Source organism: Zalophus californianus, chromosome 9 (genome assembly GCF_009762305.2).
Source record: "Zalophus californianus isolate mZalCal1 chromosome 9, mZalCal1.pri.v2, whole genome shotgun sequence".
Classification (NCBI taxonomy): Eukaryota; Metazoa; Chordata; class Mammalia; order Carnivora; family Otariidae; genus Zalophus; species Zalophus californianus.
In genome coordinates this window covers 90244469-90388647 of record NC_045603.1, presented here as the reverse complement: position 1 = coordinate 90388647, position 144179 = coordinate 90244469, and the positions used below count along the sequence as shown (strand labels likewise).

The following is a 144179-nucleotide window of genomic DNA, read 5'->3' as shown; positions in this document are numbered from 1 at the left end:
TCAATTACTAAACTCAATTACTCTTCATTTTCTAAGTTTTTTAAGGTAAAATTTAAATATTCTTGATTTTTTTCCTTACGTCTGCTTTGTTGATTCTACCAGCAGAATGTTCTCTGTTTTTTATGCCTCTGCCACTAGTACCTTTCCTGTCTTTTCATCTTCCATAGTCTTCCTAAAAACAAATTTCATCATGTCACTTCTCTAATGATCTTCCTGCCTTCCCTGTGCAGTTTCAGTGGTTCATGACCTTGAGTGAACCCAAAAATAACCGGGGAAGCTTTAAAATATTCACATGCATGTGTCTGACAAATTCTGATTTTATTGGTCTGGGGATGGAGTCCCCAACATCTGTTTTTTTCTTTCCTAAAGTTCTAGTTGATTCTGATGTTAAGCCTTAGAATCACTGGCCTAAAGGTTAAATTTCAGTTGTTGGCCAGTTTAAAATTTGGCCTTATCCTAGTTTATCAGTATTATCTGACACTGCACATCATATGCCCTACAGTCTAGTTATACTAAACTTCTTCTTGCCAGAATACACTTTACCTATTTTGGTTTTTGGCTTTTGCATATGTTAGAGTGACTTGCAATGACCTACTTTCTCCTTCAGGGCACTTTCATATTTTACATAATCTTGGTATTCTAGTTCCTAATTGTGTTTATGACATAGCAGACCCTTAAATGTTTAAACTGAGGAAGGCGACGTCAAGAGCTATTGCGTATGATAGTAAACCTTGTTAGACTCAAGTCTTGTTTTTCTTTCTCCTTTTTCTTTCACAGAGTTCCAAACTAGGAGCAGTTGTAAATATGCTGCTCCTTTGTTTTAAGCAAATCAAATGTACAAAGTTTATTATAAAAAATGAAGGCAGATTGATTGTGATGATGGATACATGACTATGCATTGTTGAAACATGTAAATTTCTATACCACAGAATGAATTTTATGTATGTAAAATTAAAAAACAAGTTAAAAGTTTTTAAATAAGGAGAGGGTGATGTGGTGCTTACCTGGTATTAAATTTGAGATGAGAGATCCGTAAAAAAGTTATATATGTCAGCAGCCTGAACTTTTTTCTGTGCCTTCAATGACTAGATTTCAAGTATGTCTTTATGCATAGCCATTGTAAAGTTTTGTGCTGTGCCCTGTTTTGATTGTATGTAATACTGATAAAATAAGGAGCTGCTTGAATTTATATAAATCCTTTAATGTCAGCAGCTTCAGGCCAGATGTTGCTTTAGATGTCAGCATGCTACTTGTAATGTGTCATTCTCCTTTGTTAATTTGGTAAAAGTGATTCTCAGATGGAAGGCTTACAGTGAAAGTGTTCATTCCGTGTCCTGTGTTAAAACTTCTGGCACTTTGTAGTACTTAATTGATTTATGTGTTCTTGCTTCTTGAGGTCAGGTTATATTTTTTATATTCTCTGGCTTATTTAATACCTTATGTTTGTTGAGTAAATAACTAGAGGAAGTTTTCTAAAGTAGAGGGTAAAGAATGGATGAATTATAGATCTTGGTTTTGCTTCTGGAACACTTGTGTCTGATTGCCATGAGTTTAGCTTTTTTTTCCCCCTTCACTTCTCCAAAATTTGTTTTTTGCTCAGTCTAGTAGGAACATTGTCATTGGGAATGAATGCCATTGATTTTGTAACAGAGGTAGAAATTGGGATTTTCAACTCAAGATTTCAGAGGTTTGGTAGGTGGATTTTAAAAATGTCATTATTGAAACTAGGTCCCAGTCTGCTGTGGTAAGTTAATAAAGTGGTATTTTAAATTAAACATAATAAGTTTTAAATGTAACAAGATGTTAGACTCTATAAACAGCATTAAAAAAAGACAAATTTTTGAATTACAATTCTGAAAGGATAAGCTTTTGTTAACCTCAATTCTGGGCCCTGTCCATCATTGTTATTTACGTGAGTAAAATGCCCTGTCACCTTCTGCCTGATGGTCTTGCCCTGATCTTTAAGAGACTTTGTACGAAAGCTTGTTGGGAAGGATGCCTGTCTCTGTAAAATCTGTGAAGACTCTCGGTTTGTACATTTGATCAAATGATGTTACCAGTCCTCTGGAAGATAAAGAAGTAGACGGAAATTACTGCATGTGATAACGGCCTCTGAAATGGAGCAAGAAAAAAGGCGTGAAAAAATACGGCACTTTAAATACTTAATATATTGAGTCTTGGAAAGAGTAGTCAGGATTGTATCTTGCTGCCGGAGGAACAGTTATCTTTATTTAGGTCACTTACAAACCATTCATAGCCCAAGTCCCACATTCCAGGACATGTCTCTGGATAGGTATTCAGTGTTGTTTTTATCCTTAACATTTCAAGTCTCAGTGTCTGTGTTTACAAGTAGCATTAGAAGCGTGAGCCCTGGAGCCTGATTCTGCACCCGAATCCTGTGACCTTGGGAATTTATTTAACCTCTTTTTCTCATGTCATCATCTATAAAGATGAGAATAGAAATAGCGCTTATCTCATATGTCAGTTGTGAATAAATGAGTTAAAATGTTTCTAATATTGAGAACATTGCTTAAAATCTAATGAGTATGTAAGTGTTATGTGTGTGGGGTCACGATGATAGCTCCCATTCCCGCTAGACCAAATTCGTATTTGTCATTTTGGAACTTCTGTGGCTAAGGCCATGAAACTTCCTGGTTTTGTGCAAAGAAGGTTCTTAAATATTAAGAAGACATGCTTTTGCTCCCTGCCCCAGTCTCCCACTATATCATGGCAAGAAAGATGTAAGCATTCACTTTGGTTAGGCCTGAGTCCATGTGCTAGTTATGCTTTGTGTTTCCAGTTTGATCATGGGTGGCTTCTTAAAACTTCGGCTTTGGTATCTTAAGATGGGTGTAAAACCACATGGTTATTGGGAGGATTTGAGAGATCTTTTTCCACTTATATCCTTGGAGACTAGCATAGCGTCTTTTGCATAGTAGCTGCTCAATAAATAGTAGCTGAGTCTTACTCCTCATTTGTTCAGTGTCTGTCTTTGAAGAGTGGGAGTGTTATGTATATTCTCTTTTAATGATTTGTATGGAGCTTGCTGTTATGGAGCTTGAACCAGCTAAAGAATAGCTTCCCCAACTTGATTAATCATAGCTGGTATAAATCATTTTTAGGAAGTTCTCCCCACCTCCCCCATTCTTACGTTTCTCAGAAAATTCATTAATGTCATGTTTATGTAGAAGAAAATTTGGTTCTTTTGGAGCAAATATATTCAGCAGAGTTGGTCTGTGGGTCAGTTGGGAATGTTATCTTGAGGTAATTCAGGCAGTTGAGTCAGGTGATGAGGACACTATTCCCTGAAACACCCTCCTCTTACTATATTTTAATTCATGAAGCTAATATAAGCTTTACTTCCCATGATCCTCTTCTTAGCATCTCCACTTTCCTCTCGTTAAAATCATCTGGAGAGAGTGCCAAAAGTGGAGAACATAATTGTGCTCTGTTCCAGAGGATGATTAAATAGATCTGGAGTTGGGCCCTGAAGTCTATAGATAACCAAAGTGTATGATCACTTTTCTCTCTTGTAAAAGACAATGGGAAGGTCAATTTTTCTCTGAATAAGGTTGTTGATAAATTGAAGGTGGTATTACCTCCTTTTTGATGACTTAGTCAACATGTTAAGATAGCTAGGCAATGTTTTTCACCCAGAAAAGCTTAATTTTTTATTAGGGCTTTTAAAAAGTTAAGTAAATAAATAAATAAATAAATAATTTTAAAAAGCGGGGGGCGCATGGGTGGCTCAGTTGTTAGGCGTCTTTCGGCTCGGGTCATGGTCTGAGGGTCCTGGGATCGAGAGCCCTGCATTGGGCTCTCTGCTCCACAGGAAGCCTGCTTCTCCCTCTCCCACTCCCCCTGCTTGTGTTCCCTCTCTCGCTGTGTCTCTGTCAAATAAATAAATAAAATCTTAAAAAAAAAAATAAGTTAAGCATCTCTTTTGAGACTTGTGGTAAGTCTGTTCTCAGGGTATGAAAAGTATTGAACAGACAGCATTAATATATGCACGAAACGGGATATAAGGTGGATCAGTAGTTTAGGGAGGTGACAAGTACTTGAGTTGTGCAGGAAATAAATGCTGCAGGGTTCGCTGAGGAAAGGATACTGTTAATGGTGCTTCATTGCCCTGATTTGAGCCTTGCAGCCAGCTAGGTGATATCAGTTTCATGCCTGGAGATTGAAGAATACATTAGAAAACATTTAGGTTATTCCAGAATACTTTTAGGGCTGTAAGCCCTTTTTAGGACTCTTAACTGTGAATAACGAAATAGGCCAAAGTTAGTACAAGTGATTAGAGCATGCTCTGTCAGAGAGTGTCATCTTCAATTTTAGTGGTGTTTCTAAATAGGAGGGAAAAGACTATAGATCTCTTGGCCCCTCCTGGATGATACTACTTTGATCATGCTCTCCCCCCAACCCCCATTTATTGTTCCCTTTATTTTTAAAAATAAATGTCAGTTATATTAAAATGAAAATATGGAGCATAGCTTGTTTACTCTTAACAGTTCTTTTCCCAGTAAGCAAAGTTTTCTTGTTTATTTTTCAATGACCTCTTCTGTTATAAAATGAACTTTTTCCCCCCCTTCTTTAATCTTTTTTATTGGGAGAACCCCTTACAGTATTTTTCTAATGTATTATTTAACCATGATTCCCTAATGTAATGCATACATATATATGTGTATAGACACAAAACCACACGTATATTTTGGGTTGGAGGGGGTCAGAGAAACAGTTGAGAGGTTAAAAATCCTGTGTTAACATTATATAATCAAAGGCTGGGATATTTTGGGGGGAAGTTAATTGGATTAGAATTTGAGAATTTTGGGCGTCTGGGTGGCTCAGTTGCTTAAGCGACTGCCTTCGGCTCAGATCATGATCCTGGAGTCCCGGGATTGAGTCTCACATCGGGCTGCCTGCTCAGTGGGGAGTCTGCTTCTCCCTCTGACCCTCCGCCCTCTCATGCTCTCTCTATCTCATTCTCTCTCTCAAATAAATAAAATCTTAAAAAAAAAAGAATTTGAGAATTTTAAGAGTCAACTCTGAGGAAGACATGGGGAGAAAGTTTCTTCTTTACTGTCTTGATTTAAAATTTTATGTAACCTGTATCAGGGCCTTTCATTCTCCTGTAAATTCTTTTTAGGATTTCTTTTTTTTCATTTTTTTTGTTTGTTTTTTTTGTTTTGCATGTACATGAGAATAGAGAGACAAATTGGAAAGATGAAACTTAAAATTGGTTAAAATGTCTTACAGCCTTGCTAAAAGGATATTATTGCTGTAGGCTAAAAGTAAGGATGGGCTGGTTCATTGATCTCATTTACTTAAATTTGTAGATCTTTTCCATTGTCAAAATTAGATTGGTTATATGGCTTCTACGGGGATAAATTTCTTTTCTTTTAGACTCATTAGAATATTTAATCAAATGAATCTTAACAGTGAGGGATATTAGAATGGGAGACTTATAATTCACTTATATAACATTTCGCATACCTAACTTACTTGGTTATCATCAAAATTACCATTGTATTTATCTTTTAATTTTACTTTTTACTTTTAGCAAAGTGTGGGATGCTGTCTCAGGAGATGAATTGATGACCCTGGCTCATAAACACATTGTCAAGACTGTGGATTTTACACAGGTATCAGAAAATGGAATTTATTTTAGGGAGTAAAATTGCTGTTATTATAGGATGTAATAATGGTCATGTATTTGGTTTGTATATTCTATATTTTTTGGGGGGCGATGTTAGGTGTATATTGGCTTATATATGATTTAATTGCAGATTAAGCTGTACAAATTTAGTTCCTTGGTTAATCCTAAGATACCATGGAACTCTTGGGTCAGTTCTCCATCAGTAGCAACAAACATCTAAAATGTGCAGATAATGTTTCCTCACTACTTTCAGAAGAGAGGATAAATTTGAGATCATCAAAGAGGTGTTACTTAGGAGGGAGGGGATCAGGGCAGGATCAGGGCAGCTGGAGAATATTCTTGTGGTAGGTGGCATAATGCATTTGAACGGTAGAGCTTAAAGGGTTTTGGCAATTAGAAGAATAAATGTTCTCTAGTATCATCTCAGAAGTAATTGGCATGTATTGCATTTCTTTGTGATGTCTGCAAACTTCATTTGGATTTTGGTTGGTGTTGAAGAAGTTTCAAAGAGATAGTAGCTATTAAAATGGCTCCTCTGTAAACAGTGTGCTTGTGTGTGTTTTCAGGATAGTAATTACCTGTTAACCGGGGGACAGGATAAACTGTTACGCATATATGATTTGAACAAGCCTGAAGCAGGTAAGTATAATTTATATGTGTTTGTATTGTATTTTCTTTTAATTTAAATAAGTTTTCTTGATTAAAGGAATCATGTTCCGTACTCAGATTTGAAATTAAAGATAGTCACAAAGAGAAAAATGAAAACAATTCATCATCCAGTATAATCACTACTAATATTTTTTAATTTTTGGTTCATAGTCTTTCAGTCTTTTCTTTTTTTTTTTTTTTAAGATTTTATTTGACAGAGCGAGCACAAGCAGAGGGAGAGAGAGGGAGAAGCAGGCTCCCTGCTGAGCAAGGAGCCCGATGTGGGACTTGATCCCAGTACCCTGGGATCATGACCCGGGCCAAAGGCAGCCGCTTAACCGACTGAGCCACCCAGGCGTCCCTTCCAGTCTTTTATCTATGCAGATATCTTTTTTTAATGTTGCTACATTGTGCTTACATAGTTTTCTTACAAATTAAAAATTCATCTTGCCAAATTTTTATCATTTAAGTTTAAAAAGGTACATAGCAGTGTTACTACTTTTTGGTAAGAAAGAATGGTTGTCTGTAGAAGGGTGAGAATTTTAGTGTGTGCATATTTTGTTCAGATTTTTGAACCATATGAATATATTAGCTAATCAGAAGAATTTTTAAAATTTAAAAAATTACAATTTTTTCATGTCCTTAAATATTCTACTGTTTTTAATGACTATATTGTTTTTCATGTTATGAATAAGTCGATTAACCAGTCTCTTACTGTGGCCCATTTGGGCTATTTACAAATTTTAAATATAAGTGGTGTTATGCTTAACATCCTTATAGCTGCAAAATATTTCCACAATTACTTCTATAGAATAACTACATAGAAATAGAATTGTTGGGACAAAAAGGGAGATACACTTGGAAGCCTTTGGTAGGTATTACTGAAGTGTGCTCCACCAAAGTATAAAAGTACATATCTATAGCTAACCTCTTCTGGCAAATGCTGATAACTAACTTTGTCTTTTCCAATTTAATAGAAGGAAAGTGATTCTGTGATATTGTGAACTTGAAAAAAAATTATTCATGAGATTAAAATACTGTTGAATAACATTTTAATGTGTTCTTTGTTAATAATAGTCTGTTTATGCCCTTTGCCAATTTATCTGTTGTGATGTTCATCTTCTTACTGGTTTTAAAGTTCTTTATTATATTTTGATTTGTCATTTGCTTTTAAATTTTGTTAATAAGGTTTATGGTATACACACTGTAAAGTTTTTGGTGGTGAAATTTATTTCCTTTATGAATTCTCTTACTGTGCGGAAGTCATAAAAGATGCCTTTTCTTCCCTGGTCCACATATTCATCTTTTTTGTAGTATCTTAATGCTTTTCTAGTCACATAATATATAATATATATTTCAAAAGCTACCAGATTATGATGAACAGGATTTTGTTTTATTTATTTTATAGTCTTACGTTTTGTATCGTGGGTATTATTTATTAATTTATGAACTTGAGAAGTTTGTAGGAAAGTCAAAGCTACATTGGATATTAAGCAGTTATTCTCAAGATCGTCTCTTTCCTAAAAGCATTTCTAAGATGAACAAACAGACTACATTTTTAGATTATTCTTCATTGGCACCTGGAGGTATTTCTCTTCATTCTCTTTTATAACTTTATGCCAAAACATAGCAAAGTACTCGGACCTCAATCAGTGTGCCTTTCTGACTTAGCAAGGTAGTTCAGGCCTTAGGCCCCTCTCAAAGCTGCTTTTTGAAAGTGGTTCTTCCGCTGTACTGGCAATAGAAATAATAGCAATTAACTGCTTTTACTGTATGTCAGACTCCAGGTTAGAAACCTTAGATGTATATTCTCATTTGATCCTCATACTCAAACTGTGAGGTGTAGTAACTATTGTTATCCCATTTTACAGATGAAGAAATGAAAGGGCTAAGTAACCTTTACTTCAGCAGGTTAAGTAACTTGCCCAAAATCAAAGTAGGGTTGGATGGCTTTGCCTCCAGCATCTGCATTTGCCCAAAGATAACAGTGAGCAGTTGTTCTTTTTTTTTTTTAATCTTTTGAAGGGAAAGTCTCCAACAGAGGTTCCTGGTGGTGTTTTGTTTTGTTTTGTTTTTTGAAGCTTTGATCTCATTGTAGAAATATTCTTGGGAATTACTGCATTGTTTTTTACTCTCTTTTTCTCCTGTCAGCCTACTTCCCTCTTTTTTCCTGTTTCTACCAACAGTGGCTTGGACGAGGGTCCCAGTGTTAGTGGTGATGTTGGATTAGCTTTTTTTTTATTTCATTGTGCTACAGTAATGCTTTTGAAAGCAGAAACATAGCCTGGAGGGAGTGGTGTATTCACTCCCAGATACTTATAGCAGCATTGTTCTTGGGTTCTTTGTCATGCAGATAAATTTTTGTTCCAGTGTAGAATACCAAATGTATTTTGTGGAAACTGTAAGTTTGCATTGTGTTGGGCTTTGAAAAGTTGCAGTTTAATTTGAAGTGTACTTCTTTTCTTTTTACATATTTAATTGTTCCAGTATTGCTCAGTTTAAAAAAGCAAGTATTAACAAATGTAATTTAAATTGTTTCATTTTAAGAACCTAAGGAAATCAGCGGTCACACCTCTGGTATTAAAAAAGCTCTATGGTGCAGTGAGGATAAACAGATTCTTTCAGCTGATGATAAAACTGTCCGGTAAGTAATTTTTCTTTAGTGATTTAAAGTTGAAAAATATTTGACCTTAGTGATTATATTTTAAATACTTCTCATAACTCTATGTATGAAGGATTATCTCTAAACATTGAAACTTAAGCTGCACATAGGTCACATTTTTCTGGAGCTATCCATTTACTGTTACAAACCTAGAGCAGAATCCACAAGACAATTAAAATTACTGACATCTTTCTAAGCCTCTGCTCTTAACCTGATTAAGTGGACAAGCTGGCTATGGAGGGGGGTCCATGAAACTCCTGATACTGTATACATAATTTTGTGTGCTGATACCCGATTTTTTTCCTGTGGAAATATATATAGCTATCATCAGATTCACAGAGTGTAAGAACTGTTCTTTAGAGTGACGCTAAAATTGGTAAGATTGGGACTTAATGTCTTATAGCATAGTTTGCTAAGGGAGGTATATTTAAGTATTAAAGTTGACTTCACCAACAGGATACCAAGTAATTTAACATTGTATAGGAATCCCAAATTTCTCTGTATCATCTATAACTTATGAGTTGGAATATAGGAGATTTTACTACAACTGTGATTATTCTTCATTGGTTAATCTGTAGATATAATTGGGACTTAAGTTTTTTTTTAAATGAGTAAATACCACCATATTTTCCTCTTCCTTTTTTGCAGCCTTTGGGATCATGCTACCATGACAGAAGTGAAATCTCTAACTTTTAATATGTCTGTTAGCAGTATGGAATATATTCCTGAGGGAGAGATCTTGGTAATAACCTATGGACGATCTATTGCTTTTCATAGTGCAGTAAGGTATGTCCAAGAAATACTTTTTTTTTGGTATCTTAAAAATTGGAAGGCACATGTGAAAGGTATTTAACTCTTTAAAAAGGCAAATCTTGGCCTATACTATATAATATGGGGAAAAGTTTCCATACTATTATTAATATGTATTTTAAGAATTTGATATACTGAGGAATTAATCCAGTTAATTTCCAATATTTAGGGAACATTATTGGTAAAATTTAGTAACTTCTAAATTTTCTTTTTTTTTTTAAATTATATTTTTCTTAAAAGGATTGCTAGACTGGTGTTATAATTAATGTTCATTACTGTATAAAGCCACTGTCATCTTGATTCTCTTATTAATTTTCCCTTTATAATTTTAGAGAAATAGTGATTTTTTTCTTCTATTCTGAAGTTTGTGTAGATCTAATGATGTTTTTTAAAAACAGATTTAATTTTTTTGTGACTATAAATGTAGTTAAGTGCCCTTGTTGAAAATTTGGAAAAGATAATTTTAAAAAATTTGCCCACTATTCTTCAACCATAGATGCCAGACTGTTAATGGTAGTTGTATTTTCCATTAGTCTTTTTTTCTTTGCTACACATGTATAACATTATATGTGTGTGTTTGTGTGGGTATTTTTTTAGTTACTAGGGCTCTATGAGTATAATTTTGATTTTTTATTTTAAACTATTCTTAGCTATTAAAAACTGTTTGAAAATATTTTTGCTAGGTGTATTGCATTATAGGTTTTACTAAATTATGTTTCAGTTTGTCTGAAAAGAGCTGATGTCCAAACTCATTGATGTTCTTATGAAGCTGTTCGTGTGCATTGATTCTTATTATAGCTGTAGTTCCAAATTTGGTTATTCTTTCAAAAGTTCGATAGTAAAAATAGAACCATCTCTAGCAGTTTTTATATTTTTGTGGTATTGAAGGTTTTGTTACAGAAGCTTATAAATTTTCAGCAATTGAGAATAATGTATAAATAATCCGTTATGTTAATTACTTATTATAAAACATTTTCTGTTCTCAAAGATAATGCGTGGTTGTCATGGAAAAATCAAACAATACAGAATTAAATTTCTTTCAATGCAAAAATCCAAATATATTAGCCATACTATTGTTAATTAGCCAGCACAGTCATTTCCAGGAAAGCACTCACTGCACAAAGTGTTTTTGTATTCCTGGAATGAACTACACTTGGCATAGTATCCTTCTGGACTTTTGCTAATATTATTTAGAGGGCTTTTTTTTTTTAACATCACTGTGTTTGACTAAATGAAGATATAATCATTTCTTGGGTTTCAGAAATTAGGAACACTTTAAAAGTAATTGTTTCCTGGTATTGTTTATGTAGTATTAAAAATTTATAAATATTATTTAAATTATTTTCCAGTTTGGACCCAATTAAGTCCTTTGAAGCTCCTGCAACCATCAATTCTGCATCTCTTCATCCTGAGAAAGAATTTCTTGTTGCAGGTGGTGAAGACTTTAAACTTTATAAGTATGATTATAATAGTGGAGAAGAATTAGGTGAGTTGCTCTCTTTTTCCTCCCTTAAAATGATACGGTTACATTTATCAAATGGTAGGTTTCAGTAATTAACACCTCAGCAAATTTTTCAGCTAACTAAAGCTTGTTATTTCCAAGTGAAAAAAGTAAAGGTTTTTTTCCATTTTTGGTAGAAGTATTTACAGAGGTGTAAACAAAGCATGCCAGATTCTCAATTTTACCTTTTCCTTTTAACTTAAGTTCATCATATTCTGGTAGTCTATACAATAGGGCAGTATATTTATTGGGGGTAGGAGGAGGCAGTCTTACATCAAAATCATGTTAAACAGATGTAAGGGTATTTGTTTTTTCTGAAGTATAGTGCTGGTATGTAGTCCCATCTACCTGGCTCCCCCTTTTGCCAATGTAAGAATCTCTAAGCTCTATTGAGAATAGTGTGGGCAAAAAACAGCTATGGTGTATTATAGGGATACCTTAGGCATCTGAATTGGAGGGGATTTTTGTTTGTTTGGATTTTTTTTGGAGTCTGACTTTTGCTTCCATTTTCATAATAGTCCTTCATGAAGGGGAAGGGCATGTTAAGATTAATTTGAAGTTAATGTATATCTAATTTTACATTTATCTGATTGACTAGGTTTGTCATAATCATGGTTCTCAGTATCTACTTTTAGCCTTCACAAAATTTTCTTTTTGAACTAGCATATTTAGTTTTTATAATTTCTTTTTCTGTAAGCTGCTACTTTGTCTAGCTGTCCTGCTTTACCACCCAGTGAAATTAAGCTTGTTAGAATTATACACAAAGAACAAAAGACAGCCTTATGTTTTGTTTTTTTTTTGGGAAAACTAATGGATTTGGGTTGGACTAGTGGAAGTTTGGTGAATGGACCATATAGAATCTATTATAATTGCTTATGGTTCACCCTTTATTGTTTGACTATGTGACTTTTAAATCAGAGATCCTTTTTTATTATTTAACGTCAGTTTTCAGAGTTTCAGAATGTTGTGGTCACACTTTTTATTCTTTTTGAAAAAGAGGTAAATTACCTGCCTGAGATCTGTGGTCACAGTAGTGAACACCAGACCTTGGACCCCAGCTTATTCTCATTCCAAACCTCTCATATTCTTTCTACTCTCATGAGAATTTGTACTGTCGTGATAATACTCTCTTGATACTCTCTGGTTGGACAGAGATGGGAAAAGATGAGGGTCCTTGAGTTGAATGGACCTGAAAACAGAATAGAAGCAAGCATTGGTCTAGTAAAATAGTAAAGACTTGGAAAACACAAAGGTGACGAGGCATTAGAAAAATAGAAGAGGAAAGTTCATAAATAAGGATATGACTTAAACAGAACAAAACTACTACTGACCTGTACATTTTCTCATTAAATTCCCCAGACTAAAATATTTAAGGATCGGCATTGATCTTGAATCTTCATGTTCTGTGTGACAGAATGACTAGTAGACTCTAGTCTGGTAGGAAATTAAGAGGCAGACTGTGTAAAAGAGCTCCATCTGGTGGCTCTCTGTGGTCATAATAAGAATTGGTTCCCTGGTAAATAGGCAGTGAGTTTAGAATGTGGAAATTGGAATTGAACTGACAGACTTTAGATCTGCTTTCTGTAAAATTTACTCCCTTCACCCTTTTTGGGACATGAAGCCATATATATATGTTTTAAGAGGGACAGTATGACACCATAATGTGTGTTAGAATTGGAAGGGGGTAATTTTACAGAGAAATGGTAGACATTATGTACCACTTTGTGATAAGAATCACTTTATTTTTAATGAAGTTTAGTTCTTTGAATTTGCACTTAAGATTTTCACATCTTCCCAATAATACAGACAGTATTTTCCTTAGTGTATCAATACTTAACCAACATTTAAGTATTAAATTATCTAATAGCCCTTCTCCTCTTTTTCAGAATCCTACAAAGGACACTTTGGTCCTATTCACTGTGTGAGATTTAGTCCTGATGGAGAACTCTATGCCAGTGGTTCTGAAGATGGAACATTGAGACTATGGCAAACTGTGGTAGGAAAAACATATGGCCTTTGGAAATGTGTACTTCCTGGTAAGCAATTTGTATTCAAAGTTATCAAGTTAAGGGGGGGTGCTGTAGATTTTAACTTATTTGATATGGTTTAATCAGAGAAGCCCATAATTATAAATTGGCTACTGTGTTATTTTGTTTGGTTAAATTTTTTTGTTGTGTTTTCTGTTCTTTGTGTGTGTGTGTGTGTGTGTGTTTGTTTGTGTTTTCTATTCCTGAATTTCTTTACACTAGATCCTTTAGTGAATGACATGGACCTATTTCACAATTTGCCATAGGGCAATATAAAGAATTTCTAAGTAAATGTATTTAATCTCTGGTATTACTCACTGATTCTTATTAATAAGGTAGACATGTGTTTTTTTTATTTGTTTTTTTTAAGATTTTATTTATTTATTTGAGAGAGAGAGAATGAGAGATAGAGAGCACGAGAGGGAAGAGGGCCAGAGGGAGAAGCAGACTCCCCGCCGAGCAGGGAGCCCGATGCGGGACTCGATCCCGGGACTCCAGGATCATGACCTGAGCCGAAGGCAGTCGCTTAACCAACTGAGCCACCCAGGCTCCCGGTAGACATGTTTTTAATAAAAATACTTAGTTATTGATCCCAAAGTAGTTGTGGTATGAACTTAAAAGTGAACTTTGAGGAAAGACATACTATTTTAGAATCAGTTATTAAAAAAGGAGAGGTTCCTATTAGGTTTTGTAGCTCATTGCTTAGAATAGTGTTGGTGTACTCTTCTTATTAAATACTGGAAATTGTTGGTAATACTGTAATTCACATAATCATGATTGCTTTTCTTTTCATAGAAGAAGATAGTGGTGAGCTGGCAAAGCCAAAGATCAGTTTTCCAGAGACAACAGAAGAGGAGCTAGGTAAATACTAATGAATTAACTTTTGTAGAATCCTGGGGGATTTAAAATTGAAGTGTTAGGTGAGTTTTACTTGTTGACAAAGGAAATTTATTAAATATGAACATACTTAAATAATGGAAAGTTTATGTATATGTATTTTTATATACATATGTATTTTTATATACATGTTTATAAAATAAATATTTTAAGTATCTACTGCATAGTTCAGTCATGGAGATATAGTGTGGATCTGAGGTGATTACTCTTATAGTCCTTGGAGTCTAACTTGAGGCAGTTGCTAAAATAAAAAAACAAATTGTCACAGTTATATTTGTTATTTAACATTTATTGAGCGCTTACTATGTACCAAGTGCTGTTTCCCAAATCTAGAATTACAGATTGTAAGATGCACCGATCATATAATATTGTTTGAAACTTGAATAAATAAAGGAGGGGGCCAGATCTTTCAAGATAAGGCTTTAATTCAGTGCTTACTAGATAGTTGGAATCACTGAAAGCTTAGCCTAGAAGAGGGGACCCTGGGAAGTTCAGTTATGGTATAAAAGAGTTTGATGGGTGAAATATAGGAACTATTTTTTCATTGCATTTTCAGTGCCATGAGTCTAGTCATGAATGGTATGTGCCCTTGTTCTCTTTTGCCTCCCCTCACCAGCACACTGAAAAAATCTTTTTATGCCTTCGTTACACAGAAATTTTCTTAAGTTGACTAATGCGGGGTTTTTTTAATTGTCATTTTTTCATTACAGAAGAAATTGCTTCAGAGAATTCAGATTCCATCTATAGTTCAACTCCTGAAGTGAAGGCCTGAGCATTAGGCATATGCCACAGATAATGTACAAGTTATGGACTAAAACAAGCAAGCAGAGAAAAGCATCAGCCTCCCAGAGTTACTCTCTGCTTAAGGCAAACATGAGCAGTAAATAATGGGGAATGTGAATTAGCTCCAGTGCTGGAACTAACTTGGTGTTACCTGTACGTGAAAAGGCAAGAGTATCAGATGAAGGCAGGTGGAATTAGGCTCTTGTGGTATGATGGCCTGTTGTCTTTTTAATGAATATGTGCAAGCCAACATCCAGTTTCTCTTATTACAGTTAGATTTCTTGTAGCTGTTTATGTTATTATGGAGAAGAAAAATATATTGGCCTATTTTTCTGACTTTTCCCTTAAAGCAGAAAGCCTTTTTTTTTTTTTTTTTTTGCTTTAGTTGTAAAGAAGAGGGAATACATGATAAAGTAATTGGTTTGATTTCTCTTTCATTGTACATTGCTTCTGAACATCTAATTGTTTTAGTTGTCTAAATAAAATGCCTCTAAACAAAACAATGTTTGTTTCCTGGGAAAAATCGAGATTTGAGTTTATAAATGGAAATTGCCAGAAAGTTTTTCTACATTATAACTATATCAAAAGACAATATGGTTAAACAATCTTTAGTAAACATACTGTTTCCTAATTTTGAAATTCAGTTACTTGTACTGGATTTTTAAAATTTCCATGTTTTTCGATGGGTTTGCATTTACCTTCCTCTTGCATTGGATAGAAGTGCTTGACCTGCTTTTTAAAAAAATTTCAGAGTAATGACTTACTTAAATGACACATGGTAGTTATAAGAAAAAAAAAAGGTGAGTCAGAATTGGCAGAAAGCAGGAAAATCGCTTAAAATCGCACCATCCCCCAAATCTGTTAAAATTCAGTGAGCATTGGGGCGCCTGGGTGGCTCAGATGGTTAAGTGTCTGCCTTCGGCTCAGGTCATGATCCCAGGGTCCTGGGATCGAGTCCCGCATTAGGCTCCCTGCTCCTTGGGAGCCTGCTTCTCCCTCTGCTTCTCTCTCTCTCTCTCTCTCTCTCCCCCCCCCTCCCTCTCTCATGAATGAATAAATAAAATCTTTAAAAAAAAAAATTCAGTGACCATTAATGGCACTTTTGTGTATCTGTATGTGTGTATGCAGATAGAAAAAAGTGGGATGTTTATAGATCTGCAATGTTTATTTTACTTTATCCTTTAAGTGCAGATGGCATTCAAAAAACCTTTTTACCAACCTTCTAATAAAATGGGTCAACTGGGTTTATACTTGTACTTATTTTTTAAAATAGGAGTATATTAAACTAGTAATGGAAATACTTTCGACCAATGAATAACATCTCTTGTCAAATTGCTTTTTGTCTCCTTTTTCATCTTGTGAATGACCCTTGATGACTTTTCTTACAAGAAATAACCAAGCAAAGAGTAAGTTTCCAGGGATTTGTGGTAGTCCTAAGAAAGCACTGTTGGCTATGACAGCCTCCAGAAGGCCAAGAGAGGTATGTCATGGGGATAGATAGCCACTGACCAGCCACACACGGTCTCATAGGATGGTAGTTTTGTGTCATCTTGCCACATGCCTGGTCCTCTGCTTTGCTGTAGCAATATTGTCTGTACCATGCCTGCTTAGAGTCTAGTCAGAATCTGACTTACCTTAAAGTTGAGATTTATATGCGCCAGAGTGGAATCATGAAATTGCTGGATATTTATGAAATTTATGATTCAAGGGGATTTCGTCTACTTAGGTTTTATAAAAATCTAAAGACGATACACCGATACATGCTTACACATCACAGGGTGGCAGATAGCTTAGAATCTATGAAAGTTGTTTTGAGTTGTTTGTAAGTTGGAGAATTTCAGGCCATGAAGTTCTGTCATACCACACCTTATATTTCTTTTGTGACTAGAATGTTCATGATGGTCACATCTCTGGGTTGATACAAACTGTCAAGTTCTTAAGCTTTTAGCCCATTTTTAGATACTGGTTACTCAGGTAAGTCATTTCAGTTTTCAGCTTTTGCCAGATTAATAGAGTTGTTTTTGAACATTAGCTACTTCTGTTCTTGTTTTTTTTTCCTTAAGATTTTTTTTTTTTATTCGTAAGTAATCTCTCTATCCAATGTGGGGCTCAAACCTACAACCCTGAAATCAAGAGTCACATGCTCCATGTACTGAGCCAGCCAAGCACCCTGCTGCTTTTGTTCTTAATAACAGGACATGTTTTCAGAGATTAAGCAGACTCAACTAAGTGCAGAGCCCGATGCACGGGGCTCGATCCCATAACCCTGAGATTGTGACCTGAGCCGAAACCATGAGTTGGACGCTTAACTGAATATGCCACTTCAGGGACCCCTACTATTTGGCTTAAGGCTAACCTTTTTTGTAGTCATATATACTGGGTACAGACCACCTAGCAGACTATGGAAACAACCAGTTTGGTAACCTTTGTGTATTTTCTGTTGCTGCTGTAACAGATTATCACAAATTTGTCTTACAATTAAGGAGGTCCAAAATGAGTCTCACTAATCTAAAAATCAAGATGTTAACAGGGTTGCATTTCTTCTGAAGGACTCCAGGAGAGCCTCTGGTTCCTTGCATTTTCTTGCTTCTAAAAGCTGACATTCCTTGGCTCATGGTCCCTTCCTCTGTCTTCAAAGCCAGCAGCTTAGTATCTTCAAATCTTAGACTCACCTGCCACCCTCCTTCACTTAAAAAAAAAAAAAAAAAAAAAGGCCATGTGTGACTACATTGGACCTACCTGGAGTAATTTCCCCAGTTCAAGATTCTTAATGACATCTACAAACTCTTTGCCATATAAGGTCATATTTGTAGGTTCTAGGAATTAGGACATGGACATCTGTGTGTGTGGGCGGGGGGACATGGACATCTTTTGGAGGCTGTTAGTCTGCCTATCACACTATGTAATGGTAGAATCTTCTAGTATAATTAACTTGAGCAAAAAGGTCAAGTACATATCTACTTAAGTTGCATTTGTCAAAGTCTCCAGTGTTATTCATGTTTCTAACCTATCACTTTTCTGCTCTTGTTTTACTAAAACTTCGGCAGCAATCAGTACTTGTCTGCTGACTTTTTTTTTTTTTTAAAGATTTTATCTATTTGAGAGAGAGAGATTGAGTGAGAGAGAGAGCACAGGCCAGGGGGAGAGGCAGAGGGAGAAGCAGACTCCCTGCTGAGCAGGGAGCCCGATGCGGGGCTGGATTTCAGGACCCCGGGATCATGACCTGAACCAAAGGCAAACGCTTAACCAACTGAGCCACCCCACCCAGGCGCGCCTGACTTGTTTTTGAAATAAATTTTTTTCATTGCTATGAAACCACACTCTTGGTTTTCCTTATACTTTTCTGACTGCTCCTATATTTGCCAATTCTTCCTTTTCCACTGGGCTGTACTTCCTAGTTCCATTTCTCCAAAGGGGGAATAAAAACCACATCTATTATTAAGACATTCAGTATTTTCTGATACCTTCTAAATTTGTATATCCAGTCTGTCTCCCTGAGTACCACAGTTTAATGGCATAGTTGAGTGTTGCACCTTAACCTTTGTAAGTATCTCAGACTTACTTAAGACAAATCTTAATTTTTCAACGAAACTGATTTCTCTCTCAACTTATTATTTATTCCAGTAACCAGCACTACCTATTACTTGTTCAAACTAAAAGAGAAGTCCCTGGGGCACCTGGGTGGCTCAGTCAGTTAAGTGGCCGACTCTTGGTTTTGGCTCAGGTCACGATCACAGTGTCTTGGGATTGAGCCCCGAGTCAGGTTCTGTGCTCAGCACGGAGTCTGCTTGAGATTCTCTCTCTCTGCTTCTCTCTTGCTCATGCTGTCTCTCGCTCTCTTGCTCTCTCCCTCTCTCTAGAATAAAATCTTTAAAAAAAAAAATAGAAGTCCTTTGAGTTCCTTCTCATCCCCGTTTCTGTTTTATACACAAGTCCTGTGGGCTTTTCTCAATCTACCTTGCCTCTTCTCCATTGTTATCCCTCTAGGCCAGGCTCTTTATTTCTCACTTGATACTATTGCCATGCCTTGTTGACTACCCTTCTTGTCCCTGCTCCCCTACCCTGCCCTCATGCCATCCACCCTCTACATGGCAGGAAAGGTGATTGCTTTAGGATTTGAAGAGGCCAGGGGACTGCCTTATATAAATCCGTAGTGGCTTCCCATTATACCACTATTTTTTATTATGATCAGACTTTGGCCTTCTATGACCTTTTCATTTTTCCTTTGCTTGCTTGCACTGCTGTAGCCATGGTGGCTTCATTTCCATCTCAAGGCCTTTTCACTTGGCTTGCTATGTCCACTACTTGGTCCACTCTTCCCTAAATATTTGCATGGCTAACCCTTTCTTGTAATTTGGGTCTCAAGTCCTCCTGTATCCCTTCTCTTGTCACTTATTCTTTTGCCTTTGTTTTATTCATAGTTCTTATCACTATCTGAAATTATCTTACCTATTTTTCATCTTCAACAGTACTACCCTTTGCCTAGAAAAGAGGCTGGTATGCTAGTAAGTGCTCAAAAGTTGTTGAAACAAGGGCCTAAATTAGCAACAAATCTTAACAGACCAGGAAGATAATTTTCCAGTTATCCCGCATGCAGCAGACATCCTGTTCACTGAAGAAGCAGACATGGTAGGAATCCATTCAAAGCCCTTGCCCATGTACAGTCAAAGGCAATCTGAGGCCCATTTACCTAGGAGAGTCCAGCTTGTATGATGGTCTCATCTCCACCCATTGTTTCCCATTCCGTTTTTCTTATAGAGCCTCCTCTTTATGTCCTACTGTGCAGTAGGTTATGGAAACTGAATTCCCACCTAGTTTTTAGTCATTTCACTTTGTGTATCATTACTTCTCAGTTTTAATATCATCGAGAGGTTTTGCCCAAGAAACCAGGATTGAGTGTGGTCAGTAAATTGTCTTGAGAATTTTTCCTATCAGTAAAGTTCAACACATTCTTTTTAATGGCTATAAAATAGTATGGTAAATATGTGCCATAATTTATAATTTAAGATGTTACATTTTTAGTAGTTCAAATTCAGTGGAATTATTAATTGAGCTGCCTTTTCTTTTTTGAGACTTAGGGTAGAGGGATAGGGCACATAGATGTAATTTTCCAGAAGGAGCAACAACAAAATGGGAATTGAAAATGCAGACTAGGGGAAAACATTTCTTTAGTAGCTACCTATGTTTTACACCGGGAGGATTAACATTTTGAAACAAAAAGTGATTCCTATTGGGTTACCATATAAGTTACTATACATATTGGCTCTTAAACTAGGGGAATTCACTTTTCTTTGTTTATAGGAATGCACAATTGCCAGTGGGTAGAGTGCCACCTAGACCAGGATAGAATCAACAGAGTTCCTGAAGACACAAAGGAGGCATCTAACAAATTTACCTGTGGAAACAAGGCCAAAGCCTCTACATGATAGCTAATGGACAGTAATAATACTTCACAGGTTGAGTCACTCTATATAATTAATGAGAGAGTAGAACTTTGTCAGAATATCTTCAATAACCCAATGAAGGTAAGATAGTACCCATTTTATATATGGAGAACCTGACTTTCAGAGGTTAAATGGGTGGTCTAATGAGTTTGGCTTCAGCAAGATAGTGGAAACAGCACTTGTGTGGTCTGTAGGGTTATATTGCCTGGGTTTTAAACCATCCTCTAGAACTTAGACTAATTTCTTGCGCCTTAGTTTCTTTCTGTGAAAGGAGATGGCAGTTCTCACACAGATTTTTTTGGAAATATCTGATTTTCTTTTTTGAAATAATGATAATTGATGTAAGAACTTAACTCATAGGGAGCACTTAGTATTATATATTTATTCTATCAATGATTCTCTAACTTTGGGATTTTGTGGACCAATCGATCAAAGAAGAAAAGGAGTAGATCAGGGCAAGATAGAATGGTTTGCTTCTAATCTTGACAAGTGAGGTTACTTTTTTTTTTCTAACACCACAGTCTTCGTAAAAGACATTTTTAAAAATCCAAGTTGGTAGTGAAAGAACTGGTCTCAGAGTAAAGAACTGTTATTTAAATTGAATAAATTTAGCTTCTATAAAAAACTCAATATAATTCTTACTTTCTTATTTCACCGTGAAGTAGGAATTAGATGTTCTCTAAGTGTCCTTCCAGTTCTGAAATATGTCAGTTATGACATTCATACTTTTGCCTAGTTCTCCTTGCTTCTACACCTTCCTTCTTTTGACTTAGAAAAACTTGTTACAATCCATAGTCCAAGTCAGTATTTACCTAAGGAATCTGTGCATGCTCTTAGAAATCACAGGATGGGAGACTACAGGCAAATGGAATTGGACTGGATAAAACTGTTACCACTATAAGAAAAACAGCGCAGCCTGCGTGGCTCAGTTGGTTAAGCATCTGCCTTCAGCTCAGGTCATGATCTCAGGGTCTTGGGCTCCCTGCTCAGTGGATATTTTACTACTCCCTTTCCTTCCTCTCCCCCCCCTGCTCCCGCTCCTGCTGTCTCTCAAATAAATAAATAAAATTTAAAAAGAATTTACAAGCATGCTACTTATTTTTCTGAATAAACTATATAATATGACATAATTTTGTGACCTTAGCAAAATGTTTATTATAGTAGCTCTTCATTATGCTACATTACCATTAGTGAAATGTTATAGTAGCACCGAATTACAATTTAAATCATTTGTTATTGGAAAGACAGTGGTTTCAGTGCTTGTTTTACTGGACATGGATCTATACTGATTGGGGCCTTTTTGATGTCATTCTTTGAGCATCATGCTAAAGAGGACTGTGATTCTGAGGATATATAAAGTCATTGGTTGGAAAATAGGAGGCTGCTTTTTCTTGACCATATTTAATAATTTTTCATCTTCGTTGGGTAGTAACTTGAACAGTTGTGTTTAAAAGTATTGATAGAATGAAATCCCATAACATGAGAATTAAAATGAATCCTAGAAAATTTTGGAATAATTTAAAAAGTTGTTTACCTTTTGTATACCTAAAAATGTGGATTAATTTGATGCCATATTTCTTTGGTGGGTGCACATTTCTGTTTTTAAAAGGATATCCAAGGAGCAAACTTTCAAGACCTCAAGTAGCCGATTGCTTGCGGCTGTTATGACAGCTCTGTGCCACACTTCTGTTAAGCTGACTTCTATCTTCCCTATTGCGTACGATGGAGAAGTACTACTAAGGTCAATTGTTAAACAAGTTAACACAGAGAATGACTCAACACTCGCTCACCGGTTTCCCCTTTTGGTAGCACATATGGTAGCACATATGGAAAAACTCAGCCAGGTAGGTCTTCATCTAACAAAGACATGTAATTACTATGTGACAATGACTCCACTAGACCCTAGGCATATGAAGAACCAAACACAAAGGGTCCATGCCCTTTGGAAGTTAACAGTTGAATTACTTCTAACTCCCAGGCCTTCTAGGTTCTTGATAGATTCCGAGAGCTTTAATTTTAACTGAAGAAGGAATGGGAATGGGAAGAGAGGTAATTTATCTAGCAATTTAAAAGTTATATTAAAAAAAGAATAACAAAATTTGCATGGATTAAAAAAAATAACAATACTTGAAAGTTTTACTCATGTAAGAACCAGTTTGGGCCATAACTCCAGATTGGCATGCATGGTTTACTATTCTCTGCCCCTAGGTTGATGATTTCTTTCATTTAGGTTGCATTAACATCATGTGAAGGAACTTGTTAAAAATAAGGATTCCAGGATCCTAGAGATTCCAATTCAGTAGGGCTGTGGTGAAGCCTAGAATCTGCTTTAGAAAAAATCTCTTGGGAGATTCCAGTGTAGTAGTGGTGGTCTACAGATCTTTGAGAAGCCTTGCATTAGGGATACTTCAAAAGTTTCAGAAGGCAATAAGTTTAAAAAGAAATTCACGAAATGAAACTTGTTAACACTTCTCCATCAATTTTTTTTTCATGGGGTGCCCGGCTGGCTCAGTTGGTAGAGCATGCGATTCTTTATCTCAGGGTTGTGAGTTCAAGCCCCATGTTGGACAGAGTTTACTTAAAACAGTAAATAAAAAGTAAAAAAAAACAAAACAAAACCCTGGGGCGCCTGGGTGGCTCAGTCGTTAAGTGTCTGCCTTCGGCTCAGGTCATGATCCCAGGGTCTTGGGTTCGAGCCCCACATCGGGCTCCCTGCTCCGCGGGAAGCCTGCTTCTCCCTCTCCCACTCCCCCTGCTTGTGTTCCCTCTCTTGCTGTGTCTCTCTCTGTTAAATAAATAAAAATCTTTAAAAACCAAAACAAAAAAAACCCTTACATTTTGCGTTCTATCCCTACTATCCTTCTGAATCCTGACAATTTAACTTATTTTCAAACTGTAGAGATTAATTCCAGATTAGTATTAGCAACACGTTAATTTTAGAAAAAGTCCTTGAGAAATTTTTGTCAGAAACACATTGCTAGGGGCGCCTGGGTGGCTCAGTCGTTAAGCGTCTGCCTTCAGTTCAGGTCATGGTCCCAGAGTCGTAGGATCGAACCCTGCATCGGGTTCCTGCTCCGCGGGAAGCCTGCTTCTCCCTCTCCCACTCCCCCTGCTTCTCCCTCTCCCACTCCCCCTGCTTGTGTTGCCTCTCTTGCTGTGTCTCTGTCAAATAAATAAAATCTTAAAAAAAAAATACATTGCTAAAATGTCTGCTGTCGGAGGCTGCCCTGATTCTGGTGTTTTAACTAAGGACACTGCTTTTTTTTTGTTTTAAATAAGTTTACATTATATGTGGATGTATAACAAATGGCTTAGAATCTGGCTTAGAATTGTATCTGCCCCTAAAAACAAAATTCCGTTTATTGTCTTTGTATCTCTTAGGGATGTCAGGGCTTTCTAGCTGACCACAGGAACACACCTGTAGTTGGATAAGTCTGGGTTTATTGATTTATTGGAATAAGGAAGAACACTCACCACTGTGAGCTGTCTCAGAGAGTGTTAGAAATGACATAGGATTTGAGCTCATGCTACATGATTTGGAGAAGGTTCAAGGAAGCAGAACATTACTCTGGATTGGATGCTGGCAGGAAGTGGTGATAATTCATGACAGGGCATCTTAATTCTTATTTAAAATACAAGAATTGCCAGGTTAGGTTAAAGCTGATGGGTAAAGAAGGGACAGTTAATTACATTAGCCAGGATAGGAACTGTTTTTGTCATTTTTGTGGTTTGGACATGTTCATGTTTTTTTCTGTATTCTTTTTTTTAAAGATTTATTATTTATTTTGAGAGAGTGAGAATGAGAGAGAGAGAGAGAGAGAGAGAGAGAGTGTACATGAGAGGGGGAGGGGCAGAGGGAGAAGCAGACTCCCCGCCGAGCAGGGAGCCCGATGCAGGACTCGATCCCGGGACTCCAGGATCATGACCTGAGCCGAAGGCAGTCGCTTAACCAACTGAGCCACCCAGGCGCCCTCTTTTTTTTTTTTTTTTTAAGATTTTATTTATTTATTTGAGAGAGAGAATGAGAGCACGAGAGGGAAGAGGGTCAGAGGGAGAAGCAGACTCCCTGCTGAGCAGGGAGCTCCATGTAGGACTCTATCCTGGGACTCCAGGATCATGACCTGAGCCAAAGGCAGTCGCTTAACCAACTGAGCCACCCAGGAGCCCTTTTTCTGTATTCAAACAGGATTACGTGTGGTCTTATTTTTGTTAATTCATCACGGTTACAGTGACCTTGGCTGATGTTGATGTTCTGTGAAGTTGTTGATGTTTTATTTGGGAGCACCATGGTCTAGCTGCAAGGGCTCCGGACTGCCAGGGCCTGTTTTTTGCTTTTTCAGGGTTAAAATAAAAATAAAGGAAAAATGCTATCATATGAATGAGTAGAATCTGGACACATTCAAAATACTGAGCAATAGCTATGTCTTGACAAAGCAGAGAGACAGCTCAGTGTAGGGTAATAAGACTGGGATCACTTTTCCTTTTTAGCCCCATAATTGTTTTGTGAACCTGACAACATTAACAGCTTTCATTTGTTGAGCATCTGCTACATGCAATAACCTTTCTTTGGTGCTTTACACACATTCAACAGCTTTGCAAGGCGTATGTATTTTGATCTCTGCATTTTCCAGACAAGTAGAAAGTAACATTCCTGGAACTACCTAGTTATTAAGTGGAATTGCTAGTATATTAAGGGGTTTGAACCTTTCCGAACCTACTCAGTTGCCACTATACCAGGATGCCTCTTTATTCAGAACTTTGGTGTCTGCAGGTATAGCAATGGAGATATAATACATACTTGGCAGGATTGTTCTGAGACTGAAATGCTATTATACATCTAAAAGCACCTAGAGGGGGGCACCTGGGTGGCCCAGTCGTTAAGCGTCTGCCTTCAGCTCAGGTCATGATCTCTGGGATCGAGCCCCACATCGGGCTCCCTGCTCGGCGAGAAGCCTGCTTCTCCCTCTCCCACTCCCCCTGCATGTGTTCCCTCTCTCCCTATCTCTCTCTGTCAAATAAATAAATAAAATCTTAAAAAAAAAAACACCTAGTGGGGCGGCTGGGTGGCTTAGTTGGTTAAGCGTCTGTCTTTGGCTCAGGTCATGATCTCAGGGTCCTGGGATCAGGCCCCACATGGGGCTCCCTGCTCAGCAGGGAGTCTTCTTTCTCCCTCTGCCTCTCCTCCCTGCTCCTGCTCACACTCTGTCATGCGCGCGCTCTCTCAAACAAATAAACCTTTAACAAAAAAATAAAAGCACCTCGCACAGTGACTGGCTTATGGTGGACAAGCCACAACTGAGTTTTCTTTCTCCCTACAGAGTGGAGGTACCTCTGTGAGGAGAAATGAATTGACTAGTAGTCTATGTTGAGTGACTCTGGACAATTTTAACCTCCTGGTTACAGAAGAGTTAGGCTGAAAAAATGTTAGTATCACAGATTCAAAGTTTAGAGCTCCAAGAAATTGTCAAGGTCATTTCTTAGAGATGAGGAAAGTGAAGCTTAGAAAGGCAATTGATGTGCCCAGTGTCCCACTTAATTATTGTCAGTGCTATGCTGAGAAACCGGACTTCTCACTCCTAGAGCCCCCCTCCCCGCCCCGCGGCAACGGAGCTGCTTCACTTCATGAGGTCCACGTTAGAGTCACAGAGTGCTCTGAGCCCTATTTGCTCGCTGGCCGCTCTTACACGGCGAGGGGATCACCGCTGCCCTTCAGGTATGGGGCTGCAGAGCTCTGCACTTGGTCAGTAACTGGGAGGGATTCTCTCCCCTCTCGTTACTTAATCTTAAAAGTGAAAAGTTTTCAAACGTTTTTATTCAGTGCATTTGGCAATTCAAGCATTTTAAAACGGGTTTTGATAGCATTATTTCGGGAGCCAGGACTCGAGACTCGCACCTCGAGGAAGAGGGCAGGAGAGCGGCGGCAGGATTTCTACGCAGGGCAGCGGGGCGGAGTCAGACCACCGGGCCGCGATTCGCGGCCCCGCCCCCAGAGGGAGAGGGGCGGGGCGAGCGCGGCTACGCCGCGGGGCGGGCGGGAAGCAGGAAGGGCGGGGCGGAGGGGAGCTTGCCGCTGAGGAGCCGGCGACTGCTGCAGCTGCTCGCACCATGTCCGCGCGCAACCGGGGCACGGAGCTGGGTAAGGGCCCCGCGGGTTGTCCCCGTACCGTCTGCATCGCCTCGCACCCCCCCGCCCTCCGCCTCTCGCTGGGCTCGCCTCGCCTGGTGCCCTGGCGTCGGCCGCCGGGGGTGCTTGCCCGGACGGGAGGCGGCGGCCGGTCCGTACGCACCCACCCTGAGCAAAGGCCGGTCCACCCAGACTCAGGAACTCTTGTGCACACTGGCACCCAGGCCTTATGTGGTCAACGGAAGACATAGGAAAGGATTCTACTTTTTCATTTTCCAGCTTAATTCGTTCACCTTCTAGCTCCCTGGTTGCAAAAAACAAACCAAACCAAAAAACCAAACCAAAACCCAAGCCCAAAAAACAAAACAAAAAAACCCCTCAAGCCCCCAAAACAAACAAACAACCCAAATAAAACAAGATAAAAACCTTCCTTACCCACTCAGTGGAACCCCTGCGCGATTTAATGCGGGATTTCCGTAGATAATTTTACCACTGCTGTATCCCTAAAATGGCCATGCTGGTGGAAAAGTTGTCAGATCTCTGTACTGTATAATTTATTGTAAATTGTGTATGATGTTAGAAGTACAGAGGTTTGTGAAAGTGCGTGAATTTCATAATTTTTCATCTTACAGATATTATCAAATATTACTGGCAAGAAAAATTTAGTTTTGATTTCCTAAAATGTAAAAAATTTGTAAGTCAAACATAAGCAGAACCATAATTGGAGCCAAAGGTTAAGGATCTCAGTTTAAGTATTATGGCTTGGATATCTGTATCCTGGATCTTCAATTTAGCTGTATGACTTTGGGCAAATTACTTGATCACTCTGTGCTTAAATTTCTTAATCTGTAAAATGGTCATACTTCATAGGGCGGTTTGGAGATCAAATGAGAGGATTTAAAGTGTTTGGTACTTTGTGGGTACCTCGTAAGTTAGTAGTAGTATGATAACTGAATTCTGATTTTAAGGCCTAATTTTCAGAAAATTAGCTATGATTCTATATAACACATACAGGCAATTTTTTTCCTTTAAAATGATTATTCTAATGAAATAGGCTAGACTTTAAGAGGTAGTTCAGAACTTTTGTTAAATGGTAAGCATGTGTCTCTATAAAGTCACTTGATTTCTTCACCAAATTGATTCTCCTTTAGTCATTGCCCTTTAGCATATTATGTTTTAAACTCTAGTTGTATCCCTGAAATGTGGACTTTAGTAATAAAGAAGTATTTCCCTAGACTAGGAGATCCAGAAAGATGGTGGATGGGGTACAGGGATGGTGTAGGTCTTACCTTGGTATCCTCAGGAATATGGCTCTCTAACTTTGTACACATCGAGGATACAACGATTATTTTTCCAAAACTTAGATGTTTATTTATTTATTTTTCAAGAAATGCAATTAAAGCCATTTTTACTTTCTTTTTTTAATTGGAGTAATTGACACATGACATTTTGCTTTATTTGCAAGAATTAGCATCACATCCATACATTTGTTGAAAAGTAACAGTCAAGACAAAAGACAGTTGCTATGTAGAATAATAGTAAATTTGATTTTTATGCAGCTATTTAAAGGATCATAGTTTTGTTTTATTCTCTTTGTTTAAATAAAATCAAATACATTTCAAGGATTTTTTTTTTCCTTCACTGGTATTAATCATTAATCCAGAGAGAGGTTTAGCGTAAAATGTAAAATAAGTTATTTGAATTATGTACTAGGAAAAAAAAATCATTCAGTATTAATTTATGTGGTATATTAACTGATGCCTTTTATAGTTTTCTAATTAAAAGTCTTTTTGAATAAACAGTCACTTTTTTAAAATAAATTAACTTGTATTCCTTTATTACAAAAGGAATTTATGTTCATTGTAAAAATTTTAGAAAATACAATTAGCACAAAAAACTAAATAATCCAATCACTTATTTATATTTTAGTGTATATACTTCTAGTTAATAGACTTTTTTAATAAATAGGCTCATTTGAGACTGAACCTCACCCTCGTGATAAAACCCTTTAGGGAAAGCATTCTTTTATCATGGCATTTAGATATGTGAAAGAAAGAACAAATCCTCTAATGTTAATTTTTATGTCCGTGTTTAGTGATCAGTGCTGTCTGCTTAAGGTATTTTATACTTAAAACGTTTATTTCTGATTTTCTCCAACTCAAACATAAAGCTAAAAAACCTTTTTCATTGGGCAGTGTTTGCCTTAAGTGGATAAAAGCTTGTCAGTTTGGAGTCAGAAGGGAAAAAAAAAAAACCCTAAATCTGGGCCTGGTATTGAGTAGCCTGTGGTTCTGGCCAAGTCAGTGGTTGTCAAAGTTTGCTTCCTGGACTAGCACCATTGACATTGTATGAGAGCATATTAGAAATGCAAATTCTCAGGCCCTGTTGAGATCTTAATGAATCGGAAGCTCTGGGGTGGGTTTGGGCCTTCTGAGTTTTGATTAGTCCTCTGGGTGGTTCTCAGAACACCCAAGTTTGAGAACCATGAGCTTAACGATCTCCATGGTGCTATGGAACGCTTCTGGCCCTACATATTCTATTAAAATGTTTTCTTTATTCTCCTAGATGCCTCCAAAGTTTTGCCTAAAATGTAGGTATGGCACAGGCAGTGATCTTTCTTTTTGTTCAGTGATGTATCTCAGGCACCTAGAATAGTGTCCACCACACCAGAGGCCCTCAAACATGTCTGTTGAATGAATTAATTAATTTAGAACTACTCCTTGCTTGGGAGAACTGGGGCATCCACGTAGGCCTTTCTTTGTAGGCAGGTGCTGGTGGATGTACACCTCCCCCTTTTCTGAATATTATTAAAGTTTAGATTTGTTACCTTTGTCTCGAGGCTTATGAAGGATGTTGACTATGGGGCTTCCTTTCAAATGTGATTTTCTTTGGAGGCATCTGGAAAATGGGGCTGTTGTCTTTTTTTTTTTTAAGATTTTATTTATTTATTTGAGAGAGAGAGAATGAGAGATAGCACGAGAGGGAAGAGGGTCAGAGGGAGAAGCAGACTCCCTGCTACGCAGGGAGCCAGATGTGGGACTCGATCCCGGGACTCCAGGATCATGACCTGAGCCGAAGGCAGTCGCTTAACCAACTGAGCCACCCAGGCGCCTGTGGGGCTGTTGTCTTAGGTGACTTTTAAGGACCTCCCTACTCTGTATATCTGTAAGCTCTTGTGTGCAGAAAGAAAAATTTCAAAGATATCTGAAAAACAATAGGAAAAATAATTGAAAGCTGATTTTTAATTCGGAGGGATAGGAACAATTATATGGCTTTCCTGTATTGCATTAACAAGAGATGGTTTTAGACATATATTCTTAACTGGAATAATCAGGGGCCATGATTACTGAGGAATGTGAAGATTATTTTACTCTGTGGAGGCACTTTCTATAGTGCGGGTCAGAACAAACAGAAAGGGTAGCTTATTTGTTTAAAACACAGATAAAGGAGATTAGCTTTGGCTAGTTGCCAAACCAAGAACCATGATGGGATTTTGTATTTTACAAAGCACATTTATTCATTCAAAAAGAAGTTATTGAGTACCAGTTGTGCACTGGGTAGTATTACCTTGTATACAAGATGGACAAGGATAGTTCCTGCTTTTACAGACCTAGGTCTGATGCAGGAGCTGGGCATCATGCCAGAGCTACAATTAAAATAATTGCAAATGTGATAAGCAGTTATTTTTCATTTATTTTTGTCTTTTTAAGGAATTAGATAGATGTGCCTAAACTGTACCTTAAGTGGATTGTGATAACCAAGGGTTCTGCCTTCTTACATTATAACTTTTATTTTTCCTTGAAGAACTCAGATAAGAACAAAGAATGTAGGGAGTTCCTTTTTGCCCCTCCTGCTAAGGCATAACTTTGATGTAGAATGTAGATTTTGGTAATAGTGATTTTTCCACTGCAAATTTATATTTAAACAATTAAAAAAATATTTGGAATGAAATTTTAAATCTTAAAGTTAGGCCAAGCACAGGATGCTTGAGAATAATTCTAGGTACAAAGATAGTGGTTAACATAGAGCTGTAGCTGTGTGCCAGGCTCTTTGTTAAATACTTTTTGCGTTATCTCGATTACTCTTCACCACAGCCCTGGAAAATTCTATTATGTTGCCCTTTTTACAGATGTGCAAACTGAGGTACAGAGAGTTTTAAGTAACTTGCCAAAAACCAGTTAGGCAGAGCTTAGGCAGAGCTAATGTGGCAGAGCCAGAATTCAAACGTAGGTGGTTTGGTGCTGATGCTGCTTGCTTAACCACCACATATTGTCTCTGGGTGCTAATTGAAGGCATTCAATCTGTAATACAAGAGAAGGCAAGTCAGTAGCTGGTGACTCTCTTAGGTTTTGCCTGTGTCTTTGTGAGAGCTTTTGTTTTCTTACCATAATCCACATCTTTTTTTTTTTTTTTACCTTTTTCTTTCTTCTTCGTTTTTTTCCTTTTTTTTAAAGTAAACTCTCTGCCCATTGTGGGGCTTGAACTCATGACCCTGAGATGAAGACTCGAGTGCTATACAACTGAGCCAACCAGGTGCTGCCCAACCCCCCATAATCTACATCTTTTTTTTTTTTCCATAATCCACATCTTAACCATTGCAATTTGTTTTAGAGAAGATGAAGTTTATCTTGAGAGAGAATGGAAATATCCAATCTTTGGCATATTAGGAGAGTAGGTTTACATGTCACTGAGTAAGAAATTTTCTGGATTGACATGTAAAAACCAGCCTTCCTCTGGGAACTTTTTTTTTTTTTTAAGATTTATTTATCTTGAGAGAGAGAGAACAAGAGAGAGAGCAGGGGAAGGGGCAGAGGGAGAGAATCTCAAGCAGATTCCCAACTGAGCATGGAGCCCAAGGTGGGGCTCGATCCCACGACCCATGGGATCATGACCTGAGCCGAAACCAAGAATTGGATGCTTAACCAACTGAGCCACCTGCTCCTGGGAATTCTTAATGTAGATGTGCTGATGTGCCTCAGAGCATCATGGGTGAGGACCTGGGAGTGATTGCCAAGGGATCAGAGTAAAGGGGTTTTAGGTTTTTTTATTTCTTTTTCTTGTCTCTTTGTATGTTTATAAAACCCCAGCTCTATGTTCCAGTCTTTGGGCTGACCTTGGCTTGCTGGGTTTAAGAACCAATCCTGTCTCTTGATGTCATCTTAAGATTAAAAAAAAAGAAGAAAGAAAATAAATACTGAACATTTGGGGCACCTGGATGGCTTGGTCAGTTAAGTGTCTGCCTTCGGCTCAGGGCATGATCCCAAGTTCCTGGGATTGAGCCCCACATCTGGCTCCCTGCTCAGTGGGGAGTCTGCTTCTCCCTCTCCCTTTGCCACTCCCCCTGCTTGTGCTCACTTGCTCTCTCTCTTTCAAATCAATAAAATCTTTAAAAAAATAAGTACTGAAAATTTGTAATAATTTTGTTGATTTGAAATGACTTTTTTGTCCATTTTGTTTTTTTGGATTTCTAAGTCTGAGACCTCTTTAGTTTCCTGAGAACTGAAATCTCTTTAGTTGTGAACAAGGCAAACAGTTTAAGGAGTCTGTAGATTTCAGGGGAGAAATGACATAAATCACTCTTCAAGAATTCCATTTATTTATTTATTTAGTTAGTTAGTGAGACAGAAGGTTGTTAAAGTTTGTCTTTGAGTTACAAAAGTCAATCCCTGCTTAAAAACAAAACAAATTGTAGGGTAGCAAATTCTTTATTAGGTGGCATATGAAAATTTGTCTGTAGTTCAAGTTAGGTAAGAATAGAATTTAAAAATTTATAGATTTCTGTAAGGAATGGCCCAAGTGGAGTTGAGATTTTTTTTTAACATTAAAATTGATTTGTGCAATATTTTAAGTTAGTGTAAATTTTGTATCTGAATCCAGTATTTTTTCTCCTTAATACTTAACATATTTATATATTTTTTAGGTTTAAAAGGGTAATTTTGCAGACATTTTCTCTCTTAATTCTCCTAGTAATCCTTTGTGGAAAGATACTAATTATCTTATAGATGAGAACACTAAAGCATTGAGAGCATAAGTAACTTGTTTAATGTTTCATAGTTAGTAAGAGTTGAGATCATGATTCAAATCCAGAACTTCTGGTTGAAAGTTCTTTGTACCATAGTTTGTGTGTGTGTGTGTGTGTGTACATGCGTGTGCACGCACACGCATATATACTTAACGCACGTGTGCACAATATTCTAGGTGGGCTAGGGAAGAAAGATAATATGAAAGTAATTATTTTTATGTAATTACGAGGTTGGTAATGATGCATTTATTATCCTCCCATTAAATATAGATTATAAATCAGAATAACAAAATTTTTATTTTTTTGCTACACTTTTTTCTTTTAACCTTTAACTTTTAGCCTCAAACTTTTAGGAAAGTCATAAGTATAGTTGAAAGATCTTTTTTCTCTGAACCATTTGAGGAAAATGGCTGATTGACATGATGTGTCACTGCCTCTGGATATTTGAGTATTTCCTCGAGGATATTTTTCTCAATAGCTACAACAGCATTGCAGCCATTAAAATGAGAACATTAACATTGATGGATTATTACCATCCAGTCCATGAATTTCATTCAAGTGTAGTCAGTTTTTCAAATAATGTACTTTATTAAAAAAAAATCCCTCTCAGAATCACATGTTGCCTTTGTCATGTCTCTTTAGTCTTCTTCAGTATGGAGTAATTACTCAGTCTTTCACTGACTTGCAAGATCTTCATGCTTTTGCAGTCTACAGGCCAGTTACTTGGTAGAATTTTCCTCAGTTTTTGTCCGCATTGTTTTTTCGTGGTTAGATGTAGGTTATGCGTCTTTGGTAGCAATATCAGAAAAGATGCTCTGTTCTTCTTGTTGCATCCTTGTAAGTACCCAATCTTGATTTGTCTCATTATGGATGATGTTCATTTTGATCACTTGGTTAAGGTGGTATCTGCTAGCCTTCCCACAGTAAAGCTCGTTTTTAACGTTTGTAATTAATATGTATTTTGTGGGGGTGGTACCTTTTTTTGGGGGGGGGGCCTGGAGCCCAACGCAAGGCTTGAACTCATGACCCTGAGATCAAGAACTGAGCTATCAAGAGTTGGATGCTTAACCTGCAGAGCCACCCAGGCACCCTGTGGGGTGGTACTTTGAAACTTTTTAAATACCCTGTTCCTCTGCAAACTTCCAATTTATCTATATTGCTTATTTATATTGGTATGTATTTGAGGTTTCTTATCTTCCCAATGGGTCGTAATTGTTACTATTATCATTTAATATTCAGATTGTTCCAGATTTTGTTAATGGGAGCCCCTTCAGCCTGGCTTCTCTCTCTTTTTGACCTGACCATTACTTTTAAGTACTTCCTCATTTTCCAGCTTCACAGGTTATTCCAGGCTTATTTTATACTTTCCCTGCCCCAGCACCAGAGCCAGCCATTTCTCCAAGGAGTGTTTCTTTTGGTGGATAATGGTATTTAGAAGCCAAGATACGGGCAGTTGGTATGCTTGTGGTAAATGGAGTGTCTCTGTTCCCAAGCCTCCCACTTGGCACAGCTAGAGAATGTATGACTACCCATACACACACACACTTACTTCTATATTCATCTAATTACCATCTATCTATATCTCCCTCTATAATGAAAACCTTGCTTATGCTCTCCCCTCCTCTGCCCTCCCCAAACAATGGTCAGAAAGGGAAAGGGAAGGGGTGGGGGGACCAGAATAAACTTTTAAAATTTATTTTTATATATTATAAATTTCTACAGTTTTTTAAAAACAAACTATGTGGAGTGCCTGCTGTTCCTGGCACTTGTTTCTGGATGTTTATAGTAATGGCTGGGGTATCAAAGTAAGCATTACCTGTTCTCTGCTCTCCCTGGAGCTCCCCGTCAACTAAGGGAGATAGTCCTATAAATCATTACAGGGAAGTAGTCATATTGCAGAGATACGGAAGAATTCATAGACAGTTCAGGGGAGGTTTTTTGGTAAAGGATATTTTTGACACGGAGTAGTTTCTGCAAAGGGACTGAGTAAAACCAGTGTGGCGTGTTTCGTTAACCATAGGAGCCCAATTTTTAGATTTCTAGTGTAATCTTCTCATTCTCTTATAATGGGTAAGTAATATTTTAGTGAAGAAAGAAAACAATCCTTCGTATTCTGTGTATGAAATACACAGTCAATATAACGATTATGTACATTTTCAGATTTTAAATTGGGCATCCTTTTATGAACGCTTTGATTTTTACCTTATAAGTCTTCTACTTATGAGCGTGAGTGATGAGGCTGTCTTTTATTATTCTGATACTGTTCTGATAAATAGAAAAAAACTATAATAATTGGGGTTGGTCGTATAATTTAAATAATTGAAAGTCCTCCATGATGCCTCCTCAGTTAAAAAAAATTTTTTAAGCATCTAAGCCCTGTAGATTTTAATTGTTAGGAAGGAAGACGAACTTCAAGCACTCACTTAAAGTGGGATGCCTCTGCCAAGAAAGAAAGACTAGTAAATAGGACAGCAGATAGAGCCCTAGAGGATGCGATTTAAACATGTCACTAGAAATTGTTTAAGTGGAGAGCTCTGGCCCTTTTAAAACACTGTGTGTCACTTGAGGATTGGGTCACCTTGAAATGTGTTCGTCTTTGAGTTAAAAGCATAAAAAGGCACTTTGAAATTTTTCAGTTAACTTTGGTGTGTGTTGTGTGTGTCTAACGGATATACCTCTCATCAGCCTGCCTCAGCTGTAAGTCAGTCCCCTGGAAACCAAAGTAGTTGCAAGAGAAGGATAAATGTTTCATCTCAGCTCCAGCAAACTATACAGAATTTTTAAAATGTTGAGACACTGGCTGCAACTTCTGACTCTCTTTGTATAGTCAGGTCTTCCTCCTCTAAAGCAAAGTCTGAGATAAGAGTAGCTTCTGGTAATTACTTCCTAAAAGAGTGCCTTGGTTCTTTTGGAATGTGGTGAATGATGTCAAGATTGTGGTCTTTAGAGTCTGGTAAGAATATCCGAATTAACTACTCTTGTAATCCAGATTTGGATAAGCTTTTCAGTTGAACACCTAGTGGACACACTCCTGCCCCCATGGCCACAAGGTAAGAGAGTGTGTGTGTGTGTGTGTGTGTGTGTGTGTGTGTGTGTGAAATTTCATTCAGATTTTTAAAAAATATTTTATTTATTTATTTGAGAGAGAGAATGAGATAGAGCATGAGAGGGGGGAGGGTCAGAGGGAGAAGCAGACTCCCCGCTCAGCAGGGAGCCCGATGCGGGACTTGATCCCGGGACTCCATGATCATGACCTGAGCCGAAGGCAGTCGCCCAACCAACTGAGCCACCCGGGCACCCAAATTTCATTCAGATTTAACATTTGACACTAAACTAGGTGTCTGGCATACTTAAGGTATGCAGACCCCCTCATCTCAGATGTTGAGTTCCTTGAATGAATGTTTTTAAGTCCCTCAATAGCTTTATTCATAGCAGGGGGAGGAGCCCAGGAATCTGCATTTTCACCAGCTCCCCAGAGGGTTCCTTTGAACACTTCAGATTCAGAACCCTTTAGGAAATTGTAGAGTCATCCAGATTAATTAGAGATTCAGAGAATCTTCGATTACTACACATCATTTTTGACAAATCCTCTGTCACCTTTACATTTAATTATTTTATCATATATTTTGTATTTGGTTAGCAACATTTCTGTAGGCAAATTTAAGAAGAAATTAGCCTTTTATTTTTTGATTGCAGGAAGTGAAGAAATGAGCATGAAGGCATCTTGGAAAAATCGGGGGGATGGTTAGGCAGTTAAGTAGTTGCATCTAACTGAAAAGTGCATTGTGTCTGAAAAGGAAGCATATTTTATTCAAATAATGCCAGTGACTAATGGGAAATAGAAGTGCTCTTCATGGTGATTTTGGAAATTGACATGAGTGTATCTTCTCCATGGTCTCAGGCACTGGAGTGGACAGACCCTAAAGATTTCTCATTACCTGAAGATGCAAGATGATCTACCAGAAAGAGTGATATAGTTAATTTCCTGGTGGAAAAAAAAAGAACATATTGATGTTTCCTTGGAGATTATTAATTAAGTTTGTATTGTGAATTCAGTGGGAAGGTGGGTTGTAACAATTCTCATTATATTTGTATTTGGCAAAGTAGCTCAAGCTCTCTCTGTTTTGATGTGTTGAGGGAGATATTTTTTCTCTTTAGTATATAGGGAGAAGCTTCATTGCTTCTGATAGTTTTCCAAAGAAGAAACAAGAAACATATCTTAGTCTTCTTCTTTATAAGCAGAGTTTGTTTTCCCTTTTTCTTTTAAAGTAAGCTCCATGCCCAGTATGGAGCCCCTTGCTGGGCTTGAGCTCATGACGCTGAGATCAAGACCTGAGCTGAGATCAAGAGTTGGATGCTTAACAGACTACCCAGATGCCCCTATTTTCCTTTTTATTTTTTCAACTTTTGACTCTTTAGGATACAATCATTATTATAATTCAAATTCTTTTATTCAGCAGGTATATATAGAGAGGGTACCCACTGTTTGTACTTTCCATGTCTTTGTGAAAGACACAAGAGCAATAGAAGTTAGGAGGCCCTGCCCTTGAGAAACTTCCCTTAATCAAACTAAAATATCACTGGGGAAGCGCACTGCTGTACACAGAGCAGACTTTGCTGGTCATCAGCATATGCAGCTGCCCTGTTTCAAATGATGAGCCAGTCAACATTGGATTATTAACCTTTAGATAATCAGTTTAAAATACTGTGGGAAATCTCTTCATATAGGCAAAGATCTGATACGGATTTCTATGAGTGAAAACACCTCCATAGATCTGGCTCCAGGAAGAAAAAAAAATCAGTTTCAATCTGTAGATGGATACTGTGTTTGATTGGTTGTGGTATTCCTTTAGTAATTACATAATATAGAGAAACTGTGGAACATAGTGATTCGCATGTAGAGTCTAGACAATAGGCATCGATGCTAACAATGCTGACGATATCCCAGAGAAAAGCAGAGTTCTCTCTACTTCCAAAAGAAAATTGTTTTGGTACATGACAGTGGTTACTTGTACAGACCAAGTTGAAATTTGTTATCCTATGGGATGAATGATGGGAATATGTACTTGGCCATGTAAGCTTCACTGAATGCATTGTGGTTTATTTGGGAAGAATATAGGATTGGGACTTAAGCATTTTGGTCCTACCTCTGCATCTGGCCCTGTGACCTTGGGCAGGGGACTTCAGTGTACTGGTTTGTATGATGGAGGTTCATCAGTTGTGACAAATGTACTTCTCTAGTGGGGGATGTTGATAACGGGAGGAGGCTGTGCATGTATGGGGGCAAAGAGAGATGGGAAATCTCTGTAGCTTCTGCTCAATTTTGCTGTGAACCTAAAACTTCCCTAAAAAATGAAGTCTATTTAAAAAATTAAACAAAAAAGCAGACACATGATCTCTGAGAATCCTTTCAGTTCTGAACTTCTTCGAGTCTTCTGATCATTACTTAGAATTACTCTTCTGTGGAACTGTAGGTCTGTGATGTTCCCTGTGCTTGGAATTCATACGTTTTTATTCCTCCCCTGGCCATCACAGTCCTCTGGCTTTTGAGGCTCTAAGTTCCAGTGATTGGTTTACATTCCCCCCACCCCCTTTCTCTGATGATTGAACATGACTGAATACATGACTGTATATTTTCTTTCTCTCTAGATGTTTCATGAGTGTGCGTCTTGACTTCATAAATCTTTATGTAGGCAGAGTCTTTTATTTTGTATTTATTCCTCTGCATGGCAGAGTATTGATTATAGTCTTATTGTATCGTCCATAAAAGATATCTTGTGGATTCACCCTTTTCTCTTTTCTTTTATTCCTATGCTTGGCTTGTTCTGTGACACACCTAAATCACAATGGTGGCCTCGTAGCTGATTTCTCCACCTCTGGTCTGTCTTATCTGCCTGCCCCAGGAAAATCTATATTCGGCTAAACTTTTTCTTGTTGTTTGTTCACACAGAACAAATTATATTTATCTTCTCAGATTTGCTCTTTTGGTTATTCAGTTTCTTTAAGACGTACTTCCATTTCATGAGAAGTATCTACCCCTACTTAATCAAATTAACATAACCACTGTCTTTAGTCAAAGGAAATACTTGAGTTAGTGGGGACAGCCAAATAGTGCTGGCAGGAAGTAGTGAAGGGGTTTAGCCAGGGAGGAATTCTCACAAGACTGGAAATAGAAATGTCTGTTAAATTCTGTTAAGATTGTATGTCAAGTAGTTGAATTAGTAAATGTGTTTCTCAACTCTACTGACTGTATGTATAGCATTATAGAAGTAAATTGGGTTTGGAATCCTAGAGACGTGTGTTTGAATCTTAGCCCTGACGTGTCCTGTGTGATCTTGGACAAGTAAGTGATTTCATCTCTGAGTGTCAGTTTTCTCATCTGTAAAATGGACCGAATGCCTATGTGGCAGAGTTAGTGTCAGTATTCAGTGAGAAATACAGTTGGATCACCCTTAACTTGATGAGTGACTAATAGATGGTAGCCATTATTCCAGTAATCTTCCTAAAATACTGCTTACATTATTTTATCTCCTCTGTGAAGAGTCTGTCTCCTCTGCTGGACTGTTCATCACTCATCTGCTGAGGTCCTCTGCCTTCTCTTCTGATACCCCTGATTTCCATCTTGTGTTTATAAGTTATAATGATACTTTATTAATAAGCCACTTGAGGGTAGGACCTGTGTTTGTTAGGTCTCTGTATCCCTCCTTGCACTTAGAACAGTACTTTTCATGATATAAGTAATTTATCAGTGTTTATTAAATGGAATGAATGAAGAAACATTGTCGCCTTTTCTAGGAACTTACAGAGTGGCTTTTTATTGCCTGGTGTGCAGATTCCAACACTTCTGCTTTTTCTTTCTTTGAGGATCCTGGGTCATTTGGCTGTTCCTGCTACCTCTACCCACGTCTGCCCTTAGAGGTCAAGTCTGATCCCCCCCTCCCCCTTTCATGAAAACTTACTCCTCTTGTCTGATAGAAGTCTGTTAACACTTAATTATTTTGATTTTTTTCTCTACAAGTTTTCTTCTCACCATTTTGATCACATTTTCCTTAACACCAAGGACAATAACTACTATATAAGATACATACCTATCCGTGAACTTTGGAGAATGGATCACTGTGAAGTGATTTAAAATGTTTAAAACTTATGTCACCTGGGATGAAATTTTCATAAAATTAAGTATATTTAAAAGATGTTTTGGTCTACTTACAGAGGTAATACACAATCATTATAGAAGTTTTGGAAAATTCATAAATATAGAGAAGGAAATAAAAATTCCTTGGTATCATCTCATGGAGCAATAGAACTCTGAAAGTTTAGTTCCTGTCTCAGGAAGAGTACACTGAGTAGAATTTAAGAGTTTTGGGGGACTTGGAGAATCATCATTACAATCCTGTAACTCCTTGTGAGTTCTCAATGTTGTAAATACTCAGTAAATATTAACTTCTAGTATAAAAGGCATAAATGGACTCCTGAGGCTTTTAGAGCTACTTCCCTCTAATTAGGTGGCCAGGCTGCTCTGCTTTTTTGGTTCACTGAGTGCATTTTTAATAAACTTAAATTTCTCTCCTGTGATCACTCCTCTGCTCTAGAGATTCCTACCTTCTGATTTGTTTGTTGTTTCTAATATGCTTGAGACAAGAGCATCAAGGTTACTAGAAATAGAGCAAGAGGGTTCTGTGTGGAGGTTCTAGCAGCCTTTGGCATTTGGGGTTCTGCATGAGAAGTAAGCCTTACTGCCCTAAGGCATCCATTATATATCACAAATGAACTTCTCTCTGATGCATCCAGAAGGATACTAGTTCTCTGTTGGGAGGAATGAGAAAATAGGCATTCAAATCATTGTTTTATTCTCTGGTTCAGATGAGGAACCCTGTCTGAGAAATGCTACTGGGCTCTCCTGATGAGTCGTGTGCATAAGCACCATCTGCGGATGCTGTGAAATCCCTATTCACAGATCAAAGCCCTTTCCTTTCCTTGGTCTTTGATTCTTGGCAACATGCCAGAAAGGTAAAGTTGATGCCTGCCTGGTTTTTCTTTTTAAGCAATGGTTAACTGTTATCTCATGTCACCAGTTCTATATTGGGCTCTTGGAGGATTCTTATTATATACTGATGGACCAATTGATTCTTTTTAACCTTTTAATTATGAAGGTTTTCAAACATTCACAGAAGTGGAGCGATTAGTGTAATGAACTCATATGCCTGTCCCCTGGTTTCAACAGAAATCAATTTTGCCACCCTTGCTTTACTAGCCCTCCTTTTTTGCTGTAGTAACTTAAACTCAAAATGACATCATGCCATTTTGCCCCTACTACTTTGATATGAATCTCTAGAAGAACATTCTGTTACAAAACTACTTGATTGTTATCATGCTAACAGAATTAAAATTGATTTACTTAAAAGATTTTGAAAGGGAGATGATCTTCATGCAGATAGTATAAATATGATAAAAGTTAATATTTATCAAATACTTAAAATATGCAAGGCATTGTGCTAAGTACATGGAGTAGCCTGTACTTTACTATTCCCAACAATTTTATGCAGTCAAGTTTCATCCTGATTTTACAAATCCGGGGGCTGAATTTTGAGAGGTAAAGCATCTTGCGGTCACACATCTAGCAAGAGAGTGGTGACTTGGAACTCAGCCCTGGTCTCTGTGACTGAAGAGACTGCTCCTACCCTGAGAACTACAGTGCTTCTATATTATTTAAAAAAAAATTTTTTTTACTTATATTTTTTGTTGTTGATATCACCTCACATTCCACATATGACCACTTGCTCATGACCTGTCTTAACTCAAAACCTGAAATGAAGGGAGATAGGATATTCTATAGATAATCTCCAAATGTTATTTTATTTTATTTTTTTATTTTTTATTTTTTTTAAAGATTTTATTTATTTGACAGAGAGAGAGAGAGCGCACAAGCAGGGGGAGTGGCAGGCAGAGGGAGAGGGAGAAGCAGGCTCCCCGCTGAGCAGGGAGCCTGATGTGGGACTTGATCCCAGTACCCCGGGATCATGACCTGAGCCGAAGGCAGACCCTTAACCTACTGAGCCACCCAGGCGCTCCTCCAAATGTTATTTTAATTTTTTTAAATATTTTATTTATTTATTTGACAGAGAGAGACATAGCTAGAGCAGGAGCACAAGCAGGGGGAATGGGAGAGGGAGAAGCAGGCCTCCTGCTGAGCAGGGATCCCAACGTGTGGCTCGATCCCAGGACCCTGGGATCATGACCTGAGCCGAAGGCAGACGCCTAATGACTGAGCCACCCAGGCGCCCCTCCAAATGTTATTTTAATTAATAATTTTTAAATTTCCTGTTCATTCTTCCTCTTAGGGGGATTTTAAAACAAAAATGGTTAAAATTCAGCTCTGTATATATACATGCTGGACATGCCATGGGCAAGCAATGAGAACGGGAAAAGGCCAGGGGCCTAGATCAACCTGTTTAGATCATTAATCCCTGAGTAGCTGAGAGTCAGCTGGTGTCAGGGATACTCCTTGTGAGGCAGGGGAAATTTTGCCTCTGGGTGCACCAACCTCTTGTTGCACACTTTCCGCACCTCTGAGGTGTCTATTTTCAGGGTACCCTTCCCCTCGTTTAAACACTGTCTGGGAGAACAGAAAATTCACTTCCCACTCACGTTTGAGAATTTGATGACATCAAGAGCCGCCTTTTCCTGGGAAAGCTAGCTTTAATAAGTACCAAGGAATAATACCTTAATTGTGTAATTTGGAATATTTACTCGTAGGGAATATTGGGTGTTGGGGACCCTTCTTGCTAGACCTGAAATCCCACCATTTTCTCTTCTGGCCGCTCTGTGTTTTGTCTAGTCAACCTAAAGTCAAGTCTCTCAGCCTTCTCGATCTGTGGCTGTTAAATACAGCCTGCAGACAGGGGTAGCCTTCTTTGTGAAAATTGGACAAGACCCAGCTTCCGTAGAGAGCTGACTCAGTCACATAACTTCCACAGCTGGTTCAGGTGCCCCAGCACCAAAGAGCGGGCTGCAGGAAGCCCAGTGTTCCTGTGGTGCCCCACCAGGGGGAATGCTTCCAGATGAACGTGGCCGCCGCATTGTTATCGTAGAGCTCACTCAGACTAACTTCTGAGTTGGCACATCTAATGATTTTGTAAAAGGAGGGGTGGTGGGGCTTTAAAGTTTCTGGTGACTTGTCACAGAGCATCTGAAAGCCCCGGGAAAATCAGCCACCTTATCAAAACCTGTGCCATGAAAGAACTTCCTGAGGAGATATTGCAGAAGGAGATGAGGTGCTTGGGGGAAGCAATGTTTTGAACCAGCACCCAGCAGGTGGTGAATACCACTCAGATTCAGTTTGGAACAGATATTCCCAGGCAGTGTTGGCAGTCGTTGTGCTCCATAATGTAGCGGGGGTTTGTTTGTTTTGGAAGACAATATCAACTCGAGCCCTGTCTGCTTACAGGCAGGGTATTTTAGCACATGTTAGATGCCTGCTGCTTAAGGGGTACACCTACATGCCAGGCTCCTTTTGTGTGTGTTTAAATATATTTTTGAACACAGATAAAGGCATTACCAGAGAGCGTGAGACGGTGGTAAGTAGGGATCTGGAAAGCATTTGATATTTTCTGCAAATCAAAGGACGGAGGAGGTGATTTAAGGCTTGTGTAATACATATGGTAGCTCTACCAGAAATGTTTCTCGTTTTTAAATTTTTCTTTTTCTCTCAAAACTTATTTCACTTTGGCTGTTCACTTAGTTCACCTAGTTCAAAGGATGATCTCTTATTTAAGTTTGAGAATTTGCTTCTGTAGTTCTAGATGATCCGGATTAAAATTTTCTGCAAACCAATCTATGCTTGAGATGGTTACCCATTTAATTAAATAGAGCTTTTTGGGGGAAAAGGAAATTAGACTTTGAAGTCAGACTGCCTGGGATTCAGATCCTAATTCATCAATCTATGATTTTTGAGATTGTGCACCTAAAATAAGGTGGTGGATAAAATCTAGGTCATAGAATAATTGTGAAGATTAAATGAGGTATTACAAGTAGAGCACCTGGCATGGTGCCTGGAACGTAGTAAGCCACAATAAGAGTAATTTACCCTTCCCTTTACACAGATGGTGTAGGGATGTTGGAAAGGTCTGACCTTAAAGCTAAAGAATAACTGATTGTGAACAGGGGTATTTGTTGACTAGACTATAACATGGGATTGTGAGGAAGAGATTCAAAGGGTCTAGAGCAGTTGGAGTCCCAGTGTATGCTGGAATGTAATGGGGGTTGAAATGAGATATATACTCAGTACCTTTATAGTGATTTTCTTTCCTTCATATTGAAATGTGATAAAAAGTAGATATCACTGGTTTTTTGTTTTTTTTTGTTTTTGCCCAGATGGGAGTTTATTCATCCCATATTCTTTTATTTTTCTAATTTTTTCTTCTGCTATCAGCATCTGTGGAAATTGATCAGTACCCAGACTATGGAATAGGTGTTCATTCAGTAAGTCTCCTTGGTGCCACTCTATGACCATTTTAGGTAAATAATCATAGACAAGTACTTATATGCCATTCAACTGAGAATAGCAATATTTTTTGGTAAAAGTAGACATGGGTTTCAAAATCCAAATATACAAATTTTAGTAGCAGAATTTCAGTGATTCTCAGTAGGTCATTTAAAAATATTTGCCCAAAAGGTTAAGTATCAGGAATAATATAAATTCACAAACTTTTGGAAATAATTCAACATCCTTTATAAAACTTGTCATTCATTGTTTACTATATCTTACCATAGAGGTAAAACTTAAAAGTATAGGTTCCTGGGAGAGGTCATATATTACCTTAAAATCATAAGTAAAGTGCAAATGACCAATAATAGATTTTTCCTGAAATGAGGTTTAGGTAGGATAGTGTATGGTGAGAGCAGAAGGACATTGAGTACTACTGGGCAGTGGAAATGGGGCAATAGGTTTCAGGAAAAATAGGAATAGTTTTATATAAATTCTAGGTTTCATTAACAGTTTTATTCTTTCTTTTCTTTTTTTTTATTCTTTATTTTCTTGAGCTTAATGTACTCATTTAAATTTAGCTGAAATAGAGTTTATTATTATTGTTTGTTCTGTTCTGTAGCATTTAAATTATGTTTCTGATATTTCGATGGGGTGAGTTGTGTGCAGGTTTGTTTTAGCGCCTAAGTGTCCTTCCAGACTCTTAATTTCACAGCATCCAGACCAGGCAGCAGCTTTATGAATAATCTTTTCTGTTGCCTTATGGTAGGAACTCATTAAGTAACAGGGCATTTTTGGACATTTTCAGATTTTAATTTAAGAAAGTCTGTCATCAACTTCTTATTGAGAGGAAAGAGTTAAATAGATTTTCTTGGCAGCTCTTAGCTCCTGGAATAATTGATCAAATCTTCTCAAAGGACTGAGAGTTGTATCTTTACCCAACAGGGGGCCACAGTTGTCTAGCTTCTTGGTGAATTTCTCTGAGGTCTAATGATTCTTTCTGAACACTAGGCACATTTAGGGGCTTGGGGAAATTCTCATCAGAAGTTTTCCCGGAGTACATTAAATTGAAAGACTGTGTATTTGGAAATCCAGACATGGTGTATCTTCATGAGAGTGTAAAGGAATAAAACCAATATCTTGGCAATGAAATGTCTTGTGATACGGGAAATTTTGTCTATTAGCAATTTTATTTAAGATGTTAATTTGACTGAAAAGCATGGAAGAAGTGATTTTTAGGTGACAGTTTTGAAGGGTATTGTCAGTTTAAGGATTAATTCACAGCAATGTTTGGTTTGTAAATGTGTGTGTGAGTGTGTGTGTGTGTGTGTGTGTGTGTGTGTGTGTGTTTCGAATTTGACAAGCATGTATGAAACCCATGTTGATCCCTAACTTGCTTTGCCTGACAAAGTCACAGGCACAGATAGAGGTGAATAACTAATACTTGATTTAGGTGGACAGAGTAAGTTCATTTCATAAAGGTGAAGGATAGGCCAGTTAGACAGTAAAAGAAAGTGTAAAGGGGCACTTGTGTGGCTGTCCGTTAAGTGTCTGCCTTTGGCTCAGGTCGTGGTGATCCTGGGGTCCTGGGATCGAGCCCCAAGTTTGGCTCCCTGCTCAGTGGGGAGTCTGCTTCTCCTTCTCCCCCTGCCCCTCCTGCCCCCACTCATGCTCTCTCTCTCAAATAAATAAACAAAATCTTAAAAAAAAAACAAACCTGTAAAGAACTTTTTGTCTTCTTGCTTCTGGGATACTTTCTCTTATCCTTATAAAGCACAGCATCTGGAATACAGTGATATTTCAGTCATGGTATAAGTCCATATGTTAAGTCTCGAAGGTAAATCCTGATGGTCTGTAAGAAAGGAAGAGCTGCCTCATTTAGGAATATAATGGTTTCTAAGGACATTGCTGAAATAGAGGGAAAATGAAGTAGCAGAATGGAAGTGGGGAATTATTGGGAGACAATCAGTGACCCTTAATGTTGGATATGTTCCTGGCAGCAAATCTCTTGGGGGAATTATTAGAGTGATAAAGGAATTTGTAAATATCCAGTAGTTTATAAACACTAAGGAGAGGTTGGCTCTTTGGTTTTAATCTTGGGCTCAACTAACACCTGAGCTTTTTGGTCAGCTAGTCCTTTGAGAGAACAAGAGAAATGTAATCATATTCTCTACACCCTTTTGTTGTAAGCCTGCTGGTATTGTCTTAATTAATTATAAAATGCTTCCCCTCTCCTCCCTTTTAAAATATTATTTTTATTGACCATATGTGTGAATGTGTGTGTATGTATATGTGTGTGTATATATATATATATATATATATTTATTTATTTATTGACCATAGGTTATACTAACTCTGTTCATGTTGTTGAAAATGGCAAGATTTCATTCTTTTTTATGGTTGAATAATATTCCATTGTATGTATATATACCACATCATCTTTATTCATTCATTCATCTATTGATGGACATTTGGGGTGCTTCCATAATTTGACTATTGTAAATGCTGCAGTAAACATAGGGGTGCATATATCTTTTCAAATTAGAGTTTCTACGTTCTTTGGCTAAGTACCCATGAGAGAAATTACTGGATCACTATAGTAATTCTGTTTTTACTTTTTTGAGGAACCTCCCTACTGTTATCCAAGTGGCTGTACCAGTTTGCATTCCCACCACAGTGCACAAGGTTCCTCTCTCTCCACATCCTCGCCAACACATGTTATTTTTCCTGTTTTTTATTTTAGTCATTCTGACAGGTGTGAGGTGGTGTCTCATTCTGGTTTTGATTTGCATTTTCCCCTATGATGAGTGATGTTGAACATCTTTTCATGTGTCTGTTGGCCATCTGTGTGTTCTTTGGAGAAATGTCTGTTCATGTTTCCTGTCTTTTTTTATTTTTTAATATTTGTTTTCTTTTTTAAAAGATTTTATTTATTTATTTGACAGAGAGATAGCACAAACAAGGGGAGCGGCAGGCAGGCAGGCAGAGGGAGAGGGAGAAGCAGGCTCTCCGCTGAGCAGGGAGCCTGATGTGGGGCTCAATCCCAGGACCCTGGGATCATGACCTGAGCCGAAGGCTGCTGCTTAACCGACTGAGCCACCCAGGCGCCCCCTGTCTATTTTTAATTGGATTATTTTTTGGTGTTGAGTTGTATAAGTTCTTTGTGTATTTTGGATATTAACCCTTATTGAATATATCATTTTCAAATATCTTCTCCCATTCAGTAGGTTGTCTTAATTTTGTTGATTGTTTCCTTTGCTGTACAGAAGCTTTTTATTTTGGTGTGGTCTCAGTAGTTTATTTTTGCTTTTGTTTTCCTCGCCTCAGGAGACATATCTAGGAAGATGTTGCTGTAGCCGATGTCAGAGAAATTACTGCCTGTCCTTTCTTCCAGGATTTTTATTATTTCAGGTCTCATGTTTAACCCATTTTGAGTTTATTTTTGTATACAGTGTAAGAAAGTGGTCCAGCTTCATTCTTTTGCATGTACTGTCCAGTTTTCCCAGCACCATTTGTTGAAGAGACTGTCTTTTTCCCATTGCATATTCTTGTCTTCTTTATTGAAGATTAATTGACCATATAATTGTAGGTTTATTTCTGGGATCTCTCTTCTGGTCCATTAATCTATGTGTCTAATTTTGTGCCAGTACCATACTGTTTTGATTACTACAGCTTTGGTAATATGTTTTGAAATTTGAGATTGTGATGCCTCCAGTTTTGTTCTTCTTTTCCAAGATTGCTTGGGCTATTTGGGGTCTTTTGTGGTTCCATACAAATCTTAGGATTGTTTGTTCTAGTTTTGTGAAAAATGCTATTGGTGTTTTGATAGGGATTGCATTAAATCTGTAGATTGCTTTGGGTAGTATGGACATTTTAACAGTATTTGTTCTTCCACTTCATGAGCACAGAATATCTTTCCATTTGTTTGTGTCATCTTCACTTTCTTTCACTGGTGTTTTATAGTTTGCAGAGTATAGATCTTTCACTTTCTTGCTTAAGTTTATTCCTAGGTATTTTATTATTTTTGGTGCAGTTGTAAATGGAATTGTTTTCTTGATTTCTCTTTCTTCTGCTTCATTATAGTGTATAGAAATACAACAGAATTTCTGTGCATTGATTTTGTATCCTGTGACCTTACTGAATTCATTTATCAATTCTAGTAGTTTTTTGGTGAAATCTTTAGATTTTTCTTTTTTTTTTCAAAAAAGATTTTATTTTTTTATTTGAGAGAGAAGAGAGATAGCATGTATGTGCATTTGGGCAAGTGGAGAGGAGAGGCAGAGGGGGAGGGAGAGGGAGAGGGAGAGAATCTCAAGCAGACTCTGCTGCGTGTGCAGCCCAACACCGGGCTGAATCCCATGACCCTGAGACCATGACCTGAGCCAAAACCAAGAGCAGGATGCTTAACCCACTGAGCTACCCAGGTGCCTTAAAGTTTTTCTACATATAGTATCATGTCATCTGCAAATAGTACAAGTTCTGCTTATGTCTTTGGATTTTTATTTTTCTTGTCTGAATTGCTGTGGCTAGGACTTACAGTAGTATGTTGAATAAAAGTGACATCTTGTCTTGTTCCTGATTTTAGGGGAAATCTCAATTTTTCACAGTTGAGTGTGATGTTAGCTGTGGATTTTTTCATGTATGGCTTTACTATACTTTGTTGAGGACTTTTTTATCATAAATGGTTGTAATTGTCAAATGCTTTTTCTGCATCTGTTGACATGAACATACAGTTTTTATCCTTTCTCTTGTGATGTATCACATTGATTTGCAAATATTGAACCACCCTTACATTCTAGGAATAAAACCTACTTGATCGTGGTGAATGATTTTTTTTTTAATATATTGTTGAATTCTGTTTGCTAATATTTTTTTGAAAATTTTTCCATCTGTGTTCATCAGAGATACTGGCCTGTAGTTCTTTTTTTTTTGTAGTTTAGTAGACTTCACCTGTGAAACTGGTCCTGGACTTAGGTTTGTTGGGAGTTTTTTGATTACTGATTCAATTTCATTGCTGGTAATTGGTCAGTTCAAATTTTCTTTTTCTTCTTGCTTCAGTTTTGGGAGGTTATATGTTTCTAGGAATTTATCCATTTCTGGGTTGTCCAATTTGTTGACATATAATTTTTCATAATATTCTCTCATAAACCTTTGTATTTCTGTGGTGTCAGTTGTTATTCTCTTTAATTTCTGATTTTGAGTACCCCTCCCCTTTTCTCGCTCTCTTTTTGATGAATCTGGCTAAGGGTTTATCAGTTTTGTTCATCCTTTCAAATAACCAGTTCCTGATTTCAGTGAACTGTTCTATTGTTGGGGTGCCTGGTGTCGCAGTTGGTTAAGTGTCCAACTTTTGGTTTCATCTCAGGTCATGATCTCAGGTTTGTGAGACTGAGCCCTATGTCGTGTTCTGTGCTGAGTGTAGAGCCTGCTTAAGATTCTCTCCCTCTCCCTCTGCCCTCCACCCCGCACACTCACTCACTCTCTCAAATAAATAAACAAATCCTTTTTTCTTTTTAAAGAAATGTTCTATTTTCTTAGTTTCTATTTTATTTCTGCTCTAATATTTATTATTTCCTTCCTTCTACTGGTTTGTATTTTGTTTGCTCTTCTTTTTCTAGCTCCTTTAGGTGTAAGGTTAGGTTGTTTATTTGAGATTTTTTCTTGCTTCTTGAGGTAGGCCTGTATTGCTATAAACTTCCCTCTTGGAATAACTTTTGTGGCATCCTAAAGATTTTGGTCTGTTGTGTTTTCATTTGTCTCCATGTATTTTTTCATTTCCTCTTTAATTTCTTGGTTGACCTATTCATTGTTTAGTAGCATGTTATTTAACCTCTATGTATTTGGGTTCTTTTCAGACTTTTCCTTGTGGTTGACTTCTAGTTTCATGGCTTTGTGGTAGGAAAAGATGCATGGTATGACTTCAGTCTTTTTGAATTTGTCGAGACTTGTTTTGTGGCCTAATATATGATCTATTCTGGAAAATGTTCTGTTTGTACTTGAAAGAATGTGTATTTTGCTGTTTTAGGATGGAATATTCTGAATATATCTGTTAGATACATTTGGTCCACTGATCATTCAAAGACACTGTTTTCTTGTGGATTTTCTGTTTGAATGATGTGTCCTTAGATTAAGTGGGGGTGTTAAAGTCTTAGAGTATTTTTGTATTCTGTCGATTACTTCCTTTATGTTTGTTATTGGCTGCTTCATGTATTGGGTGCTCCCGTGTTGGGTGCAGAATTATTTACAATTGTTAACTCTTTTTGTTGGATTGTTCCCTGTATGATTATATTGTCCTTTGTCTATTGTTACAGTCTTTGTTTTAAAGTCTGTTTTGTCTGACATAAGTATTGCTACCTCAGTTTTCTTTTCCCTTCCATTTTCATGATAAATGGTTTTCCATCCCCTCACTTTCAATCTTCATGCCTCTTTAGGTCTGAAAGGAGTCTCTTATAGGCTGCATGTAGATGAGTCTTGCTTTTTTATCCATTCTGGCACCCTATGTCTTTTTTTTTTTTTAATATTATTTTATTTTATTATGTTATGTTCGTCACCATACAAACATCATTAGTTTTTGATGTAGTGATCCACGATTCATTGTTTTCGTATAACACCGAGTGCAGTACATGCCCTCCTTAATACCCACCACCAGGCTAACCCATCCCTCCACCCCCCTCCCCTCTAGAACCCTCAGTTTGTTTCTCAGAGTCCATAGTCTCTCATGGTTCGTCTCCCCCTCCGATTCCCTCCCTTCATTTTTCCCTTCCTTCTCCTAATGTCCTCCATGATATTCCTTATGTTCCACAAATAAGTGAAACCATATGGTAATTGACTTTCTCTGCTTGACTTATTTCACTTAGCATAATCTCCTCCAGTCCCATCCATGTGGATGTAAACGTTGGGTATTCATCCTTTCTGATGGCTGAGTAATATCCCACTGTGTATATGGACCACATCTTCTTTATCCATTCATCTGTTGAAGGGCATCTCGGCTCTTTCCACAGTTTGGCTATTGTGGACACTGCTGCTATGAACATTGCGGTGCATATGGCCCTTCTTTTCACTACATCTGTATGCTACCCAGAACAGTATATACCTTCAATGCCATCCCGATCAAAATTCTAATGACATTTTTCAAAGTACTGGAACAAACAATCCTAAAATTTGTATGGAATCAGGAAAGACCCTGAATCGCCAAGGAAATGTTGAAAAAGAAAAACAAAGCTGGGGGCATCACGTTGCCTGATTTTAAGCTATATTACAAAGCAGTGATCACCAAGACAGCATGGTACTGGCACAAAAACAGACATATAGACCAATGGAACAGAATAGAGAGCCCAGATATGGACCCTCAACTCTATGGTCAAATAATCTGACAAAGCAGGAAAAAATATGCAATGGAAAAAAAACAGTCTCTTCAATAAATGGTGTTGGGAAAATTGGACAGCTATATACAGAAGAATGAAACTCGACCATTCTCTAATACCATACACAAAGATAAACTCAAAAGGGATGAAAGACCTCAATGTGAGACAGGAATCCATCAAAATCCTAGAGGAGAATGAACATAGGCAATAACGTCTTTGACATCGGCCACAGCAACTTCTTTCAAGATACATCTCCAAAGGCTATGTGTCTATTCCTATGTGTTAGGAAAGTCAGCTATGTCTCCTGCTCTTAAAAGTAGTGGCCTTGTGAAGAAGAGATCCTTTAGTGCCCTAAAGTACCATGTCCCCTGTTTACCAGAACCTGGCACTCTAGGGGTATCTCCCATGTGTGTTGTGTGCACCCTGCTGTTTTGGCTGAGCCACTTTTGCCTTCAGTCCAGTTGTCTGCAATGGCTGTCTTTGCCTATTGTGGCCAGGGTTTTGTCCCTGTGTTGTTAGTGGGCCAGTTCTGGGACCACCTTGGGCTTGAGTTGAGTCAGACCAGGCATTTGCCAGAGATGCAGTAGCACTGAACTGTAGGGCACTTTCCTTGTGTTGTCCCCTGAGAAGTGTTCTTTGGTTAGTGGGGCCTGTAGTCACACCAGATGTCTTCCTCCAGCCCACTTCTGGGGCCATAGTCAGACTGGTGTGTGTGGTTATGTTCTCCTCTCCTCAAGGCAGGAGTCACTTTGGGGTGGTGCTGGCCCCTGTCAAGGCTGCTTGCATACTGCAGGCTTGTGGCACCACTTTGGATGGGCTGTGACCAGGGTTGTATTGGAGGGAGCAAGTCTGCTGGAGAATGCTGGTCTATGGTACACAGTGTTAGCAGGGTTTGTATAGGTCTGCTGTGGGAGGGGACCTGGAACCATTTTAGGAAACCCATGCCTCAGGACTGGAAAGTTGTGGCGAGTCCTCAGCAGAATGTGGGGGTGGGATGCACAGTGTTAGCAAGGTTTGCAAGGGTCTGGAAAGGAGACCTGGCTGGAGGTGGCCAGTGCACAGGAGAATGTGGGGGCGGGGTGCTATTAACAAGTGAGGTGGAGAGCATAGGCCGGTGCTGGTTCGTACTGATGTCCATGTGTCTAGGTTGGGGGGCAGAGGAGGGAAATGGCGACCACTAGCTCTTTGGTTCTTGGAGAAGTCTTCCAAGGATCCCTGCCTCTCCAGCACACTTTCTGAGATTAGTAAAAAAATCTCCCTTCCGCATACCCCAGGCATTTTCAAACTGCTGCTTCTGTGCTTTATCTCCCTAGGAGCTGCTTGTTGTGCTCTCTTTCCAAGGCCAGGACTCAGTTTCCTCTCCCCTCTCACTCTCCCAGAGCTGAGCCTGCTGATTTCTAAAGTGCCAGGTGTTAAGCCCTGCTGATTCTAAGGACTCATGAAATTAGGCCCCTCTGGTTTTCAAAGCCAAATGTTATGGGGATTCATTTTCCTGGTCTGGGTTCCCTGTAGCTCGGGTGCTTGGTGAGAAGGTCTGTTTTTCTCCCCTCTTTGCACCTGCATGTCTCTCCCTCCTGAGGACAGTCTGGTGGTCTGTCCTTCCTACACTCTTCTTTGTGGCCTCTTTTCTGCATTTAGCTGTGGAGAGTCTGTCCTGCCAGTCTTTGGGTTGTTTTCTGGGTTATTTACACTGATGTGGGTATTATCTAGTTGTATTGTGGGAGGAGGTAAGCTTAGGACCTTCCAATTCTGCCATCTTCCCCAAAGTCTACCGTATTCTAGATTCTGTCGGTGTTCCTGTTGACAAATTTGTTGCTATTCTTTTTTTTTTTTTAAGATTTTATTTATTTATTTGACAGCAGGAGAGCACAGGCAGGGGGAGCGGGAGAGGGAGAAGCAGGCTCCCCACTGAGCAGGGACCCTGATGCGGGGCTCGATCCCATGACCCTGGGATCATGACCTGAGCTGAAGGCAGTCATTTAACCAACTGAGCCACCCAGGCACCCAAATTTGTTCCTATTCTTATCCCTATCATATGTGATCTCCTTTATTTTTCTTTCTGGAAGGTGGAAATATTTTCTCATTGGCTTCAGGGTTCTGAAATTTCATGGTGATGTACTTTGGTGGTGTGGACTTCTCATTTCTGCCATCACATTTTTAATTTTTAAGAGCTCCTTAGCTTTATAAATGTTTCTTTTTTTTCTTTCTTTTCTCTCTCTCTCTCTCTCTTTTTTTTTTTTTAAGTAACCTCCATGCCCAGCATGGAGCCTAATGTAGGGCTTAAACCCACAACCCTGAGATCAAAACCTGAGCTGGGATTGAGTCAGATGCTTAACTGACTGAGCCACCCAGGTGCCCCTAAATGTTTCTTTTTTTTTTTTTTTAAAGATTTTATTTATTTATTAGAGAGAAGGAGAGAGCACAAGCAGGAGAGAGGAGCAGAGGGAGAGGGAGAAGCAGAGTTCCCACTGAACAGGGAACCTGATGTGGGGCTTGATCCCAGGACTCCGGGATCATGACCTGAGCTACAGGCAGATGCTTAACTGATTTGAGCCACTCAGGTGCCCCAAATGTTTCTTTTTCTTAATAGCTTTCTTTTCTCGCTTTGTGGATGAGGATGTTACTTATAGTCATTTTCAAGTTTTCTTCCGCTTCCTAGGAAACTTCAAGTTTTCTTCTGCTTCCTATAATGTTTCATTTCCTCTAAGTGCCCTCCACTCTCTCCTCTCTACTCCCTTCCAGTTGTTTTTATTCTGCATCTTTCTCATTAGAAGCTTTCCTCATATGTCAGGCAATCCTTTTTGTCCATTTTTATTTAAGAATGAGGCACTTATGTGGTAAAGAATTTAGTCTTGTCCTAAGAGGTGTCTCTTTTGCCTTTGGCCCATGGGAGGTAATCTTAAGCTCCTGAAATGTCTTGCCTTGTAGAGTGTCTTTGTTTATTTGGGGGCTTTGGGCCATGCCAGATAGTCTAACAATGTGGTTCATGTTGAATGCTTTGGATCAAGTCTCAGTTCTTAACCCAAAGGGCTGGAGACTGACCACATTTCTGTGACCAACCCCCAATAAAAACTCAGGACAACAAGGCTCAGGTGAGCTTCCTTGGTTGGCAGAACTCTGCCTATTCTCACACACTGCTACCAGGAGGCGTTAATGCTGTCCATTGCTCCACTGAGAGAGGACAGCTGGAAGCTTTGCATTTGGAACTCTCCTGGACTCTGCCTCATATGTCTCTTCCCTTGGCTGAATCTAATCCATACCTTTTGTTGAGATAAACTATTACCATGAGTATAACAGTTTTCTAGCTTTTGGTGAGTTCTGTAAGCCTTCTGGTAAATTACCAAATCTGAGGTGGTCTTGGGGATCCATCCCCCACAAGCTTGCAATTGGTATCAGAAGTGAGGGTTGTCTTGTACATTTCCTCCAAGCTTTGTAGCAGTAAGAATCTCATTAGAAGCTTTCTGGACATGGATGGGCTTATAAACCATAGAGTGATCTTGCTGGGTCGTTCCATTGAAAGACTCCAAGTTCAGTGTCTGTGGGTCTTTTTTCTTGGCCTGGGCAGTTTTTGCAGAAATGAATCCTCCAGTCTTTTGCTTAGGCGAGCATAAACCTAACTGCTAGTATGTTCAGAGTTGAGTAGGGGGAGGGTAATAGCACTGAATATTGACTTTCATTTATTCCTTTTATCTTTCTCTATAATAGTCTTGACAGCAGAAGCAGCACAGGGTGTTGAGGGAGTACATTAACAGGGATACTCAATGTATATGCGGCATCAAGGAAAGATTCATAGAGAATGTTTAAATGGATACTGATGGGTGGGTAGAGGAAGCTAGCTAGGTGAGAATGGAGGGAATGGTATTCTAGGCAGAGGGCTCATAAATTTATTTGAATAGATGTGTCAGTTTTACTTGGGAAGGGGGAGCAAGTAAGGTGTCAATTTGTTATAATGGTCCATATAATCAGAAAAATAGTACCAGGGATATAATACCATAGGCAATTTGTAGATTATAGGCAATACCTCTATTGGTGGTTAATTATGTTAACTAGTCAATACCATATCTTTTTCATATATGTATATAAAGGCATTGAGGACCTAAAATAAATTTTTATTTAGGAGTCAGGATTTCAACTTACCACACTGGGTAAGTTGAATATTTACATGAGTCATGTATTTTCTTGTTAATCTGTATTGAGTTCTTTGTTGACTTTGGCTTCCAGATATCATGAGTTTTTTGTTTTTCAATGGTAATCTGGCCAACTAGAGTAATTTTAAGTAGATACTGAAACTTAGATTAGCTATTGCTTATATCTAAATATTTAGATGGCTTGAAGAACTTTTGAATTTACCTTTAGAATACTAGGGCACTAGTATATTATACTTCCCAGGTTTAAAACTTTCTATGTCGGGGTGCCGTGGTTGCTCAGTCGTTAAGCGTCTGCCTTCGGCTCAGGTCATGATTCCAGGGTCCTGGGATCGAGCCCCACCATTGGGCTCCCTGCTTGGCGGGAAGCTGGCTTCTCCCTCTCACACTCCCCCTGCTTGTGTTCCCTCTCTCGCTGTGTTTCTCTCTGTCAAATAAATAAATAAAATCTTTAAAAAAAAAATAAAACTTTCAATATCTTCCATTTGTCTATTGCATTAGATTCAATATAGTGTTAATCTTCCAATCTTCACCTTTCATGATATATTCCCAACCTGTCTTTCAGCCTTTGTTTCTGTCTCTATGTTAAAAAAAAAAAGTTTGATTATTCCTGAACTAAATTTGAGTTCTTTCCCCTCAGTGTCTTGCTTAGAATGTTCTTCTTGCCTTCTCAGCCACCACCCCCCACCTTAGACAATGCATGTAGGTGTTCTAAGTTATACTTGTTCAGAATATCCCTTCAGGATATCTTCATTTTATTTACATCTTCATTTGACATTATAATTTGATATCAAAGGCAAAAGAGCCCACCCATTTGGCCCAGCCCCCCCTTTTTACCTTTTTCTTTTACCCATTTTATTTATTTATTTATTTTAAAGTTTTATTTAAGTAATCTCTACACCCACCGTGGGACTTGAACTCACAACCGTGAGATCATGCTCTTCTGGCTGAGCCAGCCAGCCGCCTGTCTTTTAACCATTTTAAACTAAGCTTTAGTTTTTCCCCTCCCAGGTTTTTAAACAAGTAAATGTTCATTATACAGAACTGGGAGAAATTTGACTGTAGTTTTTCCCTTTTTCCATTCTACCGTCTACACCAACTGATCAAATAAATTAGTAGTGACCCAGTATTTCAAGTCTGCAGTGTCTTGTGTCTGAATTTCAGGATTCTCTGTGACCTGGTACCACCTTACCTGTGCAACCATGTATTTACTCTCAAACACACCTTTTTGCCATTGTTAGTATTCTGGAAACGGGCTCTACCCATTCCTATATTGGTCTTCATTCAGATCCCAGTAGTTGAAATGTCTTCCTTCTCCTTGACCTGTAATTAATTTCTACTAATCTCTCCGGGCAGGTTAGCTTGTTGGAACCTTCTCTGGCCAGCCTGGAGTTCTCATTATGACAGAGTTGGAGCTAGTACCTGGTGTCTTGCCTTGTTTTTCGTTGTCCTGCCCTCTGCACTGTCATGCCAGATTGATTGAATGATGCCTGTAGTTAAGGTAATCAGGGAAGACCTACATTGTCAAATTAGCTATACAGGGATAAAACATTATAGGACCCCTGTTGAGTGTCTGGCACAGGGTCGGTGCATCATCAGCAGTTGTCCATGGTTTTCCAATTCCAAATCCAATGATGTGGAATCCCTTTCTTTCAGGGTAGTGTTGTGTACCCAGAGCTGACACCCCCATGAGCCTATGAATCTGCTTCATTGCCAGTCCAGTGTTAAGCCCCAGGAGATAGCCGATGGGTTCAGGTTGTTACCACTCTACTATTGAAGCTTTACTGTAAACTCACTCGGAACTGTAGTAAATTAAAAGTGAAATAGGTGGGAAACTATTGGATATTTTAACTGCCTCTTTCTTTCACTTCTTGATTCAAGCCAAGAGAACATTTCTCAAACAGCTTTGATATGTGGATTGCTGAGGAAAACTATAGCGTTACAACCTGGCAGGTTAAGAGTTCTTTGAAATAGTTAATGAAATGGGTTCATACGGGGAACCTAGTAGAAATAGTTAGTTTCTGAAAAACCTTTTGATAATGCTTCCCTTAAGACTTTAAGAAAAATGCCAAAAGAGTAAAAAGTATTGCTTTTTTCATAGATTTGAACATATTTAAACAATGGTAAAAAAAAAAAAAATGCCAGTGAAAAGCTGCTGTTCATTCCCCAGAGGTCAGTCATTGGTCAACACCAGTTTTATTGTAGTGCATGGTATTTTCAGTGCTAACAGAACTCTTTGGAAGACAGTTTAGAAAAACAATTGGTGGAGATCAAGTTTTGAAAAGCTAAAAAATACGCAAGCTTTGTAAATAAATTTGGCTGAATTTAAAAACATGGGTGTCCATCACAATGATATTGAGCTTCTAGAGTTTCACTAATTTCTGAAAATAAATTTAATTGAAGTATGTCTTAGTCTGTCCAGACTGCTGTAACAGAAATACTGTAGACTGGGTGGCTTATAAACAACAGAAATTTATTTCTCACAGTTCTGGAGGCTGGGGAGTCCAAGATCAAGGTGCCAGCAGATGTGGGTTCAGATGAGGACTGGCTTCCTCGTCAATGGCTGTCTTTCACTGTAACCTCATATCTCTCTGGGGCCTCTTTTATAGGGGCACTGATCTCATTCTCATGACTAATCAATTCCTAAGGGCCCTACCTCCAAATGCTGTCACACTGGGATTAGGTTTAAACATATGAATGTGTGTGTGTGTGTGTGTGTGTGTGTGTGTGTGTGTGTGTGTGTGTGTGTGTGTGTGTGTGTGTGTGTGTGTGTGTGTGTGTGTGTGTCAGGGGAAATGACATAAACATGCATTCAGACCGTTAGGACATAATATATATGTGGTGAGATGTACTAATCGTAAATGTATAGATACCTGTACAAACGAGTTTCAGTGTAATTTGATTTGTTCATTTCCATTAGTGGAATGTTGAATATTTACATTTTATTTTATTTTTTTTTTAAGATTTTTATTTATCTATTTGACAGAGAGAGAGACAGTGAGAGAGGAACACAAGCAGGGGGAGTGGGAGAGGGAGAAGCAGGCTTCCCGTGGAGCAGGGAGCCCGATGCGGGGCTCGATCCCAGGACCCTGGGACCATGACCTGAGCTGAAGGCAGAAGCTTAACGACTGAGCCACCCAGGTGCCCCAAATATTTATATTTTAAAGTTTGGGGAGAAAAATAACTCTTAGTCTGTCATTTTATACTTGAGACACTGTTTGCTCTTGGTGCCTTTTCATATTTTTTCTATGTTATGTATTACTATGAAATAAATGGCTCCAAAACTTAGCAACCTAAAACAATAACCATTTATTATCTCACAGTTTGGGGGGATCAAACTTGGGAGTGGTTCAGCTGTGTGGTTCCGGTTTGGGGTCTCTCACGAGGGTGTAGTGAAGTTATCAGCCAAGGCAGCAGTCCCCTCCGCTTTCAGAGTGGCTCCCTCTGATGGTTGGCAAGTTTAGTGTTGGAAACTGGTCAGAGCCCTCAGCTCTTCTTTATGTGGACCTCACCCTAGGGCTACCTGAGTGTCCCTGTGACGGGGCACCTGGCTTCTCCCAAAAAAGAGTGATACAAAGTAGTAAGATCAGAGCCACAATGCCTTTACCAAACGTTGGAAGTCATACACTATTTCCGCAGTATCTTAGTGGTTACATAGGTCAGTCCTATTCATTGTGGAAGGAGCATGAATACCAGGAGATGAGAATCACTGGGGCCAATTTTGGAGACTATCACAGTTTCCCTTATTCATTATGTTATTTATTTTAGCTTGCCTTTGTTTACCGTTTCCTTTACTAAAAATTTCAAACATTCTGAAAAGTAGAAGGACTAATGTAAAATCACCCATAGATACCAATCACCTAGAGGTAATACCTGTTAATGGTTTACAGTTTGCTTTGGCATTTTTTTTCTGAAATATTTTATTTTATTTTATTTATTTATTTTTTTTAAGATTTTATTTATTTATTTGACAGAGAGAGACACAGCGAGAGAGGGAACACAAGCAGGGAGAGTGGGAGAGGGAGAAGCAGGCTTCCCGTGGAGCAGAGACCCCGATGCGGGGCTCGATCCCAGGACCCTGGGATCATGACCTGAGCTGAAGGCAGACGCTTAACGACTGAGCCACCCAGGTGCCCCTTCTGAAATATTTTAAATTAAAATTATAGACATCATGGCATTTCATTTATAAGTACTCGTTTGTGTCTTTAAGAAATATATTTTCTTACAATATCATATCATTATCACAATAACCAAATCTGAAATAATTCCCTGATATTATCTAATACCAAGTCTTTATTTAGATTTCTTCACTTGTCCCCAAAATATATTTTGTAGCTGGTTTGTTCAAGCCAGAATCTAAGTAAGGACCATGCATTATATTCAATTGCTGTATTTGTCTCCCTTCATCTGGAATAACAGTTGTTTCTTTGACTGCCGTGAGTTTGATGATTAGGGGTTATCTAACTTGTAGATTGCCCCAACTTTAGGATTTATCTGATTATTTCCTCATGATGTCATTTAACTTATTTTTCTCTCTTCTGTATTTCCTTTAATTTGGAAGTCATATATTAGTTTTGGTTCTCTAGAAAAACAATCAGTCGTAGATATATGAATAGAGATACAAATATAGATGAAGAGAGTTAATATAAGGAATTAGCTCATGTGATTATGGAGTCTGAGAAGCCCAAGATCTGCAGTTAGTGAGCTAGAAACCTAGGAGAGCAAATGCTGCAGTTCTAGTACAAGTATGAAGGACTGAGAGCCAAGAGAGCTGATGATATCAGTTCTAGTCCTAGTCCAAAGGTCTAGGTACAAGTTCCAGTCTGAGTCTGAGAGCCTGGGAAGCGGAAGAGCCAATGGTGTAGGTTCTAGTCCAAGTCCAAGTCCAAAGGCAAGAGAAGACCGATGTCCCACCTCAAAGACAGGCAGAAAGAATTCTTTCTTACTCAGCCTTTTATTTTATTCAGGCCTTCAGTGGATTGGATGATGCCCAGCCACATTGGGGAAGGCAACCTCCTCTACCCAGTCTACTGATTCAAGTGTCAATCCCATCCAGAAACACCCTTGTAAGACACACCCGGAAATTATGTTTAAACAAATGCCTGGGCATCCCGTGGTGCAAAGTTGATGTATAAAATTAGCTATCACATATTTAAAACCTGATTAGATTCAGATTAAAGAGTTCTGGTAAGAGTACTTCATAAGTGATACTGTATATTTTATATCATGAGGCTCATAATGAGTATCTGGTTATCCCACTATCAGTAATATTAAGTGTGATAATTTGTTTAAGGAGATTGCAGCTGCATCTACCAATTGTATAATTCCAGTTTACCCCCCCTTTTTTTTAAAGATTTTATTTATTTGTTTGAAAGAGAGAGAGCAAGCAAGAGAGCACAAGCAGGGGGAGTGACAGGGAAAGGGAGAAGAAGGCTTCCCCGCTGAGCAGGAAGCTGGATGCAGGGCTCGATCCCAGGACCCTGAAATCATGACCTGAGCCAAAGGCAGACAAATGACTGAGCCACGCAGGCACCCCTCCAGTTTACCCCTTTTGAGCTGCAAGTAATGTATGAGATGATACTTCCATACCATGTGAATATCTGGCTGCCCACAAACTTTTCACTCAGTGTCTTTTGCATCCAGGTCTCGGGATTAATCTCTCCTACAGCATTGATTCAGGCTGCCCTTGACTCACTTTAACCAATAGAATGCAGCAGAAATGAGGCTTTAATAGCTGTTTTTATGATTTTGGGAGCCCTGAGCTGCCTTATAAGAGGTTCAGCTACCCTGTTGGAGAAGGCACTCGGAAAGCGGGAGGTTCTTGTCCTAAATAGAGACCTACTGTCCCAGCAGATCTTGCCTGTATCAATTATTTTATTAAGTGTGGCAGAATAATGTTTGTTTTAATTTGAGTCTTGTGTCAAGTCCCACGTTTTTCTTCTCCCTTCCTCTCGGATGTCAATACTTCTTCCACAGTCTTTGCTGTTTTTGAATCCTTCTTCCTTGTCCTTTCCTTCCGAGGTTTTCTCCACAGATAGTAGCTATGTGAGGAATCTTGGTTAAGTGAATGGCTGTAATTCTTTTGTTCTAGTGTATCAAGGCTTCCTTAGACTGTCATTACCCTTTCTCTATAATCTATGTGCGTTTTAAAAAAAGATTTATTAGAGAGAGAGAGAGAATGCGAGGGGAGGGGCAGAGGAAGAGGGAGAGAGAATCTTACACAGACTCTGCGCTGAGTGCAGAGCCCAACGTGGGGCTCAATCTCAACCCTGAGACCACAACCTGAGCTGAAACCAAGAGCTGGCCACTCATCTGACTGTGCCACCCAGGTGCCCTTATAATCTATGTGTTTTTATCATTGATTCCTCAAGTGTTTATAGATTTGCTGTGTGTCACTTAAGTGCAGTGATGGGGAGCTGGGCTGGGGGGATAGAAATTTGTATACTAATGAAATGGTCTGAGTCTCTTAGCTTTGTGGAAGCTTCTCATGTTGGCAACATCTAAATTGTGAAACAAACAGTCCAACATAACCACTAGATTATGGGCTCGTGCCTGATACATAGTAAACACCTAAATATTTGGTGACTGACTTGGGTAAGAATTGAAATTGTCTATTATCTGTTAAGGTTCTAGTGGAGCCCCAAGGAAGGTTTTGTGCTTTAAAGGCTTGGGTAACTTGCTCAGGTGAACATAGAGTAGGAGTTTTGATAGGGAGAATCTAGTGTGCAAACTAGATACTTTTGACAGCGAAAAGGGGCGTTAAAATACTTAAAATGGTATAATTAAAATATTTATTTATTGACTGACAAATTGTTTTTATATTTTTAGTGACCTATTCAAGAGAAAATGGTTCTATTCAAAAACTTAAAAACACTTCACTCTAAAACAAAATATATTCATGTACATCAGCCAAAAAATGTATTCATCTTGATTATCTCAACATATAAAACAACATAAATTGAGTCATTGCTCTGCTTTAACCAGTTTCTGAGCTGTATCAATCTGTTACGTCATTGGTATCTTTTTGAAGAACACTGAAAATATTTTTTAAGTAACTAAAGTGTTCGTCAGTTTTTTTAAAGTTGCAATTTATGTTTCTTAAATTTGAAATTCTTGACAGTTCTTTTCTGTGGAACATATTATTTCTAATTGAGAAAATATTTTCTCTATGGATGCTGAGGTATCTGGTAAGCTTAGAGCAAATTCTGTAAGTAGAGGTTGTTCTTGTTTCTCATTTTTTAAAACTGAAATGTATAAATATTTTGGCATAAATAGTTTCACAGCTAATGTATTTCTCCTCTCTGGCAAGGTAAAATAATATATATTTTTATAAGATAAAACTTGTCAAATAAAATGTCTGTTTAAGGTTCTTTTGAATGTTTTGCTAAATCTAAATACTGTAAAATCTCAAGCCTTCACAATTTCATTTCTTTCCAGTACAGAATATAAATGTATCCCATTTAAAATAGGAGTTTGTGGTAACTAGTCTCCAAAGATGCACCGGGTCTCTCGGATTGTCGTCCCCTATAGCATTGATTTGGGCTGCCGTTGATTCACCCTGACCAATAGAATACAGCAGAGGTGAGGCTTTAATAGCTGTTTATATGATTTGGGAAGCCCTGAGCTGCCTTGTAAGAGGTTCAGCTACCTTGTTGAAGAAGGCACCTGGAAAGTGAGAGGTTCTGGTCCTACATGGAGAAAGAGAGGGACACCTAGTGTCCCAGCAAAGCCCAGTCTTCTAGCCGCCTTCTCTAAGGCACTTGGGTATGTGAGTGAAGCTCTATTGCATGTTCCAGTCCCACTCAACCCACAGAATCAGGAGAAATAATAAAGGGGTTGTTGATTTTAGCCATGACATTCTGTGGTGATTTGTTTTACAGCAGTAGATAGTCAAAACAGATAAGTTGTGGTATTCCAAAGTGCAATTTTAGAATTTTGAAACTATGCCTTGTTTACTGGTTGAAATGCCCTCCTCATTTAATTTGTTGAAATCTTGTCTTTACTTCTGTAGGGATACATTTTAGTGTCTTCTTGTTTGCAATGTTTACAAACAGTTGTCATCAGTAATTGTGGTTCATGAAGTTTCAAAAGCTGGAGGCTTTTGGTGTTTTATTTACTTAACAGGTTTTTTTAAAAAAAGATTTTCAACTGATTTTGAAAAAAAATAAAGCCAACTTTAAAGGTCTGATTTACAAAATAGTTCAGGATTAGTTGTACATCAGCTTAGATTGACTGACAAAATGGTTCTTCCAAGAGTCAGATGTTTCTAATATTCAGCTGATGATGATCAGTAAAGAGATAGTACGTACTGCCAGGAAGAAGTATTTATTTTTAATTAAACATCAGCTTTCTCACAAAGATCAGGTAGTTCACTTATTCTGTGTATATATAAAATATTTAAAATTTGACAGCTACAGCTTGCACTTCGTTACAATATGGCAGCTTATTTGGATGAAATTATAAATTATTTGTCTATCACAACCATATCCAAGTATATTTCTGCTCTGTAGGTTTCTTAATAAGAAATTTGTTTTTATCATGATACAGTATTCCAACAAAATTTGTATCCATGTTATCATTGCAAAATCAAACAATTATATGTTCAACACCAGCCTATTTAACTGAATTTATGGGGGCAGTCAAAATGATGTCAGATGTTTTACTTTCAACAAAATAGACTTCTAAAATTTTTCTTTGGGCACCTGGGTGGCTCAGTTGCTTAGGCGACTGCCTTCGGCTCAGGTCATGATCCCGGGGTCCTGGGATCGAGTCCCACATCAGGCTCCCCCTGCACAGCGGGGAGCCTGCTTCTCCCTCCGTCTGCCACTCCCCCCTGCTTGTGCGCACTCTCTTTCTCTCTCTATGTCAAATGAATAAATAAAATCTTTAAAAAAAATTAAAAAAATAAAATTTTTCTTTGATTTGATAAATTAGATTTTTAAAATGAGCCAATATTTGAGTTAATCTATCAGATTTTCTCTTTGAAGCACCTGTGCCTCTGATTTAAAACTGGTATTTTCTAGTTGTGAAATTCTGCTTCTGGGGCCAACAAATTAATAACTATTTCTTTACTTTCTATATATATACTAGGAAATTTGGATGTAAAAATGAACTGTATTTAGAGGACAGATCTTCCTCGACCTATGGTGGGGTCATGTCCTGATAAACCCATCATAAGTTGAACATATTATAAGTCAAAAGTGCATTTAATACAGTCACCCACCGAACATCATAGCTTTGCCTAGTCTACTTTAAACATGCTCAGAACACTTACCTTAGCAAGTGGGCAGGATCATCTAGCACAAAGCCTAGTTTATAGTAAAGTGTTGAGTAGCACATGGAATATATTAAATACTGTACTGACGGTGAGAAACAGACTGGTTGTTGTGGGTGCAGGATGGTTGTCACTGGATCAGTGGTTTCCCCTGTGACCACATGGCCGGCCAGGAGCTGTGGCTGCTGCTGCCCAGCATTCCAAGGGAGGATCCTACCACATGTTGATAGCCTGGAAAAAGGTCAAAATTCCAAATTGGAAGTTGGTTTCTACTGAATGCATATTGCTTTTACACCATCATAGAACTGAAAAATTGTCAATCGAACCATCGTAAAATGGGGACCATCCATACTCATTTTATCTGACTGGAAAGTCTTGCTTCAGAGCTTTCTGTCACTGTGTCTTCTGAGGCTGTGTTAAATTGCCATCTTTAAGCGCAGGCTTCTTAACATAACTGCTAATTTTTGCAGTGTATAAAGATGCTTGTTAGCAGATTTGGGTCTTGGAGTCAGTGATATCTCTGTAGAGCTATTTTGGCACGTGATAGATGTTGAAAAGCATTTTGTGCAAATTACAGATCATCAACTTTTCTGAGAAATGGAAATTCAGAATTTAATATTTCATTAAGCATCCTTTTTTGGAGCTCATTGTTGCTAATAGATTTTTTTTTCAAAATGAAAAGGGTAACCCTAAATAGGTTTAGATTTATAGAATATGAAAATGACAAAAGCATTGCTTTCAATTAGTTCCCCTCTAGGAATCTAGATTTTCATACTGCTTATTCACCTTACCTATAGGTTGTCATACTTCTCACGCCCTACTGACTGGGGGCATGTTGTGTCTGTGTTTTCGGTGGGCTTGGGCCTGGGCCAGGGCACAACTGGCTCGTAACTTCAAATGACTGCAGAGACAAAGAGCATTGCATACTTCTACCACCCCAAGACTGGAAGGAGTCAGCCGTTTTTCTTCCTTCCTTCCTTCCTTCCTTCCTTTCTTTCTTTTTTTCTTTCTTTCCTTTCTTTCTTTTCCTTCCTTCCTTCCTTCCTTCCTTCCTTCCTTCCTTCCTTCCTTCCTTCCTTCCTTCCTTCCTTCTTTCTTTCTTTCTTTCTTTCTTTCTTTCTTTCTTTCTTTCTTTCTTTCTTTCTTTCTTTCTTTCTTTCTTTCTTTCTTTCAAGATTTTATTTATTTGTCAGAAAGAGAGAGAGAGAGAGCACAAGCAGGGGGAGTGGCAGGCAGAGGGAGAAGCAGACTCCCTGTTGAGCAAGGAGCCCTATGCGGGGCTCGATCCCTGGACCCTGGGATCATGACCCGAGCCCAAGGCAGACACTCAAGCATCTGAGCCCACCCAGGCACCCCTCCTTATTTTTTGTTTTAAAGATTTTATTTATTTATTGGAGAGAGGGAGAGAGCACACGAGGTGGGGAGGGGCAGAGGCTGAGAGAGAAGCAGGCTCCCTACTGAGCAGGGAGCTTCACGTGGGGCTTGATCCCAGGATCCCTGGATTGTGACCCGAGCTGAAGGCAGATGCTTATCCAGCTGAGCCACCCAGGTGCCCCTCACTTCCTTATTTTATATGGGACTCTGCTCAGTTGTTTTCTTATAGGAGACTCCCTGACCCTGTCCCCCATCCTACCACTATCCATTCTCTTATCCTATGTAACTTTTCAGTGTAGCCCACATATATTGTGTAATAGAGTCAACATATATTTACATGTTTATTTGTCTCATTTCATGAGAAGAAGCTTTGTGAAAGTAAGATTTTGGTTTTTCATTCACTGCTGAACCCACTGAGCCTAGGGCAGTGCTGGCATCATCGTATGTATCCCTTTTTTATTAGTTGAATGAATGAATAAATGTAATTCATAGACAGATGTGTATTGACCACACTTTCTAGGAGCAAAGTCCCTAACCTGTCTTATATCTTAAGTTTAAGGTACGGACTTTGGGTCGGAGAGACCCCTATAGACTCTGGGAGCAGACCTAATGCCATTTGATCTAGGAATTCTGGGGTCCTGCACACCTTGCACTTAGACTGGAAGGAGAATGTGATCTCGGGGAAAGTCTGGACCTTTGACTCCATAAACTCCTTATCTATGGGGAAGGGCATTGGTCTGGGTGGGCCAGTGAGGGCCCGTCTCACTCAGGTATGATCTTTATATCATCTAGGATTTATATACTAATCAGGTTCTCTCTGGTGGCCCGGGTGCTAATGTTTTAGTGATCTTTTCTATGGGAGCAATAATGGTGGCGTTCAGAGGTTATCAATTCTGCCTGGCATCATGCAGCTGAGTCATACTGGATTCGTGGAAGGACTCAGTGGCAGAGTTTGGTCATGACGGGTTTGGGGTGTGAAATGCCCCAGGGAGGCGTTGTACGATGCTGATGCCTGGACCATAGCAACAGCCATCTTGCTGGTTTACCTACTGTAGTGTCTTTCTACCTGTCTTGCACACTCCTGCTTGGCAATGCCTCTCAATTGAAAAGAGTTAAGTATATTTTGTGTTTACTGTTCAATAAGGTAATGCATACCCTTATGCGTAAAAATTTTCAGTGCTATGGAACTGTATAACATGAGAAAGTAGAAATCTTATGTAATTCTAGCTCTGAAGAGAAACTCTTCTATCAATTTGGTATATATTCTTTTATTTTTTTGCACAGGTACCAACAGATATATGTTTTATACTTGTATTTTTGTTTTTATAAACATTTTTATTTTATTTTATTTTATTTATTTATTTTTTAAATTTTATTTATTTATTTCAGAGAGAGAGAGAATGAGAGATAGAAAGCACTAGAGAGAAGAGGGTCAGAGGGAGAAGCAGACTCCCCGCCGAGCAGGGAGCCCGATGTGGGACTTGATCCCGGGACTCTAGGATCATGACCTGAGCCGAAGGCAGTCGCTTAACCAACTGAGCCACCCAGGCGCCCAAACATTTTTATTTTAGAAAATCACAGCTGTGCAGGCTACTTGTTTTCACTGAGTAAAGTATCATAATCGGTTTCCATGACAGTATTTACTGATCTACCTCATTCTTTTTAATAGCGGGTCATATTCTATATTATGGATCTGCTATATTTGAAGCAGTCATGGATCTTGGTGTCACTTACAACAATACTACCATAAATACCTTTTCATATTGCACTTCCATATTTGTGTAAGCATTTCTATGGGACATATTCTGTATGCTGATTATTTTTAGAAAATACTTCTTCAATTCTGTTACAGCCCAATTTGGAAATCTTCAATGGCTCTGATCACTTACAGGGTAAAGTCTAGCCCAGTGCTGTCTAATAGAAATATAATATGCAACAAAAGCAATTTAAGATCTTCTAGGGTGCACATTATAAAAGGAAAAAAGAAACAGGTGAAAATAATTTTAGTACTTTTTATTTAACCACACGTGTCCCAGATATTAAATTTTTGGTGTATAATCAATATCAAAACGTAATTACAGAGGGGCACCTGGGTGGCCCAGTTGGTTGAGCATCTGACTTGATCTCAGCTCAGGTCTTGATCTCAGGGTTGTGAGTTCAAGCCCCGCATTGGGCACCATGCTGGGCTTAAAAAAAACCCCAAACCAAAAAACATAATTAGAGATATTTTGTGTCCTTTTTTTGTATTAAATCTTTGAAATCTGCTGAGTACTTCACACTTAAAGCACATCTCAAATTGGATTGTTCCACATTTCAAATGCTCAGATGGCCACATGTGGCCAGTGGCTACTGATCGGATAGCACAGATCTAGACTCTTAGCCTGGTACTTAAGCTTTACAGATAAGCCACTGTGAATCATATAGAGCCAGCTTGCCTCTGTCTCTGACACTCCTGTTTCCCATAAACCTTCAGTGCTTCCTTTTTATTTTTCCTGAATCCTGCCCATCCTTTGGGTAGGGTTTCTCAGCTGTGGCACTGTTGACATTGGGGGCCAGTTAAGTCTCTATTACTGGACTGTTCTATTGGTCCTGAGCCTGTTGATGGTAGCGCCCTTGGTTAGGAATGCCTGCGGTGCTCACTTGGGCACATCACTTGTGGTAAATTCCATAGAACTGACAATTCCCCTACTGGGGCTCCTACTTATGGGTGGTCCGTCTCTTCAGGTTCTTATTATGACTGCAGAACACACAGTTCAGTAAAAACCATCAGGGATCTCTGAGGATCAGGATTTATCACTCACAAGTCCTGGAGAGTGCATGACATACCCAAGGGCTGGGCTTGGGTATGGTGAGGTTTCTGGTAGAAAGAGCCAGTATGCACACACAAGCAATGACCTGAGTCTTATTAGGGTCTGAGGGTGGGATGTCTAGGGTTTTGTGGGCTAACTCTTTATTGGCTAATTTAAAGCAAAAGAGCAGGGATTGGGGCATGCGAAGGAGAAGCAGGGTCACTCGAGCAGGCAGTTATCTAGGTTACCCAGGGCTTTCTGAAAGAGGAACCTTCATGTGTGGGAGCTGTCTAGTTCCTTGTTGGTTGGTTTGTTAGTAGCTGTGTTATACGACTGGCCATATGTTTATTCAGGATGGATGTCTTTTGTTGTTGTTTTTAAAGATTTTAATTTATTTATTCATGAGAGACAGAGAGAGAGAGGGAGGCAGAGGGAGAAGCAGGCTCCTCGCGGAGCAGGGAGCCCGATGTGGGCAGGACTCGATCCCAGGACCCTGGGATCATGACCTGAGCCGAGGGCAGACGCTTAACCGACTGAGCCACCCAGGCATCCTATGGATGGATGTGTTTTGAAATGGATGCCTCAGCAATCAAAAGCTTAAGGTCAGGCACTTACACTACAATTAGAAAACTTAGTATCAGGCACTTACACTACTAAGAGACTGTCTTGTACATTGTAGGATGTTTACCTGGCCTCCACCCCACTAGGTGCAAGTGGCACCAAAGATGTCTCCAGACTGAGAACCTCTGCTTTAGCATCAATTGCACATCTCCACTTGATCTAAGAGTTTTTTTTAGCCAAGTGGATGAGCCTACTCTGACCTTCCCTTTCTCTGAACTTGACTTACTGTCCAGCCAGTGTGGTGAGCATATGTTCCAGGGAAAAAGCCATTTGTGGTCAAGTGTTTGAGAAATGCCGAATCAAAGGCCATTCGAGAGATTTCTTTCCTGTGGGACTTTGTCATAGAGTCTAATGTGCCCAATGCTTTATGCATCTCCAAGAGAAGCTAACCCATCTAGCATGTTCCAAACTCATGCTCATTGTAATGGAAATTTGTCATTTTTCTGGCTGGGCAGCAACTAATACATGTCCTCTTAGTGTTGGGTCATTCTATCTATAGTATGTAGATCAGGTTGGAGGCGCTACAGAGGAAGGCGTGGATCTTCCCTCTTCCCTGCCCCTCACAGGCATGCCTAGGTCAGGCTTCGGATGCTTTCCTGTGGAACTTGAGGCTCTGAGTGAGTTGGGGTAACGGCAGTGGTGTTGTCTGCAGCTGCTGCTGTGAAATCTCAGCCAGGCTGTTGCTGATCAATGCTGGCCTTGTGGTTCTAGCTGTGTCTCTGTACTGTTGTCTTCGGTTCCTGTCTGTTGTCTGAGCTTGTTCTTCTAATCTCTTCTCAGTTATCTGGGTTTTTACCATCCTTCCCGTTTTGGTCCAATCATCAAAGTCAGTTTTCATCATTTTTAACTGAAAGATTCCTGACTGATGTGACCAGTGGGACCAGTTGGAGATGTTGGTTAAATGCATTGATTGCTCTTTGTCCCCATATGTTCGCTTATATTTTCTATAATTCAACTCCCCCAGTTGGTGGCGTTACTCCCTGAGCTTTGTCTGGACAGCAGCTACCTATTTCAGGCCACCGTGTTTCTCACATTCTGTTGCACGGAGCCTGCACACCGGAAAGGCTAAATGCAGAGGCGGTAGGACTTGCACATGGGCGCCTCACTCTACTGAGGGCTCGTGGCTCTCTAGCTGCGTAACTGCTGCTACCACCTGCTGCTGAACCGTGGAGGCTGGTGACTGAGTGGTGAAGGGCATCCTGGGAACACGTGGAACAAAAATAGGTAACCTGGGGACTGCACCAAACAGTATGTTGATGTTGAATAAGTGACTAGGTTCTCCTAGTGCCTTGATCAACCTACAGACATGAGCTGATGATCGAGAAGGAGAGTAATTGACAGAAATTGATTAGTAAAGAGCAGCGATAGCCGGGAAAGGGCTAATCTCTCAAGGAGGGATGAAGGGTTAGAGAAAGGAGGGAGACCTTAAAATCCCCACGTGATGCTACTGTGTGAAGCCAGGTCCAAGAGCACACGTATCTTGTGATGTGAACCCAGACTCTGTTCCACTGTGATGATGTGTACTGAGAGAATGTTATAATCCGTGTGGCTGTGGACACAAGACATACTGGAAATGACAGCCAAAGGGAAGAGGAGTGTAAGCAGAGAATATTCAAGGTTGGTACCAAAGGAACAAGTGAGCAGATCACGTTGGCCTTTAGCTTGGTGCCAGAAATCTACATTGAAGTATTTTAGAGGGTGTAGTAAACTCATCACTCACCTGGACTTGGATTGATATCCTAAAGAATGGTTAGGGATGGAGAATGTATGTGGGATGGGAGTTGGAGATTAGGGTCAGAGTAGCTGTGGGGAGATGTCATAGTTAAGGCTCTGTGAGCAGTGGCAATATATGCTGTCAAGTTGTTGGTGTCTTTGTTTCTAGACCATCTCTCTGGGTTCTAAGGATTGGGCTTACACAGTAGAATGTTAGAAGAGTTGGCTCGTGTCCACTGGGGGCATGGGTGTCCTAGAGAGCTCACCCGGGGCTTATTGGGTGGTAGACTAGACTTTGGGAAGAAAACAAATTCTAGTTTCTACCTGTTAGTAAGGATGAAGCTCCCAGTCTTGTGTCTTTGGTTAGGAACTGGAGAAGGCTGAATCTGCTCATTTATAGAAGTTGAGTATCTTCTGAGCCTGAATGGATCAGGCATGCACTGACATCCAGGGCTCTTTTTTCTAGCCAAGCTAACCTTTTCCAAGGCTAAGATTGAAAGACTAGACATGATCAAGTTGATATTTCACTGGTTTCAGTGTCTGAGGTAAAAAATAAATGTACTATGATGCAAGGGATGTATTGAGCAACTGTTTGTACGCTGGGCACTTGCACATATGGGAATTTGTGGCTGATTCCTGGGAAGTTGCAAATTAGAATTGAAAATAGAAAGAATGAAAAGAGAAAACATGGGAAATTTAATCTTTCTTTTCCCAAATTCGGGAGAAAAGAATCTCTAATAACATATCACAATTTATTTCTCTCCATTAGGAACAAAGGTAAAATCAAAATACAAAATAAACCTCCTTTCACAGAGTTATCGTTTGGTGTTCGTGTTTTAGGTATATTGTGAAGAAGCGCGAGAACATCCATGGAAGCATCAATGGACGTGGCAGAAAGACCACGTGGTGGATTTGTAGGGAAGTGATTTGTCTCCACTGAGACATAGGAAAAATAATAATAATAAAAAATTGTGAGAAGAGTATTTGAGAACAAATTTATAACTGACAGAAGGGCCCGAAATCCACCCAAATGACATACTAAGAGACACAATAGGGTATTTTTCACGGGAGAGTTTTGAGAAAAGAGTATTATCGCCTTCCAATTATGGCTTCATGTCTCTTCTCCCCAAAGGCATGTGTACTTGAAACACCTCTTGGCCCCTGTAACAGAAGATTCTATGGTACTGATGAGATTGTGTGCATTAGAATCACTTCTCCTGGAAAGGAGATGCTAAAGGGTACTCGAATAAAATATTAAAAATTATGAAGGACATAATAAAGGCCAATCAGTCCTTTCTTTTCCCCAGACCCCATAATATGAGAACAGGGGTTATTTGATGAAATTAAAGAGTAGCAAATTAAGTGCTAATAAAATGAGATAGTCACTTATATAATTCATTACCATGGGAGGTCACAGAGGCAAATTCTGTGGCTGGATTAAATATGGGGCCGGATAATTTTATGACCTCTAATGATATTTTTGACAGTGGAGGCTGATATTGCAAGAAGAGTAATCCTATTACATCCTCCAGGAGGTGGTTCGCAGGGACCTCTGGCAAGTGGTGTCTGAGAAGTGTGAGAGCAGGCCTCGTGGGTTCTAACCTTTGGTGGGGAATTGTACTAAAAATTAGTTTTTAAGGTGGATGCCCTCAGGTATTCTGTTCGTGCTTCAGTCCCAGCTTCTCTTGTCGAGATCCACAAGTTCTTTAATCAGAAGCAGTTGGGGTGCAGAGTTCCATCATTCAAGGTGAATAAGTTCCAGAGATACAGTGTATAGCATCATGACTATTGTTTTATGTTTGTTTGTTTTTTTTAAAGATCTTCTTTACTTATTAGGGAGAGAGAGAGAGAGAGGAAGTGAGCCCGGGGAGGAGCAGAGGGAGAGGGACAAGCAGACTCCGTGCTGAGTGCAGAACCTAACTCAGGGCTCGATCCCATGACCCTGAGATCATGACCTGAGCCGAAATCTAGAGTTGGACTCTCAACCGACTGGGCCATCCAAACACCCCCAGTGTGACTATTGTTAACAATACTGTATTGTTTGGTTGAAATCTGCTGATAGAGTAGATCCTAAATGTTCTCAACCCACTCAGAAAAGGAAAAAAAAAAAGGGAAATGTGTGAAATGATAGATACGTTAATTAGCTTCATTGTGGTGATTGTTTCACCATGTAGATGTATTTCAAAACATCAAGATGTATATCTTAAACATATACACTTTTTGTCAGTTATACTTCAATAAAGCTGGCAGGGAGGGACGTAAACACTAAAAGTTTTTTTTTTAGAAAAAGCAGTTGGGAAAGATATTGCCCAGAATTTGATCATTTCTGGGCTCAGGGAACTACTCATTTTATTTATTGAATGCCACCCACGTGTCAGGCACTTTGCTTGGAGTTTTAAAAATCTGTTGGGACTGAAACATTTTGACAAATTAGTGCATTCAGAATAAGGGGCCTTCACTAAAGGTAGACTATAAAGTTACATTGAGTGCATAGAAGCAAAGAAATAGCTCAACCTGTATGATTCAGAGGAAGTTCACAGAGAAGGTGGCATTTGAACTAAGTCTTAAAGGTTGGGTGGGAGTTCACTCTGTTGGCAAGATAACAAAGGGCAGAAGGAATAACAAGCATGCACAGGTCCAGAGACGGAACGTGACATAATTGCCAGTGAACTTCTGGTAGTTTAGAAAGGCTGTACCCCAGGGCTGGAGGGTCAGAAACGGAGAAGAGGGGTCCTGTGAGGGCAAAGGGAGCCAGGTAGTGAAGTCTTGGGATTGCCAGAGGTGTCTCTCCAGTAGCCAGGCTTCCTATGGTGGTCGTGTGGGTGGGGAGTAGAGAGGATGTGGGGAGGGGCATCCAGGAAGGGTCATATGATGGATAAAGGACTGCCCCCCAGAGCCTTGCCCCACCAGCACAGGCTTCCCTCTTTTGGCCACTGTCAACAGTTGCTTGGTGGTGAGCCTTGTATTTCACACAACTCTGCCTCATTGATTGTCTGAAATGATGTTTACCATAAACCTAATCACCATTAACAGGTTTTTTTTTTTTTTTTATATATAAAAAAGAATCTCCCCTGCCTTTGGGTGGAGAGGGGTTCTTATAGGTCTTATAAATTAGGATGAGTCTAGTCTTATTTCTTTGGGCTTTACCTAGAACCCGTCTTTGGCTGGGGAAGAAGAGGCAGATACCATTTGCTTGACCTTAGATTCTGTGATGTTGGCTCAGCAGATGAGCAGGAAACCATACAGTGTCTTGGAGGAGCAGATGGATTGAAATGATAAAACTCTGTTTTGTTAAATGATTTCAGCTAACAAAATAATTTAATTAGGAAAAAGAAAAGCACCCAGACTCTGCTCCTTTTTCAGTGGTATTTAAATAAGCATATCATTATTAATCACTCAGACTCTGACTTGGAATTTCTATAATATTAATATTGATAAGAATCAATTGGAAATGAGAGAGAATGTCTTTTGTAGAAACTTGGTCTTATTTTTGTGGTGGATGCAAATACTGTATTATTATTATTATTAGTTTTTTTTTTTTTTTCAAAGATCCCATATATCTATTTGACAAAGAGCGAGAGAGCACAAGCAGGGGGAACAGTAGAGGGAGAGGGAGAAGCAGGCTCCCCGCCAAGCAGGGAGCCCGATGCGGGGCTCGATCCCAGGACCCTGAGACCACGACCCGAGCCGGAGGCAGAGGCCCGACCATCTGAGCCACCATTAGTTTGGTTACATAGTGCAGTATGCAATCAGCGGTTTCCCCCCCACGTTATAGAGAACTGTGTTTGGTAGTCTCCTCTTACCTGTGTTCCAAGACCAGCCCCAGGGGATGCCTGAGACTCTGGACAGTACTGGACCCTACCTATATATATATATACTATATTTTTTCCTATTCATATACACCTGTGATAAGTTTGAATTTATAAATTAGGCTCAGTAAGAGATTAACAATAGTAACTAATAATAAAATAGAAGAGTTATAACAATATGGTATAATAAAAGTTACGTGAATGTGATCTTTCTCAGGATATGTTATCGTATTATAGTCACCCTTGTGATGATGCGAGATGGTAAAATGCCTGTCTGATGAAAGGAAATCAGGTGATGTAGGCATTGTGACGTAGTGTTAGGCTGCTATGATGACCCTCTGATGCCTCAGAAGGAGGATCATCTGTTTTTGGACTGCAGTTGACCATGGGTAACTGAAACTGCAGAAAGGAACATCGTGGATAATTGGGGCATATTTCCTTTTCCACAGTAGTTTTTTAAGGCTCTTCTAAGAAGGTGCTAGAGGGATATAAAAATGAAGTTAGTTATAGAAGGTAAATGGGTAAGTGCTCAATTTACTGTGAAGACACTGTTGTGATAGAGTGTTGGTGGATAAAACTGAAATACAATTGAGATACACCCTGTGTTTGGTGTTAGTCACTCAAAGATAAGATTGTGACTCACAATATAGTAAGGACAGGAGACCATTTTACCACGACTCCTTGATGAACTAAATCCAAGTTTTATAGTACAGCTGTATCCAGATGTTAGCTCTATCTGGGGATCTGGCAGTGTTTTCACAAAAGCTAAGGTGTAGGCTGGGTTTAAAATAGAAATTACAGTAGTTAACTCAGAGAGATGGAGGGTAGGATCGGGGTAGGGAAGAGCCTTTTAAAACAGAAACAATAGAGACGTCTCCCAGAATTTTGAACACCTTGGTTTTTGTTTTTTTTTCTTTCCCTTTTTCTAACTTCTGTTCTATCAATGTTGTAACTTCTAATACATTCTGGAAAAGTCCCTTTTGAGGAAAGCATGGGCTATATCATATCATATCATATCATATCATATCAGCATCTAGTAGATATAAATCTTATCAGTAAGGGGAGTAGTGATTAAGGATTCCTTTAAGCCCCAACATTAATTCACTTAAGTATTTATTAATCATTTGTTCTCCTGGACTGGGCACTTACAAATAAGTCTTTGCTGTCAGAAGTGAGGCATGTGGCACAAGTAATATAACATTTTCCTCCCCTGTTAGACATATCTATGTAATGAATCAATACAAGTTCTTCCAGTTCCAAATGTACTTGATTTCACATGAAGAATGCCTTTTCAGGGCTGGGTTTCTTTCAACAAGGTTCTTTATTTGTAATTGTGCAAAAGAGAAGCATAGGTTTTAAAAAGAGCTTTGATGCAAAATGATATATCCTTTCAAGGACCACGTAAAATAGGTGAATATATTTAATAAGTGTTCCTCTTTCCCCTTTAGACCTTAGCTGGATCTCCAAAATACAAGTGAATCAACCCGCAGTTCTGAGGCGTGCAGAGCAAATCCAGGCTCGCAGAACCGTGAAAAAGGAGTGGCAAGTAAGGTTTCTTCTTGAGCATTCTATTCCTGTAGTTTACAATGCCTGGTCTCTTCCCTCAAGGCCACAATATTGAATTTCACTCAAGATGCATCTAAACTTAAAAGATTGCAGCTGTCCATGATTTTTTTTAATAATTCATATATGATGATGATGGGTTGGAGAAAGATAACACATTTATCCAAACAAGTTAAAAATCTTATCACTCTTGAGTGGCAAAGCTGCAAATGAATTTGAGGCATCTTTATTCATGAGTGAATTAAATGGCATATTTCCTCAACACATTTATTCAGTTCCTTAGACATACCTTCTTTGGTTGTCTTCTATTTTAATTTTTAAACCATAACATCTAAACCTGGTGTGTCTGCTGTTGAGGCCCTTAGGCATAAGAGTTGACCTCCTTTGACCATTGTGTTTACCTTACTATTAATTTTCATAAATCATTTTCCAAAACTCAAAAAGTGATGTTTCATAGGGTACTTGTGGTCAGCATAGCCTTCAGTGTATACTGACCAAAGATGTGCTGTGCATCACAGGACTAAAAGGAATTCAGAGTTCATTTCACAAGTGAGGCAAAATAGTGTGATTGAATCCTTTAGGATGACATTTTACGTTTTGCTCATCCTTGGAAATACTCCGATTGAAAGATAAAAGGAAATTCATCAGAATGAGTTATGAACCATGAATATTGTTTTAGAAATGGAGTTGGATTAAAGCGAAAAACAACAACAACAACAAAATTAGAGACTCTTTTTTAAAGAGTTTCATCCCAGATCCCAAGGCTGGAGGTAAAATATCAGATAGAGACCCTCTTCTTCCCAGGTTCTGTCATATGGTAGCCATCAGGGGCCCCTAGTGGAGGAGATGGAGAGGTCTGGTGTGGGGAGGCTTGATCTATTAGGGATTTCACTTTGGGATAGCTATGGAAGGAAAAAATAATTTTTTTTTAAAGATTCTATTTATTTGGGGGAGAGAGAACATGCACGGGGAAAGTGGAGGAGAGAGGGAGAATCTCAAGCAGACTTCGTGCTGAGCCCAGAGCCCAGCGTGGGGCTCAGTCTCACAACCCTGAGATCATGACCTGAGTGGAAATCAAGAGTTGGACTCTTAACTGACTGCACCACCCAGGCACCCGGAAAAAGTAATTTTTAAGGCTACTTTGTATCCCTCTTTTATTTTGTTCTATGCAGTGTTCATCTTGTTGGTCACTCTTGAGCAATGTTTATATCACATGTGAGAAGGACATGCCTTAGAACAGGGTAGAGGTCAGATTTTAGCACCCACGTTTGTCTAATGATTTTCTACTAACTAAGTGGGTTGGGGATGAATTTTTTTTTAATCTTGTTTTTACTTTCTTTAAACCAGGCTGCTTGGCTCCTGAAAGCCGTTACCTTTATAGATCTTACTACACTTTCAGGCGATGACACATCTTCCAGCATTCAAAGGCTCTGTTATAAAGCCAAGTATCCAATCCGGGAAGATCTCTTAAAAAGTTTAAATATGCATGATAAAGGTAACATCATTGTGTATAATCTGTCTGTGTTTACCTCTTTACTAATCACTAAGAGGACTTAAGAGAAGATGCAGTTGCTAAAATGATAACAGCAATAAAATCCATGGTAGAATTGTGTACATAGACAAATAATTGAGATTCTTCTCTGAAAAACAGCAGGGAGAGAATCTGAGTCTCATTTTTAGGTCAGTTCTTTCCATCCTGGATTAAAGTTTTTGGTAGAGAGTTTCTTTATTTTTCTTTCCAGTTCTTCAGTGTGGGAAATTTTCTATCTAGTGACTCTAAAATACTGATTCTCATTCCCTAGCCACATGTGCAAAAGCCAGTCTCATTACTTAATAATCACATCTCATACATAAAGTATTTTCTATGAGTAAATGAAATACTTTTGAGAATAAAATGCAGATGGGGAATATTGCATGCTCGTATATTAGGTTAAATCTTTTGAAAAAAAGTTATATTCACTCTCTTAGTATACATGAAAGAAAGGACTTTCTAAAGTTGCCATAAGTTTAGAATCTTAACATCTTAGGAATGGAGGAGACCTTTGAGAGTTGATCCCCTATTCCTAAACGAGGAAACCGAGGTCTGGAAGGCTAAAGGGTGTTTCCAAGACCATGTGTCATGGTACTCACTGGGCTGATTTTAGGAGCCACATCTTTCGATGGAGGGATGCTTCATGATTCCCGAGTGCCTGTCAGTAATGAATATGCAACTGGAGATGTTGCATTGGCCCAGTGCAGGTATTTTATCCCAAATAATTTGAAGATAATTTATAGACCTAAACAACTCCACAGCTTTTGAAAAATATTTATTATGTGTCTTTTGGGTTGACAGTAAAAACACCACCTATGTATAGGCATTGTTGAAAGTAGCAACTTTATAGGAGTCTATGTTCTTGCTTTGTTTTATAGTGGCTGTTTGATTTTTATTTGATTTTTTTAAATTTAGGAGCTTATTCCTCCAAGTGAGGGCTCCAGATCCAGATTGTATTATTTCTTGCAAGAGAGGGAATAAGATCAGTTAAATGTCATTTTGCTATACTACCCTGTCAGGTTCTCATCCACTTTTTTCATCCACTGTCTGTTAGCTGTACAAATCTGGATTTTGTTACCTACATGAAATACAATATTCTCATTGAGTCAAGACCATTAAGTTTACCGCTTAGGAATCTTAAAAAAGTGGCATTATATTGACCTCCAAGACCAGTGCATCACAGTTATTTTATTCTGTGTCTTGAACAAGGAGAAAAAGATCCCTATTGTCAAGAACTGGAAGGGAATGTTGGGGAGTCAAAACTTTTTCATTCAGTGCAACGTCATAGAGGAATTATTTCTCCTCTCGTTCTGATTTCTGCCAGGGTGGTGGTGTAAATAATTAAAAGCCTATTGTTCAAATTGAACTTCCCATAAAGCAGGCTGTTACGACTTCTTTTGTCACAGGCCTTACGACGGCTGCTGTTTGTGTCTACCCCGCGCGGGTGTGTGATGCAGTTAAAGCACTGAAGGCCTCGGGCTGTACCATCCCAGTGGCTTCCGGTAAAATTGTTTTGGCTTTTGCTCTTGTCTCTCAACCTGTTTCCAGTTCTTCAACTCAGACACCTGGGGGTTTTATATACAGTTTTATACTATGATTTGAATTAGCTTTATATATTTAATGATTTCTGTTTACTCATTCTCTCCATATCTGCTTGCCTCCGAAGTAGCAGACCACATTCATTCCCAAGAAAATAGAACCTTATCCCGTCCTTAAGGAAACTTAACTTGTTTAGGAGGAGTAAGCAAGTTTAAAACGTCATAATGCAGGATATGTAGTAATTTATATGGAAAAGATGACAATAAAGATACGCAGAAGGTACAGTTATAACTCGGAGCAGGGAGTGATTTATTTTGCAGAGGTTGGTGACCCTCAAGAGAGTGAGGGAATTCTTCACAGGGAAGATGATAACTGCTGGGGGTCTCAAAGGGGAAGGGGGAGTTGACGGTGTTGGTGAGACAGGGAATGGCATTTAGACAGAGGAATTAGCCTGTGTGAAGGCACAGAAGCACATTGAGGGAACCACAAGTGGTTTGTCGTTGTTGGATCTGAATTGGGATGAAGTGGGGGGTGGAAGGGGGCTCTGGGAGTTAAAGCTGGGAAGGTAGATCGGGGCCAGATCACATAGGGGAAAATGGCCCGGTGGTGGCATTTGGGCTCTCTTCTGGTTTTGGGGAGGATACTGCAGGATTTTCAGCAAAGGCATGTCATGATCTGCTGCATGATGTAGTAAGTTACGCGGGTGGTCGTGGATCCAGTAGAGTGGGGTGACAGGGAGTTAGGGAGACTTATCACAGTCCAAGTGAGAGGTGTGAGGAGTGCCACCCCAAAGCCGGGGAGGTAAGGACAAGAGAGTATGTTCAGGAGTTACTCACTTAAGATAGACTCAACAGGACTGGGCATGAAAGAAAAAAGAGTCTTTAAAACTTCTGTGTAGGTGAGTGTGTGAGTGTATGTGAGTGTGTCTGGATGGATAGATATAAAATTAGATTGTACTTTCAGAAGATGTTAAGAGGAATATCTTGGTTCTTTAAAAAAGGAGTCTAAAAAGATGATGATCAAAAGAAACTCATAGTATTGATATACAAGCTATTTGTGAAGATTCCGAAAGTGTTTGGCAGCTACCTTAAATTTTTCATCAGCCTCATTCAATTCAGCTTTTCTTTTATACAACAGGGAAACATGCTTTCCTCTAAGATAGCAGACCCAAGGAATTTAATAACATCAAGGAAATACAAAAGGTTATATTTAGTAATGGAAATGGACTTAATGATGCACGTGTGAAAAATGTTAATGGTTTTTCAGAAGTGTAGTGTATTTTCTTTTTTTTTTTTTTTTTTAATTTGTGTTTGGCCTTGCTCTTCCCAACTCGCCCCTGCCCCAATTTTGTGGACAATATTAGGTCCTTTTCCTTCCTGCAATCGCTTCGCTTTATTCTCATCTGCTTGGTCTTCATTTTAAGATAGGCATTGGGAAGAACCTGTATTGCAGTTTGGTTGCAGTAGGTATAAATGTGAGTGATTAAATCAAGAATACAGTGGTAACCAACTTAATTAAGAGTAGGATCAGTAATTAACCAGTGTCCATCAAGACAGGGCTATAGCTACTATTTTATGACTATCACTGTGAGGATACATATTTTCTTAATTTCTGTTCACTTAAAGCCCGCTCATGAGCATCTCTGCAGAAACTTAATTTCAGGTTTTTCAGACTATAAAATACTAATATTCATCCTAACACCAATACTATATGAGATAACATTCTATTTCTTTGCACTTCACTTTGTAAGGTAGGCGTGAAGCTCTTTAATGTCATTAATGCTTTGGTCAAAATGCTGTTTTGTTTTTTTGTATGAAATTCCTTATTAAGATAGTTACCAAATGAAATTTGTCTTCCTTCCTTCCTTCCTTCCTTCTTTCCTTCCTTCCTTCCTTCCTTCCTTCCTTCCTTCCTTCCTTCTTTCCTTCCTTCCTTCCTTCTTTCCTTCCTTCCTTCCTTCCTTCCTTCCTTCCTTACTACCTACTTCCCTTTCTCTCTCTCTACTAGTGGCCACTGGCTTTCCATCTGGACAGACTCATTTAAAAACACGATTGGAAGAGATCAGATTGGCTGTGGAAGATGGAGCTACGGAAATCGATGTGGTGATTAACAGGACCTTGGTGCTGACCGGCCAGTGGGAAGGTATGTGCAGGTCCTTACCTAAAAGGGAGACTAAGTTTTACCTGCATGAATCAAATGGTGAGGATTGGAAAAGAGGCAGCATGTTTTGGAAGTCATTGTACTAGGTTACAAGTTACCAGATTAGAGGGTGAATTTCAGAGAAAACACGGCAGGGATTGCTCATGGCTCGTTCCCCTCATAAATCCTAAGCAGTTGCCTGCATGAACTTTTTAGATCCCTTTGAGTGCTTAGGTGAGTGGTTATTTCTATGCAGTAGATTACTAATTTTTATTCTGTTCTCTACTATTTTATTGCTCAATACGTAAATCACTCTAGGCAAGTCATTTATGCAAAGTTTATTTTAATAGGTGGAGGAAACTTCCCTTTTTTAATGTTAATCTTTGTGGATTTTGAGAATGTGGGATTAGTAATGAGTATGCTAAGTCTGTTTTCACTCCTACTGTTCTTACACATAATTCCTATGGATACTCTTTTATATTTACCTTTGAGATTCATGATTTACTATCCCACCAATTATGATAAAACATTACCCATTTCAGTAACAAGCTATTGTTTTTATAATTAGATATTAAAAAAATAGATTTGACCTGTGCCTTAAATATATTTTGTATATTAGAGATTGTTGATAGCTAAAATAAGTATAATTTTCTACTTTGAAAATATCATTATAAAAGTAGTTCAACCAAAAATTTTTTTTTTAAACATTTTTTTAAAGATTTTATTTATTTATTCATGAGAGAGAGAGAGAGAGAGGCAGAGGGAGAAGCAGGCTCCCAAGGAGCAGGGAGCTCGATGCGGGACTCGATCCCAGGACCCTGGGATCATGACCTGAGCCGAAGGCAGACGCTTAACCATCTGAGCCACCCAGGCGCCCTCAACCAAAAATTTTTAATAAAATCATAAGATAAAGCCAGAATAATATGTTGTCTCTTTAGATATGTGAATATCAAATACGTGGCATATTTTATTCTAATTACAGAGGTTATACCTGCTCGCTGTTAAAAACAAAAATTCTAACCAGTAATAAAGGAAGTAGATGTTCTACATAATCTTATCCACTAGAAATAGCCTCAATAACAGTATAATGCACAAGTTTTCAGACTTTTTTGTCTTCATATATACACATGCAACTGACAGACACCCTTTTCAAAAGTTTAAATAAAAAGTAGGATTATACTTAATGTATTTTTTCTTAATCTACTTATTGGACTTGCCAGTATTTCATGGATATCTTTTTTTAAAAATTTTATTTATTTATTTATTTGAGAGAGAGAGACGGAGAGTGAGAGAGAGACAGAGAGCATGAGCAGGGTGAGAAGCAGAGGGAGAAGCCGACTCCCTGCTGAGCAGAGAGCCCAATATGGGGCTCGATCCCGGAACTCCGGGATTTTCTTTGTATGAGAAAATAAAGCCTGGAGGTAGGTATTTCTGGGGTACTGTGGCAGTCCCACAAAGACCTTGGTGACTTATGCTACTTTGATCTTCCACTTCTAAAGTGTGTGGCTTCTACCCTCATACTTAAGGGCACTCCATTGTCTAAGGTGGCTTCTGATGCTCCTGCCTTTCCACCCATCTCCCAAATAACAGGAAAGAAGGGCTGTCCTATTCTAAAAACCTCCCACAGCATTTTTCCTTCTACCTCCTTGGCTCAGACTGAGTTACGTGGCCATCTTGGCTGCAAGTGAGGCCGGAAAATGTAGTCTTTTAGCTTAGAATATTAACTACGTTCCCATAACATTCTTAGTAAGTTAGATGGTGTGCATTTCTGTGCCCAGATGGAAAGGACTAAGGGGAGTTCTAGCACGGAAGGGCAGTGTGCCATAAGGAGCTCAATGGGGTCTGACGGTAAAAAGCTTAATAGCAAAGGGCCTTGTGAAACAAGAATAACACAAATACTCAAAAAGAAATAGGAAGTCAAAAGGCAGAGCACTGTTAACTGTGGGGTGGGTCACCTCAGAGATTTCAGCAGCTCGAAGAGCATCACAGTCACTGATACCACGGTTCTGAATGATCTAGAAGAAAATGTTAAAGCCATTCCTATTGCCCCATACTCCCAATTATACTCATCAACATTTTTAATCCTTACCCTGTTTAAATTCTTGACTGTTCATAAGTATCTTTTTGTGCTTTTGATTTTTGTTCTTTTTTTTATGGTTCATGTGAGCTTTGGCCAATTGCAATCATTCTTAAAGGGCATATTTTAAATAGCTGTCCCTTATTTCTATATATTGATTCTTGTTTCCTTCTAGTTACAGATTTCAGTTAGGATTTCAGGCCAGAGTAAGAGGGAAAAAAATGAATATGTGTAATATTGAAAAAAATTTGGAAATAAACTATGTGATTTAGATTAAAAAAATTATATGCCCTTTATGTCTTTTTTTTTTAAGATTTTACTTATTTATCTGACAGAGACACAGCGAGAGCAGGAACACAAGCAGGGGGAGTGAGAGGGGGAGAAGCAGGCCTCCTGCCGAGCCCTGCTAAGCGGGGAACCCGATGCAGGGCTCGATCCCAGGACCCTGGGATCATGACCTGAGCCAAGGGCAGACGCTTAATGACTGACCACCCAGGCACCCTGCCCTTTATGTCTTTTATTAAACAGTTGTAGACATAGAAGTATAGTTTCTATTATAACTTGTGTTCTTGTCTCTAGAATACTAATTGGTAAATAAAATATAATAGGAGATGGGTTTTGATGTAATTGTCTGTCCCTTAATGAACTAGGAATGGTTGTTTTTAGGAACTGATTATTTCCTAATAACAGGCATTCATGCAAAATGTAATAACACATCTTTGTCCTAGATCCTACTTTTCTATTAACTTTTTTATGGTGTTAATAACCTCTTGACCCAAGACAAATTGAAAAAGAACATTTAATACTAGAAATTTAATTCTGAATAGAAACCTGCAATAACTGAAGCCTTTTTTCACTGCAGTATTTTGTCTTAATTTGCCTCAATTTGATTACATATTATATTTTTCAGTGTTATGTTTTCATATTAGCTGTTTACTAAAATATGAGCCTAAAATTGATTTCTTGGAATGTGCTGGCAGAAATGTCTATCACGCTAATACACATTCAAATCCAGGTCCCTCTCCTCTGTGCACTGAGGTGTGTAGGGCACTGGTTGAAGCACAAAAGAAAGAATCCTATTTTTAAAGCTGGCCATTCAGAGTGTATCCTAATCATTTCTCATGGCCACAGAGTCCACAGTTTCCAGGGTGAGCTCAAAGAGGAGACTGAAGGGGGGACTTGTACTCCTCTTGAATTCTCCCTGATGACAGTTTAAAATCTCCGCTCTCCTCAAGCTTCTAATTCTTCTGTTCACCTTGAGGCCCGTTCCCTCTTAGCAGAAGACCTAGCTGCTACTTCTCAGAGAAAACAGACACCATTAGACAGGAACTCCCTCAGGGTCCTTGCAGCAGGGTCTGCCTTCCTTTGTTCCTCCCTTTCTCCTCAGTCCAGTCCCTCTGCTGTGCGGTGGCTCCCATTTCCTCCCGCATTTTCAGAGGCCTTACTCCGTTTGTCGGCCATTCTTTTCTGCTGTGCCTTTAATCTTTGTCTCTACTAGCTCATTCCCATCAGCATCTAAACATATGTAAGCTTTTCTTCTCCATTTAAAAAAAACTCACATGCCAACATTGCCCCTCATCCCCAGCTAAGTCTCCTTTCTGTTCTTCCCTTCGTGGCTAAAGTTCTTAAAAGAGTCATATTTACTTGTTTCTCTTGAATCTGTACTAACCAAGATGCTAATGACCTCTTATTTTCCTGTGTCCAGGGAATATTCTTCAGTTGTTTGTTTAGCTTTACCATTCAGCATTTGAAACAGTGCACTGTCCTCCTTCTGGAAACACTGTCTTGTCATGCTGTCCGTGACCCTAAATTTTTCAGGTTTTCTTCCATGTTTCTGATTACTCCTGCGTCCCTGTGTCTTGTTTGCAAGCTCCTCTACCTCCTCTATCATCCCTGAAGTGTTGGTGGTCCTCAGGTCCTGTCCCACCCAGCAAACTCTCAAATTTCTCCTCAAACTCTGCATACTCTCCCTGTCCTCACCTATTTCAGCCACATTCCCTGTGCTGGAGACTACAAAACCTCTTGAGCACCGGAACCTACATCTGTTGACTCTGGAACTCGTGCTCTATTTCCCCGCTAAACCATGTTGCTTTTCATGCATCATTTTATAATTTTTTAAAAGATTTTATTTATTTATTTGAGAGAGAGAGTGAGTGAGAGAGAATTAAGCACAAGCAGGGGGGAGGGGCAGAGGGAGAGGGAGAAGCAGACTCCCTGATGAGCTTAGAGCCTGCTGCAGGGCTGGATCCCAGGACCCCAAGATCATGACCTGAGCTGAATGCAGATGCTTAACCAACTGAGCCACCCAGGCGCCCCTCATGCATCATTTTAGAATGTTGAACAGTGTACAACAATGTAGAACAGTGACTCTTGATCCAGTCAGAGAATCTAGCCATTTTAGAAAGAAATCCATTAAAAGATATTTGACTTGAATGCTTTCTCTTAAATACAGTTTAATTTCAGAACCGTGATATCAGTAACTGCATTATGCTGGAGCACAGTGATGCTGCCTGAGCTGTGGAAGTCTCCGAGATGACCCATCCCCTGGCTAACAGTTCAGGCCGTTGTGCCTTTTGACTTCATATACCTTTTTATTCAAACATTTTTGTTATTGTTGTTTCACCTGGCCCTTTGTTGGTAAGCTTTTTACCACCAGATCCTGATTTGCTTGTTATGGCACCCTGTCGTTCCCTGCCTGTACTTTCCTCAGTCTTTTCTATTCGGGCACGGAAATGGACACCATCTACACCATCTAACTCATCCCTCGGGACTGTAGTTGTAACTGGATAGGGCATATAATATATTGCTGGTTCTCAGAATTCCCTGACAAATGTTTTCAAATTACTTGCCCCTGCTCCTCTTCTCCCAGAAGCTAGCCTTTCCCTCCCTGAGTGTAGGTACTATCAGAACTGGGTGTTGGAGGTGAGGGAAATAGACTCCTGGGCTGCAAAAATTGCTCCAGGTGATTTTGATAGCACCCCTGCCCCCACACCATCCTATAGTCGTAGAGAATCTATGACTTGGAGCATCTGGTTTTTTTTGTTTTTTTTTTAAACATACTCCTTGTTCTTGGTTCCACATAGTTTCGATGCAGGGTATTTGAAGCATTGTTGAATTTATATGTTGGTTAATTAGTACAAATAGCATTTCCTATGTGTTTCTATTTATTTAGCCTGGATCTGTGGTTAGCTGTAGCAGAAGCCTTAAGGGATAAAGAGTTACTGTGGCAAGTTTAGCCAGAGAGTACCTCTACCTCTTAGGCTCTTGGGAAGAGGTTGGCTTTCATCTCCCTGGGAAGGCTGGGCTGGACTAGGAGAGAGATGGGGGCACTCAGCCAGCCAGCCAGCCAGCATATAAGCCAGTCATGACTGGAGGTGGTCAGACCCAGAGCTGACCCAGAACAAATATACTGTGGAGTGGGAAGGGAGCATAACTCTGGGAGACTAGAGGGTTGAAAGCACATCTTTGCATCAGACAGACCTTGGTTGGAATCTGGGTGCTACCATTAGTAGCTGTTTTCTCTTAGGCAAGTTACTTCTCTGTGTCTTCCGTTCCTTCTCTGTAAAATAAGAATAATGGCATCCACTTTATAGTGGGGATTCAGTTAGATAATGTATGTAAATTGATCATCCCAGATGAATCCCTCCATACCAGCTGCGGTTTCTTCTCTTTCCTTCTCCTTCTGGTGCTGATAGTGTGTTATCAAGGGAAGTAACCATGATAGTACATGTATTGAGTAAATGAAGTAGAACTCTCAAAGACTTGGATTTTAGTCTTTGTAATTTTGCTAATTTATACCTAGTCCTTGGGCAAACACTTCACTTCTTTCTGCCTCCATTTAAATAAGCTACCAATGAGAGGATAAAACTTAATGATTTCTACAGTCCTTTAGAGCTATAATGGCCTGTGACTTATATATTTGGCGTTTTCATTGTCTGGGAGTATTATTCCCTTGATAAGGACCTGTAATACAGTATTTTTCATGATGATATTAAAGTTGACATCTTAAGTTGCATTTCTTTAAACAGTTCTTTAAAGAAAGCATTCACCAGAAGGGGTTCATCATCTCATAAATCTTATTGAACAGGTTTTGAAAATTAAATGCGTTCCATGCTCTGTAAATACAGAGGTGTTCATTTTTTACTTTTTTTATGACCTCTCTCTGCTACATATATTTACCTTAATATATTACCAGTGACTTGGAAATGGTATCAGATTCTGCCTCTTTCAAGAATCTTCCAGTTCTTTGAGCTCAGGACCTAGAGCTGAGTTTACTAGTTATTGGAAACCCATCCCATACTGGAGCACCATCAGACACAACCCCAAAGGTGCTTCTTCTGTGACGTTTTTCAGCATAGTGTGTTCAGTGTCGCACTTGGAAATATTGTTTGTGTCCTGTATCGAGAGCCCTATTTTAACCTCTTCAGTTCCTCAGCCCTGACTTGCTCTCCTAAACTTGGTTTGTGGAGTACATGCCTCACACTATCAAGAGTTTTAGGGTGAGAGAATGAAATATTTGGGCCAATGCCACAGTGTCTGTGACTCTGTCTTATGAAGTGGATCCTGAAAATCTTGCATCTGGGCAATAATTTATTTTTCTTATTTGCTTGTTTTTGCACAGGAAGGATGGTAGAAGGAACATCACTTAAAAGAAATTGGAATTTTTCTTTCTTTTGTAGAGCTGTTAATCATAATATCTATGAGAAAAGCAATCTCTAAATCTAGAGACACTGTTTGGGGAGGAATCACATAATCTATAATCTCTGTTTTCTCTGTCTGGAGGGTTGTTTATAACAGAAAAATTCTGGAGATACTTATGGCAGCTGTAGGCTTTTATGTTTTTTGTTTTTAGGCTATGATTCTTTAAAACTTCAAATACTATTGACCAAAATGTGTGTGTCTTATCTCTAGATGTAGGTTATTTTACTACCAGGTGTTTTAGCTCATCTCTGTTTTAGTCTTACAAGATTAATTAGTTACCTTGGTGGATGAAAACTGTTCTTGAACATTTTGTGACTTTTTAAGTTTCAAAGGTTGCTGTACAATTTATATTAAGTGTTTTACTGTACATATAATTATCTTAAGAGTTATTTTCAGGCCATTCTTTTGCAGTGTTGAACATCTTTCTGGTACTCAAAAAATAATTGCTTAGATATATTCATTAACAATTATTTTTTAAGTGTCTGAATAGCATTAAATATAAAAGAAAATCTACTTTATGACTTCTAGATAGGAAACATGGTCTTTAAACACTTGGATTTTTACTTAAATCATAATTTGTATTCATGAAAGCTTTACTGATCACATAGTTTTCTTTGTCTGTAGCATTGCTTTTCCAGAAAACCTAACTGATTGCCAGGAGCGTCAAGATTAAGAACCTACTTTCCTTCTAGGTGGAAGCTGGAGAGAAATAAGATAATTTTGAATAGAGAAAAGTAAAACACTAGAGATGCAAGTTCTTGCTGACGCAGGGAGGCAGAAGGTAGAGCCAGTTGTCAACTGTTTGGGATGCCATTTAAAACAGATGCAATGTGGCCCCCTCTGCTCCTTGGATCTACATTCTCATCACACAAGCCTTTCCCAGTGTGGCTAGGTTCTCTGATTCCTGTCAGTGAACACACTCCATCAGCACAGCCTCACTTGTTTTTCAGCTGGGAATGACGAGCAGAATGTCAGGCTACGACCTCCATTTCTCCTCCTCAGTGTGGCACTAGTAGAAGGGATGTGAGGGGACAGACAGGAGACAACTCTTCTGCTGGTCGTGCTACTATATTGATTACGCATCTACAATGTAATATATCCTGGGTTTCTAGTACACTCACTTTTGCTACTCCTGAAAACCTCATTATAAGTCAAAACATTTATTATCAGGTTTTTTAATGTGACATCACGGTGCCAGCCACTTCTCTGGTGTATGTGTTTTGTTATATTTTGCATTATTCTGACTAATTTGCAGTCGTGGTGTTTGAATTCCATTTTCGTTTGTCAGTCATCTCTTATAATGGCCTTCCAGATTATTATTTTTCTGTTACATGCAAGAATTATTCTTTCTTTTTTTTAAATGGGGGAATTTTTAGTTTCTGTAATGTTTGAATTTTTAACAATGAACGTGGATTACGTGTGAGTATGGGAGCAGAAAAATTAATAAAGGCTCCAGGAATGAGGTCATGATGTATGCAAAGATGTAACTGTAGGACGTTTACTGAAGTATTGTTCGTAATAGCAAAAAATCTGAAACCTTAAGTATCCAATAATAGAAAAATGATTGAATAAATTATTTATAACCATGCAGTGGGAGATTGTGCAGCCATTAAAAATTGTGCTACAGACCTATATTTTTTAATATGGAAAGATGTCTGTGGTATTTCGGGGGGGAAAGCAGGTTACCAAATAATATGTAGCATATATAATCAAATTTTTTTTGTCTAAAACACAGGATGACTGATAATCTCAAAAGCCCTTCTGTAAGAATAATGTCTAGATGCTACATAAATTACAGCAGTGTATGTGAAAAGTATCTTTTTAACATTTATTTTTGAATTTTAAACTTACAGAAAAGTTGCAAAAATCATACACACAACTTTTACTCTTCACTGATATTCCACAATTATTAAATTCTGCCCCATTTACCTTTTGCCTTTTCATTGTCTGTGAGTATGTATACGTGTGTGTGTGCATGTGCAGATATATAAAATTATGGATGTGTAATTGTTTTAATTATTTGAGATTAAGTGGCAGACCTGTCGATCCATTACTCAAATATTTCAGTGTGTATTTTCTAAAAACAAGAACACTTGTACCAAGCCACAGTACACCTTCAAAATCAGGAAATTAACACTGATAGCATACTACCGTTAAATCTGTAGACTTTGTTCATTTGGCAGATTGTCTCAATAATGTTCTTTATTAGTTTCAGGATCAGTTGTTACATGTCTCCTTAGTCTTCTTCAATCTGAAACAGTCCTCAATCTTTCCTTGAGTTTGAAGAATAGGTGCCTACCATTTTGTAAAATATGCTTCATTTGGGTTTGTTTGATGTTTTTCACATGATTAGATTCAAGTTATATATTCTGGGGAGAAATACCACAGAAGTTTTGCTCAGGTCGCCTCAGTGCATTATTTCAGGAGTCATAAGATATGGATTTGTCCCTTTATTGATGATGTTAATTTTTAAATGGCTAAGATGCTGTCTGGCAAGTTTCTCCATTATAAAATTAATAAGTATTTTGTGTTTTAATAAGTAAGTAATATAGTATATGAATGGAGATATTTTGAGACTACATTAATATCCTGTTCCTCATCTAACTTTTATTCAGTAGTTTTAGCATTCATTCATAATTCTTCTGTTGTTACTCTGATAGATGTCAAATGGTGATTTTCTAATTCTGTCATTTCTTCTATACTTATTAGTTAGCATTACCTTCTCCTCCCCCACTTTCTTCCTCTCTCTTTGTAAGAACTCATGGAGTTCTGTTTTACTCAATTGGTTATAATCCATTACTGTCATTGTTATTTTGGTACTCAGATTATCCCAGATTTGGCTGGTGGGAGCTGCTTCAGATGGTTCTTCTGTCCTTTTGACATGTTCTTATTACTCGTTGAGAACTTCCTTGAATTCTTATCAAAGATATTTCAGGCTTATCTTTAACTTTTTCTGCCTGAGCTCTGGAATCAGCCATTTTCCCAAGGAGCTCTGCTTCCTTTTATTGAAGACTGGTATTTAGAAACCAAGATTTGGGTGCTCGGTGTGCTCCTTGCTGCAAGGCTGTGGTTTTTTGGCTTTCTTAGTGGACAGATCTAGGAAACACATGAATGTTCACATATACACAATGAGCATGTATAAACACACATGCATTTATATCTATTTGTCTATCTATTATCTATCTCTGTCACAAACCATGAGTTCACACTGATGACTTCCTCACAAGCCAACATCATATGGTTATTCTTGCCCTTTCTCTTCCTATATTGATGCCCCTCTTTCTTGTCACAAGAAATCTTGTTCCCATCATACTCAGTATATTTATTTACTTGATCAGTTGCCTTGTATGTGACAGTCTCCTGAACCCGCAGCCTGTCTCCCTGGTCCAGTACTGCACACTCAGGCTGGTTGAGCTTGCCAAGTCCTCCAGAACTCCCAGCCCTCACTGATGAGGATGTCCACCCCCCGACCCTGATCTGGCAGCATGTGAGCCCAGAGTTTCCCAAGGCCTCAGTGACAATGCCAGTCCCAAGTTTACTTCCTCCTTCACGGCAGCATGCAAATGAGAGTACCTCTGCTTCCCCACCTCTGTCTGGCTGGGAGCTCCCACGAAGTAGAGTTCCAAATTGTCTTTTTAAACCAATAACAAGAAGCTGTTTGGTCTTAATTGTAAAAGTATAACATTTTAGAGCAAATCATAGTTTATCTTCATTTTTATGACTGCTTCTTATTAAAGGTGAATCCAAGAGAAAAAGTTAATCGATTACCTTCATAATCATTTAAATAATTACTTTTACATTTGAGATGTCTTTGAGCTCCAAAAGTAAAGATTTTCTATCCAATCTTGAGTAGAAAAATGATGCTTGGAGAGGTTCAGTAACTTTCCCAAGTGACACAGCTAATAGTGGGCAAGCAAATGCAGAAAAGTCCTGCTTCAGACAAGTGAACGTCACTACAACATAATGTACTGTTCTCACCCCATCCAGAAGTCTCATAGAGCAATTTATAGATTTTTTTAGTATATTGAATCATACAGAATTAAGTATTTTATGTTTCTGAATTATTCTGGAACTTTTCAATTTCCTCAACTTTGTTTTCCCTAGAAGAATGAATATCAGTTCCTAGGGTTGTGATGCTCATCTCTAATGTTAGTAATTTGAACTAAATGGGAGTTGACATCCCTTTAGGTTCTAGGTTTTGATTATTCTATTAAGTTCTTCAATTTATTTCCTTGAGAATGTATTTTAACGACAGCACGTGTGTACCTGCCTGCATGTATGTATGTGGTGGGACAGAGGGAGAAAAGTGTGAGGAAATTTTAGGCAAGTCATTCATTTGTCTACATTTCACTTTTCGTGTATGAAATGTGGAGGTAATTGCCAGCTACCCCACAGGGATACTTAACTGATGCGAAGAAAACACTGAGCATTGTTGAAGGAAGATGCTTTGAAGACTTAGGGGGTTTCTCATTCTTTTCAGTAGCTGCTCCTCATGAAGAGTTTTTTTGGAAAGAGGGTCTGTTGAACTTGTTAATTCCACTGTAATTTCCTTCACATGTGTATTCTGGGAGCAATTATATAAATCCACATCCTGCTGCTTCCTTTCCTGCTGATGTGGAGGAAAATCCATCCATTCGTTTTTCCATTGTTTTGCTCATCTATATTGAAAGGAAGGTGACAGTTGAGTATGTTAAAGGACATTATGATTCGAGATTGTTTAGGTTACATTTCAGCTGTCAAGCCACTTGGATTTGCATATGTCATCTATCACTGTGATGCCAAGGTGCTTAAAACTACCTGGACACTAATAATGCTTATTTGTGGCTTCCATGTTTTGTGTTGGAGTAAAGTGGTCTATTTTCCTTACATGTTAAATTTGTGAATTCTAATTATGCCTTCATGAGTATTAAGACAGTGCCTGCTCCATTTTGTTTTTCAAAGTTACTTTTGCATTTCTGGAAGTATATAAGGAAAAGTTTGGAAATCTATTGAATGATTAAGTGCCTACTAACTGCCTTGTTCTGTTCTAGCTATATGTATTATTTTATCTAATCTTCACAAAAATATGTGAGCAAACTGCGGCTCTCTAAGTGGTCAGGCATAGGAAATTTTAATGATTCCTATAAATTTGCATAACTAGCAAGTAGCAAAACTCTTTTCCTAGAACTCTGGGAACATGGGCTCCAAGTTAAAAAAATGTTTGTGATATAGCAAACATTTTTCCCCTAGCCTGCTTTCTAGGCCCCAGAGAGGTTGTGTTTATGTTCTTTAAGAAATGCAGGTCACTAGAGGGTATTACGCTAAGCGAAATAAGTCAATCAGAGAAAGACACATATCATACATATGTTCTCACTGATATGAGGAATTCTTTTTTTTAAAATTTTTTATTGTTATGTTAATCACCATACATTACATCATTAGCTTTTGATGTAGTGTTCCATGATTCATTGTTTGTGCATAACACCCAGTGCTCCACGCAGAATGTGCCCTCTTTAATACCCATCACCAGGCTAACCCATCCCCCCACCCCCCTCCCCTCTAGAACCCTCAGTTGTTTTTCAGAGTCCACAGTCTCTCATGGTTCGTCTCCCCCTCCGATTTCCCCCCTTCATTCTTCCCCTCCTGCTATCTTCTTCTTTTTTTTTCTTAACATATATTGCATTATTTGTTTCAGAGGTACAGATCTGTGATTCAACAGTCTTGCACAATTCACAGTGCTCACCATAGCACATACCCTACCCAATGTCTATCACGCAGCCATCCCCTCCCTCCCACCCCCCACCATTCCAGCAACCCTCAGTTTGTTTCCTGAGATTAAGAATTCCTCATATCAGTGAGGTCACATGATACATGTCTTTCTCTGATTGACTTATTTCACTCAGCATAACACCCTCCAGTTCCATCCACGTCAGTGCAAATGGCAAGATCTCATTTCTTTTGATGGCTGCATAATATTCCATTGTATATATATACCACATCTTCTTTAGCCATTCATCTGTTGATGGACGTCTTGACTCTTTCCACAGTTTGGCTATTGTGGACATTGCTGCTATAAACATTGGGAATCACGTACCCCTTCGGATCCCTACATTTGTATCTTTGTGGTAAATACCCAGTAGTGCAATTGCTGGATCGTATGGTAGCTCTATTTTCAACTGTTTGAGGAGCCTCCATACTGTTTTCCAGAGTGGCTACACCAGCTTGCATTCCCACCAACAGTGTAGGAGGGTTCCCCTTTCTCCGCATCCCCGCCAACATCTGTCGTTTCCCGACTTGTTAATTTTAGCCATTCTGACTGGTATGAGGTGGTATCTCATTGAGGTTTTGATTTGGATTTCCCTGATGCCGAGTGATGTTGAGCACTTTTTCATGTGTCTGTTGGCCATTTGGATGTCTTCTTTGGAAAAATGTCTGTTCATGTCTTCTGCCCATTTCTTGATTGGATTATTTGTTCTTTGGGATATGAGGAATTCTTAATCTCAGGAAACTGAGGGTTGCTGGAGTGGTGGGGGGTGGGAGGGATGGGGTGGCTGGGTTATAGACTTTGGGGAGGGTATGTGCTATGGTGAGTGTGAATTTTATGACTGTTGAATCACAGACCTGTACCTCTAAAACAAATAATACATTATATGTTAAAAAAAAGAAGATAGCAGGAAGGGAAAAATGAAGGGGGGGAACCGGAGAGGGAGATGAACCATGAGAGACTATGGACTCTGAGAAACAAACTGAGGGTTCTAGAGGGGAGCGGGGTAGGGGGCTGGGTTAGCCTGGTGGTGGGTATTAAAGAGGGCACGTATTGCATGGAGCACTGGGTGTTATACGCAAACAATGAATCATGGAACACTACATCAGAAACTAATGATGTAATGTATGGTGATTAATATAATAAAATAAAATGAAAAAAAAAAACGTAGGTCATGGTATCCCCTGATTTTATAAGTCCCTCTCTGTCAGAACCTAATAAACACTCAGCAGTAACTGTAACAGCACCACCACCAAGGCCAGCAACAGGAAAACAAGTAGCTGACATTCCCTGAGCATTAACCTATGTCCCAGAAACTGTCCTTAGCACTTTATACATATTAGCCTATTTAATGCTTAAAATAACTCCTTGAGGTGTGCATACCTCTATTATCCCCACTTTATTGAAAAGGAGACAAAGTTGTTGAGTTAATTGCCCAAATCAAACAGCAAATGAGTTTTGAAACTGGAGTATGAACCCAGGTAGTGGGGCACCCACGCTCTGTTGTCCCACACTTATACTACACTTCTCAGTATTTGTTATACTAAAATTCTGAGTTGGAAACTAATGAAACCAATGCAGATTAAGTTAAATGGAAAAGGCATCTATTGGGAGGACATAGAGTAGCTCACCGAGTCAGTAAGAAGCCTGGAGAACCAGGCTTGGAAAACAAGCAGGACCATGAAAGACTGGGGAGCAGAGAACACAGCCGGATGTGCCACGGGAAGAGTGGTTATGAGGCCACTCCTGGTGCTGCCACCACTGGCTGGTGGCCCCTGGGTCATGGCGCTGTTGGATCTGCTGCCATCGGTGATCCTGCAGTAGTAATACTAATGAACGTCCTGACTGCATTGTCATCTTGGCATCACTCAGGAAGATTCAGAGGCCCAGGTAGAAGCATTTGCTTGATGGGAGTCCAGGTCACATTATACAAAGGCCAGGTTCCGTATATACTTTTTAATTGAATTGTTCTGGTGTACTCTGGGCAGAATAGTAACAAGAAAGAAAATGACAAACAACTTTCCATTGTGGAACTCTAAAGATTAAGGTACTTGCTCAGAAAAACTGGACCCTGTTATGTGGTGAAATAGGTCAGTAAAATGATTTGAGGAGTTGGCAGGTAGAGAATGAGAAGGCACTGGGTTACATATTTGTTTAAATCCAGTTACCCTCTGAGTGACCAGTTTGGATCATGGATTACAGAGCATCACTTGATGGCTGATGATTGAGTTATAAAATACATCTTTTTTTTTTTCCTGGTTAATTTTAACGGCAGATGAAGAAATTGCCTGGGTATCAAAAGGTAATAGTTTTTAGAAAAAGGCTGATGGTTTTGTTCATAAATATGATCAGGATCACTGTTTTAAGAATTTGTACAGATCAGACTTCACCTCAACAAATGTTGTAATAAAACATTTTCAAGCCTTATCTGATGACTCACTGGTTGTAAACACTAATCCATATAACAAGATTTTGGTCCAGTACAAGGAGTTGGGTCAGGCCGTGAATAAGATTTGGCTTTTATCACACAACACTTAATTGAAACTCATTTTCCTAGAATTCTGAGCTTAAGAATCATGGTTAAACTTTCTGAGTGCTTACAATCAGCCAGACAATGTGTAGAGTATTTTGTATATATCTTCCCTTTTAATCCTCATAATAACCCTATAAAGTATTATTATTGACACTTCAAGGAGGGGACTGAGGCTGAGAGAATAACTTGCCCAAGGTCATGCAGGAAGGGATGGAGTTGGGTTTTAAATCCACATTAGTCTGACTCTCGAGCCTGCTTTTGATCGCAGCGCTGTACTGTGGAAGAAAAATCATTAATTAAGTCGCAGGTTAACTCTGGGTTAGCATTCTTGAATTTTCAGATCAAGAGATTTCCTTGTCACCAGTTCTTAGCAAACAGCTTTCTGTTTTTAGATTCAGTAACTCGAAAAATGTCATTCCATCCAAGATTCGTTCCCTGAGTTAAAAGAATATAAATTGTTATTGCCACTTAGTCTTTGCTGTCTTATACCATCCTCACACATGTTTTCATATTGGATGTTGGGTGAGATGACTTCTCATGATTTGGGGAGGATGGGCAGGGTGGCATCTGAGATCATCTATAATGCTCCAAACCACTGATTACTAGGGATTTGTGAAAATAGTCCTTGAAAAACCTTCTGTGGATGCCATCTCTTGACAGTGACAAACACTAAAATTTGCCAAACATCCTGTAATAGAATATTTGCTTTTATTTGTGTTCAGTTTTCACTTTGAGCTTCAGGTTAAGTTCAGGTTTTCTAGGATTGGGAAGCCAGGTTTTCTTCACCTTGTTATCATTTTCATGGTTTTGACAGAGTTTGCTGACTTGTGACTAATTTTTAGTCTTTTACATGTACTTTAATAAACCTATGAATTAAGGAAGTCTCATGTCCACATTAAAAACTGCTTACCCTAACCTTAACCCTTATTATGAATGTTTCTTTCCTGCTCAGTTTCGTCCATGTGCTTATATCCTACAAAATACATATACGGAGGAACAAAAAAGCCCTGATAGTCCTGTTAGTGTGGTAATAGCCCAAGTTCAAGGAATGAGTGCAGCTGACCTGATGCAGGGTCAAAGCCAAAATCCACTGGTATCATGACAGAAGACTATGTTAAGTAATTTTTCAAAAATTTCATACTCATTAAACTGATTTTGTTTACTAAAAGTCTGTCAGTTTTGTTTGAATATGAAATGTTTTCCCCCTTGATTCTTTTTGTGTGGTTGAGTATAGTTTTGTGGGGTTTTTTTTGGTATATGTATATTTTTAATCAAGCTGCTTTCAGGGTGCAATGTGGAGCCCTCAAAAGCCAGATTTGGTACTGGGTTCAGGGGTTAATAGATTCAAGACTGCACCTGCGAGTCTCTTTACAACTGGCTTTGTGCACATACATCCAGCATACCTGGCTAGGCTCGATGCTTTTTTGTCAGATATTTAGACACATGCCCTGGCAGATAGTGGGGAAGGTGGTTATGTCTTTATTGTCATTAGCAGAGCTCTCAGGAAAGGCCTGCTTTAAATTCTAACAAGAGAACTTATTATGTGTGAATGGAAGAATTAATAAGGACCTGAGGATTTTTTTTTTTAGTTTGCAAAGTGGGACACCCCCATATATGATAGATAAATGTCTCTTTTCTTGTAAGTAACTAACATATGGGAGAGGTAGAAATTATTTGTAATTTGCATGTCATTAGAACGATATTTAAAAAGCTGCGTGGCTCTGGACCTTGGGCAGGGGCTTAGAAAGTTCCATGGTAGCAAACTAAGCATTTCTTATAACGGGATGTGAACGGCAACAGAATGCTCTAGGCGATATTAAATTGGGGTGATTTTTAGAAAGTGACAAATGTTTTATGTTTCCTAAATCCGAGATGGGTTCTACCAGCTGCACATGGCTGCCAAGTTATGTTATCACTTGCCTGCTTTGTAACTGCCTCAATTCCTTCCTCCCCCAGCCCTGTATGATGAGATTCGTCAGTTTCGCAAGGCCTGTGGGGACGCTCATCTCAAAACCATCTTAGCAACAGGAGAACTTGGATCTCTTACTAATGTCTATAAAGCCAGTATGATAGCAATGATGGCAGGTAAGTGTTCTATATTCAAATGACGGTATCTATTGAATTGATGTTTTTAGGAGAAATAAGTAAGCTAAAATATTTGGCTATTAGCTAAAACATGCTAACCACTTGGAAATTTGAGTGGGAGGACTCAGATATTTTGTGAATACGTGTACAGTGTGAAGTGGTCACAAACTTGGCTTTCTTGCACGTTTTTTGTGGCATTTCATCGCTGCACTATCCTTGTAAGACAGTAGATGGCTCTCTTGTTAGTGAATTGCCTTCTTGTTATTCTTTGATTATTCATTCATCAACATATGTTAGACAGGAATTTCTTTAACTCTGACTTATTTCTCCCTGTGAATTTAAGTGTTTGATTTTTCTCAGAGATGTGTATCTATATGGGTTCAGGCAGCCTGTGCTTTTGTTTGTGTTAATTTTTCTTTTTAAATGTGGTGCAGTATCATTGCTTTTTATACTTTGAAATGCAGGTTGACTTATTCTTCATCTCCTTGAACAGCAGGCCTGTCCATTCATACATCCAAGCTTGAAACCTGGGAGTCAGGCTTGATTCCTTCTTTTCCTCATCTTCCCCTAAACCAGCGAACGAGTCTGGAGAACTCTACCTCTTCACTGTATCTAACACATCGTCTCTCCATCCTGCGTGCTGCCTCCTCTGGCCATTGCCGTACCCCACATGGATCACTTCAGTCTCCTCACTGCTGTCCCCTGTCTCCGCTTTTGTCCGCTTCCAATCTGTTTCCCACACAATTGCCGGAATGGTCTCTTAAAAATGCTAATGGGGTTTTGGTCCTGCTTGCTTAAAATCCTTCAGTGGCTTACAGTGCCTCTGGACCCAGCTGGAGACAAAGGAAGATACCTGTGCACGTGTCCACTTGAGCTCATATTTGCCAGCAGGGCACCTCAGAAGCCAGTGAGCTTTATGTAATCTTGCCACCAAAGGATTCTTTTAAAACATAAGAAAATGTGAAGGTGTAGAGCAAATGAGAGAGGTGACGGAGGGGAACAGCCTTCTTTTCAGCAAGATGTGAGGGAAATTTAATTCACTTCCATAAATAAGAAACAACACACACACACAAGGTCTTCACCAGAAGCTGCACTCTCCACCCCCTGCTCCCACTCTCACATCACTGTCAGAGAGTCAGGATCACCACAAGGCTCACCCGGCCTGCCCACTCAAAAAACAACAACAAAAAATCCTTCGGTGGCTTCCCTTCATCGTCAAGGTAAAATGTAAACTCCCCAGCCTGATTTTAAGAAAAGGTCCTTCTTAAGACTCTGCCTGTGCCTCTACAGGCTCCTCATTTTCCCTTCACACCATATGCTCCAGCTCTATGAAATTCCTCGTAGTTCTCTGCAGATGGTACCATCCAAACCTTTCAAGGCTTCCTACATGGTGTGCCCCCTGCCTGGAATGCCTTTTGCCCAAGTAATTCCTTCACATCTTTGGCTTCAGCACAGGTGTCCCTTCTTTCAGGAGTGTTTCCCCGACACTGCTTCCTCCCTCAGCACTTGGTTCAGTATCTCTTCTCTGTGCCCACATAACATTCTCTTGAAACCTCTATCAGATGACCTGTCCCACTATCGTGTGATCGAGTATTGAATTTCGAGGTGCCCTACCAGTGGCTCCGTAGGTGGGTGAAGATACCTGACTTCTCAGGTCTTCAATCTGGGCCTCTATTGTAGTCCGCCTCTAGATTTTTAGACTCGTGTACTTTTTGAGTCCTGTCAGACCTAGCCTCATTCTCTGGGACTCTACTGAAAATCAGCCTGCTGGGCATATGCTGTGCTCATTGCCCCTGTATCCAGATGATCTCTGCTCTGGTTGTCTCATTTCGAGCACAGTCTCTGAAAATCTAAGGTGAAGAATGGAACACGTTAAACAGTGGGTCATCTGTTATGTTGGCATTTCAAAGGTCCACAATAATAGAGGCCTCAATGCAGCCCTTATGAGCCTGGGTGAAGCCCCCTGGAGTCCTAAGTACACAGATAACTCCCTTTTCATGCTCCTTGCTGGGACAAGGGATGGTTCACCTAGAGTGCTGTGATCTAGGTCACAATGAAGGTATATTCATTCTGGGAGGTCAGCCAGCCCTGTCCTCCTCACTGCCCCTACTGCTCGTGATAGGAACGTGGTATTTAGGTCATCATGCCAGGAAGTCCCTCTTCTACCCTCCAGCCTACCCACCCACAGAAAAAAAAAGGTGAGTAGGTACATGCTCTCCCCTGTTTCTTCCTGTCTGCTTGGATCCCTGTCCATGTTATGTTGTTCCTTATCTCTTTCATTTCTTCACTTAAGCAGTGTCTGTTGAGTACTTACTATGGGTAATAAAACTTGTATTTGTGGTGTGCTTTACCAGATGCTTTAAAATAATATTCCTTAATCTGTACATCAACTCTGTGGTTGATGAAGAAACTTAAAAAGTGACTTGTCTAAGGTCACAAAGCTAATAGACCACAAAGAGTCATTATTTGAACCCGGGTCTTCTGGCTCCAGGAGTATTGCTTTCTCAGCTGTAACACAGCCATCTCCCAGGGCACTGTGCTTGACCTTATAATGAATTAAAGACATACACAGTCTTTGCAAGGTATAATAAGTGAAAGCATCCAGCATACTTCCTGACCCATGGTTTCTGGTTCCTATTCTCTTAAGAAGGTATATAATAGAAAAGAAGTATGTTTTGAAGATAAAAATTTTGGACTAAATTTACATTTATATAAATTACAGCTCTACTTTGGCATTTTTAATTGATTTTTTTTCCCTTAAAAGTCAACTGCATTGAGGTAAATTTATACACATTGAGGTGTTAAGTGTCCAATGTGATGACTTTTTACAATTTGTATTTTTCATCATCCCAAAAATATCCTTTGTGCCCCTTTGCTTTTAGTTCCACTCTTTTTACTTCTGCCCTAGCTGCAATCAGTGCTCTGATTTTATCACCATAGACTGACTTTGCCGGTTTTAGAACATCGTATAGTTATACAGTATGTACTCTTTTGTGCTTGTTCTCCCTCCATCCCCAAGATAATAGCTGTGAGATCTATTCATGTTGTTCTGTGTATAAGGAGTTTGCTTAAGGGTATTCCATTGTACAAATATACTGAGTTGCCAAACTTAACTGATATAAAGTTCGTAATATTCTGATGTCTATAGGGTCTGTAGTTATACCTCCTTTTTTACTTCTGGTGTTGTCATTTTTGTTTTCTTTCCTGTTGTTTCTTTCTTTCTTTTTTTTTCTTTTTTTTTTTGGTAGAAAAGAGTTTTGCTAGAGGTCTGTCAATTTTATTAATCTTTTCAAAGAGCCAGTTTTTTGCTTTGCTGTTTTATCATTGTCATTGAGTTAAAAATACTTCTAATTTCCCTTGTGATGTCTCTTGATGTTTAGAACGTTATTAGAGTATCATTTAGAATAAACCTTTACACTGGTGCCCCTAAATACATAAAGCAAATAGTAATGGACATAAAGAGAAATCGACAGAATGTTTAATTTCCCAGTATTCTGTGCTTTTCTGGATATCTTATTGTTATTGACTTACAATTTAAAATTCTTTTATGCTCAGGGAATATCCACTGTAAAAATCTTTTGTCTTTTGAAATTGAAGAAATTTATAGGCCATTTTTATGGTATATTTAAGTATAAATATGCTTCAAGTGCACTTGAAAAGAATGTCATGTATTTGCAGATATTAGTGATAGTACTCTGTTAATATCAAGTAGGTCAAGTTGGTTGATCATATTTTTCAGATCTGGTTTTGTTTTATTTTGTTTTGGTCTACCTGTTCTATTTATTACCAAGAGGACAGGGGTGTTAAAGTCTCCAAATATGATTGTAGATTTGTCTACCTATCCCTTTAGTTTTGTCAGTTTTTTCTAAATGTATTTTGGAGCTTTGATACTAAGTATATACACTTTCAGGATTGTTATGTTTATCTGTTGAATTAATGCATTCATTATGACGTGTCCCTTTTTATGGTACTAGACCTACCCGAATGTCTACTTTGTCTGGTATTAATCTAACCACACTAGCTTTCTTGTGTGTTTCTTACCATTTGCATGGCATATCTTTTTGCATCTTTTTTTATGAAAAAAATATATGTGTGTGAAATCTATAACCCATCTTTGGATATATATTTAAAGCCATTTCTTGTAGGCTTTTTTTTTTTTATCCATTGTGAGAATCTGTACTTTTTAATTAGAATGTTTTGTTCATTTTCATTTCACACAGTTTTTGATATGATAGGAGTTAAGTCAGTTATCTTGCAATTAGTTTCCTATTTGTTCTGATCCATTTTTTGTTTTGTTTTTTTCCTGCTACCTTTTGGGTTCATTAAATATTTGATAGCACTTCATTTTATTTTTTTCTGTTGGCTTTTTATCTACAGCCTCTTTGTACTTTTCAAGCACTTGCTCAATTATAATATGCATCTTTAACTTACCAGTTTACATAGATTTAATATTATTCTATTTACACTTCATGTATCATGAATGTAAGAACCTTAACAACAGTTGCGTTTACATCCTCTTTAGTCCTTTGAATTATTTTAGTGTTCTTCTTCCACCTATTTATAAACTCCTTAATATGATGTGATTTTTGTTTTAACAGTCATTTGTCTTTTAAGGAAATGAAAAGAAACCTAAAACTAGTCTTTTATATTTTCTCACACATACATCATTTCCTTCTTTATTCCTTCTTATAAGTTCTGCTGGTGACTAATTCTCTTAGATTTTGTTCCTCTGAAAATGTCTTCATTTTACACTCATGTTTCAAGGATTGTTTGCTGAATATGGTGTTCTAGGTTACAGTTTTACTCTTATTTCAGTACTTTAAACATGTCATTCCATTTCTTGGAATTTGGCTTTTTCTTGTTTTCCTGTAAGTAATGTTTCATCTTACTCTGGCTACGGTCAATCAGTGTTTTCTCTTTATTTTTCACTGATTTGACTGTGATGTGCTTAAATATGGTTTTCTTTGTACTTATCCTGCTTTTAGTTTGCTAAACTTCTTGGATTTGTAGGTTGATGTTTTCCACCCAGTTTTGGACATTTTATAATTATTTTTTCACAAATGTTATCTACCCCATTTTATCTCTCTTTCCCTTCTAGGACTCTAAATACGTGAGTGTTAGATATTGTCCCACAGGTTACTGAGGTCCTGTTTATTTTTTTATTTTTATTTTTTTAAAGATTTATTTATTGATTTTAGAGCATGAGTGGGAGGGATCAGAGGGAGGGAGAGAGAGAGAGAGTCTCAAACAGATTTCTCCCTGAGCGCAGAGCCTGGTGCGGGGCTTGATCTCATCACTTGAGTTGGACCCAAGGGTCTGATGCTCAACTGACTGTGCCACCCAGGCACCCCCTGTTCATTTTAATTTTAATCTTTTCTCCTTTCTCTGTTCTTCTGATTGGTTCATTTACATGGATCTTCAAGTTTATTGACCCTTATTTTCCATCTCAAATTTGCTCTTAAGCCCATCTAGTGAAATTTATTTTATTGTACATTTTTAGTTTTAGAATTTCCATTTGATTCTTTGTTAGGGATTTTCATTTCTCTGCTGATGTTCAACATATTTTCTCTCATTGAGATCATATTTTCTTGTAAGTCTTTGAATATATTTATGTAGTTGATTAAAAGTCCTTATCTGCTAATTTATATATCTGGATTATCTTGGGGTCTGTATCTTGAGCTGCCAGTTTTCCAGTGCCTGAAAATAGTTGCCTTTTGTATTTTGTTCAGCCATATGGTTGTTTGTAGCAGGAGGGTAAATCTGGTATACTTATTCTGTTGTGTCTTTGTGACTTTTGTTTTCTCATTAATGTAGCATGAAAATCTCAAAAGGAAAGATGTTTTATCATTACATTCATAATTGTTATCTTGTTATATTGATAGCCATTTAGATTATTACAGAAAAATTCTCTGGAGAGTAAGCTGGAGATATGTAACTGTATTAGTCTGATATCATACATCATTGTAAATAAAAAGTTAACCTAGGTGTTCACATTTTTGGTCAACTAAATGTTTACTAGCTTACTTTTGGTTTAATTTTGTTTAGGAGTCTTTCAAAATGTTTTAGGGGAAGGAGCCATAGGTCATGGAGGCTAGAAGACCTGGATTCTTGTTCATTCTTGCACAGTTTATGACTTTAATTGAAGCAATCTGATTATTATAGCTGCATTATAAAGTATAAAGTAAGTACGTTGCAAGTTATTAAAAAATATCAGCATACCTTCCTACGCCATCCTACCTCAGTCAGGAAGGAAACATAATTGAATTGAATCTTTTTTTTCTATTACAAGGCATTATTCAGACTATCACTTTTCAGAACCATCTGGTGTAGCTGCAGGAGATAGAATATATTGAGTTGGATTCCATTCTGTACTGATCTCAAAGCTTATTAATATGTTAGTAGGATTGTTTAGTGAATCTTTTAAAAAAATTTTTTTAAAGATTTTATTTATTTATTTGACAGAGAGATACCTAGCAAGAGAAGGAACACAAGCAGGGGGAGTGGGAGAGGGAGAAGCAGGCTTCCCACTGAGCAGGAAGCCCGATGCGGGGCTCCATCCCAGCACCCTAGGATCATGACATGGGATCATGACGTGAGCCGAAGGCAGACGCTTAACGACTGAGCCACCCAGGCGCTCCTGTTTAGTGATTCTTAAATAGGAACTTGTTTTGCCAACTTTTGGCTCTGTCTTAAAAAATAAAAGTTTCAAAAGAATCTGATTAGTTGAGAATCACCATTAGATGTGGCCCAGTTAATTTTTTTATGCCACACTTCTCAGCTATGGTTATTTGTCATATCTCCTAATTCTTTTACTCTGGAAAATATAGCAGCCATCTTAGCTCTTTAGATGTGTATCAGAATAAAATATTTAACTGGAGATCACTTCCTCAACAGCAATAATGATCCAGAACCAAGCCAGGAACAAGGAGGAAAAAAAGAAAGAAAACATTTCAAAGAGATGAAATATATATAATATAATCTATAGTACAACAGTAGTAATAGACAATAACATTTAGTATGTGACAGGTACTATTTTTAGGACTTTGTGTATATTCACATTTAACCTTCACAGTGACTCTCTAAGATAGGTACTTTTCTACAGGAGAATGGGAACATCAGTTAAAAAGGACTTTTTGCTGCAATTCTACATGGTCATTATTGATATTTGGAAACATTCCAGATACTCTGTCTTTGTTACATCATTTCCTCTATCTGTTACAGCTTTCTCTTCTCTTAACTGTTTTTAAAGATTTAAATATAATTTTCATCCTTTGTCAAATCTCTCCATGATCCTCTAGAGGCAGAATTAATTAATTGTTCATACCATCATGCTCCTAGGACAGTTGTAAATACCAGTAGCATTTGTCATGTGGTATCATCATCCATTGTTTTAGCTGTTGAATCTTTTGCAAAATTATGAACCTTCCTGAGCCAAGGACTATATCTAACTTATTTATATTTCTCTGTGATTACTACTATGCCTGGTATCTAAGAGAGCCTAAGAAAATATCTTGAAATACACAAATGAATGAATGAATGAATGGATGGATAGATGGATGAATGAGAAAGAAAGAGATAAGGAAAAGTAAAAACAGGCAAAGTAAATGCCAAAGACCTAGACTCATCTCTCCAGATGTGCCGCGACCTTGTAGAGTTTGGACATGTTATCTTGAGAGCAAAATTTTACTTTAGTTGAACAAAAAGATAGATAATTTATACCATTGACAAGGAGATTATGTATTTGAGGCATTGTTTGGATGACCTAAGCAGTGGTATGACATATAAACGGTTTGTGCGGCTCTAGGGCTAAGAAAGGACTAAAGAAAACTTTCTGCCTTGGCTTTTTGGCCAAAGAAAATGGATCTGACTTTCACATTACTGGCCATGTGGTGAGAGAAATGCAAATAAAGAAGGAGGGGAGGTAGGAATAAGCAATTCGAAGGGAATATAATCAGGAAAAGAAACGAGAGCCATATTTTTTCATCAAACAATCCAAGAACAAGGTGATAGGGAGTAAGATAGAAAGGGAAACATGCCAATAGAAAAGAGAAGTCTAAAGCAGGTCCATCTACTGCTAAGGGATTTCAGCCCTGCAAACACGCACGTTAAGAATAATGCCAGAATGTAGAAAAGTGCCTTTATCTTTCAGTAGCGGTGGACTGTTCACACACACGCAACAGCTAACAAGCTCCGCTCTGAAGTTATTCTAGACCTTATCTTTGGAAATAACGCAGGCATGATAAATAAGTTTGGAGTAGAAAAGCACTAAAGATGCAATCATAATGTCATCAGGTTTGAATTGCTGATGAAGATCTGTGGGTAGAGTACGAACACAAAAATATGGGGCTTGAGAAAAGCAGACCTTGAAGGAATGCAAAATGAGTTTTGAACTTGGCTGGAATTTTGTAATGTATAGGAAATCAAAAATGAAAAAAGTAGGAACCAGGGGAGGGGATATTTGAAATTCAACGCAATAAGATCAGAGTAATTCAGAAACAATAAGATGAAGCAGAGAAATAAAAGAAAATATAAGGGAAGCCATTAAAAAAAATAAAACGAAGGGGAAAAAATAAACAGTGGGAAACTTGTTATGACTGAAGGAAACCAAAGCTCTAAAAGAAATGCTGTGATTGGTAGCAAATTAACATCTAAGACTTTCAAAAAACCGTTTTTAAAAATTTAAATAGGAGTCAAATAGTAGACTAAATGACAGTGTACGTTTATTTTTCTAAAGATTGTCACAAGTCACACTGAGTCCTTCATCTTGGCCTGCAAATCTTTGCATACTCAAGAAATATTGATCCAGATGGCACATCTAGATCCCTGTGGTGATCCAGCCTGGTCTTCTTGTTTGGGGGGGTTTTAAAAATAAGATCTTGCCTTTCATAGGAAAAACATTTAATTTATGAAAAGGTATGCTACAGTTGAAAGTTCACCACGGAGGAAAGCATAAGAATACAGATGTGTATTGGGGGTAAGATGTAATAGATTTAAAACATAAATTCATTTACAGTTCCTTAAACTAGCCCTGAGAATTAAACCACTTCTAGGGTAAAAACTGATTAACTTGCCATCTCATTCGGGGAGCAAATTTAAATTTAGCCCCCCGCCAGCAAAAATTTCAGAAGGTTTACCCCCTCGCACCCACCCACCCACCCACCCTGCAGTCCTCACCCACCCTCTTGCCATCCTTTGTTGAGTGCAAAATAGAGAGCTCAGCAGGAGAGAGAAGCTACCATGTTTTCTGGCCTCCCAGTGGTACAGGAACCTCTGATGGTCCATTTTGGTATATGGGTATCATTTTAAAGAAAATCACTATACATTTAAACATAAAGTGTTTTCTTTGCCTCTTCATGGCTGGGCTTCTAGGGAAAAAAAGAAAAAGCTTGTAAGCATAGTTTTGTATGTGGTATATAGTAGTGTTTGTAAAATTTTACTGTGTGAGATTTTTAAAAATATAAGCCACCTTATTCTAAAATCTTATAATGGCCTTCTCCAGACTTAGTTTGCTCAGAGGAATTTATGGGCATAGAAGCTAGCACATTAAGTGCCTAGGAAGTTCTTGTTGATGGGTTCAGTTGTCAGGTATAGGGGCATCATATTCGTAAACAACATGTATAAAATTCAGTTTTTTAATAAATCTATATTTTGCATTAAAAGAAACATTAAGGGACTTTTTTTCATGTCTTGGTGAAATTCTGATACAGACATAGAGGCCAGACCTGTAGATATTTGCTCATGTTTCTGAGTTTCTATTACTCACTTGTCTTTGATTCCTAACATTCGTTATTTATTCTTTAATGTGTGCCGGATAGTTAGTGATCTATTAGCAAACTCTTAAATGCTGGGAAATTGGAATCCTTGAATGGGTCTCTCAGCATATTTCACCAGGTAGATGCTTGATATGCATTTTTTTTGAATGAACAAATGAATAAAAATTAATAAACCATGTGAGGTTACTAGTTCACAGATTCCTTTTGCAGTTGTCTTAAGAGGGAACTAGGGTAGGTACCTTATCACCTTTTAAGGGATGAGAACCTGATGCTCGGAAGTTAAGTGACTAGACCAAGGCCACACATTGAGGAAGTGGCAAAATTCTGAAGCACTTCTTGACTCTAGATTCTATACACAACCCTGTTCTCCACTCTGTAATTGCTCTGTATGTAAGATATTATATATAAGCTATGTGTAATCTTTGGGGGCACAGATGTATTTCTAGAGTCCCTGAATGAGATTTACATGTTGAGCTGTACTTTTTTATTGACAAGCAAAGTAAGGACAATATAGAAGAAGTAAGGACAATAGAGAGACACGGTATTTAGAGAAAAACTAGGGGGTGACAGACACGAAATAAACATGAAAGAGGACAATGAAAGCAAGCCTAGGGGCCCATACATGATAGGCCCACAGTAAATCCTTGCTGGAATGAAAAGGAAGGGTGCCAAGAGCACTCCCACCTCAGGTACATTGCGTGTTTTTTTTTTGTGTGTGTGTTTACCTGCTCTGCTGATGGTCCCATGACGATGTCCTGGGAACATCAGTGGGGTCATGACTTAACGACCGCTGCTCGAGTTCTGCACTGAAGTTCTTGGTAAATTTCATATTCCCCTTCCTGGGTGCTGAGAGGACAGCTAGGGAGTGATTTGGAAAGTGAACCTTTCTCTTAATCCACCCGATGGGGGCAGTCTGAGCATGAAGGAGCAGAGGGGTTGACATAAGAGGGTATGGGACATGGTAATACCATTGGAGCATATGTGGAAGAATGTCCCAGCATTGGATGAGGGTCATGGAAAACTTCCTGTGAAGAAGGATCGAAAAGAAATTGGGCATCTTATTTGGGAAGATGGCAATCACTGGGGTTTTGATACTGTACTCAAATAGTTGTATACACCCATACAAAAAGGATGAAAAAGCATGATTGTTCTCTATGATCCCAGGGTAGGAGGACTGGGACCCAGCTTTTAGAAGTTATGGAAAGATGGATTTTGGCCTGGTATAAGGCAGACTTTAGTGAGGGTCCAGATTTTCCAGGCTAGATCATAGCCTGATGGAGCTACTGTTATATATGTGATACTCAGTGCCCATTAGAGATGCTTGCTATTTCAGAGCTCAGTATGATCCTATACAGAAGAGAAAAACATACACACACACACAGCTGTTTATATGTGTGTGAGACATTTCAGTGTAGATTACAATCCAGTATAGACGGGACCCCAAATATGGAAATAATGAGAAAAGAGGAGTATATTGGTTTCCTCGGTTTCTACCTCAAACTGGGTGGCTTGAAACAACAGAAATTTATTATCGTGGCTCTGGAGGGTAGAAGCCTGAAATCAAGGTGATTGGGCATCTTATTTGGGAAGATGGCAATCGCTGGGGTTTTGATACCATATTCAAATACTTGTATACACCCATACAAAAAAGATGAAAAAGCATGATTGTTCTCTTCTGCCATGCTCCCTCTGTAATGGGCAGGGTAGAATTCTTGCTTGCATTCTCTAGCTTCTGGTGTTTGCTCGCAATCCTTGGCATTCCTTGGCTTGTAGATGGAACACTCCATTCTGTGTCTCCATCAACACATGGCCCTGTGTACTTTTGTCTGTCTCTTCCTTTTTTATAAGGACACCAGTCACTTAATGGCCCCACCTTACTCAGCAAGACCTTGTCTTTACTCAACTAATTATGTCCGCGATGACCCTATTTCCAAATAGATCACTTTGTAAGGTACCAGGGATTAGAATTTCAACATACCTTTTCAGGGGGCAAGAGTCAACCCATAACAAAGAGAAATAGGGTTCTTGGGCTGTGATGCTCTTATTTCCTATAAAGACCTGAAGAAGTTAGAAAAAAATACTTTGAGTCAAACCAGCAAACTTAAATTCAGGTACAAAAGATTGATTTTTCCCTCTAAGCAATGTTGGATGGTTTTGTGGATAGGGGAAATCTAGTAGATATTAAATATTTTTATCTGCAAAAAGCATTTGGTAAGGTTCTCAATGGGAGATTAATGGCTAAAATAAAGAATGAGGCATTAGGAGATAAATTTGCTTATGAGCAAGAGACAGAGACTAACAGTAGAAGGAAATACTTTTTAGATTGGAAAGGAGTGACATACAGCACAAGCCAGGAATCAGTTTTGGGACCTATGGGTTTTTCACTTTATTTTTATTGGACTTTGTAATAAAAATACAGATCTTCAAACAGTCCAAGACAGAGTGAGTAATACTACAAGCATCAGTAATCAAAAGTTATTCTCTATCATAAACTAAATGACTGATAATAAATACTGACACAAGACTACACAATGTACCATAATATTATAAAATGGAGCAAGCGGTTCTCCTGTGTTCTGTTTTCTTCTGCATGGGTGAATATTTCTTTATTTGCTTTTTAACAGGTATTTGCAGGTTTCTAGGTTTACTTTATAAGCCAAATAAATGAAAAAAAATATGTTTTTTAAACTTAGGAAGATGTGCTAGCTGAGAGAAAAATTGGTTGAAGCAAGACAAAGGTTATATTGCCATCACTAGTATAAAGAAATTAGGGACCCTGTGTGTTAAATTGCTCAGCAAGCTATTCAGTAAAAAGACTTAAGGAGTGAGGGGGCGTTCTGGAAATCATCAGCTTATTCTGCAGTCATGACTTTAATGGAAGCATATACAAAAAAGTCATTGTTAGAATGATGAAGCTATGTATCTGAGGCAATGAACTATCATTGTACGGAACTTTTCTCTCTTCTTTTCCATTCTGAAAATTTTAACAAAATGGCTCGAAACAATCCATAACATTCAGTGATTGTGTAGGTAACTTGTGTCCTCCCAGGAACTAGTTAACACATTTGTGAAATTGGAATTTTGGTTGCAACTCCTTTTGTCTAAGTCACGAAAAGGTCCTTACAAATTCATCTCTGTTTTTCCTTGATTTGTACATTGTCAGAGGAGATGAGAGAAACAGAGCCACTAAACATTTAAAAGTTAACTTGTAAAAGTTGCAAATGCTTTGAAAACTGGAAAGGATTATAAGGTATAAAGAAGCCTCATTAACTTCAAAGCTTTCATTTTATAGGTGAGAAAACCAAGATCCAGAAAGGTCAAATTTACAAGGAACTTACCCAGGGACAAATATTCTAAAGCCAAAACAATCTAGAAGGACGTTCTCAACCCAGGTTGCACGTTCGGATTTCCTGAAGAGCTTTTTAAATAAGCTATTTAAAAGATCCTACCACCACAGATCCTAATTTTAACTGGTATTGAATGGAGCCAAGAGAATTAGTACTTTTAAAAAAACTTTCTCTAGTGTTCCTACTGTCTAGGCAGGAATGAGAACCTCTATCTGGACTCTGGGTTTCCTGATTTTAAGACAAGAGTTCTTCTCACTCACCCTGGTAGTTTCGAAATTATTTAGAGAGAGAATTTCAAATCGCAGGGGCAGGGGGGTCATCCGTGAGCCTAGACAGCTCATAGTTAACAAATCGATTGTCCTGGTGGTTGGCTCCTTTCCAGATTGTTTGGAACTCTAAGCTTGCACTCCCATAGAAATAAGATTATAAATGGTCAGATGTACAGCTGTAGGTCCTCACCAACACACGAAACAGTGGTTTTGGAAGGACATGAATTTATATTTTTAATTAAGTCTCCAAGAACTTAAGGATTAAGGATTTTTAATCCTTTCCTCTCCTTGATAGAAGTATCTTGGTTTCTCCTCCTTCCACCTTTAAAATATTAGGCATGGGGTTTGAATGGGGACTCCCCTAGATCCAGGCTGTGCCAGGAAGGAAAAAAAGGGGCTGAGGCAGGTTGGTGGTGAGGCTGTAGTGAGGACTGAGGAGCCAGGGGAGAGGGAAAGAGGCTGGTCAAGAAGAGAAGGGCTAAGGTGTTCTGCCATCTTGATGCCTGGGAACATTCCTTTCTGTTGAATAGGCTTATGCTATAAGCAAGTATTTAGTGAGCATCTAATGTTTATTAGACGCTATTCTGCATGGGAGAAGCATAAGAAGAGAGAAAGGGGAGAGAAAAATTAGAACCCTTTCCCTTTAAAACACTGACAGTATCTCTTCGTCCCATGAGGAAGTGAAAGGTGAGGTTTACGATCGCCTCATTGGCAACCTGTTAGGAGCCACAGGGACATTTCCGCCAAGTGCTGCACGAGCAGGGCTACCCTCTGGAGAGGCATAGAAGGGTTCGCAAAGCAAGTGGCATCTGTGTAGGTGTCCTTAGGTGCAGAGGTAGAGGAAGGTATGGTTAGGGTGTGGAGGGTCAGTGGAGAAATGGCAGGAGAGGCGGTGGAGGAAGTTGCTAAGTTGCTGGGGGCGTAAGGCCCCAACAAAGAATTTGGGTTTCCTGTTTGTAGGTAGGGAAAGTTTTTAACCCTTGAAAGTTTCTAGCCTGAGAAATTCATGCATCCAGCTCTTCATTCACTAGGGTTTATTGAAGTCTGTTCTGTGTTAGGCACCCCCCCAGGGATAAAGATCAATAAGACACCCTTACTCCACATACTTTGTAGCAGTGAAGCAGCACCCAGATTTTCATTTTAGGAACATGGCCTTTGTGCAGTGTGTTTAGGCTGCTGAACAGGGAAGCTGTTGGGAAGCTGTTATTACAGGCTAGTTGACCATGATGTGGGGCTGAATTAAGGGAGTGCTGTGGGAATGAAGAGGAGTCCACAGCTGAGGGAGCCGTTCAGGGGGCAGCATGAATAGTATTTGGTGAATGATTCTAGGCTGAGCGCGGGGGGGGGGGGGGGGGCGGGGGGGGCAGGACAAAACAGCTCATAAGGGTGCCATTTGTCCACACCCTCACTGCGATCACTCATTTCCACAGGGTAGGGAGTTCAAGACAAATGAGGCTTCTTCCCAGCCCCAGAACCCGAGTCTCTGCTGCCCTCTGCTAAGACCTCTGTCAGTTCATTCCTTTGCTGGCTTACTGCAGAAGGCATCAGAGTCTTACCCCTTTTCCTCTACTTTTCTTGCAACAAGGAAAAAAATATTTAGTGTTTTTAAGGAAATCTGATTAAGGCTGTGGCAGTGAAAAAGAGAGCCTATTTTTCTATTGAGAACACATGAACAAGACAAGGCATATAAAGCGAAACGGAGTGGAGGAAAAGGAAATTCGTGCTTTTACTTGAATTATCGGGGTGATGCTTTGCTTTGCTAGTGGCCCAAGAATAAGTGTTATAGTATGCTTTTTGTAAAAAATTTATCATCAACTGGGGCATCAAAAGGAAGTTTCTTGTGCTGCAAAGCTGCTAAATTGGGCAGGGACAACAGAAGAGGCACTGAATAGTCAATGAAATTGGAAAGAATTTAGATCATCCGTGTCACACAAAGCCTGCAAAAGGCTGTTTGTAGAATGTTAGCTGCTATCACACTGGTTTGATATTAACATTCTAGTGAATAATTAAAATATTCCTGTTTATTTTTTAATAAAAAGCAAAAGCATATAAATTACCTCAGAGTTTATAGTGTTACCTATAGTTGTATTCACAGATGTTGAGGTTTCTGCCTAGGATTATAGATTAGATAATTTAGGCAATTAAAAAGCAGATTTTCCTCTGCCTTTCTTGGTGTTCTCATTTTATAGTATTATTATAAGGCCTTTCAAAAATATTAAACAAAAAATCCTTAAAACAGCTAAGACATTTTCATTATAGATGGTATTCTCTAAATTGAGTGGTTATTAAGTATATTCTTCTACTGAAATTATTTGTGAAGTACATTTCTCATTTTCGTCTCCTGTCCATAAGCACACACCCAGGCATGGCTGATACTGGATTTCTTCCTGCCTGGCTTTTTAACCAGACTCCCATGAAGTGATTAGGTACTCCTTATAACAATATAATTTTCAGTTAAACCCATCCCTTTCCACTAACTGTTTTCTTTGGTTGGTCCTTTGCGGCTAGACTGGAAAACTTCAAGGTTTTAATTCAAGACAGTTGGCTCAGAGAAAAGAGTGACTCCCATAGAGACAGGAACGAGATTCATGCTCAGAAACAAAGAGGGCAACAGGCGCTTGTGAAGCCATAGTCTTATGGTCTTGTGCGATGCTGTATTTGCTGCTCTTAAGGTGTGTGGTGTTTAAGTAATCTAGACATGGATGCAGTCACTGGAGGCTGTGCCTGAGTTTTTTATGTCTATTGGATGGTAGTCAAAGAGGGGAATGCAACTAGGAATGCAGTGGTATTAGAGGAAGAATTTCCTAAGAGGGCAAGGTAATGAGAGAACTTAAGACTGACTGCCCTGCCTCCTAGTCCCCAGATTTGGTCATGGCTGGGACACGGGGGTGGCAGGGGGGGAGGCATGCTGCAAAGTTGTTGAGAGTGTGGGTGTTCTGGGAGCTTAGAAAGGAGATCTCAATGTGGACTTTTCAGACCAAACATCCCTTTCCTTAGTGCCCCAAATAGGTCCAATTAAATAAAGTTAGGATGGTTACCAAGCACTTTAAACAGCAAGATTATAAACTCTGTAAACTACTTGCTAGAGAAATTACAGATGTAGAAGGAAATACCAGGTAGGACCCAATGTTAATAACCTTGACTTAAATGTGGCTCTTCTTCATAACCAGGGACTAGGAAGAACATTGGCAGAGAACTCGGGAATGCCCCTGCTCCTCAGAGCTGCCCTCACCACCCACTCCCCCCACAGACCTGGATACCCAGCCCTTCTCTGCCTTGTCATCTTGAGATTCCTTGTCCAAATGCAAACCCTGTTGGTAATTTAAAGCTCAGAGTGACTCATCCCCAGCCTTGCAGGTGATAGGGGTGGTGTTGGGTTATAGAGATGGACAGTCAGATGTATCCAGGCCTTCCCCTCTTTTCTTAGGGGAATTGCTATGCAGAATGCTTACGAGGGGTTAATAGAACTCAGGTTCAGTAAAGGTAAAACCTGCTTTTGGGGGCTGACCTGGGACTTACTATCAGAGGAAATATTGTTTATATGGAGAAGTACAATTTGATTTCCAGGCAGCCATGAATTTACAAACTATTGGAATGTTATCCATTTCTAGATTAGAGAATTATGTATTAAACCTTTCAATTTAGTAATTAAAGGTAGAAAAACATAACTGGTTTATCAGTGTAGTCAACTAACAGTTTAAAATATGCAGATCATTTAAATCTGAATCTAAAACCAACTGTTCAAAATACAAAGACAGAGAAAAAAATTAAAAACACACATAATTTCCTCCAGAGACCTTACATGAGGCAAAATTAAACTAAAAAAGCTTTAACCGCTCCCTGACAACCCTGTTCCCCCACCAAATCTTGTTTCTTTAACGTATGAATCTAGAAGTCTCATGCCCCCTGGTCTTTAGTAAAAGATAACTTTTAAATGTAACAATTCTCAATTTTTGTTGATGAAAAAAAAATGAAGCTAATGAGGAAAAGGGGGGGCGTTATTTTCTGACATAAGAAGAGAACTGGCCATCTTCCTAAATTTTTATTAGTAATCACTGTAACTTATGAAATTGTATGCTGTCTTCTTAAAAACAAGAGGGCGTTTGCAAATGTATTCTTTGTACAATGGCAACAAATGACTTAGTGGGACTTTGGTTCTTTGTTGCATTCTTTTTTTTTTTTTTCCAAAAATTAACATGGATTATGTTTATGAAAAAAGTTTTTTTAAGAATTAAAAGAAAATCCTACTATAAATTAAGTTGGATACCTTGGGAGTTTTCAAAATCAGGGTTAGGAACCACTGATTTATAAAGTTCATCTGTGTATGTGTGTGTCTTAGTGCAAGGGGTTAGAAACCTTTTGATAATTTAAGGAGATTTGTGAACCAATTTTAAGAAATAGTCTGTGAATAACTAGATAAAGAAGAAACAGCAATGATGATTTGGTTTCATGTCCTACAAAGCTCAAATAAAATTTTGCTAAAAAAAGAGTTTTAGAAGTTTGAAAGATTGTTTTCTTTCTTTTCATGCAATCTACTTCAAAACACATTTTCAGGGGCATCTGGGTGGCTCAGTTGGTTAAGTGTCTGCCTTCAACTCAGGTCATGATCCTAGGGTCCTGGGATCGAGTCCCACATCGGGCTCCTTGCTCAGCAGGAAGCCTGCTTCTCCCTCTGCCTGCGCTCCCTCTGCTTGTGCTCTCTCTCTCTCTCAGACAAATAAATAAAATCTTTAAAAACAAACAAAAAACAAATTTTCACTAGCTAGGCAATATAATGAACTCGACAACACATGGCCTTGGATGATTTGGAATACTGGAAAAGTAGAGTCAGAACTGAAAGGTTATTCTAAAGACCAGCTTGTCTCCCACCAAATGAACAAAGAAAGGTTGTATATTGGGGGGCAGTTTTTCAGCTAAAATAATGATTTCTAAATTGTGTTCTGTGAAATAGTATTTCAATGAAAACTTCTCTAACAAATGGGTCTCATGGTCATAGAGCTTTGGGGATACTGTGTAATATATACTCCAGTAAGACACTCCTAGTACACATGTATTTAGAAAAGACCCTGAAAGCTTACAGAAAGGAAAATTGTGTATTTTTGTTTAACCCCATCATATCAAACATTTCAAAGTATGGCAGAGTTTTTCTCATGTACCATTATTAATATTGAACCAAAGAATAGAGTAAAAGAATACTCATTAGGTTCTGTCAGGTCCTGTAGACATAGAGGATTGCAGTCTTTGGAAATGTAACTTTTTAAGCAGACAAGATTACAGTTAACACACAGCTGTAGAAGCATAAGCATGCCATTCACTGTAAGGGGCCAGTTGTAGAAAACCTCCCTTGTGATCTCTGGTAACATTGCCCCCTTCCCCTTCCTGTGGCTCATGTCTGAAATTCCACTGTTAGATTCTCATTCTTTAATTTAAGCCTTTTAAATTTTAAATCTCTGTGAAAGAAGTAGTACATTCAGTAACTGTGTGACATAATTTTCTGCAAAACTAGTTGATAGGTGACAAGAACTAGGTGTGGACTTCTTTTTGAAAATATTTGATTAAAGAAAATCCACTGAGCTGAAACCATAGGTTACAAACCCTTCCTCACCCTGTCCTCCCTCCCCACCAGTGAAGTCAGGACATTTGTCCAACCCAAATCAGAAACTCTTCCAAGAAAAGAGAAAATTTTCTCTCTAGGCTGAAAGCAGCCTTGCCAATCAAGATATTATGTTCATGTTAGGACTAAATAACTTAGAAAAGGAGAGCGGAAGAAATTTAATATAAATTTGCTCTGTAAGCTGATGGAAACGAGGACTAAAATCAGATAATTGAAACCCAAACTGTACCAGTTAGTGAGGAACCCTAATTTAGAGTGTCCTGGAACTAAATTGTTCTTTCTCCATCTACTGTTCCTCCAGTTCCGTTGGCTGAGGAGAAACCTCAGCCCCTCACTCCGTCATGTCATATCTTGTGGACTCCAATCTGTTGTTACACCCAGTTGTACTTTCCAACTGGGTCCCTCCCCACTCCAGCACTCTGTACAGGCCACTTAGCTCTCAAAATGGAGCCACTTCCAGTCAGGGAAGCTTCTTAGTCATTGCTGAGCACACAGCAGTCATCCACAAATACTTGTGTTGGGACAGAATAGGTTGAGGAAAGATCCCCGAGTCAGGAAGCATCATCCTGTGTTTCCATCAAGGATTTCTCAAGATTTCTTCTTGAGCACGTTAGCCTTCAAAATATGTCTTCCCCCTCTGTTACTCCCAGAATTTCTCAGCAAGATGGCTTCATTTGGAGTCGGAAGCATCTGATAACTGCTTTATTTGTAGTGATTTGTCAGGTTATTTTTAAAGCTCTTAGGGCAGTGTCCAGCACATGATAAGTGCTGTGTTAAGTTGTTGGTTAAAGAAAATTAATTAAATAAAAACCATTTGTTTATACGAGTAGGCAGCTGTGGAATCATTGAAGAGTTCATTTGTGCTCAGTGTGGTCGTTATGTTTCACTAAAGCTTGACTAATACGGAATTCATGTGGATTGTGTCATTATTAAGTTTATACTATGACCACTGCGCTAACCGCATATGGCCAATATCATGATGACGAATGAGGAGTGAGGGGAAGACATTGTAGAAATTTCTCAACTTATTCAGGCCCTGTATCTTCTCCAATTCTCTTTAAAAGAAAAAAAAAACTTGTACCTTAGTTTCTTTCTGCATTTTCTACAATTGCTAGAGCTCTTTATATTCTCTGTTCATTGATAAGATAGTTCCTTTCTCTTAGTTTCTTCCGTAACTTGTTCACACAGTTGATATATTATAGAGGCTTCGTTGACTAGTCTCTCATATGGTTGCTTCTCTAGCAGAAATCTTTGCTGTTCTGTGGCTTTTCACTTTTAGCTTTTCCTAATAATTCTTAATAGCTTTCTTGAATCTCCTTTCACTTGCTTCTTTTCCTTCCACATTTTATTCAGCTGGACTCTGACTCCTGTCTTGATTAACCAACGTGGACAGAGTGGGGAGTTAAAGGCCTGGGTAAGCATAGCTGGCGGTATCGTAGGGTCTCAGCTGGGCAAGCAGAGCAAGTGTGTGTGGGGGGGGGGGGTGGGGGACCGGGGGGATAATACTTTGTGTCATGGTTGCAGAGTGATGCCCTGGGAAATTAACAGATGTAGTGTACCATTGGTTTTCTAGGTCAGCAGAGCGAAAATGAATAATCCAGAGATTGCATCAGTTAGGTTTTTGCATATGGCTGCAAATTGCCTGGAACTTGAAAACAGTGACTTAAATAAATAAGGAATTATTTTTCTTACATAACAAGAAGTCTGGAGGTAGTAACCAGTCACTGCTGTTGGCTCATCATCAGTACCAGGATTGATGCCTGTTATTCTCTTGTCATTTCCCTCATGATTGAAAGATGGCTGCCAAGCTCCAGTCATCATGTTACATTCAAACAAGAAGAAAGCAACGATGGTGCCATTTCCTATTGAAGGGAACAGTTGAACTCGGCCAGATAGGATTTTGACAGGGAGAGAAAGAATAGAGAGAACAAAGTTGATAGGGTAGATAGAGGGTGTTTTTGCCAAACAGTAACTCGTCTGGGTTAGGAGGCACGGGTGTGTAGTGGTTAAGAGCCTGGACTTAGAAAAAGCTGTGTTAAATTCCATTTATGACATTTAAAAACTGTGGTCCTAGATGAATTCCTCAATATCTCTAACCCCTGTTTTTTTCATTTGTAAATGGAGATCCCGAGAGCACCTGTCTTTGAAGTTATCCTAAAGGTTAAATGGGGGTAGATGTATGAAGTGTTTAGTTGGAGCTAAGCACCTGGTGAGTTCTCAGAAAGGGGGACCTGTTCCGTCACTACTACCACTGTTACTGCTGTGTCGTCATCAGCATCAGAGTTTCCTGGAGTCCGAGATACTTGTGAGTGAGTAGCAGGAGAGAACAATGGAAGACTAGATTAGATTCAGATCCTGGAAATCCTAAAGTTTTATTCTTTAAGCAGCTGAAGGCTGAAGATGAACAAAGGCCATGATCAAACCTGTCTTATCTGTCCATTCCATATCACAACACTTTTTAGCCCCTCATACTTAAAAAATGTGCTCTTTGGTTTCCATGTGTAAGATAAAAAAAAAAAAAAAAAAAAAGGTGGGCCAGGTCAACTCAGAAACTCTTCTTTCTCAAGAGTAAATTTATGATATTTTTGACAGAAACACAAGTAAATGGATCTCCAACAGAGACAGTGTGAACTGTCTCTCACCCAGTTTTTTTAAATGCCATTTTACTTTAGAGGTTATCATTGTGAATCCCATTTCCTATTTTTGGTCATAAACTTAACAGCTGAATTTTTTTCTTCACTGAGGCTTTACATTTTTGAGTTACCTATGTGTTCACTTTGGATTTTGACATTTAATGGCTCCCTGAAATACCTGGGAGAAATTATATCTGTGATATAACATGTGCTTTAGAGGGAGGAAATAAATGCCACACTCAAAGCAATTATATAGGTAATATTAAAAACATTAAATATGTATCAGGAATTTTAAATGTAGGTTTAAAAGGAAGGTAGCTAAAGACCTAACTTATACATGTTAAGGAACTTTATATTCTGTTTTCTGGTGGGGGGAAATCGCCTAAAAATGAATAACCTTTTAATCAAACCTATTAGTTTTGTAATAGGAAGTTCTGTGAGAAACAGATAAAACCTCCGTATGAAGTGTGTATTGTAAGCTATTTGTCTGAAATATACATCGTTACTGTATGGTTATATGTTATTTCTATCTCTATTTAGTTTCGGAAAAGAACCCATAGCCTTTCTGCTGTGAGGGAAATTCATGCATATATATTCATTGGCAAGGCAGTGCTTTAAAGAAAAAAAAAGTGTGTGACGTCCAGGGAGATCCTAGATGAGTTCGAGTGAATATGCAAAATGGATCCAGCTTGCAAGCGTGTTGTTGTATTAATCCGTGACATTTGCGGAGTCTAGGTCAGGACTGTTCTTCCTGCCTAGTTCACAAACTGCCTCTTCCCTCCTTTCTCCTTGCCTCATGTGTTTTCAGGCATTTGTGAGGGATTCTGATATCCCAGTGATGCACATGACTCGGCAGAAGTGTGTGGTGACCCTTTGTGATTATGGGTGCTCACCCATAGAGGAGCTTTGCGGGGCTCTGTCACTTTCTCCTTTTCCAGCACATACCTCTTTTGTGGAGGAATCAAGGCCTCTGGTGGTGGCGGAGTGAAAAGGAGGAAGAAAGCTAAAAATGAAGGCATGCCTCGTTGAAAAATAGAGACAGAATTTGAACAGTAGGAGAGAGGCGGCATTGTCTTTGGAAGTGGTTGGTGCTAACTACAGTAACCCCAGTGGCCAACTCCAAAGCTCCACATGGCAAATATTTCTGTTCTGAGCCTTTTCAAGGTGTAGCCATCTGTAGATCCACTAATGGGAAGCATATGATAGGAGTCTCCAGGTACAGTGAAACAATTGCCTTGAGATAAAACTCCCCACAGAAAAATTAACACAACTTCTTTTATGAAAGACAGGTCACTGTAGAAAGTAACTCTTTCTTACTTATCATCCATTGTTGGAAAAAAAAAGATTTATGATGACATTGAGGTATGATAATCTCAAATATGCTCTGCATTGTTTTTAAAAGCTTTGTGTTTAAAATTCATAGCACTTTCTAATCCTGATAAAGTAGCCTAATTTTCTAGCTTGCTTTGTTCAGTAAAATGTATTTCTAAATCCATTTTAAGCAGCTATTTCTTCAATTTGAGTAATTTTCTCTCAAGTTAATAGATTCCACACAAGCATACCTGACTTTTAATGTTAATATATACTATATATTCCAAACTTGCTAGTGACAATAGAAAGCACAATCAAAATGAAATTCACTTGTTTGAAGCATATCTAGCTTGTTATTTTGTTAAAATGCTTCTTCATTTTACTCTTCTTTGCCCAAGTGTAGTGATACCAAATCACATTTTACCTTGTATTGAGGCTCCATCTCCCTCTTCCCTCCCAGCAAATGCGGAGGAAAAAAGAATATGTTAGATATGCTTGTGTCATTTTAAGATAAGATGACTTTAAAACTACCATATCAATAGAGGACATTTGCTTAACATAGTAAATCCCTACATCAGTAGATTCGGCTGCAGGGGCTGGCTAAAAAGGAAAGCATTTTTGATTTTGAGGCATTTGGCATCAGTAACTTGATTTACAGATTGATGTTTTCACTTTATATTGAGTCTAAAACACTTTACTACTTTATCCAAACCATTATACCTATACAATAACAATGCCTGTGGGTATTTCTGGCATTTTCGTTTGATCATAGGGTACTAGCCTAATCTCATGAATCTCATTTTTTTTCTTCTCAGCAATGCCACAGTGTTCTCTGAAAAACAGAGGGTAATGTGATGGAGACAGATAAAGATTTTTTTTTTTTAATTTAAGTGACCAGACTGAGAGAAAGCACATATAACTTCTATAACTAAGCCAGTGTTGCCTCTAATGGTACAGAGTCCTGTAAAGGAAAGCCTTGGCTTGTACACGTTGCTGTGTCTATATGTGTACAAAGGTACTGGCACGTAGTAGGTGGTCAGTAAATATTAGTTGAATGGATATGGAAAGGTTGAGAAAGAGAGTGGTTGGGTTGAACACGGAGCTGTGAGTACAAGTCATAATCAGTCAAGTGTGGTTTTAGAGGTAGTCCTGTGTGTTTGAAAACTGAAAGCAAGGCCAGTTCTAGACAGGATTAAGGGCTGGCCAGTCTCCTAGGGTGCTAATCCAGAAGAGACATGGAAACCACTGAAAATGTTCCAGACAGAGAAAATTGCAGTTACTAGAATTCCTCTGCAGTATATGATTAGAATTGGGTGTAAGACAGTCCAGGGACATGCTCTTAGGTTCTCCAGATGGATAGTCTACACTTTTCAAGAAAAGTGGGTCTAGTTAATTACAGAGCTTTTGTTTGGCTGAGTGAGGGATTCAAATTTGGGGGCAGAGCCGAATTGCTTGGATAAGAGAGAATAGTTAAGTGCCTTCACCAGGGATCTTCTTACTCTATCTCTAAAGCGGAATTAAACCTTTTCTTCCTAAATAAATTTAAATCAACATGTAAAAAATATTAGTTTAAAAAGGATATCAAATTGTATGTACCCTGTGCAGGGTGATTACAGACTTTGGTGTCTCATTGAAGCTCTAGACCAGTGTTGTCTAATTGAGATATATAATTTAAAAAAGTGTAATAGCTACATTAGTAAAGTAAAAAGAAACAGGTGGAAGTAATTATGTATTTTATTTAACCCAATAAATCCACAATATATCATTTCAATGTGTAATCAATATAGAACTTATTTATGAGATATTTGACATTCCCTTTTTTATACTAAATCTTCAAAACTCTTCTGGCACATCCCAGTTGGGATCAACAACACTCAGTAGCTGCATTGGTGAGGACCACCATGTTGGTGTGGCCCCAGATTGTGCACACGGTGGTCTCTGAACCCCAGCAGGCATCATGAGCTGGTCCTGAAAGGTCCTTTCATTAAAATTCTCTCTCTTTGACCAGCATGAAATTCTCAGTGTTGGTGCCACTCTTCCAAAATTTTTCAAGGAACTATAATGATAAATGTGTCGAAGTATTTTTCTTCAAAAGTAGTGCTTCAGGTTGTTTGGTACTTTGAATATGAGTGCTGTTCATTTGGTTAACTTCCATCTACTGAATAAAGCATTATCACTGGGTACCATATCGATTTCAGCCAATGACAGCTAAATGTTATGTTGTAATAGTTGATGACAATTAGAGAGGAGGCCTGGATTGTGGATGTCCTACTTGGGAGCTGGTGGGAACCACTTACAGAGAGGACTAGGAGTTGCCTTAAAACATGAGTTCAAGAAAGGGGTGAGGGTACAGTTGATTATATATACTCGATTTGTCAACTTATTGATAATTTTACTTAGAGTTAGTTTTATTAGATAGCTTTTTTTCTCCCCCTTTCTCATGAATACATTCTCTTTTGCTTTTTTATTTTAAGTTGAGATATAATTCCCATAAGATAAAATTCACCTTGAAAGTGTGCAGTTCTCAGGGCGCCTGGGTGGCTCAGTTGGTTAAGCGACTGCCTTTGGTTCAGGTCGTGATCCCAGGATCCTGGGATCGAGCCCAGGGAGCCTGCTTCTCCTGGAGCCTGCTTCTCCCTCTCCCTCTGCCTGCCACTCCACCTGCTTGTGCTCTCTCTCTCTGTGTGTGTGTCAAATAAATAAGTAAAATCTTAAAAAAAAAAAAGTGCAGTTCAGGGATTTTTAGTATATTCACAAAGTTTTGCAACCATCCCCACCATCTTAATTCCGGAACTTTGTTTTAATTGTAAATCTTCTAACTCAGTTACCTCACCTTTCCTTCCCAGATAGCCTTACTCAAATGAGGGAGTGGGAAGAGGAGAAGTAAGAACTCAGAAGGGCGGCATGATTTTGGGAACTCATTTCTGAACTGTAAACTCCATGTACATATTCACAAACATTCTCAGGAGCACTAATACAATATTAAAAATTAGGGGTGCTTGGGTGACTCAGTTGGTTGGGCTTCTGTCTCTTGGTTTTGTTTCAGGTCATTATCCCAGGGTCGTGGGATGGAGCCCTTTGTGGGGCTCCGCGCTCAGCACGGAGTCTGCTTGTACCTCTCCCTCCCCCCCCCCCCCCCCCCCGCCTCTCCTCCTGCTCGCACACATGCTCTCACTCTCTTTCCCTCTCTCTCTCTCTAAAATAAATCTTTGAAGAAAAATTAGAGGAAGCGAAGAGCTAGGTTTAGGAAACATTCTGTTGTTTCTCAGTTTGCTGACAATATGGCCTTGTAAACAGCTGAGTTAAATCTTTTTCCAAATTTGTGAAAAAAAAAAAAACAGCAAACAAAACATTTAGAGTTGTTTGAAAGATTAAACAATTTAAATCCACTCTAAAAGAGATGTTGTTTGCATTGACTGGAAACTCATCTCTAGCGTTATTACAGTTCTGAAACCATTTCAAATCACCTAAGTTGTAGAAGTGAAAGGAAACTTTTGTCACATTAGATGTAACTCAGGGACTCTTGTTTGTGTCAAGCAGTTCTAACACATATCTTTGTATGGTTAGCATAATGGTTTAGAATATTCTCCCAGGGACATTACTGTCAATTACCAAGGATTATATAGTCAGAGTCCCCACCTTGTATTCCATTTGAATCATACTGCTCTGCATTATTTTAAATAGCCACATTTTTATTTTTATTGAGGGGAAGGCAACTGCAAGGAATGTGGTTATCATGAACTAATCTTACCCTTGGGGTATTTGAGATATTTTCTAACTCTGAGATTGTGATTGCTTTCTGATTGCCATTCTGCTTGAACATGCCTTGCTGCTTAATTATGATGCTCTGTTGCCTTTCTCATGTGACGGACTAGACCAACTGAGGAGTATTTTCAGAGCTTACCAGTTAGATTGAAGGAAAGAACTGAGAAAACAGGTTCTTTTATTTTTCTTAAGCTTTTCCTCTCTCTTTTAGAAAACTTCGCCTTTCACAAGGTTAGTTATTATCCCTGGATCATGTAAGGATGTCTTTGTGGTTTAATTGTCTCCAGATTAACTGTTAGCACCATACTGATACCTCCCCCCCAGGGTCTTCTGCTTCCGTCTTTACTCTGGCCAGTTCTCCAGACATAACACTGGATCTTTATATCTCACCCCAATTATTGTCAAGCCTGTGTTGAGTGAAAGAACATAGTAACAAAGAAAATGTTTTAATTTGGGGCTTCATATTTTTGTGCATTATATTTGTTTAAAAAAAAAGTGTCCCATTGCAGATTGCAAGTATAAATTAGTGTCAATTACCATACAAAACTCTCTTGCTAAACTTTTAATCGGTAATTTCTTAGCGATAGAAAACATGGTGCTAATGAATAATGTGCCCAGAAGCTCTTATTATAGGGTTGGCATGAATTCCGCTTAATGACAAGCTTTCTCAAGCAGCAGTTGATTTTAAATCCTATTTTTCATTAGCAAAGTGTAAAATGTTAATAATACCTTCCATTGTGCTGTTCTTTTGTAGCACAGGCACATGGATCTTCCATGTTCACCATGACTGTCTTCAAGATCCTGCTAGTAACTTCCTCTCTCATAAATAAGATTTGTTCGGGAAATAAAAATGTATGTTTTCCCATTGTTAGCTATATGTTTTTCTAATAATCACATCTGAAGCTTATTATGCAGTAATAGCCTTAAGATATTATTTTTTTTAATGTACTACTGTGGTCTTAATACTAGTTTTTAATCTCTTCTTGTTTCTATGAAGTCTGAATGAGATTTTCAAAATTGAATAATAATTTGATCCGTTAATCTTTTGAAGCTAGTAATTTTATTTTCCTCTCTTTGCAGTCTCTGAGGTTCGCAAATGAATAGAGCTTCATTACTGCAGTCTGCATTTAATAACCATTATCCATTATCTTGTAATTAAGACTCCCTGTAACGAATCATGAGGACAATGCAAAAATACATAGTACATTTCTTTAATGAACTGGAAAATGTTCATCTTGTTCTATTTAGTAATGAGTTGCTGAATAGTCATTAAATCCACTGGAGAATAGAGCTAGATGGATTTTGAAGACTGTCTTGAGTTTGTGGTTAATCTATTAGAATTAAAATTTCATCTTCTATTTTTATCAACAGCTGATTAGAAGTCATTCTGTTTGACCAAATTGATTAGAAGACCATATACAAGGGCAGCTGTTGTTTAATGAAAGTTTTTAATGAAACTGTGCCATGGAGACTTGTAATTATAGGCCTTAGAAAAGCTTTGAGTTGCTTTAGACCACAAAAAAAGTACTGTGCTAGAGATTTCAGATTAAGAAAATAAAAAAATACAATTGAATATAATACTATAAATTTATTATTAATGTTAATTTCAACTAATCACAATTGAATTCTGGTCCATTTAATGTGTTACTTTGGACTTTTTAGGCCTTTTATCTCCTAGTTTAGTCATTTCCTTGAAATTGTGGGCACTGATGGAAGAACATTTATATGGATAGCTGTTTTAATTGTGAGATATTTCTCAGAAGGTTTTTTTCCCGAAGCTGAGCAGAGGTGAGCTTGGTTAATGTTGGATTTACATGAGCCCTGAGGAGAGTTTATGGTGCTCTGTGATGTTGGTAATTTGAAATCTAGCATTTATTTCTCTAAGGTAATCTTATTTTAGCAGAGGGGCAAGGGAAGCAATATTAAAATAGGTAGTAAAACAAAAGTGTGTGCCCACTTAGTCCCACTGGAAAATCCATTGTTCTTTTGACAGTAGTAAAATACTAATGTACTTTCTGAAGTATTTTGTGTAATTAAAGCTAAGTCTTATTCCTGGACATAAAGAAATAGCTGTATGTCCGAACTGCTGTTTTCATCTCTTGTGAGGTCTCTGGCTCTCAGTTATCCTCGGCTGATCCAACACACACCAAATTTACTGTGTTTAAACACTAATATCAGGTGGTCAGACTTTATGCTTCCTAAAGAACTTAGGTCTCAGGGCAAACTGCCACTTCAAAGTCTGGAGAGACGGTGACTCCTGAGAGTCAACCAAGATCTGCTAGAGTCATAAGTGGGTAAGAACACTTAAATGATAATTTTAACAACGGTTGGAAGCTGAGTGTGGCTCCGGCACTTTTGTGGGTCTTACCTCCAGGAACCTCAGGTTCTTGCGGTGAAGACCCGAGAAAGATCTTCTCTTGTCTGTGGCAGGGGGAGGGGAAGATAATCTTTGCAAAATATGTACAAAGCATTCTCCTTAACAGACACCTTCTCTCCAGGGCAAAAGATTTTGCTAGAATCTTATCTCACCTGGACGAGCATTTCCCTTTCACTCTTCCTGGCTCATCAAAGCGGGAGAAAAAAGCTAGGACACTTTGTGAAGGTTACAGCCTAGAGACATGCATGGGTCCACTAAAAGACTGAAGTTTAATCATAGGATTATGAAATACTTGCTCTCCCCTATACATTATCACCACACCAACAGAATTCCAGTAATCTAATGGATTACAACTAACAGAGCTTAAAGACAGAGACTCTCTCTGAGGAGAAAGACTTAGGAAGCCTAGAGTAATAAACGGGGCAGACAAAAACAAGGATACTGTTGCACTGAAGACTTTGGCACTGGTGACTACAGCAGATGTAAAACACAGTCTAGCTCCTAGCCCGATTAGCATAAAATCTCACACGAAAGGCCTGTTTATCTCCGTTCCTAATATGTCATGTCTGGCTTCCAATAAGTTATAAGAGATGCTAAAAGGCAAGAAAAAACACAGTCTGTAGAGACAAAACAAGCATCAGAATCACATTCACACATGACATAGATTTTGAAATTCCCAGAAGGAGAAATTTAAAATAATTGTGACTAATATGTTAATAATTCTAATGGAAAAAATAGACAACATGAAAGAATGATAGGTCATGTAAGCAGAGAGATAGAAACTCTAAGAAATACTCAAAAGGAAAAGCTAGAAATCAGAAATACTGGAGCAGAAATGAAGAATGCCTTGATGGGCTCATTAGAAGACTGGATAGAATCAGTGACCATGAAGATAGAGCCAAAGAAACCTTCAAAACTGAAAGGTAAAGAGATAAAAGGACGAGAAAAACAGAACAAAAACTGAGGGACGATTTCAAAAGGTATGACACGTGTGTAATTGGAATACCAGAAAAAGAAAGAGAAAATGGAGCAGACAACATGTTTGAATTAATGGCCAAGAATTTTCCAAAATTAATGACAGAAAACCAAACCATAGGGGCGCCTGGGTGGTTTAGTCGTTAAGTGTCTGCCTTCACCTCAGGTCATGATCCCAGGGTTCTGGGATTGAGCCCCGCATCAGGCTCCCTGCTCGGCGGGAAACCTGCTTCTCCCTCTCCCATTCCCCCTGCTTCTGTTCCCTCTCTCAATGTCTCTCTCTCTGTCAAATAAATAAAAATCTTTTAAAAAAAGAAAGAAAGAAAGAAAACCAAACCACAGATCCAGGAAGCTCAGAGAACACCACAGGATAAATAGGGAAAAACCAAACCAAACAAAAAAACCACACCTAAATATGTCAGAATCAACCTGAAGGAAACCAAAGACAAATAGAAAATCTTGAAAAGAGCCAGAGAAAGAAAACACCTTACCTATAGAAGAAAAAGGAAATAATTATAGTAGACCTCTCACTGGAAGCCATGTCAGCAAGAAGTGAGTAGAGTGAAGTACTTACATGTTCAAAGAAAAAAAAAAAGCCCAAGCAAAAAATCTGTATCTGGTGAAATTATCCTTCAAAAGTGAAAGAGTTCAGACATAAAAAACTGAGGGAATAGATTGCCAGCAGACCTGCCCTGTAAGAAATGTTAAAAGAAATTCTTTAAGGAGAAGGAAAATGATATATGTCAGAAACTCTCATCTGCATTAAAAAATGGGAGAATATCTGAGAAGGAATACATGAAGAATAAAAATAAATCACTTTTCTTTCTCAATTGACCTAAAAGATAACTGTTTAAAATAATAGCAATAATGTCCTGGGTGATTAATACCACATGAATGGACTAGGAGGGAGGAATTAGGAATACTTCGTTAAAGGTACCTCCAATACCGATGTAGTGGTAGAGTATTATTTGAAGGTAAACTTAAATTTGTTAAAAGTGTACATTGAAAACTCTAGGGCAACCAGTAAAAAAATGGACAAAAGAAAGTATAATTGATATGCTGAGAGGAGATAAAATGGAACCATATAAAATGTTCAGTGAAAGCCAGAGAAGGCAGAAAAAGAGGTGAAAGAAAGAAAGAAAGAAAGAGAAAGAGAAAGAAAGAAAAAGAAAGGAAGGAAAGGAAGGAAGGAAAGAAAGAAAGAAAAAAAATAAGGCAAAAAGCCCTATCTTGGTGAATGTTCGCTGTGAACTTGAGAATATGTAGTCTGCTGTTATTTTTGGTTTTTAAAATTTTCTATAAATATCAGTTTGATCATGATAATTGATAATGCTATTATTCTACCTGTTTATCAATTACTGAGAGAGGGGTTTTGAAGTCTCCAGCTATAATAGATTTGTCTGTTTCTTTTTTCAGTTCCACCAGATTTTGCCTCACATATTTTGATGCTCCATTATCAGATGCATACATATTAGGATTGTTATGTCTCCTTGGAGAAATGACCCCTTTATCATTATGTAATACCCTTTTTTATCCCTGATAATATTCCTTTTTCTGAAGTCTGCTTTGTCTGAAATTAATATGGGTACTCTACTTTGATTAATGTTGTATCTTTTTCCCATCCCTTTATTTTTAACCTTCTAAAAACTTATTTTTAAAGTCAATTTCTCATAAACAGCATATAGAAGGGTCTTGTGTTTGTTAATCTCTGATTTTAACTAGTGCATTTAGACCACTTTTAAAATGATTGTTAATTTTCAAGTTGGATTAATATATGCAGGGAGAAATAATCCAAATAAGCCCATATCTATTAAACAAATTATTTTAATTTAATTTAGTTTGTAAATATACATAATAATAAATATATAAGCACATATTTATTTACATAAAGTATGTTGTAACCTGTTATAAAACTATATTTTAATTCTAGAATATTATAAAATAATTTTATTATTTATTTAATACTTTAATAAATTATTGAAAAATTAAAAACTTCCAAAAAGGAAAGCACTGGCTAAAGATGGTTTCACTGATGAATTCTACTAAACATTTAAGTAAGAAATATTACCAATTCTCTATCTCTTCCAGAAAATTGAAGGTGAGTACTCACTCTGTGAGACCATCATTACCCCAATACCAAAGCCACATAAAGACATTGCAAGAAAGGAGAACTATAGATCAGTATCACTCATGAACATAGGTGCAAAATCCTCAACAACATATTAGCAAAATGAGCTCAACAATGTATAAAAATTATATGCCATGACCAAGAGGGATTTACTCCAGGTATGCAAGCTGGTTCAGTGTAATGTCACCCACCATATCAATACATTACAGGGGAAGAATCATATGGTCATATGAAAGGACACAGGTGAGGTATTTGACAGATTCTAACATGTATTTATAATAAAAGCTCTCAGCAAACTAGGAATACTAGGGAACGTCCTTAGCTTGATAAAGAACATCTACAAACTTTAGCTAACACACTTATGAGAAATGGGACACTATTCCCCTAAAGTCCCCCTAAGAATAAACCAAGAATGTTCCTATTTGACATTGTACTGGAGAGTCTTAGCTAGTGCAAGAAGACAGAAGAAGGGTATTAGAAGAGTACGAATTGGGAAGTGGGGTAGGCTAATAATGGCTCCCAGAGATATGTCCATATCCTAACCCCCAGGACCTGTGACTGTTACCTCATTTGGGAAGAAGTTTTTTTTTTTTTTTGCAGATGTGGTTAAATGAAGGATCTTGAGATGAAGTGATTTATCCAATCCAAATGCCATCACAAATGTTATTATCAGAGAGAGGCAGAGCAAGATGCAGTTTCTACCCAGAAGAGAAGGCAATGTGAAGATGGAGGCAGAGGTCTGAGTGACGCAGCCGAGGAATGCTGGCAGCTCTAAGAGGCTGGGCGAGTTAGGGAACAGATTTTTCTCTAGAGCCTCCACAAGATGTGCAGCCCTGCTCACAACTTGATTTTGGACATCTGCCCTACAGAACTGTGAGAAAATAAATTTCTGTTGCTTTAAGATATCAAGTTTGTTATAATTTGTTACAACCACCACCAGAAATTAATACAGGAAGAAAGATATAAAACTGTCTTTGTTCACAGAGCACATGTCTGTGGAGAAAATGCACCCCCAGACCAACAAACTCTTGAAAACTACTGAGTTTACCAAGGTTGCATAATACAAAGTTAATATAAAAATTCTCTTGCTTTCCTATCTACCAGCAGTGTGAACAATTGGAATTTGAAATTCAAAAAAACTATCATTTATAAAAGCAATCCATAAATTGATTACTTGGGTATAATCTAACAAAAATATGTACGTAATCTATATGTACACCTAATAGATTGGATAAATCCAAAAACTGATAACACCAATTGCTAGTGAGGATATAGAGCATCCGGAACTCTGATTCACTGCTGTTGGGAATACAAAACGGTACAGCTACTTTGGGAGATAATTTGGCAGTTTCTTTCAAAACAAAATATGGTCTTACCATATAATCTAGCATTTGCCCTTCTCAGTATGTGCCCAACTGATTGGAAAATTTATGTCCACACAAAATCCTGCGTATGAATGTTTGTAGCAACTTTATTTGTAGTTGCCAAAAACTGAAGCAACCCAGATATCCCCTAATAGGTGAATTGATAAACAAATTGGGGTACATCCATACACTGGAATATTATTTATCAATAAAAAGAAATGAATTATAAAGCCATGAAAAGGCATGAGTAAACCTTAAATGCATATTGCTCAGTGAAAAGGCGGTCTGAAAGGCTGTATGATTCCCACACATGACATTCTGGAAAAGGCAAAACGGTTGCAATAGTAAAATGTTGAGTGGTTGCTGGCGTGGGTGGGGGAAGATGAAAATGTGGTGCACGCGGGTTTTTATCTTGGTGAAAGTGTTCTGTGTGATCCTGTAATGATGCGTGTGTGACACTGTACATTTGTCAGAACTACTAGAAGCTCTGCAAAGAGTGAACTTTAATGTATGCAAATAAAAAAAATCGTTTATGTGATCAGGGGATTCCAGGATAGAATGTGGACTGTGAGCAAAGAATCTAACTGTATTACAAATATCTGAAACAGCCTCCCTGCAGGAGGTAGGAAAAAAGGTGGTGACCTACATAACATTATAAATGAGGATGGGCTGGGCGCCTGGGTGGCTCAGTTTGTTAAGCATCTGCCTTCGGCTCAGGTCATGATCTCCAGGTCCTGGGATCCAGCCCTGCCTTGGGCTCCCTGCTCAGCGGGAGTCTGCTTCTCCCTCCCCCTCTGCCGCTTCATCTGCTCTTTCTCTCTCTTTCAAATAAATAAGTAATCTATAAGTGAGGGTGGGCTATAAAGCTAAAGATATGGGAAAGTGCACATAAGCACTGTGCAGTAGTTGATACAGTTGTTTACCATGGTGTAGGTAACACTTCTGGTAGCGCTGTATGCGGATACTGGATGTGAACAATTAAATAAAGGGGTGACAGATGTGAGTGCTAGGTTTCTCACTGTTCAAGTGGGAGGTGGGAGTTTACAGATAAAGAAGGGGAGGGGCTGGAATGATCCATGTAGTAATGGGTCAGAGTTGGAGTCATCAGTATTATGCATGTTAATTATATCTATATAGATGTAGATAAATGTGGAATTATTAAAAGATGTGTGTATATAAATGGGTTAGGATACACAGATTTCCTGGCTAGTCAGCAGAGAGAGCTGGAAACAAGACCATGCAGTAGCAATGAGTACACCTAGCACCAAGATTTTGGGTTCTAATACCATTCTCTAATAAGAGGAACTAGGGCTCTTTGGAGAAACGGCTTATTCTGGCAGTGGGGCAGAAGGCCTAAAAGATGAGCCCAGAGCATTTGGCAATACCAAAGGAAGTGCTTTAAAAAACAAAAATTCTACGTGATGGAGGTATGTCGAAGGAATATAGGAAGCAACTGAAAGAGCCCCCAGAGGCCAAAGGTAGAACCATTTGAGCAATGAAATAAAGTAATACTGGATTATAAACCCAAGTATATAAGATAAGTGTCTTTGAATCTGATATAAATGATTGTAAATAAGTAAATGAGAGGAGACAAATCTCCCATGCAAAAAAGTCCTCATAATTTATATAGTTATTCCCCCCAAAGGTGGTAAATTATAATTCCTCATTCCTTAAGTGTGGGATACAGATAAGGGCTTCTTTCCAAGGGGTACAGTATGGAAGATAGGGAAAAGAAAGTGACTTTGCAATAGAGAAACCTGGCAAACACTTCCTCCCAAGTTCTTACTGTCAACATCAACAGTGGTAGATCATGTTGATGGTAGGTACGCTTGATATGATATGGTGAGAATGGCACTTTACCTCTATGGTCTTCATCCCCAGAAACCCATAACCCCAGTTTAATCATGAGACAAATGTCAGACAAGTCCCAGTTGAGGGAGATTTTGCAAAATACCTGAGCAGTACTCCTCAAAACTGTTAAGGTCATAAAAATAAGGCAAGTCCAAGAAACTGACACAGCCAAGGGGAACCCATGGCAATATGATAAATGTACATATCAGAGTATCCTGAATGATATTGGATTCTAAGTAAAACTAAGGAAATCTAAATAAAGTATGGATTTGGGTTAATAGTAATATATCTATATTGGTTCATTAATTGTAACAAATGTTAATAATAGGGGAAACTAGGTGTAGGGTATATGGAAACTCTATACTACCTTGATGTTTCTGTAGCTTTACTTCCAATCTAAAATTTAAAATTTACTTAAAAATAAATAAAATGATATATTCTTCTGAGCCACCTGTCCAGTTTTGTTATCTGAACTGGAATGAAACTCAAAACTGTCTTCCCTTTCCCATTCGTCAGTTAAAGATGGGAAATACTGTAGTTTGCTTTTTCTTGGGTAGCTGTGGCCATCCATCTATCAATTGATCCAGCCATCCCTCCGTCCATTCGTCTGTCCGTCCATCCATCCATCCATCTGTCCATCCAAAATTCTTATTGAGACTTGCATGTTTGTCATGCTCTGGGGATACAGAGTTCACAGAAAGATACAGCACCTGCCCTCAAATGTGCTTAAAATACAATCAAGAAAGGGGGACAAACACATGATGTGTAGGCCATTGTTACTCTCAGTGTGTAGGGTCTTGTTGCTCTCACGATAGGTGTTCTGCTCTGCTCCTCCCAAATATGTTAGGAGGAGAGTCTCCTCCCTTATCCTAACTCGGAACTCTTTCAAAGGAGTTGGGCTCTTTTGGTTAACTTTAAATTGTGTGATTTTTAAGTGACCATACCTTTTTTTTTTTAGGTCTCCAAATTTGGCCTTGGACTTGTAATAATCTTCTCTTCTAGGGTGCTTGAAAGAATTTAGATGATATCTGGTGTTGTACCCAAGAGCTTTCTAATGATTCAGAAGACAATGTCACACCTTAGGAAAGCACATCGTGGTCTCATTGTGGATTCTTTGGGGGTGTTCCCCTCACCTCTTATATCTGTTTGGAGGCTTTAATCTCTTCCTCTTGATTGTCTTATTTCTGGTGTTATAGGGAGCAGGACTTGGTTCTGTGATCCTGTTCATTCATTCATTAATCAGTTTAGCACATGCCTACTTCAGGGCCTTCATACTTGCCATTTCCCTGCTTATGGATGTTCTTTTCACAGATTCCTTTCATTCAGTCTCTATTTGAATTTTACTCTTGAGAGATGCCTTTATGATAACTCTGTTTAACTATGACTACCTCTCCCCAACTCTGCCACTCTCTAACTCATTACATTGCTTTTTTTATAACTTATCTCCACCTGACATTTATTATATATTTATTTGCTTATTGTCTTTTTATTCTAGACAATCTTCTTACAAGGGTGGGAACTTTATTATTTTGTTTAGTTCTAGGACATAGTGAGCACTCAGTGAATATTTGGTGGATGAATGCATGCATGACAATGTCTCCACTTCTTCCAGTGGGCCTACAGACTCCCCACCTCAAAAGGCTTCTGATGACCTGCTTTCATAAATCAGAATTTCTGTCATGTTTTTATTAAAATCCTACTTCAGTCCTTGATCCATTTATATTTGTAAATGCTTGAGAGTTTTCAGAGTGCTTTCACATAGATTGTCACTTTTAATTCTTTGTAGGAATTAAAGCTATGAAGCAACTAAGAGTTTTCAGATGTATTTTACAGACATGAAAGTTTGGGAGGTGAAACCAGATCTTCTGACTGCTAGCTCATCAAGTGATGACCCAGGATTTATGTTTCATCTCTACCTGTACCTAGAATGTATGCTTTTGAGGGCAAGGGCTTGAATTATTTGTTGTTTTATTTTCCACTATGTCTTACATACAGTGTATTTACTTAAAGGTGTGTTGATTTGAACCTTTCCATCCACAGAATAGTTGTGGAAGTATCTTTTCCATTTGAAACGAAAGGGGAACATTTTAGCCCCTTCTTTCCCCCACTTCTATTGACCACTTCTTTGATGGACCTTGGGAGAATCTCAGAGATGAGCCTTACCTATGGTCCCACAGAATCAGGGGGCTGGGGCTGTGTATTTCACAAGAATCACTTAGGAACCTTGTTTATATTCAAATTCTGTTTCAGTCAATCTAGTACAGGACCCTTAAGTCTGCATTTTTAGCAGGCACCCTGGTGGTGCCCATGCTGCTGGTCTGTGGTCCGCATGCTGAGCATGTCAGGGGTTGGTAACCACATGAAAGATGGAATCTCTGTTTGGCTACCTGACTTTGTCACCCCGGGCAAGTTTCTTGGAGACACTATAGCCTATTGGTTAAGCTGTATTTCTCTGGTTAGAATTCTACCCCCCTCACTTACAACTGTGACCCCAAGCAGGTTATTTAACCTTTCTGTATCTCAGTTTCATCTTTTAAAATGGGGATATTAGTACTTACCTTATACAGTTGCTGTGAGGAATGACTGAGTTGTTACTTGTAAAGCACCTAGAATAGAGCATAGCACACAGTGAATCTTAACTCTTACTATCATTTCTTTGTCCTTGTGCTGTTCTGTTAAACTGCATCAGTAGGTTTAAGATCCATGTGAGAGACAAAGTTGTTTGAAGTATTTGTAGGTTATGAAATAGCATGATGTCTTTTGTGAAACTCCTAATCTTGCTGGAAGACACAGTGCTTTTATTAATGAACAGTGCAGTACAAATCATTCTTCTGGCGCTGTCACAGCTGTACCGTGTAGTTCCCATCAAGCAGAAGAAAATGAGGGGACAACGAGTGGGCACTCCAGTTTTGTAGTCAAGTGTCGTGATATATGATACTAAGCATGGGGCATAACGTTGTATGATTCATCTCAGTTATGCATTAAATAAACGAACTTGATTTTCATTGATGATATGGAAATATGGAGCCAGGGGCCCCAAGAATCAGTGAGAACCCAATTGGTTCTTCATTTAATTCATCTTATAGTAATGGGGTGGGGGGAAGTATGGACAGAATTATTTCAAAGAGAGATTTTGTTTTTCCTTTTTCAAATAACTAATGAAAAATAAAGTTGTGTTCCTCAGGAAAAAAATTGACATGGCTCATTTCTTTCACTGACTAAAAAGTGTAAGAAGTAAGTTTTTAATTAACACAGAGGTTTTTTTTTTTTTCCCCTTTTGTTTTAGGATCAGATTTTATTAAGACCTCTACTGGAAAAGAAACAGTAAATGCCACTTTCCCGGTAGCTATAGTAATGCTACGGGCCATTAGAGATTTCTTCTGGAAAACTGGAAACAAGGTATATTATTGCCAGCAAATCTTTCTTCAGAGTAAAGATAATGTTATTTATAATACTAGTTACAGCCACAAATACTGTCTTTATATGCAGAAGGTGTGAATGAGTTACCTTTATGAAGATAAATGTTTAATTTACCTTTCATTACAAAAGAACACATTCATGGAGAAAAATGTGCGATTAACAGAAAGTGAGTGTGAGTGTGGGAGTAGGTATGTGTGATCAAGATGTAAACTCACTTTATGTCCTTTTATTAACTGAAGACAATTTTATCACTGACAAGAGATTCCTAAATGGGTTCTTTAACGAACTAATTCTGCTACAACACAGAGGCTTTCTGGTAAGGCGTTGGCCAGCGAAAACAGGTTAATGCAGAAATTAAACTTCCTTGAGGAATGGAAAGAATTGCAGAGTAACATTTATTGAATGATAAGCTGTGGTGGTGATATGAAAAGTATGCAATATAATGGGAAATAATCTTTTCCTGTCATTATTGAAGGACACACATAAATTGGTTTTTCTGTTGGGAAACCCCCGGTCCAGAAAAACTTATTACTTTTAATAATATGAGGTGAAGAGAAAATTCTCGAGGAGATGAACTTATTAAACAAAATAATGAAATGCTGTGAAACAGCAGGGAAAAGGTAGCTAGACGTTATATAGCTCTTGAATTAAATATCCATTTTTGCGTTTTATGGCAGTTGGATGTGCTCTTTGGAAGACTGTTAAGCTGAGGAGGGTATGTGCTAGCTTTTGTCAGCTTTTCGAAAAATAATACATATTTTTTGAAACATATGAAGTTAAAAAGAAAAATGTGTATGAGGTTTTTTAAAATGAGTTTGGATTTTCCTTTTCACTTTAAGTTGCTTGTTTAGCTGCAAATTATCTCAAAAGATTTTTTTTTTTTTTTTTTTTTTTTACATCATTGGAGAGAAAGGTAGTTTGTTTGGTTTTGGTTTTTTTGTTTGTTTAATGAGGCTGTCCCTTCCTCAGAAGGCATCTTTTAAAATCAACCTCTGGATTTCTGCCAAATGGAAACCCAGAAAAGGCTTATAATCCTTTGCCAACTAGATGTGATGACTTTATATATGTGACTGTACCTTCGGTTCATTTTAGGAACTGGAGACCATTTTTAGAATGTACTGGGTTTGAGAGGAAATGAACTTCCAGAATTTTCTCCTTCAGAATAAGTTCCTATCTTAAAAAAAGTACAAATAGGAAAGATAGCTGCTCTGACCTTACATATGACAGTTGACTCCATTTGAGTAACCTCTTTGTTGGTAGCCTTTCTGCACTGATCCAAATAAAAACATGTTTAGCGGTCAAAAAAGAGAACTCTATCTTTGGTCCCATCAGCTGAGACCACCACCATTTGTAGATCAGTGGTTCTTATTTTCTGCCAAAGTACAATAAAATAAATGTGAAGCTTTTTATGCTTCTAGATGCCTGGGCCCTCATCCCTAGCACTTCTGGATGAGAGGTAATCCTCAGGCATCTATATGTTTCGTAAGCTCTGTAGTCAGGATTAAAACTCACCATTGGAGACCCAATCCTGCTGTGTTCTCAACAAACATTTATTGAGAAGTTAACTGTGTGCCATGTTAACCTATGTTAACAGGGATACAAAATGAACAAGTCCCTTCCCAGGAGAGCTCGTAGACAACAAGCAAAGAATTTCAATAAAAGTTTTAAGTGCTCAATATTCTAGGCCAGAGTACAGTAAGAAGGGACTTTTTGCTGTCTTTCGGTACTTCTTTTTAATTGTAATGACCCTTTCCTCAGATAATAAACAAAGGTCATCCCAATTTTATTACAAAACAGACAGATGCAAGTCAAATCATACTCATTTTAATTATGTGTGATTTCACACAGTGAGGACCTGTGTATGTGTCTGCAAATCAGGTGCATCCTTCCAGGTTGTTGACAAGTTGCGTGGGCAGCCCTTAGACTGTAAACTTTCTACATCATTGACTTAAGGGGTGTTTTAAAATGTGACGGGCCATCTTCCAGACCATGCTTAGTGTCACTCTGAGCAGCAGAGGTTTAATATTTCATAACTGATTTCATTGCAGATTTATGTTTTCCATATTCTCTCCCTTAAAGGAAAAAAAAAAGGATAAACTTATGCTAGAACCTCTTTTTAGAAACGTTGCCAAACAGACTTGCTGACACAACTGAACTGTATAGAAAAATCTATATGCAGCACAGCCTAATTGACAGAAATGTGCTTATGATTAACATGTAGGCTAATATCAGCTAATTGATTTTGGGGGCCTCTTCTCAATAAATAATCTCATCCTGTTTATCTCCCCCACTCACCCCACGTCCCCGCAGTCTTTCAGAGCCACTTGGGCTCCTGGGTAATAGGCACATAGGGTTAGGATCAGTGTACAGCGGCTGCATAGCCATGTGGCAGTGAGTGACTGAGGCGGGGAAACCAGTCAGGAAACCCACCAGTATTTGTGAGGACTAATGAGGGTCTAAATTAAAGCAGCAGAAGTGAGAGTACGGAGGAAGTGTGTGTGTGTGGGGGGGGTGGGTGGAGATACAGAAGTTGAGGTGGGAAGATTGGTAGGACTTGACTGTTGATTGGGTGTGGTGTGGTGGGGAAAATGGTGGAGTCCAGGTTAAGCCTGAGGTTTCTAGTTTGGATTAATTATGGGACCATTCATTTATCGTCTCCCTTCTCTAGCATTCTGTTAGCCATAAACCCTGTGTTGGGGCTACCCATCGAATTAACGGCTCTTAGTGTTCAAATGCCTGAGCTTTAGTAGTTGGGCTATGCAGTGTTTTCTCGATTGCTCCTGTCGGTAGAGTCTCTTCTCTACTGGATTCAAGTTCTTGAGACAGGTAAATCAGATAAGCAGGTTTTACTGTTTATAGAACACATTTATCCATTTCTAATGGACTCAGGGACATCATTTGTAAACATCAGATATTGGCTGAGTCGTGCTGTTTTATGCTCACCTTCAAAGACTACTGAACTGTGAAGAGTTCCTACACTGTCTTTTTGTACTGTGCTTATTTAACCGGTCTGGCTGTTCATAGAACTCTTTCCACTTACAACTTAGAAAAAAGTCCCTACACTTAAGTTGATGAAAATAACTGTCAACACTGCTTTCTGATTGCTGCCAGTTTGGTTAGTGTGACCTCCCTGATTCTCTTCTCTTACTTTGAATACATGTATGTGTCTTGCACCTCAGGATGAAGGGCTGAGAGGCGACTAGACAGACTTACTTATAGAAATGTAGAATGAATGGGCTTTTGTGATCTCTGTTTTTCTTAGTTTTTGACACCTCTCTTGTTTATCCCCAGTTCACAGCTATAGTCTAGATGGCTGAGGTTTATGACTTTCCAATAAGTGCAATGTTAATGAGGGTTATTAACGCTCATTAGTGTCTCCTCAGAAACAGTGACATCCTTCCCATTAATCTTGGAAAAGTCATTTTGTAGCATGAATGTGCGCGAGTCAATGATCTAAGCTCTTTTGCTGGGTGAAGTGAAATAGACTTTAAAAAAAGAGAGAAAGAGAATCGAGACCCTGTACTAACACAGTACCATTTTTTGTTGTTAAAGATTTTATTTAGTTTTGAGAGAGAGCGAGGGTGTGCATGAGCAGGGGGAGGAGCAGAGGGAGAGAATCTCCCGCAGACTCTGTGCTGAGTGTGGAGCCTGACGAGGGTATGGATCCCAGAACTCTGAGATCATGACCTGAGCTGAAACCAAGAGTCAGAAGCTCAACCACCTGAGCCACCCAGGCTCCACCATGCAGGACCAGTTTTTAAAGCACTCCGGTAACATTAGACCTTGCTCTCTTTCCCACCTTTCCTTCTAGGTAGGCTTTAAACCAGCAGGAGGCATCCGCAGTGCCAAGGATTCCCTTGCTTGGCTCTCTCTCGTGAAGGAAGAGCTGGGAGATGAATGGCTGACACCAGAACTGTTTCGAATAGGTGCCAGTACTCTGCTTTCGGACATCGAGAGGCAGGTGTGTAATAATCCATTGTCCTTGGGACAAATTGACAAGTGTGTTTTTGAGAAAGAAACGAAAAATCCCTTATTGGGCTATGAGAGCTAGAGAAAAAAAACTCATCTGATTTACCTCATCACACCCAAACTTCTGCTTTCGTCCAAGCAAACCTTCACCTGAAGTGGGTTGAATGGAGAGTCTGCAGAAATGCATAATAATATGGGGCTTTATAAGGAAACATTAATTATAATTATTAATTATTATTTAGTATAATTATTAATTGATATATATGATACATGATAATAACTAAACTCTGGTTTTCCTCACAGATTTACCATCACGTTACCGGAAGATATGCAGCCTATCATGATCTTCCGATGTCTTAAATCAGCGATCAGTTCCAGAAAAGTGCTGTATAGCAACATGTAAAATGTGTTTTTCTACGTAATTGCTAAAATTGTTTAATTAAAACATGAGGGAATGAATGGATAACTGACTTTTTTTTCCCCCTTAAAACTTTCACTGAATTTAATTCAAAGAATAAAAGAAAAAAACAACTAATCCATACATGGTATTCTTTTCAGGTGCCTCTGAATGGTCCTAATTACTTGAAGATCTGTATTGTTAATTTTGTGAAGATTTTCTCTTAAGAATTCTGAGTAAAATATTAATGATAGCTTTGACAGCATTCAATTCTAAGGGGGAAAAAAAACATTAAACTGCCCAAGAAACGTGCCTTTAGCGAGAGCAAACGTAGCATCCCTGAGCTGCTGGCCATACTCTGATGACTTCGGGAGTCACTGACTTGGCACTAATTTCCTGCCGTGAAAATCTGTCTTTAATTTTTGCAACAGATATGCTCTCTTATTAATTATTTTGCTAATGAAACTCCTGTCATTGTTACATGATACTGTGGCTATTGCATTTTTTAAATAAAAAAATCTCTGTAGTTTATTTTTTTGGAAAAAAAATTACTGTAAATTGTAACAACACCAACTGAAAGATAATCCATTAAACACAGAAAGAGGTTTTATCAATGACTTTCTGAGTCTGTCCAGTAGAGTCTGCATATTTATATCATAAAGCACCTCAGTAACACTATTAATGAATACAACTTACATATATATATCTTGAAACTTTTAAGATTTTCTGGCATAGTGAATAGGGGGAAAAACAGCCAACACTAATGTAGCACTTAATACATGGTAAGCCCTTTACATAGATCAGTGTATTTAATATTTATTTAATCCCTGTAATAGTACTGATATTATCGTCCTTTTATACAGACAAGGGACTGAGGCACAGAGAGCAGAAGGAACTTGTCAAAGATCACAGAGCTCACAACCGGCAGAGTCAAGAATCAAGCCCAGGCCCAGTGTGGCTCCCGAATATGTGCAGTCACCCGGGGGGTGCACCACTGTCCCTCAGCACACACAGGCTCATCATCAGAGCTCACTGTCCGCTCTGGGGAACGGTCATCTGCTTTGTGGGCTACTCATTGCTTGGCTCCCTGTCCCTCCCAGTGTTCCCGTCTGCCAGTTTGGCTTGCTAGCAACTCTCCCACATGATAGAACCTACGTTTTCATTTCTTTCTTTCTTTCTTTTCTTTCTTCCTTCCTTCCTTTCTTTCTTTCTCTTTTTCTTTCTTTCTTTCTTTCTTTTTCTTTCTTTTTCTTTCTTTCTTTTCTTTTCTTTTCTTTTCTTTTCTTTTCTTTTCTTTTCTTTTCTTTTCTTTTCTTTTCTTTTCTTTTCTTTTCTTTTCTTCTTTTCTTTCTATTTCATTTATTTATTCATGAGAGAGAGAGAGGCAGAGGGAGAAGCAGGCTCCCTGCAGAGCCAGGGAGCCCGATGCGGGACTTGATCCCACGACCCTGGAATCATGACCCAAGCCAAATCGACTGACCCACCCAGGCGCCCCTAGAACATACGTTCTCTTAAATGGGGATTTTCATGGAGCGAGTCTCCAGCTACTCCTAAGTGGGAAATCCCAGACTGGGCATCCGTATTGGTTACACCTTCTGATCGTGGGATGGTAGCCAGCTTCTTCCTCGTTCTAGCCCTATGACCTTGGTTCAGGCAGTTCACATCTCTGGACCTCAGCCTCTTCATCTGTAAAAGAGAGGGGTTGGGCAGGTGCTATCAAGGTCCTTTCAGACCTAAAATTACATTACCCTAAGGATAATTATAACAAATTCTAGAAAGTGTTTTATGGCTATAAAGAGAAAACACTTTTGTAGCAATCTAAATTAGAATTTGCCTCTCGGGAATCAATTAGGCAGGTCCCCAAAGCGCCTCTCCAACTGTAAATGAAATGACTAAAATAAGAAGGGAGAAGAAATCCTGCTTTCCCCCA

The 144179-nt window shown here is 38.7% G+C and overlaps 2 protein-coding genes across 5 annotated transcripts in view; both read left to right on the top strand.

Moving 5' to 3' along the window:
* LOC113922585 (serine/threonine kinase receptor associated protein) overlaps positions 1–15481 on the top strand; it is a 17190-nt gene extending 1709 nt beyond the window's left edge. Inside the window, exons 3-10 of one of the 2 annotated variants that reach the window (XM_027594634.2) lie at positions 5558–5639; positions 6220–6292; positions 8849–8945; positions 9612–9749; positions 11123–11259; positions 13161–13310; positions 14100–14162; positions 14909–15481. In XM_027594634.2, coding sequence (XP_027450435.2) covers positions 5558–5639; positions 6220–6292; positions 8849–8945; positions 9612–9749; positions 11123–11259; positions 13161–13310; positions 14100–14162; positions 14909–14970 — 802 coding nt within the window. In that variant the 3' untranslated portion in view covers positions 14971–15481. Of the gene's footprint in view, positions 1–5557; positions 5640–6219; positions 6293–8848; positions 8946–9611; positions 9750–11122; positions 11260–13160; positions 13311–14096; positions 14163–14908 lie in introns of both variants that reach the window. The other variant, XM_027594633.2, reaches the window with a different exon arrangement.
* A 10991-nt stretch (positions 15482–26472) lies between these two features.
* Positions 26473–142867, top strand: DERA (deoxyribose-phosphate aldolase). 3 transcript variants are annotated; one of them, XM_027595759.2, is made up of 9 exons: positions 26473–26561; positions 76594–76691; positions 78056–78203; positions 79646–79741; positions 81786–81920; positions 98928–99056; positions 137750–137862; positions 141695–141844; positions 142156–142867. In XM_027595759.2, the coding sequence occupies exons 1-9, from the start codon at positions 26531–26533 to the stop codon at positions 142210–142212; spliced, it is 957 nt and encodes a 318-aa protein (XP_027451560.1). In that variant the 5' UTR covers positions 26473–26530; the 3' UTR covers positions 142213–142867. The 3 variants fall into 3 exon arrangements, with proteins under 3 accessions (XP_027451560.1, XP_027451563.1, XP_027451562.1); XM_027595761.1 differs by lacking the exon at positions 26473–26561 and adding an exon at positions 75648–75666 and having other exon boundaries at positions 142156–142321; XM_027595762.1 differs by lacking the exon at positions 79646–79741 and having other exon boundaries at positions 142156–142321.
* The last annotated feature ends 1312 nt before the right edge of the window (positions 142868–144179 follow it).

Coding starts and splice junctions, on each gene's coding strand:
- DERA (XM_027595759.2), top strand. CDS start 26,531: ATGTCCGCGCGCAACCGGGGCACGGAGCTGG. Junction 76,692..78,055: donor CCGTGAAAAAGGAGTGGCAA/GTAAGGTTTCTT, acceptor TCTTTAAACCAG/GCTGCTTGGCTCCTGAAAGC. Junction 78,204..79,645: donor TTTAAATATGCATGATAAAG/GTAACATCATTG, acceptor CTTTTGTCACAG/GCCTTACGACGGCTGCTGTT.